General features: G+C 53.9%; 4 protein-coding genes across 16 annotated transcripts; all 4 read right to left on the reverse strand.

Annotated features, from left to right (window-relative positions):
• Window positions 1-2,279: 2,279 nt before the first annotated feature.
• MEX3D (mex-3 RNA binding family member D) lies at window positions 2,280-9,634 on the reverse strand. The gene is made up of 2 exons (XM_013130959.3): window positions 9,172-9,634; window positions 2,280-3,668 (listed from the first exon to the last, which is right to left on the reverse strand). Exons 1-2 carry the CDS (start codon window positions 9,632-9,634, stop codon window positions 2,395-2,397), a joined length of 1,737 nt encoding a protein of 578 aa, XP_012986413.3. The 3' UTR covers window positions 2,280-2,394.
• Window positions 9,635-23,213: 13,579 nt separating this feature from the next.
• On the reverse strand, window positions 23,214-37,622 carry MBD3 (methyl-CpG binding domain protein 3). Its single transcript, XM_034070837.1, has 8 exons — window positions 37,454-37,622; window positions 33,456-33,512; window positions 31,432-31,591; window positions 28,791-28,928; window positions 27,752-27,842; window positions 27,282-27,459; window positions 25,972-26,169; window positions 23,214-24,348 (listed from the first exon to the last, which is right to left on the reverse strand). Exons 1-7 carry the CDS (start codon window positions 37,465-37,467, stop codon window positions 25,977-25,979), a joined length of 831 nt encoding a protein of 276 aa, XP_033926728.1. The 5' UTR covers window positions 37,468-37,622; the 3' UTR covers window positions 23,214-24,348; window positions 25,972-25,976.
• A 2,862-nt stretch (window positions 37,623-40,484) lies between these two features.
• Window positions 40,485-42,565, reverse strand: UQCR11 (ubiquinol-cytochrome c reductase, complex III subunit XI). The gene is made up of 3 exons (XM_034070842.1): window positions 42,460-42,565; window positions 41,359-41,493; window positions 40,485-40,749 (listed from the first exon to the last, which is right to left on the reverse strand). The coding sequence occupies exons 1-2, from the start codon at window positions 42,507-42,509 to the stop codon at window positions 41,373-41,375; spliced, it is 171 nt and encodes a 56-aa protein (XP_033926733.1). The 5' UTR covers window positions 42,510-42,565; the 3' UTR covers window positions 40,485-40,749; window positions 41,359-41,372.
• A 1,352-nt stretch (window positions 42,566-43,917) lies between these two features.
• On the reverse strand, window positions 43,918-112,887 carry TCF3 (transcription factor 3). Of its 13 annotated transcripts, none has more exons than XR_004550403.1 (21): window positions 112,755-112,887; window positions 110,616-110,717; window positions 101,112-101,184; window positions 76,013-76,086; window positions 75,128-75,224; window positions 71,737-71,804; window positions 68,503-68,632; window positions 67,297-67,346; window positions 62,609-62,711; window positions 62,190-62,329; window positions 61,903-62,029; window positions 60,969-61,027; window positions 60,214-60,292; window positions 59,344-59,417; window positions 58,357-58,560; window positions 57,500-57,623; window positions 56,885-57,035; window positions 55,716-55,954; window positions 52,242-52,465; window positions 51,561-51,705; window positions 43,918-50,417 (listed from the first exon to the last, which is right to left on the reverse strand). XR_004550403.1 is itself a non-coding variant. In XM_034070965.1 (20 exons), the coding sequence occupies exons 2-19, from the start codon at window positions 110,688-110,690 to the stop codon at window positions 51,563-51,565; spliced, it is 2,004 nt and encodes a 667-aa protein (XP_033926856.1). In that variant the 5' UTR covers window positions 110,691-110,717; window positions 112,755-112,887; the 3' UTR covers window positions 43,918-50,417; window positions 51,561-51,562. The 13 variants fall into 13 exon arrangements, 11 of the variants coding, with proteins under 11 accessions (XP_033926856.1, XP_033926855.1, XP_033926854.1 ...); XR_004550402.1 differs by having other exon boundaries at window positions 52,242-52,468; XM_034070965.1 differs by lacking the exon at window positions 52,242-52,465 and having other exon boundaries at window positions 56,885-57,032; window positions 75,128-75,221.
• Window positions 112,888-140,140: the final 27,253 nt, after the last annotated feature.

Genomic DNA, 140,140 nt, shown 5'->3' on the forward strand with positions numbered 1-140,140 from the left:
GGGATGGGCAGACAGATGGTACCCAGCAGGGCCTGAATCCCTGCAGAACATCCCTGTGCCTCTGGGGCTGCAGCACTTCTGGCTGCAGGAGAGGTGCAGGCTGAGGGTGGCCCCGAGCTGCCTCTGCAGCAAGGTACTGGGAGGCTCTGGGCAGCTCAAGCTCTTTGCAGTGCTCCCACCACTGTTTGGTGCTGATGGGCTCTTGTTGGGGTCCCCGTGTGCTGCCCAGGGGACCCCTGTCCTGGGGCTGCATCTCTGAGGGTCAGGGCTGCTCACAGCAAAGCCGGGCACCCAGGACCACAAAGGGGACCCCTCTTCACCCTGGGGCCAGTGTGATGCTGAGCTCCCACCCTGGGTGCTGCTGAGTGCCAGCATCCTGCACCTGGCCCCATTTCTGCCTGTTTTTACCCCAAATCTGCCCTCCTGTGGCCAGAGGAGGCCCTGAGGAACTGGAGGGAGAAGAAACAAACCAAACTTTACTGGAACCCCAAATCCCACCCTGATGGGGGCAACGACAAGCAGGAGAGGGGGAAACCAGAGAGGCATTGCATGGGGAGGGTGATGGGGACTATGTCCGGCAGCCATTGAAGCCAAGTGAAGCATCCCCACGTTATATGCCTGGTGCTGGGGAGGAATAGGGGGACAAGGGTCGCTACCCGTAGGCTTTGGTCCATCCATCCTGCAGCGCCTCGACCTTGGGATCAGCAGGGAGGGAAGGCAGCTCGCCCATGGGGATGCAGGTGGGAAAGCGAGGAGCCGTGCTCAAGGATGCCCGAGAGTGGGCAGCAGAGAGTTTGCTTTGCTCGAAGGCTCCTTGCTGCTTGGGACCTCGGTCGCGATTGATCTCCCGGCCCACTAGACAGAGAGAGCTTGGAACAAGGCTGCAGTTTGGGTACCTGACAGGACCTGGAGCTCTGGCTGACATCAATCTGCGTCAGGCACCTCTGTGGGGATCTGGTGCTGTTTTGTCTCGGCTTTATCATAGGATCACAGAAGGGTTTGGGTTGGAAGGGACCTTAAAGCTCCTCCAGCTCCAACCCCTGCCACAGGCAGGGACCCCTTCCACTGGAGCAGCTGCTCCAAGCCCCTGTGTCCAACCTGGCCTTGAGCACTGCCAGGGATGGGGCAGCCACAGCTTCTCTGGGCACCCTGTGCCAGCGCCTCAGCACCCTCACAGGGAACAGCTTCTCCCTGATGTCTATGAGATTCCTTATTATCCATCCGAAGACGATGGCACCCAGGGCTGCAGCAAGGCCCTGCGCTTGCTGAGGGGTCCCAGCAGCCAAACGTGCCATCAAACCCAAGCAGGGTGCCTGATTCTGAGGATGCTGGAAGGGGCATGGGCAGTGAAGAGACCCAAGTGAGCACAGGACTTCGGATATAGTAAAAAGTCTTTATTAAGAAGGCTTTGAAGTCAAAAAATAAAACTCTTGATACAATTTTCATAACCGTCAAGTCAGCTCAGCAAATATATAATCAGTACTTTAGCCATGGAAGGTTAAAGGTCCGTTATTTTCTTTTTATTTAAAATAAAATATATTTTAGTTTTTAAAATTTATTCCATAAAGTAGATATTTTGCTATAAATTCCCTACATATACAGAAAGAGGTAAAAACTAAAGAAAAAAACAAAAGAAACCCCCCAAAAAAACAACCAAACCCCAACAAACCCAAGCGCAAGATAAAGGAGATCTTCAACGTGGCCTGGTCACTGCACCCCTCCAGCCAGCAGGGCCCACGGCCCCGACCCCTGCCCTCGTGTGCCATGGGTTGGGGCAGTTTTCACATTGGCAGGAGGTAAGACCTGCATTACAAACCCAGAAATAGAATATAGAGAGATATAATCTATAGAGGTGACAAAAATAACAATAATAACAATAAAAAAGGCTACGTACAAAAGGAAAGACGACAACACAGAAAAAAGCAACAAGAAAAAACCCAAAACAAAACAAAACAAAAAAAAAAGACTTTGAATAGAAGATTTAAAATAAAAGACAACCCTTGTGTGTCCTAAAAAACTCAAAAAGTGCAACCGGACCTTTCCTCTCTGTTTATTTCACTTTGCACACTGAATACTGCTATTTGGGAAGGACTGTGGAAGAACAGCCGGGCTTCCTCCGCCCCGCACCGCAGCCGGGGGGGGAAGAGTTAAAGCTATTCTGTAAACACTGGAGATGCCTCCTCACCACCCTCATCATCATCATCTTCATCCCCACCCCTCCCGCGGTCCTGCCCCCTCCTCCTCTGCAGCCGCTCCCCTCCCCCCCCCCCGTGCACCCATCGCATCCGTTATTATTAAATAAAAAGATTGATTCCAACAGTTTTCCGAGTCCTTAAAAAGCTGGGGCGGAGGTGGGGGAGGGGTGATGGGGAGGATGGAACCAGCCAGCCGCGGCTAGGAGAAGATGTGGATGGCTTGCGTGGCGGGCGTGTGGCACACGGGGCACTCGGGCTCGGCCTTGCCGCAGATGCGCATGGCACACTCCATGCAGAAGAGGTTGTGGCCGCAGGGCACGAGGGCGGCGATCACCTCGCTCTCGAAGCACACCATGCACTCGCGGGAGCTCTTGCGGTGCCCGTCGGAGCTGCTGGAGTCGGTGGGGGAGCCGGAGGTGGCGGAGATGCTGCCGGGCAGGGAGGAAGAGGATGAGTACCCGGTGCTGTTGGAGAAGGAGGACAGCGAGCCCTGGGTGGGCAGCCAGGACAAGGTGCTGACGGGGTCGCTCTGGATGCGCCGTGCCAAGGGGTGGTCCAGGCCTGCGGCACCGCTCTCGGGCAGGGTGGGCGAGTGGCGCGGCGTGGCCGTGCCGCTGTTGCGTCTCTGAGAGCCGTTGATGGACGAGCAGCTGCTCAAGGCTTGCAAGGGGTTGCCCGAGCGCTCGAAGGGCGACCAGATGGTGGTGGTGGTGGTGGGAGTCGTGAGGTCGAGAGCCAAGAAGTCAAAGCCAAAGTCGCACTCCTCTGAGCCCAGCGCGGCCGCGGGCTCGCTGAAGGTGAAGCCGCTGCTGGTGCTGTAGGGGCTGGTGGGGCTGGCATCGGCCACCCGCCCGCTGTAGTAGGACTCGGTGGAGGTGCTGCCCATGGAGCTGAGGCTGTCGTTGCGGAGGGTGGCGGGGGGGCGGTGGGCAGGGTGGGGGGCTTTGGCCCAGAGGCTGCCTGCGCTGCCCTGCAGGTCGAGGCAGACGTCGGTGCCGTTGGAATGGAAGTCGTTGTCCGCGTTGACGTCGATGAAGGAGCCTGTCCGCATGGTGATGTGCGCCTCGATCTCCTCCCGCGCACGGTCCACGTTCTCCGGCATGCCCGTCACCTCGAAGACGGGCTCCTTGTCCCGGCTGGGGGTCACAATGTAGGTGTGCGTCTGCTGCTGGATCCGCTTGATGGTGGCTCCCTTCGGCCCCACCACCAGCCCCACCACGCGGTACGGGACCCTGACCTGGATGGTGGTCTGCCCCGGCAGGTTGGGGGGACCCTGCATCGCTCCCGTCAGCCCATTCACTTTGTTGCGTGTCGCCCGGATCATGGAGAAGTGCTCGGCAGCTGAGAGGATCTCTCTTTTCGCCATCTCCACGTCCTCCTTCCTCCCAGTCACGATGAAAACAGGCTCCTCGCCCCTGACCGGGGTCTTGATGTAGGTGTTGGTCTTGGCACGTAGGGCTTTGATCTTGCAGCCTGCAGTGCAACAAGAAAGAGGAAAAAACCCAGGACACGTTAAAGCTGAGACCTTGCAGGCACTGCCCATTCACCCGGCAGGGATGGGGAGATGCAGGACCAACAGGAAACAGCAGGTCCCTTTGGTTCTGCACCTGACACACAAAGGAAGAGACCTGAGAGCAGCTCCAGGGCCTAAAGGGGCTACAGGAAACCTGGAGAGGGGCTTGGGACAAGGGATGTAGGGACAGGCCAAGGGGAATGGCTTGAACCTGCCCAAGAGAGGGGAGACTGAGCTGAGCTCTTAGGCAGAAGCTCTTCCCTGGGAGGGTGCTGAGGCGCTGGCACAGGGTGCCCAGAGAAGCTGTGGCTGCCCCATCCCTGGCAGTGCTCAAGGCCAGGTTGGACACAGGGGCTTGGAGCAGCTGCTCCAGTGGAAGGGGTCCCTGCCTGTGGCAGGGGTTGGAGCTGGAGGAGCTTTAAGGTCCCTTCCAACCCAAACCAGGCTGAGACTGTAGGAAAAGGCTTGTTTGGATCCTGCAGGATCCTCCCAGCTGCAGCCAAACCTGAAGCACAGCCCTGGACACAGCCCAGCAGAAGCCGCGCTGGCCCTGGAGGGACAGGACAAGGGAGCTGGGTGTCCCTGGCTGGGTGGAACAGGAGGGAACCCCAGGGCAGGAGCTCCCCGTTCTGGACAGACCTGCTCCCGCAGGAGGAACATGATTCAGCAGGCAGAGCCCGCCGGGATGCACGAGACCATGACGGTGCTGCCAGCACTGCCCTGTTCCTTCCCTGCCATGGGAAGCTGTGCTCTGGTTGGGAGTCCTGGCACTGCCTGCCCAGCCAAAGGTGTCAGCTCCCACCAGGACTGGGTGCTGCTGCGTTCACCCTGGAGCTGTCCCCGGCTGGGAGCACAGCACCACTCCCTGCATCCCATTACACCTGCTCAGCCTGGGATCCACTGCACACACTCATTACATCCTCATGACCATGCACTCGGCCCTGCTGCCACCCTCCAGCAATGGCACACGAGGGCTGGTGATCCTGCTTCCCACCATCCCCCGAGAGCTGCAGGGCACCCAAAGCAAGGCCAGCAGCACACTGGGATGGAAGATGCCCCTTCAGAGCCCCACGACTGCCCCTGTGCACTGCAAACCTCACTGCTGCAGATCCACATGGATGAAGAGCTGCACTCGGGTGCGGAGAGCTCAGCTCCTCACACAAAGCACCCCCAGAGCAGGAGCAGCAGCTCAGGGAGGGGATCCTGCCCCTCTGCTGTGCTCTGGGGAGACCCCCCCTGCAGCCCTGATCCAGCTCTGGGACAGCAGCACAAGGGGGACCTGGAGCTGCTGGAGCGAGGCCAGAGGAGGCCATGGAGCTGCTGCGAGGGCTGGAGCAGCTCTGCTCTGGAGCCAGGCTGAGAGAGCTGGGCTGGGGCAGCCTGGACAAGAGAAGGCTCCTGAAGGGGAGACCTGAGAGCAGCTCCAGTGCCTAAAGGGGCTGCAGGAAACCTGGAGAGGAGCTTGGGACAAGGGATGTAGGGACAGGACAAGGGGAATGGCTTGAACCTGCCCAAGAGAGGGGAGACTGAGCTGAGCTCTGAGGCAGAAGCTGTTCCCTGTGAGGGTGCTGAGGCGCTGGCACAGGGTGCCCAGAGAAGCTGTGGCTGCCCCATCCCTGGCAGTGCTCAAGGCCAGGTTGGACACAGGGGCTTGGAGCAGCTGCTCCAGTGGAAGGGGTCCCTGCCCGTGGCAGGGGTTGGAGCTGGAGGAGCTTTAAGGTCCCTTCCAACCCAAACCAGGCTGGAGTTCTATGATCCACACAAGTACGGGTTATTTCTGATGGGGCTCCACAACCCCCCACCCAAACTATGGGATCCCTGCCCCGATTGCTGCATCATTCCTCAGTCAATGCAGCAGCAGAGCCCTGCTGGAAGGGGCTGTTCCAGATGGGGCTGTGCACAGGACATGGGCAGCACTGACGACCAGCCCCAGCACAGGCACATCCTCACCGGCACTGCCTCAACCAAGGGGCCGTGGTTTTGGTATTCCCAACATCTGCACTTCCCAAAGGCCATGCCCAGCAGTGATGATGAGAGGGGGCAAGGCCGAGGCACCAACACAACCCCACTGAGTGACAGCACCCATGGAGGGGGGGCTGGATGCCTCCCTCCAAACTCCCATCTCAGATCTGCAGCCTTCCCGTTGACTGTGGCTGGCCCTGAGCCACCCAGCCCAGCAGGCTCCACTCCCCAGAGCTGCCCATGGGGCTGCAGGACCATGGTTGGTCCCATCCCAGCACCCAACAGCCTGAGGAAGCACCAGTTGCAGACAAGCAGCAGAATCCCAGGGGAATTCCTGCTGGAAGGAGGTGGTGATGGAATTGGCACCCCAGGAAAGGGCCCTTCCTGAACCCTCTCTCTTGGCACCACCAAACAGGACTTTGTCCTCTACCACAAGTCCCAGATCAGGGCTCCAACTATTACAAGAGCCCATCTGTGGCACAGAACTGGATGATCTTCAGGTCCTTTCCAACCCAAACCATTCTATGATCCTGTGAGAGCACAGCACAGGCTGGGGAAGCACGCATGGAAGTGCCTCTGCATCCTCAGGATGCAGCCCTGAGAGGGCCTTGGGATGCTGGAGGAGCAGCAGCTCCACATGATGCAGCCACTGAACCCCCCCATGTGCTGGGCTGCACCCCCAGAGAGGGAGCAGCAGCTCAGGGATCCTGCCCCTCTGCTGTGCCCTGGGGAGACCTGAGAGCAGCTCCAGTGCCTAAAGGGACTGCAGGAAACCTGGAGAGGGGCTTGGGACAAGGGCCTGTAGGGACAGGACAAGGGCCGTTAAAGCTCCTCCAGTTGCCAGCCCCTTTATGTATTGGGAAACCGACACAAATCCCCCCTGGAGCTTGTGGCTCTCCCACAATGCAGAGAGGTGGAAAGAGGCAGCCAGGCCAGTCCCAACAGCCATGGCACGATGGGCACAGGACACCCAGCAGCAGCCCGAGGCTGAGGAGTACAGGGGGATTGATGGCAGCCCCAGCAACCCACAGCAAGTTTACAGATGCTCAGGCTGGTCCAGGGACTGAGCCCTGTTGTCTCCATGTGCATCCTTCCCTGGATCCCCACTTTGAGCATCCCAACATCTATGAGCAGCAGCTTTCCCAAATCCTTTGCAAAGCTGCACATGGTCCCTGTGTATCCATGTTGCAGATGCAGAAGCAGAGCCCAGAAGAGGAGCCATGGCTGGCTCCAGCCCATCAGAGGCAGAGGGGAGGCAAAGCCTGGGGCTCTCGGCTGCCCATCACCTCCTATAGCCGCATTGGGTAGAAGCTGCTGGAAACACACCTCCAAAGCCAGGACACCAGGGAGCGAGGCCGACACAACACTGACATGCAAGAGCCAGGGCAACCTCCATAGCCAGCCTGCCCCATTATCCCTATCTCCATTTTCCCCTGGGAAAGAAGCCAAGAAGACGTGGATCTGCTTTACACAACATTTACCTGCTGAGCAGCTGCTGCTCCCTTCTGGAAAGTGTTAAATGAGTGGATTTAGAGGAAAAATAACTGAAGAAAAAGGAGAAGCAATGGCAGCTGACACCAAAGAGCTGCCCTGGCCACATCCTGACTCGCCTCAATGGCTGCAAGGGGCCACCAGGATCAAAGCACTCCAAGAGCTGCCCCTCAGCACATGATGTATGGGGAGAGAAACCCCTGCCCAAAACCCTTCCAGGGCACCTGCTCCCCACGCCTACCCCTTCCTATGCTCTGAGTGCAGCAGCATCACAAGCTCCCAGGTCATGGCTGGGCTGTGTGGTGCAGGAAGAGTGCAGGCAGCACAGCAGCTGGAGTTAAAGACTCCATACATGCCCCATCCCATGCATACCCCTGCCAGAGCTGGCAATGCCAAACACTGAACCCCCCCACACTTCATGCCCAACAACCAGCACAGCAGGGTCCTGGTGCGGGGTCTTCACGAGCCACAGGAAAGCTGAGAGCAGAAGGGCAGCAAACAAGGGAGGGAAAGCCCTGGGTGAGCAGCTCCTGCCCATGGAGCAGCAGGGGGGGGCTCTGTTCCATCAGTGGTCTCAGACCACCCCCCCCCCCCAAGCACCCCGGGTGTAATCACCCCTTTGGCAGCTCTTTTCCAGCAGCACCATGAGCCTGTGGAGCTCAGCAAGCACCCGAAGTGCACGTTGAGCTTGTCAGGATGCTGAAGCACAGCACTGGGACCTCAGCACAGCCCAAACACCCGACCCCAGCTGCTGCGAGGAAGGGTGTCACCTGCCAACCCCAAACCAGCCATTCCTCCTTGAGCTTGCAGAGCCAACACGTTTCCCAATGGAGGCCAGCATCCGTTATGGGCTTGCTTTCAAGCTGCTGATTCTGCACATCCCACCAGTGAGGCCACCAAATCCATGTCCCATCCAGCCCAAGGTGGCAGCAGCAGCAGCATCCTCCGGATGTGTCTCGCTCCTCTCCCCCTGTGGTCTAACGGGCTTTGGGCCCCCGGTTTGGCCTGGCACCGGCATCAGGGTGGTGGGACCGGTGAGGGGTGCATGGAAAGTTGGGAGGTTGGGAAGCGGGGCCGGCTGGGAGGCGGCGCAGGCCAATGGGAAGCGCAGAGCATGATGTCACCACGCTCATCACAGCATGGCTCTGGCTAACAAAGAGAACAATGAGGCTGCCCAGCTCCCCGCTTCCCCCTAGGAAAAGAATCCCCCAAAGCCCCTTATCCCGCAGCCCCACGGCTGACGATGGGGATGGCTGGGGAGTCAGGGCAGGGTTGGGGTGCCAGAGCCCTGCGTGGCAAAAACACCCCAGAGATCAGGCTCCCTGCATCCCAACTGCCCATCGCCGCTGGCATTCCTGCAGGCAGCAGCTCCTTTCCCTTTTATTCCCTTTTTCTTTTCCCCCTTAGATCCTCCTCCCTTCGGGTCCTTTTTAACCCCGATTCTTATTCCCTAAAGGTGGAACTTCGGGGCAGCGCTGTTTGGGGCTTCCTCCAGACAAAGCCCGCACCAGGCACACCCACCATGGGCTGGGGCTGAGCCGTGCCCAGGTGTCCTTTGGTGACAGCTCAGGGCTCCTCATCAGCGACCGGATTAACGCTCATTTATCCACCGAGAGCCCGCGTTACCGTTCACACACCGGAGCAGCGGGTTGAGACGCGGGCAGGGGAGGGACCCAACTCCAATAACCCCAAAGCTCCGCGTCCTGGCAGCTTCCACGGGAACTTCCCGTGGGCACCAAGGGCTTGATCCCACCGCAACCGGTTCCCGGCTCCGGATCGGCTTGAACGCACGGTTAGAACCGGCGCGGTGGGGACCGGCACAAAGCGGAGCAGCCCCGAGGACCCGCGGGAGGAGTTTGAGGCCCGCGGCATTTGCCGCCGTTAAGTTTCCGCCTCCGCGTTACCGGCACGGAGACAAAGCCTCAGAACTGACCCAAATACCGCGGGCCGGGCCGGGCCGGGCCGGGCCGGGGGTGCCCGAGGCGCTCCCGCGGTGATGGGCGGTGTTACCTTGGCGGCCCACGATCTCGGCGACGTGTTCGGAGCTGGGCACGGGCACGCACTCGGTCATGTTCACGCTCTTCTTCCTGCTCCCCAGGGCGCCCAGCGGCTCCAGCAGCGCGGCGGGCGCGCCGAGCTGCGGCCCGAAGTTACCGAAGGCGGCCGGGGGGGAGCCGCCGCCTCGCTCCCGCGCCTGCAGGCCGCCCGGCCCCGCGCCTCCCGCCGGCTCCTCCGTGCCCGCGCCGGCCGCCTCCGGCTCCTCCAGCCCCAGCAGCGAGAGCTGATCCAGGGCGAACCTCAGGGCTCCGGCTTCCCCCTGCGCTGCCGGCGGCTGCCGCCCGGGCTCGGGCTCGGGGTCAGGCTCGGGCTCGGGGTCCTGCCCCGCGGGCGGCGCCGGGCTCAGCAGCGCCAGGCAGCGCGGGGCCCCGCGGCAGGGCTGCCTGCCCTCGGGCTGGTAGAGGGAGCCGGGCATGGCGCGGTCTGGCCGGGGCGGTGCCGGTGCCCGCCGCACGCCGCCTTCCCTGCGCGCGCCCGCGCCCCGCCCCGACGTCACCCCCGCCCCGACAATGGGGGCCGCGCCCGGCTCGCGCGCAGGCGCGCGCAAGGGGAGGCCACGCCCACCACGGCACAACCCCCTCGGGGGGGAGGCCACGCCCACCCCGCGGGGGGGGGGAGGGGAGCCGGGACAGCCCCTCCCGTCCCGTCCCGTCCCGTCCCGTCCGCGGAGCCAGCACCGCCTGCTCCCTAATGCTCCCTATGGCAAGGTGCGATCCGCACCGAGGGGGCGGGAGCGGAGGCAGGCGTGGGGCTGCCGTTACCCGGCTCTTCACACCGCAGCGCGCTCCCGCCCCAGCGGTGCCGGCTCCCAAAGCTCCATCAGGAGGCAGGGATCAGGATGCCGGGAGTCGTGGTTCCAGCACAGAGCAGGACTGGAGAGTGATGAAGGTGCAGCAGCACCCGGGTGACATGTACCCATCCCATCCGTCCATCATTGCTCCCTCCCACTGGTGATTGATCAGGCATCTGAAAGGATGGAGCTGCAGAACAGCCACGGTGCAGGTGCCTCAGGGTATTTCCTTCTACCTGGTTACAGGAGTGGTGACATCACTATGGCTGCCCCATCCCTGGCAGTGCTCAAGGCCAGGTTGGACACAAGGGCTTGGAGCAGCTGCTCCAGTGGAAGGGGTCCCTGCCTATGGCAGGGGTTGGAGCTGGATGATTCCATGACCTTCCATGGTCAGAGCTTCCAGGAACCCTTTTTGGCAGTGACAGCACAGCACACTGCTGCCTTGGAACAACAGAGACCAACTGTCAAGCTCACCCATTACCTCTAATGCCCAGATGCTCAAATTCCACAGGTCCCCTTCTCAAGCTTCCAATCCTCACTTTTCACATCATGGGACTTCCCAGTCACTGCCTTTGGAATCAATTCAACCATTCACCTTGGGATTGGGTTTAATTACAAGAACCACAGGTGTCTGGGTTAGAAACCATCCCACTTCATTCACATACTTTTACTGAATTCTAGTTGGAATCCATAAAACCAATGAATTTGAATGATTATTAGTGCACTGGATTTGGGCTGCAGAGCTTTTGTAGGTGCTTCTGCCCAGGAGAAATGAGCTCGCTGCACATCTGAGATGGGGCTTGCTGAACTGGCTGTTGAGCAACAAAAGGGAGGAGTTTTCTTGCTTGTCAACTGAGCACATTGGGAAGGGAGAAGAGTCTGGAGTGACATGGCTGGACTCTGGGAATGTAGGAAGTAAAACCCTGGGTATGGAGGCTTTGGTGTCATGACTGTGAGTTGTTTCACTGTTTCCTAGTGATAACACTATGTCAAGAGTAGTTTTGAAGTTAGGATTCATGGATAAGTGTCCTCGTGTCCTACCTCCCATGTGAAAGGAGGTTAGCTGAGATGAGCTTCCCAAACCAGAAATGGGTTTCCATCGTAGGATCACAGAACGGTTTGGGTAGGAAGGGACCGTAAAGCTCATCCAGTTCCAGTCCCGTGAAAGGCACCCAGGTGTACAGCTCAAGGCTGCATCCACGTAGTTTAAGACTTTAAATACCCTGATGCCACTCTGCACCCTCTGCAGAGCAGACAGGGCCATTCTGTCTCTGTAGTGTGTGCTGTGTAGCTGTACAGTAGTAGTCTCCTTGGTTTAAGATTTTATCCTTCAGAACAGATAAGCTCTTCACCTGAGGCTTTCTTTTCAGGCTTATTTCTGTGGCTGGGTATTACTTCTAGGCTTCTATGCTTAAACTTCCTTACCTAATACTTATTCATCCCTGTCTAGCTTTGTCTTGGCTGCTGCTTATCAACTTCTAACTGTTCTTTTAAGATCATTATGATCTCTCATGAGACCCTGCTTGCAGCACTGGGTGCGGTGCTGGTGTCCTCAGCACAAGGCCATGGAGCTGTTGGAGCCAGTGCAGAGGAGGCCATGAGGATGCTCAGGGGCTGGAACAGCTCCTGAGAACAGCCTGTTCTCCAGGCTGAGAACACTGGGGCTGTTGAGCCTGGAGAAGAGAAGCTGTGTGGAGAGCTCAGAGCAGCTCCAGTGTGTGAAAGGAGCTACAAGGATGCTGGAGAGGGACCTTTATCAGGGACTGCAGTGACAGGACAAGGGGTGATGGGTTCAGACTGAAACAGAGCAAGTTCAGGTTGGAGATAAGGTAGAAGCTGTTCCCTGTGAGGGTGCTGAGGGTCTGGCACAGGGTGCCCAGAGAAGCTGTGGCTGCCCCATCCCTGGCAGTGCTCAAGGCCAGGTTGGATGAAGCCTTGGAGGACAGGATCTAGTGTGAGGTGTCCCTGGCCGTGGCAGGGGGGTTGGAACTGGATGACATTAAGGTCCTTTCCAACCCTCACTGTTGTATGAGTCTATGACATATATTCTTGCCTGCCTGCCTTCTGTAGCACTTCTGTATGTGGGAATGTATTTTAGCAACTTACTCCTTTGGTAGCTCTCTCCGCTGAAGGAGAGCAGTGTTCCCAGCACCATGGCTCCTTCAGGCTCCCCAGCAGCACTTAGGAGTCGGGAGCAGCCATTGCAAAGGGGAAAAGGCCCTGGGAGTTCAAAGTCTTGCACTTAAAGGAATTGTGGCCTTATTGGTCTACATGTGGATTTCTTGCTGTGTTCTGTCCGGATCTGTTCCTGGGATCTAATAACCTACCTCTGATAACTTACTCAGCTTTTCCTTATGACTCTGTGGGATTTTTTCCCTGGTAAGTAATCTGCTATCCCTCGGGCAGGTTCAAGCCATTCCCCTTGGCCTGTCCCTACATCCCTTGTCCCAAGCCCCTCTCCAGCTTTCCTGCAGCCCCTTCAGGCACTGGAGCTGCTCTCAGGTCTCCCCTTCTCTTGTCCAGGCTGCCCCAGCCCAGCTCTCTCAGCCTGGCTCCAGAGCAGGGATGCTCCAGCCCTCGCAGCAGCTCCATGGCCTCCTCTGGCCCACAAACAGTAGGTGGGATAACACGTTTAAAGGGGGAGCAGGTGGGAGAATGTTTGTCTAATGAAGAAAAAGTTCTTCAGGATGAATTCTCCAGGCAGACAATCCTATTTATTTGGGATTACGTCCATAAGAACCTCCCAAGAGCCCAGATGCCCATGTGGATATTTGGATAATACCACTTACCCCCTGTCAAATAAAATGCCTTTTCTTGGCTGTTGTCACTCCAAACAGGAATTGCTGCAGACACTGGAGCTGCTTCATAACAGGCTTTTCTTTTGTGGCTGCTCGTGGTTCCCAGTGTTGCATATTTTATCTCCCTGCTTTCACTAAGTGTGCAGATAGCCCTGGGAAGCTGGTGTGTTCATTCTGCGGCACTGGAAATGCTGTCCTGCATGGGATATAGTGAGCTGAAAACTTGGATTTGTTCTCAGATTAGCAGGGATCAACTTTGTTCCCTTAAACTAATGAGGGAAAGCCATTGCCCTTCAGCTTGATCCCATGACTGGCTGGAGTGTGTGGAAAACCAGCACTGAGCAGCGTTTGGGAGGTGAAGTTAGAGATGGAGCATTTATGAGAATGAGGAGGAAAACGGCCCCAATTTTAGCTTCAGAATGACCCAGCAGATTGCACTTGAACTTGTTGGGGTTAGTGAGTATTGATGAGTACTGCTAACACTCACTGCTGGTCATAAATAATGCTACCAAGATAATATTCCTGCTGCTAACTAATATGGCCATTGCCAAGAAGGGTAAAATGATGGTTATTTAATTCATTAAATCTCTTCAGTGTTGAATGGGTTTTCCTTACCTTGCAGACTCACAGATGGAAATCCTTCCCTTTGTGGAGACATCCCAAGACCTTGCAGAATCGGAATAGCAACAACCTCTGCACTGCATCGTCTCCAGTGGCAAGACTGGAACTTCTTAGCTGTAGGAATCTGGTTTTATTTGCATACACAGATTGCAGGTCTTCTGCTAAACAGACCCCTAGGTTTGAGCTTTGGGAAGGAGATGGATACTAAAAGGTTATTACTTGGTTTTGGTTGTAATTGGAGGCTAATCCAGGAGATAGAACTGGACTATCGAGCCTGTTTAATGGGGGTTAGTGATCCAAAGGGCTGTAAAGCTTGGTGTCCCATCTCTTTATGTCTCATGCTTGTGTCTGAGCTGAAATCAATTCTTGGTTTTCCATCCAGTCACTGCTCTCACAGCTTCTCAGAAGACATTACCTGAAAGCTCAAGCCTTCATTAATCTAATGCATGAAAACGAGACAGTTGCTAATGGCTTCCCCTAAAATGCCTTTGTTACGGGCTGCTGAAGTAGGCAAATCTGTTTAGATAAGGTGGTGGTGACACTGAGAGGTAGCAGAAGGAAGGCTGCTGGTGTGGCTGATGCCTAGAGGATAGCAGTTGGTCAGTTGTAGGCTGTGCCTCTCGTGCAGTTTCTGCATGTCATGTTGACATTGAGCCTCATCACCTTGAGCTCTCTCCATATGTTGTTCCCTCTGTCAGCTACTTTGTGAGATGATTGATCTCAAACTTAGGTCATTTTTCAAGTTACAGATCTTGTCAATCCGTCTGGCTCCACCTACATGCAGTGATTCAGCTCCTGATGTGCTGAAATACTCCCTTAAACCTTCCCACACACAGTAAGGACTTATTCTGTGTTTCTGCACCACCTCTTCTGCACTGTGCTCAGAGCCTGGATGTGTTTGCATGGCCTTGAAGAACAGTGCAGGAAGCAGAGTTTGATCTCCCAAAGACTCAGCAGAGCAGCTACAGGAGGTCTTTGGAAGTATTTTCCCCACCCCTAAGCTTTGGATCCCGTTTGGATCCCGTTTGGATCCCATCTGGCTCATGTGCTATAAAGTAGGCAGATGGATAACCGATGGGAGTTTTGGTTTGGGATGGGCAGGTCCCCCCCGTGTGTTCAGTAATCCCTTCTTTAAGGGTTGGTCTACAAAAGGATGTTCTTTACAGCAGAAGAAACACTCTGGTGAAGCTGTTGTAACTTCTGCCTTTGCACACTTGGCCTGGAGGCTGTTGTAAATGGTGCTCAGGGGAGTTGGGCTTTTGCAGTCATGGTGACACTCACAACACTGCTGGGGGTATATTGCTCTGTTTGCCCTTGCAGAAAAAGGCTTTCACCTCTGCTTTACTTCAGCCCAGTGTTCTTTAATTCCCTGTACATCTCCAGAGGGTTGTACTGGTCATCCTGAGGGACATCTTTGTTCTGTGGATGGTCAGAGACCATTTGACAATCCCCATTACAGGCAGCTTAATTTAGAGGCATCCCGATTAGAGGCAGCTGAAGGAAGAGGCAGCTGAAGGAATTGAGAATGATCCCTGATGGGAAATGGGGGAAGCACATGGAGGAATGGGCTTGGGAGCAGCAAGCAAGGATCTGCTCTCTTGGAAGTTGGCTCTTCTCTATGGTTGTGTTCTGGTAAAGAAATGGAGTTGTGTCAGATAACTTCAGTGAACATTGAAGATGGATTATAGAAATCAGAGAAGACACAAGTCTCTGAAACCTGCTCATTACCCAGGTTAAAACCCCCCAAAGCCAAAGGCAGTTTGGTGACAGGAGGCAAATGGAGAATCCAAGAGGAAAGTGGATCAGCTCATAGGCACAGCATCTGCAAAACACGTTTGCCAGAAGCACTTCAAATGACAACTGGCAGCGTCTTTGGGTGTTTCTGGATGTTGTAACATGCCAAAAGGATGGAGGCAGCACAGAGCAGGCAAACAGCAGTGTGTGGAGAGAACATTGCCATTGCGGAGGTACATTTCAGAGCTCATATCCAACGCTTCTCATGAGAGGGTGATGTGGTGGCAAAGAGTGTGTTAGTCCTGGAGCCAGAAGGAGCAGTTCCGAACAGCTCAGGGATTGGTGTGGTCTTCTGTGTTGGTGCAGGTTGGTCAGAGACATGGTGGTGGTTCTGCATCGTGTGGAACTGGGAGAAGCTCATACGGGACGGGTTGCACTGTGAGTGAGCAGCACCAGTATTCCTCCTGGCTCTGGCTCTGGGAGCAGAGGCCAAACTGGGCAGCCGAGAGTGGGCACTGCAGCTTTTGGATGCGAATGACTGACAGGCACCTCAGCCAATCGAAAGAGGGGGCGGTGTCAAAGCAGGGCGGGACTAGGAGTGATTGACAGGAGCCTCAGCGAATCGCGGGATAACTGCGAAGCTTCAGTTTTACAGTTAGGTTTCTCCACCTGCAGTTCGTAGTTGTGGCCACAGGAGGGCAGCAGCTCGCGTTGCACTGAGCCACTCCTCTGCTTCCCCTCCTGCATCTCCAGTAGCTGCAGTACCGAGCTTTGGACACAGGATGGCAGCAGCGAGCAGAGCACAGAGCCACGCCGTGCCCGCCCCACCTCCGCCACCTGCAGTACCGACACTTGGACACGCGGTGGCAGCACAATCTTCAACATAAGGAAGAAATAAAGTCTTTAAAGTTTTAAATGTTGTAATTTACATGTTTCTTTGGTTTAATGGTTTAATTTTTGCCATGGTCGTATTTTTGCGCCGCGGTTTCCTCATCTTCCTTTTCCTCCATCCTTACTGAGTGAAGGATAGAGGGGCACAGAAGCAGCCCGCTCAGTGAGGGTGGTGGTTGGTTCTCACTTGCTTTAACTGTCTTTCCCTTTGCCATCTCCAGCCATCCCAGTAGCCTTAAGCCACCCCAAAACTATAGGGTACCCCAAACCCCATCTTTATTGAGCCCCATAAGAAAGGGTCCCTACACACAGCATGTTGGGGTGCAGGGATGCTGCTTTGGGTAACAGCCCCAGCTCATGGCCCTGCAGTAGGTTCTCCCACAGCTTCAGTCTAGAACTCAGCTGGGTCACCATGGCAACGGGTCAAAGCAGGGCCCTTTGTGACCTCATTTGTGTCACCCCATCTCACTGCTTTGGTCAGGGGAGCAGACAGGGACAGGAAAGAGCAGGAGGAAGGAGCCATTGTGCTGCTTCTGAGCTCAAGCCCTGTTGTGTTTGGTCCAAGCTTTCCCCTTGGCTACACTGATCCCTTTTCTGCATCCCGTGGGATGATGGAGAGACCCCCAGTAACTCCCCGGCAGGCCTGGGAGAGGGACCAGTCTCCTGAGAGGAGCATCTCTTCACTGGAGCCTTTTGAGGAAACCCTGGTGGTGCCATTGAGGACTGGTGAGTGTTGGTCTAGGAGCAGGACAAGGGCTGATGGGTTCAGTTTGGAACAGTTCCGCTTGGATAGAAGGAAGTTGTCCCCTTTGGAGGGGGTGAGGCACTGGCACAGGATGGATGCTCCATCCACGGCCAGGCTGGACACAGCCTTGGTGCGATCGGATCATAGAGCCATAGAACAGGTTGGGTTGGAGAACCCAATGGATGATCTCCTGGTCCTTTCCAACCCATTCTATGATTCTATGACTTTATGACCAGCACCACTTTTCCTCTGCTCTCCAAACCTCTTTCTCCATTAGATGCCAGCTGGTTACCTGTGTACGCCCTGGAGCAGGACAACGTGGATCGCATCGAGGCCTTTGTCAACACCCCAACCATGGTGAGCATGGCCATTGCCATGCTGATGGCTGCTGTTGGGTGCTGCCTTCACCCCTAATGCTCCGGTACCCCTGTCCCCTCTCATAACCCCTGTTTGTGCCTCCATCCCCACTGGTTTCCAGTCTGAGCAGGAAAAGATTGGATTCCTTAAGAGCGTTTGCTCCCTGCTGAGCTCCGCCAGGTTCCGCGGCTTGCAACAGGGCCTGGATCTCTTCTGCCATACAAACCACCTCACAGAGACCATCCAGGTGAAGGGACCCCCATGGAGATGCTATGGGGCAAAGGCCTCTAGCACCTGGTGAGGGCAGCACTGGTGGACTCCCAGGGCCCTTATCCCCATTGTGCTCTATAGACACTGCTCCAAAACCAGCCCACGGACCAGCTGCACACGAGGCTGCGGCATCTCGCCATGGATGCGATAGCAGAACTGAGGTACCACAGCAGCACATCCTTCCTGGGGACCCCACTGCTCCCATCACCAGCAACCAACCGGAGCCTTCTTCCCTTTCAGCTCAGTGCAGACAGGGCTTGCGAGCCAAGAGAGAAGCCTCATAGAGGCCTGTTGCACAAGCGTCTTCTTGCTGCCTCCAATACGGCAGTCTTCAGCCCTGGATACCTCCTACTACTACCATGTAAGGCGCTCCAGGAGCCTGCAGCTCCCTTTGGAGCACTGGGGCTGTGGGATGCCCGCAGCTGAAGCCCCACTGGTACCCGAAGGGCTCTGCTCTGTCCCTGCAGGCACTGCAGTGCATGGATAACATGCTCCAGAGGCTGGTGCTCAACTCTCCTGACCCCAGGAGTGGTGAGGAGCTGCAGAGCATCCTGCAGGTCTGGCCTGTGCGGAGTGGGGCGTACAGGGGCTGGTTCTCACCTGTGGGGCCCCCCTCCCCTAGGAGCACGGGGGCTGCAGGGGGTGGTGGCCACTACCTGCAGAGCTCAGGCTGAGCCCCCCTGGGATGGTCCAGCCCCTGCTGCAGCTCCAGGGCTCACCGGCCGCTTCTCCCCCTGCCCAGCTCCTGCTGCGCTTCAGCCTCACCCCCAGCACCGTCGTGAGGGAGAGGGCCCTGGGCAGGATCGCGGCCCTGAGCCAGATGCTGCTGCAGCACTGCAAGGGGAGGGTAAGGACCGGGCAGGACTGGGGCTGGTGGCAGCGACCCCTGCATGGGGGACAGGGACCTGCAGAGCATCCCACGTTCTACCTGCTCCTGCTGCTGATCCTGCTGCTGCTGCTGCTGCTGCTCCTGCTCCTGCTGCTGCTCCTGCTCCTGCTCCTGCTGCTGCTCCTGCTCCTGCTCCTTTCTTCTTCTCCTTCTCCTTTTCCTTTCTTCTTCTTTCATTCTCCTTCAGGTTCTTCTGGTCCTTCTCCATCTCCTCTTCCTCATCCTCCTCCTCCTTCTCTTCCTTGTCCTTTTCCTTCTCTTCTTTCTTTCCTCCTCATTCTTTGTGTTCTTCACCTTTTGTTCCTTTTCTTTCTCCCTCCCCACAACCTGCTCCTCACCCGGAGGAGCCTCTTCAGCCGTGTCCCCCCACAGGAACTCCAGGTCCCGATCCTGGGCCAGCTCCTTGGCCACCTCCTCCTCTTCCGCTTTGCCAACGACAGGACGAGCTACATAGCCCTGAATGCACTTTTCAGCCTCCATGAGTACCTCCTGCAGCAGAAAGGTACCACAGGCCGTGATGATCTCCCCCCAACCCGTTGAATTCCCTGTGTTCCACTGACTCTCGTGTATCCCATTGACTCTCCTGTGTCCCCCTTGCTCTTCAGAAAGGCCTAAGCCAGAGCATGAAGTGAAACAGCTCAGACGGGGTATAAAAAACAACACCCAACACACCATCATGGTAATGGAGCTCCCCCCTTTACTGGACCCTATGGTGGGATGCTTCCCCAGGCAGGGACAATGCAGCTCTCATGCTCCCAACCTTCCTCCCATAGACGTATGCAGGCTCTCTTTACCCATGGGAGAGGACAGACATGGTCTGTGTGGTCATCGAGGCCATGAAGGACATGAGCATCTTCGACAGGAGGGTAGCAGAGGACATCCTGGATCTGGTCGTGGGCGACCCCGACTTCTGGCTGCCGGAGGTGACTGCCCCATGGCTGCGTTCCCATCCCATTCAGCCCTTCCTCCTCCATCCCAAACCTAGGAGGTGTCTTGGGTACCCAAAGCAGCAGAGAGGGATGGGGAATGCGCTCCCACCACCATCTTTGCCTGTGCTCTCCCTTCCAGATACCCAGAGTCGTGAGGAGCATCCAGGAATGCCTGCGGAATAGCAGCAGGGAAACAACACGGTGCAGGATGAACATGCTCCTCATCCTCATGGCCAGGAAGCACCTGAGGCCATTGATGGTCACCATGGTCCTCAACGTACCCTTGAGAGACAGGTACCAGCCTTGAGGGCTTGGTTCCCTATGGCCACCAGATCCAAGGACGCATGGCAATGGATGATCTTAAGGCCCTTTCCATGATGCTGAGGAGCAGGTCCCTCCATCCAGACCCACAGCATTGGGGCTGGAACTGTATGATCTTATGGTCCTTTCCATGATGCTATGACATCCTGAAGGAGCAGGTCCCTCCATACCACCCCATGGGGAGCACCACTGCTAACCCCCATAGGGTAGGGCATGCCATGGGATGTATGGACCACACTGACTCAGCTCCCTGGCTTCCAGCACTGATGCGGACATGTGGAAGATGGTCTTGACCATATCCAAGACTTCGGAGGCCCTAAGGGAGCTGCTGGGGGTGCACCAGGACACCCGGGACACCTCCATCCCCACCGTGCTTGTGAGTCCCAAAGCACCCCATGGCCCCCCATGAGCCCTGCAGGATGGAGGGGGTCTCAATGCCTGTGTTTGCCTTAGCCCATGGCCTCCGGTGCTGGTGGTGCTGAGGACCCCCAGAGCCTGGTGACAGTGTCTGTGCTGCTGGAAAGACTCTTGGAGCTATCAGAGAATCCTGGCTTGGTGAGCGGGACATGGCCATGGGGCACAGCATGGCCATGGGTGAGGGCACGGCCATGGGGAGCCCTCTTGGCCATGGGGCAGAACATGGGTATTGGGTGGTGCATGGCAATGGGGCAGGGCATGGCCATGGGGAGCCCTTGGCCATGGGGAGCTCGCGACCATGGGGCAGGGCATGACCATAGGGTGACCACATGCCCTTGGTGACCACAGCCTTGGGTCACAGCTGCCCCACAAGGAGCCCCCATCTCTTCCTGCAGGCAAGGAAACTGAAGCGGCTCCTGCCCCACATGATGGGCACGCTCCATGATGCCAAGGAGGAGCTCAGCTTAAAAGCAGTGATGATCGTACGGAACGTGATGGGTCACCTACCGAGGGAGGAGGCCAGCCCCATTGCTGTGGGGCTGGTGCAGGACCTCCGGCCCCTCTTTGATGGAGTAAGCACTGCATGGGCCCCCTGCAGTGATTTGGAACTCGCATGGGGATGGCTCCAGGGCTTGGCAACCCATCAGGATCTGCCCCATGTCCCACCATTTTCCTTCTTGCCTCTAGGGATGCAGCCGGCTCCGGGAGCTCTCCATCCGCCTGCTCCAGTTCCTCCTGGAGTCGGTGTTTGGATGGGACCGGAAGAGGATGCAGAGCAGAATGTGGGATCTGCTGCTCCCTCTTTTCTTCCACATGAGTGACGAAAGCCTCAGCGTGGCTGAGGTCAGGACCACTCCCCCATCCCACATTCCTGAGGTTGGGATCATTCCCAACGTGCCGTCTCACATCCCATCCTCTGCAGGCTTCCCGGGAAGCTCTCCTTGCTGCGGCAACGCTCCTCGGATGGGAAGAGCTCTCGCGCGTATTGGAGACAAGTCAGACGTGGATGGTTGCGGAGTGCTTGGTATGAACCCTGCATCCATCCCTATTCCCATTGGAACCTCTTGGACTGCTCTGCCCACTTCACATTGGGATGGGAAAGGGAGCTCTGGGACTGCTCCAGCCAATGCAGGGGTTCTGTAGCATCCCATTCCATCTGCAGCTGGAGCGGAGCAGGAAGAGGGCTCCGGGATACCTGCACCAGAGCCTGCAGTACCTGCACGATGCTCAGGTCCCCTTGCAAGAGGCAGCCGTCAGGTTCATTGGTGAGTCCCTACAGTCCCCATCCCGGTCCCCACTGCTGCATTCCTGATGGATGCTGATGGATCCCAGTGGATGCTGATGGATCCCAATGGATCCCTGTGCCCAGGATTGGCTGCGCGGCCTCTAAGAGGGAAAAGCCCAGGGAAGCTGGAGCAGATCTGCAGAGGTGAGGAGGGAGCAGGGGCTGGGGGGATGCTGGGGGCTATGGGAGGCTCATCCTGGTCTCTTTGGATCACAGCCCTGGAAGCGCTGCTGGACGAGAGCGATCCCGGCCTCTGCTCCCTGGCGGCTCAGACCCTGGTCATCCTCCGGAGCACACCGGAGCGGCGGATCCTGGGATACCGGATAGGAGGTACAGGTACTGGATATGAGATACAGGTTCAGAGACCCAAAAGGCCCCAAAGCAGCCCAAAACCTTTCCCAAAAAAGCATAAATCAACACAAATCCTCCTTGTCCTGCTTCTCCTATGGGATACAGGGTCAGAGCTCAAACCAGCCTCAAAATCATCCCAAAAAACAACCTAAAACACCCCAAAACCGCCTTTTCCTACTTCTATGGGATACCGGGTCAAAGCCCCAAAACCAAAATGAAAACCACCCCAAAAACACTGTAAAACACTCCAAAACCAGTTTGTCCTGCTTCTCCTATGGAATACAGGTTCAGAAGCCCAAACCAGCCCCAAACCAAGCCAAAACCAACACCAAACCACCTTGCCCTGCTTCCACTATGGCATACAGTGTCAGGCCCCCAAAACACCCCAAAATATACCCAAAACACCATAAACCACTCCAAAACCACCTTGTCCTGCTTCTCCTATGGGATACAGGGTAGAGCCACAAAACAAAAACAACAAAATAGTGTCTGAACAAGACTGCCACAGGCAGAACACCTCTAGCCTGGGTTAGAAACTGCTAAGAGGTGAGACTCAAAGGACCAGATCAGCCACTTGCCCATTAGATGGAGCATCCTGGCAGTCTTTTAAGGGGCGAGGACACAGGAGGATTCTGCAGCAAGAACCAACTGGCTTCCCACAGGTTTCACTTTGTATTCTCCTCTGCCAGGTCCCCAGGTACCGAGATCCAAATCTCAGAACAGAGCTCACAAGCAAAATGCAAGAGCATCTCTGCTGAAACGGCTGAGAGGGGCAGAACACAAACCCTGCAGTGAGGGGCTTGATGCAGACTAGAAGCAGCTCCACTTTGTGAGAAACATTTAATTCAACACAATGAGTTACAAGAGGAGAGAGTTACAGGGTAATAACCGTAACAGACTGTTCAAAAAGGAAAACCATTTCCACTGCCTGCAGTACCAGGTAGAGTTCCCCGAAGCAGTAATACCTGCAGAGCAGCATCGGAGCACAACTTGCAGTACTCCAAATGAGCAATAAGTTTGTATTTTCAAATCTTTATGAAAAGAGTTAGTACAACAGCAATCACTTTGGCATGGGCTAGTTTTCAAGGAGCTTAAACCTATTCCAATCACTAAGCTGAGCTACTCCCAGAGGTTATTACTTTCCAGGCAATTCCCCTGGTCCCTTGCTATCGCTGCTAACCATTCTTACATGATAAAGGCTCTGGGAGCTACTTTCTTCCCCAAGTTTGGGGATACCAACAACTTGTACAATTGTTTAGTGGCACAACATTTAACCCACCACTTCATACCATACTGTCGGCTGAAATGTCCATGCATGAATCATGCAATGGATACCCCAAGACTAAAATAACTTTTGTAACCAGTCAACGTATTCTCCGAGCTATAAACTCATCTTTGTCCCTTGTCCCTTCTCCCTATCCTCCCTCCCCAGATAAACCCATTTTTAGCCACAAGTTACCCCAATATGCTCACAGATGTACTAAAAGAGACTGAGGAATCAATCAAGGTACCCATGGTGAAGCCAAATACTTATAAAGACATTAAGGCAGGTTTCACATCATTTCAGTTTTGGACACAAAATGCTGGTCACTTCACTGCACATGCAAATAAGAAAGATTTAATACTTAATAAAAAGCTTTAAATTCGTTTTCAGATATCAATTATAGAAAAATCAACCTTTTTCCTTTCTTGTTTTAAAAGAGGTCAGAACATTACTGCACACGAAAGCAGATGTGTAGACACACCTATTGAAATGGATCCCCTTCCCTCTGCACACACAGGAACGGAGGTCGGGGTTCTTGGCACCAGGAAAGAAAGGAGGAAGTTTTCCTCACTGTCAGTCAGAAATGAGTCATTCTCCCATTCCAAGTTGAGAAGTTCCTTCTGACTGGACTTAAACCAAAGCAAAACACACCTCAGAGTGGGTATATTCATCTCCCAAACTCTATCCAGCTATGCCTGGATGTACACACAACTCTATCAAAAACAGGCACAGGAGTGCATTGAGTGTGATGCTGGAGCCAACTACAAAAACAACTGCCATTGATGTCAGACCAATTCCTCAAGTGTATCTTCCCTAACTAAAAAAACCTTGGCTGGAAGAGACACTGGAAAGTCACCTCCAAGACTACACTTCCAAGACCAATATGGTCCTGCGAGAAAAAGGAAGTTCAATGACCTGAATTGACACATGGAATGACAATCCACAACACAAAATGACCTCCCTAAAGTCAGTTACAAACAGGTAGCCTACAGCAGAGTAGCCAAGGAGTGAAACAGCATCTCCTCTCACTTGTGTTAGAGAGAAAATGGTTTCTGTGGGTCTTTGCTAAAGGTACTTGGATAGAAAAGCTTAAAAATTTATCACCTCTCACTGCCTGACCCACCAAAAAAATTAAAATATTAAAAAAAAAAGACATGAAATTTGGTTCCTAGTATTTGACCTCCCACCATTTTATACTCCCTTATTCCCTCCCACTTTTGCAGTCCTGATTACCCTACCCCTTTAGAAAAAGGAGGGGGAGTAGAGTTTAGTCAAGTTCCATCTTCAAAACTACCCAGCAATTACTGAGCCATCAGCTTCTCAACGTCTCCTGATGTGGACATCAAAATGCTCCTTGGTACAGTTGGGTTGGTGGTGCAATGTACTCGTCAGACACTCTTGGCTTTGTAAATAGTTGTGCTGACCCTGCTGATAGGGTTTATAGTGGGAATTCTTGCATGGAACTCCCTAGGAGAAAAAACAACAAGATCTTGTAAGTCAATGACAACATTTTATATCTTTATAGCAAGTGAGTCCTTAAAAGCATAAAGGAGCATTGCCATAACATACCCATTTCTATATCTCCTGTTTTTCACCTTCAGCAGACAGTTTGTTCTGGTTCCTTGCTGTTGTCAGACCTTTTTAGTACAAAGGAATGCAAGATACTCACTGTCCAAATAAGCTACTGTTAGGGTGATGGTGAAATAGGAGAACAGAGAGAGCCCAGATACAGGACAGTGTCTCCCAGAGGCCAAACAGATTTCACATTACAATCAACCTTGCAGCCTGAAGGACTGCTTAACATAAATCACTTTTTGCTACCTGAAATACAGCTGCCACCCCCTACAAACAGGCTTTTCCTTCTGCCATTTGTCCTAAAAATTCCTTTTCCCCTTCCACATTCTTGACTCTTCCCACATGGGCTCTGGAGGGTACATAACAAAGCACACAGGGTATTAGCTATCCTATTTCAGTGACTGAACACTCTCTGGTTTTAGGCTAAAACATAATATGATCAGGACTTAAAATCAGTGAATTCTGTTTTCACCTCACTGTGTGAGCTCCACTGATGGCACATACAGTGCTCCTGGGGTGCTCAGCACCCTCCCAGGGAAGAGCTTCTGCCTAAGAGCTCATCTCAATCTCCCCTCTATAAGTTCTCCTACCTAGTGCAATGTACAGGGGAACTTCTGTTGCTGTGTCTTGACTTGGCCTTACACATCTGTGTCATTCTGCATTGCTACACATGCATTATTCAGAGCTATTCTGGTTTACAAGACAATAAACCAAAATTTCTAGTTGCACCTTTAAAAGGTTCCAGTGCACAAATGAAAGCCAGAGCTACACCTGAAGACAAGAAGCAAGCCCTCTGTGATACTTTCAAGGCATGCATAATACAAAAGCATGTTGCAGTGTACCAGCAGTAACTGCAGGATTCACAATCTTACACTTCTCAGATGTTTCCACGTGTTGAAGGTGTATGCTCCTCTTTTACTTTCAGTTTACCAAGTCTCACCACATAGGAAGTTTTTTAGCCACTTCCCTCTTTGGATGGTTGCCTTTGGTCAGGTTGCTTTTTCCTAACTTTCTACAAATACTACTTTAAAAACTTCCACAAAGATGCTCTCTAATACAGCCTGAATTAAAACAAGTCCTAAACATGCAAAAGTGAGAGGAAAAGGCAGGGAGAGATGGACTCTGTCCTTTCTGCCCACCCTGACCTCCTGCCTAACAAAGGAAGTAATAAATAAATAGGGGTAAAATTGACATCACAAGGCAAATGTTTAGGAAACCAATCAATTTTCAAGGCAGAATCCTTCCAGTGCTTATGTACACATCCTGGTTACACATTTAGCATACCTGACACAGGCAGAAGGCTCAGAACAACCCATGTGCACTCACCAGACATTACACACACATCAAAATACTTCATTTTGCTACCTGAAAGCATGACTACTACACCTTTAAATGTGCATGCTAAAGAGCAAAGATGTGTACATTTATACCAAATATATACCAAGATCCTTCCTGAAAGCATTTCTGCTTTCAGTGAAGTACAGTTTAAGGTAAGAAAGGATGCTGTCACATTACCTGGACTATACATTCTCCATCTCCTGGTCATGGTCCTGCTCCTCCTCCTCCTCTTCCTCTTCTCCTTCTTCCTCTCCTCCTTCTTTCTCAGAAGGAGCTTCCCCATCTCTTGCTATTTCTTCTACATGGGCAAGCATGTCAGCCATCAGAGCTTCCTCCAGCCTCTTTCGCACTTGCTGCACCAGTTCCTCTTGTTTCCTACCCCAAATTAATGAATACTGACATCAATCCTCAAAGCTGCCTCTTTACAGGGAAAGGAAGCTTAAATCCCTCATATATGAGGCTGGGCAGACAAGACCATTTTTAATTGTGGCTGAAATCTGCATAACCTAGCAGCTGGCTCGAGACTTCAAATTCCTAGTAGTAATATTAATTGGAAGAAGAAGAAGTCAGCCTACCCTGCTCAGACTGCCAAAAATGAGACTGGAGAAGGGTAAGTTTCCAACCATTTCAGTCTTTTCTTGTTCCTTGTGACTCACAACCTTATATTTTACAGCTCCTTTTCTGTCAAAGTCATAGTGAAGGGAAGCAGTGATCGACAATCAGTGGCTCACAGGACTCATATTTCATCTCAGCCACAGGAAATCATGAGCAGACAATTTTTCCTGGTCATTCTTGTATAAATCAAGCATTACAATAAAGTCATCCTGTAATTCAAGATTTATCAGTCCAACAGTCAAAAGTCCTATCTTTAAACACTGTTAAGTGGACGCACAGCAGTATGCTCTCAGGTTAGTCTCTTTGCTATATGCAGTCCCCCACTGAGCTTAAAGCTTGATTTGACCATTCCTGATTTAGTGATAGAATTCATTACTGAAAGCAAGCTACACTTAAGTAAACTGCATCCTTATGTGATGCCACTGCAGCAGTTAAGTACTTTTATTTGGTCTTGGGCTGACACGGAGCAAGGTGGAGAGAATCCAATCACAATATTAAGGCTTTCTCTGACTCCTTCTTTGCTTAGAGGTGTCTTAATCAAGATTACTCCAATTGAGACACCTTCTTCAATAAAAGGATACATGCCCAAACAAATCTGAACCTGAAACCTCAGTGGAACTGAGTACGGTCATAATAAAAGCCTATAATTAAATGCCTGTAGGAGTCCATCCTCATGTGACAGTTTTTAACTCCTCTAATAAAGAGGCATTCACATCAATTCAGCAAGCCCCAGTACTCCAGCAGACTTTAAAACTTGTCACTGGAAAAACACTCACAAAAAAAACCCAAAAAACCCAAACCCAAAGAAAAAGAACTGTTTTACTACAAGAAACCTTATTCCAAGAGAGTTAGGTGGCATTTCTAGTTAATACCTAATATCTTCATCTGTCACCATAAATGCTTTGCAAAGGGGCTGTGAGGTGTTTAGCCAGACTCCAGGATTCTTCTCTACAGCTGCAGACAGCTGTCCAGTGATGGGCATAGTGCTGGTGTGCAGAGCACTAGCTATGGCAGAGAGGAGGGTTTCATCAGTGCATCCAGGTCCAACCCCTGCAAATGGGAGGAAAAGTGATAATCAACCTAGCACAAGAAAAAGAGCAGCAAATCAGGACAATGGGGAGTATTTAAACATTAATGGCAAAGCAGGTACTGTCATTTAGTAAGCTAACACAACACACATCTCAGTCCTAAACACTTCTAACAGCACCTGTACAGCTCTCTCCAAGGCAGTTTAAACCAACAGCACTGCTGAGCACTGGGGAACAAGGTCAACCTCAATACCTTCACATCACCGCTGCCTGGTATCAAAATGCCACCCCTGGAGTGAAGGACAGATGATTACCTTGTAAACCTTTTGGCAGGTCCATTGTTTTCACCAGCTCCTCTGCAATGTCAAAAGCGTTCAGTCCACTTAATTTCTTCTCCCAGAAGAGCTGACATCAAAGAAAACGTTTATTGGCACAAAGCAGAAAGGGAATTGACAACTACACCAAGCAACTGCTTCCTATCAAGAGAGGGAAGAACACTGCTGCAGACAATTCTCTATTGGATTTACTATGGAAGAGGTCTGCCACAGGGAACAAGCCTCACTGCCAGCCCCACAACAACTCTGTCCTGATGTACTGCCTTGAGAGAGACCCTAATGCTAAAATCCCACCAACCTGTCCAAACAACAATCAACCCCAACCACCCAACCCTATTTCATACAGCATCTATCTCACACTTCAGAAAGCTAGGGTTTAAGTCTGCAGAAAAGGCTTCCAATGCAAGATGACAGTAGCATATGGGGTATTTTTAATACCCTGTACTGAAATCACTTCCCTTCTTGGAATGTTACCTTTTAATTCCACTAGAGCTGCAAGAGTTTGAAATGATCATTGATACCTATGACAGCATCTGAACACACTAGTGAAGCTGAGCATCTCATTTCCAAATGTTACAAAGATGGATTCAATACAGCAAAGGATTTGTAGAATCCCTGATGTGAACTCTGCTAGGGCTGTTCTGTCAGCTCCAGGTAATGAGAACGCCTGCCAAAGGCTGCTTTGAACGGGTACATCTCATTTGACCAGTGCCCAAATTCAAAGCCACCCTTGTCATAAGCACACTTTTTACATCCTTTCACTAGATTAAATGAAGCTGAAAGATTTCCTTTCATTTTGGTGTATTCACTTGTTTGCAAATACAAAGGATAGCAAGAAAACCACTTTGATTTTGCATTAATTCCAAGTGAATTTATGATCTTATTCATACAGTAGAGTTAGCTACTGTACTAATGATACACATATCTGAGAAAAAGGCCCATGCAGGGGGTACCATCCCTTGCCCTACATCACCCTTTCTTAGTTCTGGAGAAGAAGCTGCTAAATCCCAAGTCTTACCTGCCGGGGCTGGTCCACAGCTTTCTGAGGATCACTCTTCACCTTGTTGCTGGGATGGTTTGTGATCTTTGTGACAGGCTGTTTGAAGATGGAGGCGGTCTGTCTGACAGGCAGGGCTGTGTTCAGATCAGGCTTGCCCTACAAATTTCAAGCAAAATGAAGGGAAAAGCCCACAAAAAGACAAAAAAAAGGATTTTTAATTTGCTAAACTGCTGCTACAGCCATAAAGATGTGCAGCAAGGAAAAGGAGAGTGCATGGACTTCAAAACTGGCCTGCTCTCAAGCTATATGAGTTCAACTGCTAAAAACGTGTAACTACACTCAAATCTTGCCTCAGACCTATAGAAATTAAAGTTCTCCACTCTTTCACATTCTATTTAACATACCAGCTTCCTCTCTAAAGCTGGTTACAAAGCAGATGTTGATTCCCTTTTTACAAGGAGGTATAAGGAAAAGATGAGGGGTGACGGGCACAAGTTATTCCTAGAGAGATTCCATCTGGGCACAAGAGGAAAAAGCCTTTCACCATTGGAATAATCTCCCCAGGGAAGCTGTAGACTCTCCAACACTGGGCACTGCTAAGAGTTGGCTGGACAGGGTGCTGGGATGTCTACTCTAGGTCATGCTTGGCCTTGAGGGTTGGTCCAGATGACCCTTGAGATCCCTTCCAACCTGGGATCCTGTGATTAGTTTATACCTATTGGTTTTATACCTGTTTGGACAGAATTTAGGAGCTTGCACTCTGACAAGCCACTAAGCCAGAAGAGTTTGACATAATATTAAGAAGAAAAATTATTAAGTGGAATTTAGAAACCCTTTTGTGAATTCAGACCGTTCTAAACCATTCTGCTTCAACCCACTTGTGGATGCCATTGAACAAATCAATACAGCTGAAACCTTGATAGCTTTTTTGCCTTAACAAGACTCAGTTTCCAAACAGAGCCTATAACCATCAAATTTTCACCCTCTGCCTGCATTTTACACTAGTGAAAACATAGGAGCAGTGCTCCTTGCTCCAAGATCTAACATGCAAGTCTTGAATACGGCTGCAGGACACACTTTGTTCTTGAGGACGCAGACACCGCGTCTGCTCAACATATTTATTCATGAGATGTAGAAGAGATGTATTCAGGCCAAATATCATTCTGAACCATCTGTGTGCCAATTCACTTAGAAGCCAGCGACAACCACTTGTACTAGAAGGACTGGGCAGAGTTTGTAGCCTATCAGATGTGTGTGAGCTGCTGGTCTCCGCAGCAAGGCGTGTTCTTTCCCAAGTGGCACTCCAGCACCCAGCACTGTAAATGCTCCAATCACTCCAATGACAATAACTCTTGACTGGTTGCCATATATAGAACATAAGCATTCTGCTGTTTCCCACAGTTCATGTTTAGGTGCACAAACACAAGCTTTTGGGTTCGGAAAAGTTTTTAGTGCACAATGAAGCTACCCAAGAATAACATGACCCAGTGTATGGAGACCGGCACTTCTAGCGGTAGGCTTGGCTAAACCTATTACCATGTGCCAAACACAGACTCTTTCATTTTGCTCTACAAACAGGCCTCGCCATCCTCTCACCTCTTCAGCTTTTTGCCCCCTCCTTAGATCAATTCCAAAGCTGAGATACCAGCATGGCCTGTGACAGCTCTAAGGAGGGCCTCATCCTCTAAGGGTACCTCCTCATCCCTCCTCTCCCAAAACCAAATGGCAGAGCAGATCAGAGCCACTGCTCTGGAGTCAGCTGGAGATCGTGCTGGATCTTCTCCAGAGAAGATCTCACACTCCAGGGAGGAGAAGAAAGGTGCCACCCCTCTCTCCAGATCTTCGGTATGGGAGATTTAGCAGTACCACAATATTCTTGCATGGCATCACCCTGGTGTCCTGGGTCATTTTCCTCCTCCTTAGTAGCTGGTGCAGTGCTGTGTCTTCAGCTTTGGTCTGAGAACAACACTGATAACACACTGATAGTTTTAGCTGTTGCTATGCAATGCTTACTCCGACCAATGACTTCTCAGTCTCATGCTCTGCCAGTGAGGAGGGGCACGGGAAGCCGGACAAAGCAGAGAGGACACCTGACCCAAGCTAGCCAAAGGGATATTCCATGCCACAGCACATCATGCCCAGGATAGAAACTGGAGGGAGTTACCCAAAAGGGCCAGATCACTGCTCAGGTGGTGAGCAATTGTGTGTGCATCACCGGTGTTTATTGTGTTCTTTTCCTTTTCCCCTTTTAGTCTTATATTCTCTCCCCTTGTTATTCCCCTTATCATTATTATTAGTGGTGGTAGCAGCAGTGGTTTTGTGTTATACCTTAGCTACTGGACTGCTCTTACCTCAACCCATGGGATTTATATTCTTTCAATTCTCCTCCCCATCCCTCTGGGAGTTGGGGGGAAAGAAAGGGGGAAGTGAGCAAGCGGGTGTATGGTTTTGAGTTACCACCTGGACTTAAGCAGGACACCTAGAAGGATGAGTGAATTGCAGTATCTGTCCAGCTCCCCATAACAGAGATGTTATCTCATACAACCCCAGTTTCACACATGAATTACAACACGGAATCACAGATACTGTTCTGAGAGGTAGCCTGGCCTCTACAATAGCAGATGGAAAGGGGAAACTTGCCATGGCATCACAGTCTTACTTTGGCTTGGTTGGAACAGTCATAGCGCATCCTCTGCCTGTTCTTGTTCATTTTATTCATCAGCATTTTTCCTGTGCGGAAATCAAAGGTGCCCAGGTCCATGGAGCTGCCCAGGTAACGTGCCAGCTGCGGCTTGCTCCGGAACTTCTTACCACTTGGGCTGAGAAAACACAGGAGAGAAACATGAAGGGGAATGAAAACCCTCTGGATTTCATGCCATCACTCACGGCAGTGCAGGAGAGGTGAGTTTTATTGCCTTCATGAGAAACAGCATGTGCTGAACTGCCAGAATGAAGCTCACGTTTAACTCTAAAGGGATATTCTTGCTTTCCTATTAACTCCTCCTCAGGATTACTGTGGAAGAGACAAACTAAGTGCAGACCATGTTAAAACGTTTTTTTGTACATAAGATCCAGAGCAGGTATAAAGGAACACAGTATAATTCACACCATCACCAGCAGGGCAGATACCAGCACAGATGTACATATCACTGCTGTCTCAAATAGTAAATGCGTTTTCAAGCAGAATTTCTTCTCCCAGGAGTGTTATATCTGACTGGGACCACAGTCATCTCCTTGGGCTCCTTCCCCCCACCCCTTTCTCCTTGAACAGAACAGTCAGGTTTGATTACGAGTCTTTGGTACCATTTGGAACACTTCAGGACTGCACGGTAGTAAGGAGAAAGAAAAGTTAATCAGTGACACACTGCAAAATAAAGAATGACAAAGCTTAAGTGATGCAAAGATAAAGGGCAAAACCTTGGAAACTGTCCATTAATGGTGAAACAGGAGGGAGATTCTTTTTAAACACCTGGTTTCGCATGAAGGACTGCAATCTGGGAAGCAGGCACAGATTACTCCAGCTCCTTGTTGTGTTCTGGTTGGTTTTTAGTAACATAACCTAACCTTTTACACTACCACAATAAGCACTGCTACCTAAACATTCTTTATGCATACAGCAAAAATAAGTCACTGTGCTGTGATTACACAGACAATAAGCACAATGTAGTTCTCCCTAGGAAAGTGGTGGACTCCCCAAACATTGGACACTTAAGATATGGCTGGAGTCAGAGAAAGCTCCGGGGAGATGTTATAACAATACCTAAAGGTGTTCCAATACCTAAAGGGGCTGCAGGAAACCTGGAGAGGGGCTTGGGACAAGGGCCTGTAGGGACAGGCCAAGGGGAATGGCTTGAACCTGCCCAAGAGAGGGGAGACTGAGCTGAGCTCTGAGGCAGAAGCTGTTCCCTGGGAGGGTGCTGAGGCGCTGGCACAGGGTGCCCAGAGAAGCTGTGGCTGCCCCATCCCTGGCAGTGCTCAAGGCCAGGTTGGACACAGGGGCTTGGAGCAGCTGCTCCAGTGGAAGGGGTCCCTGCCCGTGGCAAGGGTTGGAGCTGGAGGAGCTTTAAGGTCCCTTCCAACCCAAACCAGGCTGGGATTCTATAGAGTGCACAGTTAACCAGATGGGGAAATAATCCATCTTTAGAGGGTAGGGAGAAGGGGAGGAAACTCTTTATCACTGGATATTCCTCAGCTGGACCAGTTCACTGTGGAGCTGTACCAAACAGCTGACAACAGAGAGAGGAGCAATCATTGGACAGTAACAGAGAGCTGGGTCCAGACTCAAATGTGAACCCACTTGTACAAAAGGGAATGGAGTTATATGCCTCAAGCCAGAAAGAGGAATAACCAGCTACAGCAGCTTTTAGGCCAGACCCATCACTGCTATCAGTGAAGCCAGGTAGAGAAACTCCTGCTACATGAAGAATATGACACTGCTTCCTCTGCTAAGATCTGCAGCTCCAATTTAGGGTTTAGTGTCTAGCAATTGTTAAAACAACACATTACAATAAACGCTGCATTCAAAGGCTCAGTGTAACTTCCAGAATAAGAGCCAGATACACTCAGAGACAGGATTTTAAATGAACACAGCCCTTCAGCTTTTACATAGAGTGTGTGCTCTAGGAATCTGGCAAAGGATCTGAAAAGATGCTCAAAGTCCATATACGTCTAAAATAAACCCACCTGAAGTGACTCAGAGTCCTGTCTCTTCCTGGGGAAGCTTGGCCCAAAGGAAAAGCACTGAAATGTTCAGAAGAAAAACTTTTATTGTGATTATGTCTTGAATAAAAGGCAATTCCATACCCCAAGCTCCTCTGGAACAACAGTAGGGCAGGGAACAACGCTACAACTCAAAGCCATCAGTGAACAGCAAGAGAAAGGGGGTGGCTGGAGTGCTCTGGAGCTCCTGGGGTACCTCTGGCTTGGGATGGACACAGCCACAGAGGGCATCACAGACACCTGAGATGGTCAAACTCAGGGTCGGGAAAGGAGTGGGGAGCAGTCAAACAGCCCATGAAGGTGAGCAGTGGCACTGCCTGCTGCATGTCACAACGCACAGGACCAGCAACCCACCATTTATGACCTCTGAATGCCATTACCATGCTTATGTGCCCTTTAACTGTCACACATCCACCAGGTTTATCTCCTTCCACTCCAGAGCAAAAGCTCTGCTTTGCACTTCTGGTTTCATACACAAAGACTCTGAAGAGACCCAGAATGGGTCCAAAACCCCAACCTCTTCTGAACACCACCACTGGCACCGATACAGTGAGTGCACTGCACTTGGCTCCTGCCTTCAGGTCTTTCCCACTCCAGCCTGGGAGGAGGAGCAAGGCAACTGCAAAGCTGCACACACTTCTCCATGCTCATCCATCTAAAGCTCCGTTACCCCCTTGAGCCGCCTGCCTCAGCACCAACAAAAGAGACCCAAAGCCCAAGGGGAGGCACGATCAAACCCAAGCCCCCCTCCCTTGTTATCCAGAATTCATGGGGAGCAGATGAAGCTGAGCGTGTGGCGGCCTCTTGCCAGGTGCCTGCTGCTCTCCATGTGCAGCTCACCCTTTGTTTCCTGCTTTAGAGTCTTAAGGAGCCCAGGCCCTGTCCCCTCCTCCCTCATTACACAAGTCTCCTCCCCTCCACTCTCCCCATTTCGCCTACAGATCGGCACAACTTAGAAAGCAAGAGACAAAAGACAACACCAACCCACCCTGAACAAACCCAGACTGTCTCCTGCCTGCTAAAGGAGACAGGGATAAGAAGGGTGATCAGGAAAGCCTCATTCCCTCGGTGGATGAGTGACAGACAGAATGCAGACTCTCTTCCCCACTCTGTTTCAGTTGTGAGCCCTCCTTGGTGCTGCTGTGAGCATCCCAGCCTTCCTCCGCTGCACTTCTCTCCCCAGGTCTGCTCCAGGCAAAGCCAGGCACCCTCTGGGTGTGGAACATCCCTGGGACACCACACACACTGTCAGTGCCCTCTTCTTGCAGCACCTTCACGTTATCCCTGCCTGCATCCGCATCCCATCCTACCCCACACCCCAGCAGCTTCCTACATGATCTCTGTGGTCCCTTCCAACCCAAACCATTCTATGGACGTGGTTACCCCAGACATACAGCTGTCACCCATGCACAGAAAAAGCAGCAGTGGGAACAAGCAGAACCAGGTGACTTCTGCAGCTGTGACAACCCAGCCCACATCTGCACACATCTGCACAGCAGCATCTGCCCATCCCTCCGTACATCACAGAATCAACCAGGTTGGAAAAGAGCTTTAAGAGCATCAAATCCAACCATTCCAAACACCCAAGGAACAATCCCAGCACAGAGGAACAAGCCCAGATCTCACCAGCCCCGTTTATAAGGCTCATCTCAACCCCCATTAGAGTTCCCCTGGGGAAGCTGGGGGTCAATCCCCACAACCTACAGAAAGCAAAGCAGGGCTCAGTAAAAACACTCTCCTCCATAGTTCAAAACGTACTTGTGGGTGAAGGGGTGTTAAAAACCTCTTCAGCTGTCTACAGAGGTGCTGTGTATGATAGAAAGCCACAACAGAATTAAGCTTCACCCCAGAGAGCTGGTTGAGCCTTCCAGAACAGCCATCCCAATGACTGCTTGGAGCAGAGCCGAGCAGTGATCCCGAACTTCTCAGACACTTGGTCACATAACCTTTAGCAGGAAAACACCCCGAAACCAAGCAGGAGCAAGCAGCAGGAAATGCTCCATCCCCCAGGTGAGAACACTGAGTTTGAAGGAGCCTTTGTCACCAAACCGCTCTCAAAGACCACATCGACCCCATTGCGTTTGCCAACCCTTCAGCCCCTGGCAGACAAGGGCATGTGCCCCAGTTAAAAGCATTTCTGCACTGGTGAGCAGGAGGTTCAGCACTGATTCTGTGAGCCCAAAACATCTGCCAAAATGATGGTTTGGGAAAGCTGGAACTGCCACCCGACCACCTAAGCTCAGCCTTAACCCTCGGAGCTGGTTCTTACACACAGGAGCATTTCTAAACCACACATGGAATTCCACACACACACTCTTACTGCATCTGCACATCCGAACCGTGCACAATTGGACATGGGATCTGTAGAGGGATCCAGGAACTGCCACTCACGTTTCCCACTTTGAAAAATGCAAACAGCAACAGCAACCAAACATTAACTGCGCAGGGATCTCTGTGCAAACTGATACAAAGGCAAAATCCATAACTTTGGAATGGAAAAATGCTCCTTATCATCTCCCCCCTCTTTTTTTATGTATAGATATATATATATGGCTCAGAACCTACAACCTTAGAACTTTATGGATGTGGAGCTGCTGGAGTGAGGCCAGAGGAGGCCATGGAGCTGCAGTGAGGGCTGGAGCAGCTCTGCTCTGGAGCCAGGCTGAGAGAGCTGGGCTGGGGCAGCCTGGACAAGAGAAGGCTCCTGAAGGGGAGACCTGAGAGCAGCTCCAGTGCCTAAAGGGGCTGCAGGAAACCTGGAGAGGGGCTTGGGACAAGGGATGTAGGGACAGGCCAAGGGGAATGGCTTGAACCTGCCCAAGAGAGGGGAGACTGAGCTGAGCTCTGAGGCAGAAGCTGTTCCCTGGGAGGGTGCTGAGGCGCTGGCACAGGGTGCCCAGAGAAGCTGTGGCTGCCCCATCCCTGGCAGTGCTCAAGGCCAGGTTGGACACAGGGGCTTGGAGCAGCTGCTCCAGTGGAAGGGGTCCCTGCCCGTGGCAGGGGTTGGAGCTGGAGGAGCTTTAAGATCCCTTCAAACCCAACCCATTCTATTCTATATCCTTGGATAACCCAACGGTCTTTCAGCGCTGTTGCATCTCCAGCAGCTGCCCGAGGTCCTTCCTCCTCCCAGGCTGCAGTGAAGCCGCACCTCCAGCCTCGTGCTCTGCAGGATGGATCCAGTGGATCGCTCGCCCCCGGCTCAGTAAGCTATTCCCACAAGCACGATCTAAGACACGAACCCCACACGTGCAGTTGAGCACACGCAGTTCACCAAGGCCAAGCTGAGAACACCTGGATCCCTCCTGCTGCCCTCCTCCAGCTTCCCCAGAGCCCCGAGCTTCCCACTTTGGCTCCCGGGTGCACTGAGGCTGCCTCTTGTGTGTGCAGGATGGGTCCCTATGGCCCACCTACAGTTGATGGGAATGAAGCCAGCCATGCTTCCCTCAGCAGCAACACTCACAGGATCCGGCATCCCTGTGCTCTCATCTATAGCATCAGGCACAGCCACAGGCAGGCAAATGAGTCCTGCTTCACCCTACCCCATATTCATGGAGTGGGTTGGGTTGGAAGGGACCTTAAAGCTCATCCAGCTCCAACCCCTGCCCCGGGCAGGGACCCCTTCCACTGGAGCAGCTGCTCCAAGCCCCTGTGTCCAACCTGGCCTTGAGCACTGCCAGGGATGGGGCAGCCCCAGCTCCTCCGGACACCCTGTGCCAGGCTGGTTCCTTCACCTGCAGACACAGCAGCACCGGAGCCCGCGGAGGCACCAACCGGTACCGGGCCCCTCACAGGCCCCTCACGGAGCACACGAGGGGGCTGCGCCGCCCGCCCCACAGCGCCCCCCGCCCGGGGATGGCGGCACCGACCCCCCCCCGTTCACCCCGAGCCTTCCCCCCGTCCCCTCCGGTACCGACCCCCCCCCCCCCCCCCCCCCCCCCCCCGGCCCGGCCGAGCGCTCCCACCTCTTCCGTTCCATCGCGGCCCGGGCCCGCTCCCGCCGGCTCTTCCGGCCGCCGCGCTCTCCTCCCGCCGACGGCTGTTCCGCGCTCCCACCGTTCCTTCCCTGCCCCCTCCGCGGCCGCCGCGGCCTCTGCTCGGCCCGGCCCGGCCCGGCCCGGTTCGGTTCGGTTCGGTTCGGTTCCACTCGGCTCTCCCCAGGCCCCTGCCCCGCGGACCCTCCTCTGCCTCCTCCACGCTCGCTCCCGCTCCGCCCGCCCCCGCGGCTCCGGTCCCGCCCCTTCACAGCGCTGCTCGCTGCCGCCGGATCCCTCCGCACGGATATAGTCCCGACCCGCTCGGTGGGAGCTGCGGCTGTTCGGGACCCGGCACTGCCGCTTCGGGCATCTTCCCCCTGCGGTCCTGGACCCACGTGCAGAGACCTCGGCCCGGACAGCGGGGACACAACGGAGCGGGAGCGGCACCGGCACCGAACCGGGGCCCGGCCGGACAGAACCGGCCCGTGCAGAGAAACGGGAAACGTGGGTGGGGAGGGAGCAGCTCCAGTGCCTGAAGGGGCTGCAGGAAACCTGGAGAGGGGCTTGGGACAAGGGCCTGTAGGGACAGGCCAAGGGGAATGGCTTGAACCTGCCCGAGGGGAGACTGAGCTGAGCTCTTAGGCAGAAGCTGTTCCCTGTGAGGGTGCTGAGGCGCTGGCACAGGGTGCCCAGAGAAGCTGTGGCTGCCCCATCCCTGGCAGTGCTCAAGGCCAGGTTGGACACAGGGGCTTGGAGCAGCTGCTCCAGTGGGTCCCTGCCCGTGGCAGGGTTGGAGCTGGAGGAGCTTCAAGGTCCCTTCCAACCCCAGCCAGGCAATGCCAGGATATTGAAAACCAGAGGGGATCACTGATCACACCTGAACAGTAATTGTTTGAGCAGAAATTTGCCCAAGAATCACAGAACGATTTGGGCTGGGACCTGCTCTGGGGTCTCCCCTTCAGGAGCCTTCTCTTGTCCAGGCTGCCCCAGCCCAGCTCTCAGCCTGGCTCCAGAGCAGAGCTGCTCCAGCCCTCGCAGCAGCTCCATGGCCTCCTCTGGCCTCGCTCCAGCAGCTCCATGTCCCTGTTGTGCTGCTGCCCCAGAGCTGGATCAGGACTGCAGGAGCTCTCCCCAGAGGATGCAGAAGGTATTTCTAACAGGATTTCTGCAGTCCTTGTGCTCTCCTGGAAGGAGAAATATGAGGAATTACAGGGTAATCCTATGGTTAGAGACATCATTGGGAACATTGCAGGAAACACAAGTAGCTCAACAATCCCTGAAGGCCCAAGCAAGCCCAAGTCCATGTTTCTCGCAGTGCCTGCAAATACTGAATATGGTTTTCTCCTTTAAATACCTGATCTCTGGTGCTGCACACAGGCTCTCACTGGGGCTTTGCGAAAGGTAAGCCCAGTCTGAGCTGCAGACTGACAACCAGGAGCCTTGGGTGAGTGGGCAACACAGGCAGAGCAAGTTCAAGGCCTTCTGAAGGGCTCCCTCCCCTGCAGGAGCAGAGGCAACAAGCCCAGGCTTGGTTGTGTCTGCAGGCAGCAGCAGCATATTCTGCCTGTCCTGTTGGGACACGTTCAACAGGTAAGAGCAGAGGCTCCAACTGTTCAAGGCAGAGCTTCCAGTCCTGATGAGGTGTGAGATCAGGCTGGCATCATGTCCCCTTTCAGGATGAAACTGGACCAGTATCAGTACCTCTGTGTACTCTGTGCTGCTGTCAAACCCACGTTCTCAGTATTCCAAGGCATAGCAGCTTTGGCCTTTTGGGAGTCAACCAGGAGTTCAGGAGCACTGCTGGAGTGAGGCAGTGAGAGAGGCAGAGGCAACAGCATGGTCATCCCTGCATATCATAAGCTTCTGCCCCATTCTGTTGGATGTAGCAGGGCAGCAAAGGGTGTTTTGTATGTGATTATATTCCCTGCCCCAAAACTAGTTATCCAAAGCAATGCTTAAGCAATTATTCTGTCCAGGAAACAGTTGAAGCAGCCTGCACAGTGCCACCCTTTGGGCAGGGTTTACAACAGCTTGCACAGAAACACCACTCAGAAGCCTTCCACCCTGCAGGTGACACTCAAGCAGCACAGTTGCTACAACAGATTCTTCCCTTAAGAGGTTCAACCATTTCATGATAGCTCCAAACAATAACATGGTGAAATCTGGCACTGAACAGAGAGAAAACAGTGATGCTGTTCTTACACAAAGGGTTTGTATCCTCATGGAAAGGGATGAGCTCTCCACTCCTAAGTTAGAGCCGTTTGCTGTGGCTCAGTGGCAGAGACCAGATCAAGATTGTGCTTCTTTTCTCTCTCAGCTGAAGATGTTTTCACCTCAAGGGCTCTGTTTCATCAGCAGTTTATAGTGATGAATTGTCCTGGTGGTGCTCCTGTAATGCCAGCTGGGGTTAAACCATGACACAAATACAACGAGATGTATGAAGTATAGATTCTTTTCCTACTCAAACCCCACATTAAGGAAGTGACCAAGCAGCTCTCTAAACCACTTGTACATGGAAAGCCCCTCAGGGTTTGCAGACCACCTGCCTTGAGCCCCTAGGTTAAACCAAGTTGGTCTTCAGGCAGCACCCATTGCTTTAAAATGATGTGTACCCCATCAGGCAGTTGAAGGGGTCCACAGATTGATAATAAAAGGATGTCAAACCCTTGCTTTAAACGAAATACCACGAAACACTGCAATATTGGCGATGAAAAGTTAACTGCATGCATGAGTCCAAAGTGCTAGTGATGTGGGAATGATTAGCTTAAAATGAAGGCACAACTAAGAACGGTTCAAGAACTACAGTATGAGGAGTGAGGAGCAAAAACTACCCACAAACAAAGAGGCTCATCCAACCCAGCATCCCCTGCTTCATGCCTAAGGAATCTGTATAGGATGAAAGGCAAACACTCCTCCCTAGAAAACACATCCAAACAAGCCGAAGACATAACCCAAACAAGGAGTACAGTCTAAAGAACGTGGCCTAAGAAGGAAACACACGCAAAAAGAAAGGCAAGACTATAATTCACTTGGTTTATTTTGTGCATCAGGTTTATAAACTCCTCCCATGATGACAAGAGCTGCTGTGACAGTGATCAGTGGAAAAGCACGAGGCAGGCTGGCCAGTGAAGTTAAACGTATTCCCAACCAAGGGGTCAGAACTGCTCATGGGAGAGGAAGACACCAGGACCTGCTGCACAATCTTCACTGGGGATTTTGAGTTCACCTCAAAGCAGGGTCTCAGCGGATGGACGGCTCCAAAACACCATCCAGCAATGCATTTCCTACAACAAACACAAAGCAAGTCAGTAAGCAGGGCTTCCTGCAAAGTGCAAAGCAGCCAACACCACAGACAGACTTCAAAAGCCTCCAGTATCCAGGCAAGGAGTTTCTGTTGCAGAAGCTGGTACAGGCAGAGCAGAAGGCACTCAGGCCTACAGGTTCTTTGGAAGGAATCACAGGCCACCACAGCAATGTCCTTCTCTGTTCCTCTCTAGATGATTTATACACAATGATACCTCAAAGCTCTTGCTTCAAAACCAAGAACATCTGAGCATCCTCATGGCCTCCTCTGCACTTGCTCCAACAGCTCCATGGCCTTGTGCTGAGGACACCAGCACCACACCCAGTGCTGCAAGTGGGGTCTCACAAGAGCAGAGGGGCAGAATCAGGTTCAGAACAACACATCTCATATGCAGTGAAAGAAGGAAATGAAAATCACTTGAGAAAGCCAATTTTCCAATGAATTTCTGGTACAGAATAACTATCTCTGAATGTTTGATTTAATAAGAGTTACAAGGAACAGAAAGGAGTCAGAATTCACCCAGCAACAACAGAACTCAGGAGTTTGAAGCCATTCTACCTCAGCTAAGAGAAGCACCACCAGAACTTACCATTAGAGGGAAGCTTAGTCTTCAGTTTTATACTTGCCACCAATGTAGGGGACATATTGAAGAACCAGCTTCCAGTCTGTGCCCCATATTACACCGATCCCAGCCACAGTACCCCATGTCATGAGGGTGGGAGTCCTACGGAAAACACACACATATAATGCTGCTGGTAAACATTCATTCTCCACTGTGAAAGGTCTGATAAATGCTCAGGTACCTGGAAAGTCCTTGTAATAAAAGGGAAAAGCCTGGCAGGAATCTTGGAGACTCTCCTAAAGCATCAGACCCCAAGACCATCACGAGAAAAGCTTGATGCGATTTCATTGAAAAACAGCATTACCAATATTCCTATATGCACGGATTTCTTTACCCATTGCACTGCAATAGCTCACATTGGCTTTATCTGAGCCTGCAGGCTATGCTGTTCTCCCTCACACAACCCCGCAAAGCGGCACTCACTGGCACTGCGACTTATACAGACACACAGGCTGGTTTGTGTTGGGAGGAACCTTAAAGCTCATCCATTTCCACTGGAGCAGCTGCTCCAAGCCCCTGTGTCCAACCTGGCCTTGAGCACTGCCAGGGATGGGGCAGCCACAGCTTCTCTGGGCACCCTGTGCCAGTGCCTCAGCACCCTCACAGGGAAGAATTCCTTCCTTAGATCCAATCTGTTCCTCACAGCTCTGGATCCCCTCAGCGCACCCAGAGCAACCCGGAGCCGAATCAAGGCGAGGCAGAACCGCCCCCCCCCCCCCCGTCCACCCCTTCCCACCCAGCCGGGGCCTCGCACGGAGCAGACCCCCGGGACGGGGCCGAGGAGCACGGAGCGGCCCCAGGACGGGGATCAGGAGCACGGAGCAGACCCCCGGGATGGGATCAGGAGCACGGAGCGGCCCCGGGACGGGATCAGGATCACGGAGCGGCCCCGGGATCAGGAGCACGGAGCGGCCCCGGGATCAGGAGCACGGAGCGGCCCCAGGATCAGGAGCACGGAGCGGCCCCGGGATGGGGATCAGGAGCACGGAGCGGCCCCGGGATGGGATCAGGAGCACGGAGCGGCCCCGGGACAGGGATCAGGAGCGGCTCCGGCAGTCGCAGCCTCACCAGGTCTGCAGCAGTTGTGCATATCGCGGCCCCAGCACCTTGCTCAGCATAGCGGCGGCGGCCCGGCCTCAAAGTCACCCCCACCGCGCATGAGCAGGCCGCGGGGGGCCTTGGTGCGCGGCGCCGCAAACGGGGCTGGCCGCCGCGCTGCCTGAGTCAAGCGGCGTTGTCATGGCAACACCCGTTCCGTGCTCGTTATCCGCCATTCCCGGTCTGCATCCCTCGTGGCCCCGTGAGGTCCGCATCGAACAGCTGACGGACATGGGGGTGGAACTGGGTGAGCTTTCACCCCAACGGGTTCTGTCATGGGACAGCTCAGTGCTCAGAGCAACAGCACGGCCGGGATGCGCACGGAGAGCCTGATCCGGGGTAACCAATGTACAGGGGGTTAAAGGCCTGATCCGGGGTAACCAATGTACAGGGGGTTAAAGGCCTGATCCGGGGTAACCAATGTACAGGGGGTTAAAGGATTTCCTTTGCTCAAACGCAAGTGGTGTCTGTCCTAAATACCTGCCATGCCAAGGCACTGACTGCTGCTGAGGGGGAGAAGCAGACTGGGCACTGACCAAACCCTAAGGCAGTGTGTGAAGATTAAAAGGGGAAAAGTTTAAGAAGAGGAAGACTCGTTTACTTCATCTTGAAGACCCATGACCAGAAGGGGGCACTGCGCAGGCGCAAAGGACCTAGCTCATTATAATGCAAAGCGGGGATAGATAATACGCATGTATAGATGTATCGAGTAAGCTAATGTATATGTATACCTTAAGAGAATAAATGTAAAGGGAGAAGGACGCTGAGGGGTGCATCCTTTGGAGGAGCTATCCCCATGCAGCTCAGCGCTGGATAGAAGCATACGTGCTGTACAGCTTTAGAGCCTTGTGCAGTCTATCCGTGCATCACCCCAGCTGGGCAGCACAGGGGGGCTGGGCCCCTGGCCCAGGGTGATGGAAAGAGATCCATGGTTGAGAAGGGGCAGGGCACAGCCTCACCCCTATGAGGGTGGGGGGGGGATACCGACAAGACTGGGGTCTGCTTGTGCTGGATCCAGCCCATTCCCAGAGTCAGGGAATCAACCAGGTTGGACAAGAGGTTTAAGAGCATCAATTCCAGCTGTTCCCAGGCCACCCCTAACCCATGGCACTGAGGCCTCGTCTCCATGCTGTGTGCACACTCACAGGGCCGGTGCCTGCAGCCCTACCCTGGGCAGCCTGTTCCAATGCCTGAGCACCCTGTGGGGCAGGAATTGTTCCTCAGCTCCATCTAAACCTGCCCTGGGGTGATGTGGGGAGCTCAGACCCATGCCCAGCACCCAGGAACACAAAGTGAGTGCTCAGGGGCTGGAAACCTGCAGTGTCTTCTCTTTCTTCTTAGGCCAAGGTACAGCCTCTATTACACCTTTTCAGTCGCAGGTGTGCAACAGCTGAAAGACACGGGCCAGAAGGAGAAGAAGGTAAGGGCTATTGTTATAAAAGGTCACATTTATTGCTACATTACTGTTATATACAGGACAGTTCTCCAAGTCTACTTTAAAAAAGTTAGGATTATTTCAAAATTCCCAATAATCCAGCCAGCTGTTTGGACACTTGTATAAAATTATTTAAAAAAATGAAAACAATTCATATCTTGAGGCACTCAGAAACACAATTTTATCCCCCAATTGTGATTCATTTCGAAGGACATTTTCCCACCCCCAAAGACCCTTTTTTTTTCCTTTAATTTTTTTTTGCTGGGTTAGGCATATATATATATATATTTACTATATATATAGTTCAAAACTATAATGTGTATCTGATTTAAGGACAAGGATTTCAGCCACTTAAGTACATCTGGATTTACAGGTAGGCAGCATAAACATCAAAAGCAAGGACCAGTTTTGGGTGGTTTTGAAGGGTAAAAACCCCTCAAAACCACCCCAAAACTCTCTATGGGGTGAATAATAAACGACTTCTGCAGGGATCTCCCATCCCCTGTCCTACAAAAATAGAATGAAAGAGCAACCCAGGAACACTTCCGTTTCCCCACTGAGCCCTCCAGAGCTAAGGGGTAATTTCCTGCCCGGTCCAGGCACGTGGCTGGGCTCAAAGGCTGGTGGGTTTCAAGTGATTTGGGAAGACGTAGCACCGGGAAGGGGGACCCGTGGTGTCCCCAGCTCGCTGCCATGGGGAGATCCACAGCTCCCATGGGCACAGCCTGGGGATGCTCTTCAGCGAAAGGCCTCGGGGTCCGGGACGCCCCATGCTGAGGCACAAAGCCCTTTGCTCTCCTGCACTGTACCAAGATGGGACAGGGAGGGGGTTTTATTCCCTCTCCTTCTAGCTTGGTGGGTGCTTGGCTGGCCCATGGTGGGTCCTGCAAGACCCAAGGTGTACAAAAGCAGAGGAACAGAAACCCCAGCCTGGAGATGCACGGCAGGGGCTGCCTCTTGCATCCCCAGGGGATGGGGGCAAGAGGCACACACAAGGTTTGGCAGAAAGGACACCTGCAGCCTGCACTGTCCTCACCAGAGCCCCCCCTCCATGCTCGGCTCATGCAGGAGTCCCACAGGCAAAGGCACTGCAGTGCTGATCCTCCAGGAGGGGTGAGTTGAAGATCAAACCTCTGAGCAGAGCACCGGGTCCCCCCACACCAGCCCCAAGGCCAAGGAGACGCAGCCACGCCATGGGAGCGACCCACAGCATCCACCTCCTGAATCCTCAAGCTGCTGCCCCAGGTGGTGGCATGGTCCTGCCTCACTGTGAAGGAACCCACGGTGCCTGTGCATGAAGGGAAACAGCTTGGAGGTGCTGGCTGCAGCCACTGGGATGCATAGGAGGAAGGAAAGCACACCTTCAGGCTTGGGGAGGCTGAAGGAAGACCAGCCAAGCCAAGCCCAAGGCTCAGGCATTCCCAGAGCAGTCTGTAGAGCTGGGCAGTAACAGGGTGGGACACAGCTTCTCCATTCAAGGGGTACTGGGGGAGATGGTGGGAGATGAAGGATGCTGGCACTGAGCCACCAAGTATTGAGCAGAAGGCACAGGAGGGTGAAGGGTGCATGGAGGAGCCCTAGGACCAGGCCTTGCCCTCTCCAATTCAGTGCTGAGCTCCCGCAGCATAAGTTGGAAGGGATGTTCCTATGGTCTCACCCCTTCTTTACCCCCTTCCAGCTCCAGGGCACAGGCCTTGAAATGCTTTTGGAGCTGCTAGAAATGAAGCTGGACCCAAAGAGCAGCAGGGAGCAGGAACGCAGCAGTCATGGACAAGAGCAGAAAGAAGGGGCTGGGATGGGATCTGGAGAGCCCCAGGGGAGAGGAGAGGGAGTTGCATAGGATATAACAGGGCAAAGACCTTGTGCAAGCCTATGGTACAGAAAACAGGTCTTGCTATTGCTGGTGTTGAGCAGAACAGGGGAATCCAGTGGCCAGGCTTGCTTCAGGTGAGCCAGCACTGCACCCTGGGGGCTGAGGCTCATCCTGGCCCAACTCCAGTACCAGCTTTGCTTCACCTCCCCGTTTTCAGCTCTGTTCTGACACCCCAAGCCACAGTCACCAGCACAGCACCCAGCAGGGCCTGCAAGGGCTCCCCATGGCAGCAAGGCTGAGGGGTGCAGGGGATTGGGGTTTTCCAAAGGCCCCTTCCCACCTGCCAAGGGGCAGGATGTGCTGAATGGCACAGCAAGAGCCCAGGGTTCTGCTGGCTTCAGTGGGTTCATGTGTGAGACACAGAGGACCTTTGCAAGCAGCTTCTGCACTGAACCTGGAACTGCAGACCCCTGGGGGAATGCCAGCCTGCCTCTTTCCTCCCTGTTCAATCACTCCCAGGCAGGGGGTGCCAAGCCTCCAGGAACCCAGCTCAGCACTGACACAGGGCTGAGGGAAAAACCCCTTCCCTGAACTCACCCCTGGGGATGTTTCACATCACACGTCTGCATTTCTCTACTGGAGAGGGTAAAACCCCCTGACTGCAAAGCATCCAGCCCCCTGGCCCTGCAGGGATGGTGCACAGGGAAGGGGCAGCAAGTTGACACCACTGCCTGGGGCTGGCATGGACCTGCTACTGACAGCCAGATGCAGGATGAATGCATGCAAACCATCAGCCCAGGCACTGCTCTTGTTCTCAGTGCAAACCTAGAGTGGCACAGAGCAGGATCCGGATGTCCCCAGGTCCTGTCCCTCCTGCCAACACACCTCTCTGTAGGATACCTAGTGCAAGCTGGAAAAGCAGGGAGCAGAGAGGGGTAAAGAGCTGGAGCTCCACTCAAGCCAGGCCAGATGCTTTGACTGGTGGGTCACAGGCCAAACCAAGGGTAGGTGCCACACAAGCAGCTTTCCATGGAAGCTGTACCCCCAGGACCCCAGTTGTGCTGTCTGATTTCCTCCCTGAGGAAGGAAGCCTTGGGGTGTGTGTGTGGTTTGTGGCCCCCATTGATGAGGGGCACAGAGCCCAGGAGAACTCATGCAGGTAAGGCTGAGAGAGGAAGCAGAACAGTAAATGCTGCTCTGCAGCCTGTCACCTCCCCTTGTGAGGGACATGCAGACAGGCAGAGAAGCAGGGATAGGGACAAAAGTGATCTGTAGATGGCACAGACCCTGGCCCGCTCTGCCCATGACACCTAAAGATGAGAGCCTCCTTTCAACAGGCTGGTATTTCAGGGCTGGCCTGGTGGCATTTTGAGGACAGCACCCAACAGTGCTCACTGTCAGAGAAGCCACATTCCCCATCATCACAACAGGCCCCACATTCACACTGAGCCAAACCCACTGGCAAGCCAAAGGAGTTTTTCCTTGCTGCATTCCACAGTTGCTCCCTGGGCACCTGAAGAGCAGAGATGCCACTGAGGCAGCTTCTGGGCATTACCAGTCCCTGCTGGAGCAATCAAGATCTCCTCCAAACCCTGGCACTGAGGAGGGTTTCTGTTTGAGGACCTAAAGCTGCTTTTGCTGTCAAGGAAACAGCATCTAAACCACCTAAATGAAAAGCCCCAGCTCTTGCAGTGCCTGATGGTGCAGGGATGGTGGGAAAGGCTGTCTCATCAGGAGCCCCCCAGGTTTGCAGAGCATCAGCCAGGAGGAAGGAGTTGAACAAATCATCAATCTTCTCATATTTCCAATTGTGTTGAGTTTCCAGGTTTTTCTTGCCTACAGCCGCTCTCCAATGCAGCTGTACATGACATGACCATCACCTCAAACTCTTGTTGCAAAGCCCAAGTGTTGGGGAAGCACTTCTTTTGCTTTTGTATAGTTTCAAGCTTGCCAGGGCTGGGACATTGCTCCATCCCTCCCTGGTCCTGGAGCAGTGGCACTGAAGCAGCAGAACATCCTGAGCAGAGCATGCCAATGGCCTCAGCACCATCCTTACGAAAGGGCAATGGGATGAAGCAGAGAGCAGCCAGTGAGTCTCCAGTTCCTAGCCCAGGGCATGAATGGGGGTTGTCTGAGCATCCAGACCTGGCTGCAGAGGGACACTGTCTCCCCCCTGCACGTTTTACTTGCTTCAACCCAACATGGCAGGATGCTTCAGGAAGACATGGCTGGTACTGCAAGGGACCTGCTCCATAGGGGAATGCTGTCAGCCATGGAAGAAAACCTCATCCACCTCACACTGCCCACTGCTTCAGCAGGCAGAAGGACCCAAGGGAGGGAAGAGTGTTGTAACCTGATGAGTTCATTAGGCTGAAGCACATCTGTTGACACAGGTGAGAAGAACGCAGGGTCCTGGGCTGCAGGGACCACAGCCACTGACCCTCCCAGCCTTCCTGGAGCTGGAGGCTGCTGTGGTCTCAGGTCTCACCACACAGAAGCAATGGTGGGAGCAGCAGGCTGTAGGCTGGGAAAGCCAGGAGCACCTGGAAGCCTCAGAGCTAGGGTGGACACTGCAGTGCCAGGGGCAGCATGTGGAGGGATGCTACAGAGGCTGAGCCCAGGTGTAGGTGGGAGATGATCAATGTCCTGAGCACTTCTGGCAGGTTTTGCTGGAGCACAAAGCATAGCAATGAGCACAGAGGAGGTATAACCAGGAGGTTACACCAAAGCCTGGGATTACTGGAAAGTGCTGTAGGACTTCATCTTGTGTGCCAGTCCTAATCTTTCCCTGTGCCAATGCAATACAGCTTTCCCAGGAGCACAAGCCAGAGAGGCAGAGGGGAGAGATGGGCCCTGCTGCTGCAGGTCTTGCTGTTCCCATGCCCCCCTGACATGTCGTGGGCCACCTCTGAGATGGGAATTAACATGTTCCCCCCGGAGTTAACCCTGTCCATCTGCAGAGCTGGAAAGAACTGGGCACAAAATGCTTCAGAAGGGGAAGGAGAGGGAAGAACCAAGAATAAATTTCCATTGGATGCTTTTCCATTGCCAACTCCAGAATGGCTACCAACAGCTCAGTACCACTGAGCATCTCTTCATTTGCTCCTGCACCGCCAGGCACACTAAGGGTCTTCCTCCTGCTGAGCACACTGGAGTGGTCAGAAGTGACACTGGGAAGCCCTTGGAGTGAAGGAATCGTTGGCTTGGCTGCTGGAGCATGTTCCCCTCCTTTCCAGCACAGAATGAGGACCCCACTTTGCATCCCTACGGCAAACCAGGCAGCATGCTGAGCTGAGGCTGCCTCCAGTTGGACTGGACTGGAGATACAACAGTGGGGAAAGTGGGGTATGAAACCACCCCTCACCACAAGCCTGCAGTGTTCTGCCCCTCTGATGAGGTGGCTCCAGTGAGGGGAGACACTGCAGCGGATCCTGCTGCTGGTCCTGGCTTGCTGAGGGCTGGAGTGAGCGCACAGCCAGGTCGCTGCTCCCCTGCCTGCTGCCAGCATCCACAGCTCCGGCTGCTGCAAGGCTGCTGGCACCGTGTCCTGCTGCTGCCTTCGCTCCATCCACCTTGGCCTCTTCCCAGTTCTCCAGCTCTGTTCAGTTCATCTTTGCTTTGCACTGCCCCAGGAAGCACCTCTTGGAGCAGGCGTTTGCTTCGATGCAGGGGCAAGGAGCGCTTCCCTCCGGCCACGGCTTTCCTCTTGCCTCTGTGTTGCTTCTTTGCTTACCTTGGAAGCATCCCATTCTCTTGGTTCTCTTCCACAGGCCTGCTCCCTCACGATGTCCTGGGTGGGCTGTGGGGCACCTCCTCTCCCGGGTGGGATTGCAGCCTCCGGGATGCTCCAGGAGGAAAGCAAATCTTGCAGAGACCCTCAATGGCCCTTGGTCACCTCCCAGAAGGAGCAGGAGCACGGCTGAGGGATGCTGCTGCAACCGGCTTTGCTGTTTAACTTCCTTCTCCCATCTCAGAAGTGGCCAAAAGCAAAGAGACTTCAGCCCATGAGTTTGTTTCTGTCTAATGGAAGGTCCAAGCCAAGCAAGGACGAACATCCCCTTGCTGTGGCTACATTCGCTTTTAGTGGCTTGCAGAGCCGAATGTGAGAATTCCTCTCTTTATATCCAGTCTCTCTTAATACAATTTTACTATTCTGGTTGATTCTAAAGATGCAACATTAACTATAGAAACAGCAGCAGAAAAGCATGTGGGGTACAAGACTTTTTTTGTTTTTTTATACAAAAAAAAAGAATTATTTTCGTTGCTTACAAAACATATGCAAAAGAAGCTAAAAAAACCCAAAAAAACCAACCCAAAGGCATCGCTATTTGTTCTACATACAAAAAAAATCTCATAACTAATGTTCTTTTTTTTCATTTTAAAAAAGAAATATCAAGCTTAGGCACAAGTTTGCTGCTGGCTGCTTGCGAACAAGCCAAGAGACCACGCCACCCCCTCCTAACTGAGTGATATGTATTGACTGGTCTGCACTTTATACTTAAGGCAATTTTTGTTTTGTTTGCTTTTGACAAGGTGGGTGTTTTCCACCCCTTACGTCACGCCAGGATCCGTCCACGTGTGTCAGTGTTAGCAGGACTAAAGTTTATGGGTCGAGAAGGTTGCAGGTCCCCCCGAGGGTTTTCTTCCTACAGATCTCTGGATCCAGAAGAAGAAACAGATCTGCAAAGAAAAACCCCAAAAGGCTGAAGTGAGAGAAACCCAAGTGGGAAGAAAACTGCTCCTCAAGCTCAAGGCCTCCTGCTGCAGCCTTGTCTCTGCAGAGGTCAGCCCCAATGCTTGATGTGGCTGCAGCAGAGCTCAGACATGAACTCACTGCACTGCCAAGAAACTGGCTTTGGCTTTTGCCTTTCCAGGGCAGCTGCAGGGGATGTCAAAGAATCCCAGACTGGTTTGGGTTGGAAGGGACCTTAAAGCTCATCCAGTTCCAACCCCCTGTGGCTCTTCTCTGGACCGTCTCCAACAAGTCCATGTCCTTTGGGTACTGAGGACTCCAAAGCTGGGTCAGGACTGCAGAAGGGGTCTTGCCAGAAGGCAGCAGAGGGGGAGAATCCCCTTCCTCAAGCTGCTGCTCATGCTCTGGGGATGCAGCCACAAGTGCACATTGCCTGCACATGTCCACTCTTTCATTCACCAGTATCCCCAAGTCCTTCTCCCTCCCTTCATCCCCCAGCCTGTGTTGATAGCCAGCCCAGATGCAGTACCCTGCACTTGGCCTTGTTGAACCTCATAAGGTTCACATGGGCTCACTTCTCGAGCTTGTCCAAGTCCCTCTGGATGGCATCCCATCCCTCCAGCATGTCACCTGCACCACTCAGCCTGGTGCCATGTGCTCTAGGGTGTGCTGGTGCTGCAAGCTCCTGATCTCCTCAATCACCGCCAGACATCCCTGCACCCCTGAGGCCAAATAGGGGCAGTTAATCTTGGCCAAGTACAGGCTTCCCTTAGAAATGGGGTCAGCAGAAAGCCTGCGTCTGCCATGGTCTCGCTGGAAGAATTTCACCTTCTGTGTCTTTCATGGCATTTCTGGGATCTGCTCATTCCCTTCCATAGGTTCCCTAGGAAAAGGAGCTGCTGGTTTCCAGAAGCCAAGTGGGGCAGGGCTGGGAGGGACAGAGCAAGGCTGAGCTCACCCAGGGTAGCGCAAGCATCAAATCTCTCTGTCTCAGCTACAGGGCTGCACCTCTCTCACGGTGCACAGGCTTTGGGTCTCCCCAGACAAGCAAATGCAAGTCATTTACTGGAAGTAAATTAGGAAGGACACCGGCTCGTGGGGTGCTGGGATCACCGGGTGAGGGATGATACCTTTACATGTGTCCAACAGGGTTGTGACCATCTCCTAGACCAGGATGTGAAGCTGAAAGTGTCATCTGGGGATCTCCTACTACTCCGGACACTTTCTCTTCTTCCCGACGCTTCAAGCAGGCTGCTTTAGGGTTCAGATTGCGCTCTATGCCAAAAAACATCAAGGGAAGGAGGGAGGGAGGGAATGAAGCAACCTCAGTTTGTGCTATAGCATCACACGTGGCAGCAGCATCCAAAAGAGAGAGCAAGGACAGAGTCCCAGGACAGACAGACGGGACCATGCGAGGAAACCACCTCAGTGCGAGCTGCTCTTTGCCTGCTGCTCCTTGCAGTGGCTGCAGTAACTTGGCCAGACCCCTGGTAAAGCAGAACCCCAGACCCAGCTCAGACACCATGCCCATTTAAACATGTGCTTGCTTAGAGAGAACCCCAAGCCAGCTCTCAGAGTTGAGGCCTGAGTTTTCCAAAGCTGCTTAACAGGATGCAGATGCCAAATTCCCATCAAGCAGGAAAGGGGGATGGCCAAGAGGGCGGCCTTGAATCCACCCCGGGCCAGGGCTTTGGAAAGCTCAACACAACCTCGCACGGAAAGCAGGAGTCCCAACAGAGATGGACGCACACGCAGAGACATGGAGGGGGGAAGAGAGAGGCCCCGAAAGGCACCTGCAGCTGTTACCATACCTCGTACTTGCTGCTCCAGGCCCAGAATGACCTGCACCGCTTGCTGTAGGATGATCAGTTTGGTCTGTGCTTTGTCCGTTTTTAAGTGCATCTGACACATGCGTCCCAGTTCCTTAAAGGCCTCGTTAATGTCCCGCACACGCACCCTTTCCCTGGCGTTATTGGCCATTCTCCTCTCCCGGTCCCTCAGATCTTTGTCCTCCAGTGACAAGGCCTCGTCTGTACTGCTGGGTTCATAGCACCACAGGGATTAGTCAGGGGGGTGGTAGCGAGGAGGGGGCTCTATGTTGCCGTGCTGGTAGTGCTGCTGGTGTCCACTGCAAACGGCTCAAACAGCCTCACTCTGCAAAGCCAATTCGTCTTGGGCACTCCCTGGAGCACTCCAGGCTATTGGGGCTGCGTGTTGCCTCTGTGAGCCACAGCAAGGTGCTGCCAGCACGGGGTGCTGCCAGGGGGAGAGCGGGCAGGGGATGCGGTATCAGCACCCCCACTCTCTCCACACAGCTTTGCCTTCCTGTTCGGTTTTGGCTGAAAACACAAAGTTCAGGGTGGGTTCCTCAGCCAAAACCATCAGGTTCCATCTCCCAAGGAAAGGCTTTTTGGCAGAAAGCAAATCTCTGTTTGTAAGATTGCCTTCAAAAATCACATCTGTGGCTAAATTATGGAATGGTTTGGATTGGAAGGGACCTTAAAGCTCCTCCAGCTCCAACCCCTGCCATGGGCAGGGACCCCTTCCACTGGAGCAGCTGCTCCAAGCCCCTGTGTCCAACCTGGCCTTGAGCACTGCCAGGGATGGGGCAGCCACAGCTTCTCTGGGCACCCTGTGCCAATGAAGGTGCTTTGAGCAGCCAGACCCAGACCTTCTTATGGGCGCAGCAGTAGGGGCCAGATCCAAGTGCTCCAGCTGCTGCTGGGCATCAGTCACATGCAGACACTGAATCCAGATCCTTCAACCCAGCAAAAACAAGCTGGAAGGGGCTGATTTTCTTTTCCAGGAGCTCTGGGAGAGCCTCCACCACTGGCAGCACTCCAGGGGTGCCCTAAACAGGCAGGGATTGGGAGGGCAAAGGCAGAGTTGTGCTGGCAGCATCTTAAAGGGTAGCCTGGCCTGCAGCCCATCCCCTGCACACCCCAGTTTAGGGTACAGACGACCTTCTCCCCCAGAGCAAAAACTGTTGCAGGAAACACCCCTATCTGAGGAGGGTCCGTGGGTGAGACCTGGCACTGGGACAGAGCATGGCTTTCGGCTCCAGGGGAGCCACGTGGGGATGAGCCTTCACCAAAGAGTCAGAGCCTTCAGATGGTCCCAAGTGTGTGAATGGGGAGCGAGGGCTCCCCAGGCAAATGTCTGCCTACATGGGACAGGAGGCTGCCCACTGTCAATGCCTGCATCCTCTCCATGCTGTCTTGTCCCTGCCTGCATCCCCTCCTCACTGCCACCTTCTCGCCAGCATGTCCAGGATGCTTGGAAGCCTGGCTGATGGCTCCTCTCAGCAGGGACACAGCTCCAGCAGCAGCAGAGCAGGATGGGGCCGTCTCCCTGGCACCAGCAGGTGGTTTGCATGGCCCCTGCAGGGTCACACAGAAGAGTCTGGGTTGGATGGAACCTTCAAAGCTCATCCAGCCCAATCCTCCTGCAATGAGCAGAGACATCTTCACCTAGATCAGGTTGCCCAGCACCACATCCAGCCTGGCCTTGCATGTCTCCGGTGATGGGGCATCCATCATCTCTCTGTGCAAACTATGCCAGTGTTTTACCACCCTCATTGTAAAGAATTTCTTCCTCATATCCAGCCTGAATCTCCCTCTTCCAGTTTAAAAACCATCACCCCTTGTTCTATCCAAGTTATGTCCTCCAGGTTATAAGGATGTACAGTGAACGTGCAGCCTGCTCAAAGGGGGCACTGTCCTGCCTGGCCCCCTACAACAACCTTTCCCTTCCTTCCCTGTTAGTGACTGACGACACGAGGAGGATCCTGGCAGCCCCAGCTGGGACCCAATGACCTGAATTCCACAGCAACAACGCAGGAGGGGATGTGGGACTTGACTTCCCTCCTACGAAGCAGCCTGAAGGCCAAAGCTGCCTGCACCAAGGCCTGCGGCAGCAGCGTGCGGGACTCAGCTCGCTTCCCCCCAGGAAGGGTTTAAAAAGGGACAAGCGTGGGAGACCAAAGTGAACACGGTGCCAACTCTGCCTGCCCCTTGCCCCCCACCGCCCCGTGGCTCCTGCCTCACTCCGCAAGCAGCAAGTAGAAGGTAGAGAGTGGGACCCCCGAGAGGTCACGGCTGGGGACTGTCTGTAGGAGATCGGAAAGAACAGAGCTGAGAAATAAAAACTGGGAACCAACAAAAAGCAAAAGGAAGGGGAATTACTAAAAAAAATAAAAAGAAATAAATAAAGAGACAGGAAAAAATATTCATGTTATGAAAGGCAAAAAAATTACAAACTGAAGAGAGGCACAAAGGACTCCAACATCAATGCAACAGCAGAGGCCAGCAGAGAGGAGCACAGCCAGGCACAAACCAGCGATGGTGTTACAACAGCCTCTGCAGAGAGAAAGGGGGTTAACCTGCCACGGGAGCATGAGCATGCACTGCAGGATGCAGGAACCAAGCAGCAAAGGCCTCCGGAGTGGGAAGCCAAAGCCTTCTGCTTCCCCTCCCACTGGGACATGGGGAAGCACTGGTGGCTGAGGGGGATGCACAAGTGGGAAGGACAGAGGAAGGGAGGAGAGGGAAGGAGGGAAGGGAAGGAAGAGAGAGAAAAGGGAGAGAAAAGAAGGGAGGAAACGGAGGAAAGAGAGGGAAGGAAGAAGGAAAGGGAAAGAAAGGAAAGGGAAAGAGGGAAGGAGAAAGGAAAGGGGGAAAGGGAAAAGGAAAGGGGAAAGGAAAAAAAGGAAAAGAAAAAGAGGGAGGGAAGGAGGGAAGTGTCTCCATCCCACTGCCCCTCCATGGCTCCAGCGAGGTGTTCCTGGGTGCCCACAGCCATGGGGCTGGGAGTGCAGAGCCCTGTGCTGGGCTGGCCAGCAGGGATGGGGCACTGCCCGCTGCTGGGAGCAGAGCCAGGCTCTGTGCTTGGAGCAGAGGCATCAGATCTGCATCCCCTGTGCGAAATGTGTGGGTTTTTGTTGTATTCCCTCATTTTGCCGGCCAAGCAGCTGAACCAAACACCTTGCTGCAGGAGAGCGAGGATGCTGCGGGTACCCCTGCGGGGCCTGGCATGCAGCACACGCAGCGGGGGGTGAAGGAGAGAATGGAGCAGGAATCCAAACCAGGTTAAAAACCAAATCATGAAAACAACCAAAGAAACCAAAAAAAGAGGTAAAAAAAAGGACATTGACAGCCTGGAGAACCCAAGACCACAGGGCAGAGAGACAGTGCAAGGCACCAGAGCACATGTGTCACAGGAGACAGACAGACAGCCCCGTGCCGATCAGATACGTCAAATATCACCACTCCGGGACCCTCACTGACCTCTAACTTGTTGCTCCAGGTTCAGTATGACTGATACGGCCTGGTGGAGGATTAGCAGTTTGGTCTGCGGTTTTTCGCTGTTTAGGTGGAGTTGGCACATGCGTCCGAGCTCTTTAAAGGCCTCGTTGATGTCCCGGACCCGCAGGCGCTCACGGGCATTATTGGCGACCCTCCTTTCTCTCTCTCTCTCGGCTTTTTGCTCTGGGGGAAGAAGATCGTCCTCCTCATCCTCATCTTGACTAATGGTTTAAAATAAGAACGAGACAGGGACATTCCTCGCGTGCACTCTCAGCACTGGTCAACTCACAGAAAAGAAACACACATCCGAGGCACCGAGACACCGAGCCCCAGGAGCCGGGAGCACTGCACCCCATGCGTGCTCTGACACAGGGTCTGTACACAGAAGCCATTCAGGTTCTTCTTCTGCCTCTGTTTGGGGGTGTGTTTGGTTTTAAACAACACAGAAAGAAACCACAAAGCGACTAAGGTCTGAGCTTGGTGCTGGCAGCTTGTAAGGTGGCTTGGATAAAGTGTAAGGGGCAACACTGGTGTCCTAAGCTGCAGCCCTCTGCCTCCAGGCCAGGAGGTGGCTGCAGGGTGGAGGAGCGGGGCTGGTGAGGTCTCCGAGCTGATGGTGAGGTTGCAGAGAAGCCAGCACGCAGGAAAGACTCAACCTGCTCCACTGCCACATACCTGACTGGATGTGACAGAGGATACAGGAGCCCAGAGCAAACAGTGGAGATGACCAGAGGCAGGGAGGAGGTCAAAAGCTTCCCAGCCCCTGGCTGAGGGCAGTTGAGCGTTCAGTCCCTTCCAGTCCTTTCCATGCATGGCCACAAGCAAAGCTCCAAGAGACCACGCAGTGAGTGCAGCTCGTGTGGGTAAAGGCACAAGCCCTCTGCTTTAGGAGCACGAGGAAGCCCTGAGGCCACGGGGATGGAGGCCAGCAGCAAAGGATGGCAGGGCCCTTCTCCCAGGCTGGGCCATCTCTGTGTGAGGACACTCAAGGCTCCTGTGGTGGGCAAAGGCTGGTGGGTCTGTGCCATAGGATGATCCCTGGCCACACCGGGCTGAGCCCAGTGCCCAGGGGTCACTATGGCTGGACCCCAGCCCAAATGCTCCCAGCCTGGTTACGTGTAAGTGAAGGGAGAGACCTGTTCAAAGAGCACCTTGTTCTGTTCCTGGAGGGTTTCAGCTCCTTCTTCTCCTCTTCCGAGTTATCTGCCACCGACGTGTTCTCCTCATCCTCCTTCTCTTCCCTCTTTATTTCGCTGGTTCCCGAGGAGACACTGCTTCGCCCCAGCCCCCCTGACAAGCCTGCTGAGGAAGCAGAGCCACACATGGAAGGTTGGTGGAGCCTGACCCACACAGAGGACTGGGGGGATCCCCAGGCCCTGCTCCTGTTGCACTGCAGCACCAGCATGTGGCCTCCCAGCCTCATCCTGCATTGCTGGTCTGCAGGAAGAGGAGTTAGAGGGGTGCTGGCTCTGCCCTGCCACCACTCCCTGCTCTTCTCCTCCCCATCTTCCAGGTGCAACCTCGCTCAGCAGAGCAGGACCCAGTGGCTCCATGCACCCAGAGCTGGCAGAAGGGACAGGAACACTTAGGCTAAACTTCTGGAAAAGGCTTAAGGCAGGAACAGCCCTGCGGATGCTGCAAAGAAGCACCAGCCTTGCAAGAGCATCCATCACCCCCCCCCTCCCTGCCCCAGGCTGCTGGGGGGGACCTGAATCTCCCTCATGGCAGGCAAGCCCCAGGCATGCATGTGAGCAGAACTGCCTTACCACTGTACGTATCCTGCTGCCTGTTGAGGTCAGGGAGGGAGCTGGGTTGTGATGGAAGCGTAACGTGGTTGTGGAGCAGGTTGGGGTTGCTGGACAACCCATCTTCGGGGTGACCTCCTCCCACCTACAGCAGAACAAGCAGAGCAAGCCTTGAGAGGGGGGAAGCATCAGGGCCAGTGGGGATGGGCACAGCCACTCCGAGCGCCTATGCTGGGGCATGCAGGAGGGAAGAGCCAACCTGCTCCATGGCAGGGGCACTGCAGGTGAGCTGGACCAACCAGAGAGACCCCATCAGTGCTGCCTCCCCCTTACTCAGTAGCTGAGTCTGGGGAGCTCAGGAGGGAAGCACATCTGGTTCTTTAGAGGGACTGCAGATGTGTTACTGTTTGCTGCAGTAGGAAACCAGCTCTCCTGTGGTCAACAGCCTCTGGACAACAGGGACCCCAGGGACCCAGCAAGGCAGGGACCCCAGCATCCATGGGCTCAAAGCACTCAGGACCTGTCGTGCTCCACAGAGCCCGAATGAGCCATCACGCATCAGCACTCTCCATGCACACAGAAGGACGTGGTGCCAGCCTGAATGGTTTCCAGCTGAGAAGTCCTGGCAATACCTGGCTCTCTATACCTGTGCCCTGCCCTGCACCAGATCCTATGGGGGAGCTTGTGCCTGAGAGCCATCACTGTGCTTGGTGAAGCACAGTGAAGCTGCTCCAGTGGAAGGGGTCTCTGCCTGGATGAGCTTTAAGGTCCCTTCCAACCCAAACCACTTTGATCTTCTGACTCCTCTGGATGCAGGCACCGCGCCACACAGGTCCCCAGCATGTCCCTGCCAGCTGCCCTGATGCTTCCACACTTACCAGATTTGGGTGCCTGTTCCCCAGAGCCATGACTGAGGCCGGGAAGGCCTGGCTCAGGCTGCCCACGGTGGCACTGTGGGCTGGTGCTGAGCCCAGTAGCCCGTGCATGTCCCCATGGTTGCTTGGCATGGTGGCTGTCTGGCCCACAGCGTGATTCCTCAGCACGTGGATGGCTTCATCCAACCTGTCTTCCATTTTGTTTTGCTTGAAGGACAGGACAGAGATACACAGCTATGTCAATGCCTGTAAAGCCAGCAGCCCACTACAGCTGTGTATGCTGGTGGCAGTCATGCCCTCAGCTACTGCAAGGCAGGGGAGAAATAACCCCTGGGGGAGTCAGTGGCATCCCCTAAAAGGCACAAGGGGTCACACAAGTGGAATTGGCGTTGTTCAGCCTGGAGAAGGCTCCTGAAGGGGAGACCTGAGAGCAGCTCCAGGGCCTAAAGGGGCTGCAGGAAACCTGGAGAGGGGCTTGGGACAAGGGCCTGGAGGGACAGGCCAAGGGGAATGGCTTGAACCTGCCCAAGAGAGGGGAGACTGAGCTGAGCTCTTAGGCAGAAGCTCTTCCCTGTGAGGGTGCTGAGGCGCTGGCACAGGGTGCCCAGAGAAGCTGTGGCTGCCCCATCCCTGGCAGTGCTCAAGGCCAGGTTGGACACAGGGGCTTGGAGCAGCTGCTCCAGTGGAAGGGGTCCCTGCCTGTGGCAGGGGTTGGAGCTGGAGGAGCTTTAAGGTCCCTTCCAACATAAACCATTCCATGATTTTATGATCCTGTAACTGCTCAGGAAAGGGAGGCAAAAACCAGACAGAAATCTATGCAGCTGGGCCAGACCCACAGCATCCAACTCTGTTGCAGTGCCCAGCTCTGCTCAGCTGCTTCCGACCATGTGTCCATCTATCAAGTAACCATCTTCCTCTTACCCAAGTCCTTACCAGGCACACAAGGGATGGAACAGAAAAGGAGAAGACAGATCTTTAGGCAACACTTACTAAAGTGTGGAGGCTCCCTTCGTAGCTGGGAGATAAGGCACCCTGTCCGCTTGCTCGTGACCACTGAGATGTGCCTGGGAAGAAACAGGGAGAGCATGGGATGGGGCACAGCTGCCACTAGATGGTGCTGGGAGCTGGGCCACCATGCTGGGAGCTGGCCACCATGGCACGAGTGGCACCCATGGGCCACCATGAGGCCACCACAGCGGGCTCATTTGTGCTCTGCATCAGCAGGACACTGAGCTTGGGCCTTCAGACCTCCAAAGGTTTCTTGGTGTGAGGAAGTTCAGCCAGCACAGATGCTGTGCTTGCTGGGAGCAGCAGCCTTGGGGTGATGCTGCTGCATACCCCATGCACTGGGCTGAAAGGAGACCTCTGCCACCAGATGGGAGCAGAGATGGGCTTTCATCCGTTGGCTGCTTCTCACTTCTCACTGCTCTCCTCCCATGGCAGATGAAACCAGGGATGAACCATCCAAGACAGGATGCTTGGGACAGGGTAGGAGCAAGTCCCCTTGGGTGGCAGCAATGCTTTAACTCAAGCAGAGCCTGCCCCTTATATAGAGGCAAAATGCTGTACAGGCACAGCCATTCACTGCAGGCAGGGACTGCTTGGCCCCAGAAAGGGGGAAAGCTCAAATCCACTAAAGCAGACAGACATGTGGCTTCACAGGGCCATTTAAAGAGCATCTTCATGCCTGCTTGTCCTTCATCATCACTCCCCTACGTTTAAAACTGAAGTGGACTTGGTAAGATTGCCCCAAGTGTCTTTGATGAGGGTCTGGGGCTGCTCGGGGCAGTGCACAGCCATGGACCTCTTGAAAGCAAACCTCACATCCCCTTTGTGTAAAACTCAGTGGTTTTCACCTACCTGCAAGGCCCTGAGGGGAGCCGACCGGTGTGGAGGGGTTTGAGGAGAAGTTATTGCTAGAGTGATCCGGGGAGTAAATCTGGAGTGAGAGAAGCAGGACCTGGTCAGCAGCACCCACCCTGCCATGGCTCAGCCCTCCCCAAACCAGGCACAGCCAGGACCACTGGGGGCAGCCCATTCCCATACCCACACCTCCCCCAGGAGAGCCAGGGCCTCTGTCCCCACTACACAGCTCCAGCCTCTGCTCTTTGGGTCCCACCTTGGAGGAAAGCAAGAGCCCCAGGAAATCACTGCAGGGTACAGAAACAAAGGACCCTGCATTGAGCAGGACAGAGGCAACCCCAAGCTCTGAGAGCCCAGTGGGATCAGTGCCCTCCAGTTTGAATCCACACATGCAGGCCCAGCACTACTGGCACTTGCAAGTCCTGGTAGGAGGGTCATGTAGGATCTGACCAGACCAGCACCAGGCTGGATGGCCACAGAGCTGGCTCATGGGCAGGGCCACCACAGCATCCTGTGCCTCAGTTTCCCCATCTGCCAAAAAGGGGTATTGCAAAGCCCCAGGCCTCAGGATGGCAGCACACTGAGGGGGGAAAACCCTCCCCAGAGAGGCTGGCAGGTTTGTTTGGGATGCATCCACCCAAACCTTTCCATGTCTCCATGTTGCCTGCTGCCTACAGGCTCCCTCTTACAGAGGGAAGGTGCAGTGCTGCAACAAAGCAGGGATGGGGCCAAGGGGCTGCAGAAGCTCTTACTGAAGCTAGTGCCTTCCCGAGCGCATCTCCTGAGCTCCCAGCTGTGGTTCCTCTGTTACCTGTTGAGAGAGGACACAGATGTCACTGCCAGGCTGCCAGAACAAGGCACCTGTACAAGGCCTTCTCTGGGCTCACCAGCTCTGAGGCTTACTGCTTTGCTTGGAAATGAAAGGGATTCCCGGCTCAGAGCAGCCCAGGAGAGGGCACCCTCCCCCCCCAGCAGCCTTCCCAGATGCAGGAACATCTTTATAAGATGCTGTTAAAGGTGCATGAAGGTGTCATGGCACCAACAGCGATGCTTCTGCTGCACCACGGCCCATTCTTCATGGGACATCTTAAATTCCTACAATCCCAAACCTGCTTTCCCTCCTCTAAACAAGAGGGTCTCTACAAATCAAGGTCAGGATCTTCATTTCCTAGGGAACAGGAATTCATTCCAGTAACAGGTTTTGTAACAGGTTCAGCAGGGTTAGAGATGAAAGCACTCGGGGGTTTAACATGGTATCCAAACACAACACAAACGCTCCCAGGCTGGATGCAGATGAACAGCTTCACACGTTCCCCTGCCTCTCCACAACGCAGGTGGCAAACCCCACCACTCACTTCAGCCATGGCACCTCCGGGAGGGAATGTCCCAGATCCTGGTCTCCTCCCAGATCCACCATGCCAGGTGGAAACCCTCAACCCTGTCTCCCTGCTACTGCCTGCCCAGGTACCCAGCAGCAGTAACCTCGCTGTGCCTCTTCCTCAAGCAGTAACCTCATGCAGGGTTAAAAAGGGCATGAAATAAGTGTGTGCATCCATCAGACACAGCTATCACAGCCTCAGAGGTGTGCACAAGACTTTAGATCTGCCCCTTAAGCCTCTGCATGGCAGTGGAGAAGGGGGGATCATGCTGAGGAGCACCACACAGCCCAGGGCCATTCGTACGTACCCATCATGCTGTCCGTGCCACTGATGGGAGGCGTGTGACTGGAGACACCGTATGGCGTGGAGGCAGAGGAGAAGCCAGACACAGAGGGGAGCCCACCATTAACCTCTCCTGAATGAAGCTGGTAGTTCTGGCAGAGATGGGGGAAAAGGGTCAGAGCCCCAAAAGGCATCAGCATCCAGGCCAGGACCCCAGTCCTCCCTGTGGGCAGCCACCTGGAGCTGACAGCTCCAGGACAAGGGGACCCATTGTCACTGGCTGGCTAAGGGAGCAATGTGGGGACCCGTTACCATGCGCTCGTGCTGGTGTAAACTGTTGAAGCCGCTGGCTGGTGGGAGTGGGGAGGAGGAGCTGCCCAGCATGGCACCGTAACTCGACTGGCTCATTGCACCCGGAGAGCTCCACAGGTCTGCTGAGTTATGGAGCCCGTCTGGAAGGAAAAGCAGAGCTGAGCAAGGCAGAGATGCTGCAAGTGTTCCACAGCCCATGCAGGGGGATGGCAGCCCAGGCTGCAGGGCTGCATCTGTCCCCATCGCATCTGAGCATCACCTATTGAGCAGATCCAAGCCACTTCAGGGTTCCTCTGGATCTCATGCACTCTCCTGCCCCAAACTCCCTCCATCTCACACGCTCTCCCTGTCATCCATAATGGGCCTGGCAGCCCCTGCTCTGTCCAGCTTGCAGGACAATGGGGTTGTTAATAACTCACCTGCCATATAAAAGGCTCCGGGATACACAGTGCTGGGAGGTTTCGAGGGAGTATATCCAGCTGTATCCCTGCTGTAGTCATCACCTGAGTTCGATGGATACACCTGCAGAGCAGCAAAGAGGTTGAAGAGAAGAGCCTGGCCACTCCATGGCCCCACATCCTCCCTATGGGGACGGAGTCAGTCCTGCTCAACCCTCACAGTCCTGCTCAACTTCACAGAAATCAGCCTCTGACTCAAGGGGAAACTGAGGCACAAGGGAAGGTGAGGCCTGAGCGGTCCTTGAAAGGCCTTTTTGTTTTCACTGAATCCCAGCCTGGTCTGGGTTGGGAGGGACCTTAAAGCTCCTCCAGCTCCAACCCCTGCCACAGGCAGGGACCCCTTCCACTGGAGCAGCTGCTCCAAGCCCCTGTGTCCAACCTGGCCTTGAGCACTGCCAGGGATGGGGCAGCCACAGCTTCTCTGGGTCAGTTTTCCTTCTAAATCCACCACCCTCGAAAGCTCTTCCTGAAAATCACCTTGTGCCAGCGCAAAAAGCAGAAATCCAGCAGGCAAAGAAACTGAAATGCCCCTCAAAATGACACAACAACTTCTGTACACCTTATTTTCATCCCCACTGATTCATTCTGAAACCACAACTAGTGGCTTTTGGGTTTTTAAACTTAAATACCCACGAAAGCATCGCTCTGCCTGGAAGATACAACTCTCTGCAAAGGAAACCTGCCCTCAGTTTCTCTTTCCCCACACCCTACCAGATCCCTGTGAGCTGATGTCCTCACCCAGCAAGAAGGGGCAGAATTGTCCTCTATTACTGTAACTGCTCAGAACACCAAGAATTCCTTCTTGGTGCTGGTGCAACAGAAAACAAGCTCTGAAAAGCACCAGCAGTTGCACTTCAATACATCACTTCTTTTTCCCCTGGCAGCTCAGGTTCCTGCTTCTTAGAGCAGCTTCCCTTGAAACTGGGGGTGTACAGAGAGCCCCCCAAGGCCAATCCCTGCCCATCGCACTGAGCATCTTTTGGCAGCGGGTGGTTGAAACCAGGGTGCTCCATAGAGATGAAGGCAACTTGTGGGCATCAGAGCTACAGGGAAATGTGTGAAATACGGGAAAGAAAGTGCAATTTCTGCCTGTGCAGCAGCTCAGGGAGGGGATCCTGCCTCTCTGCTGTGCCAGAGGAGGCCATGGAGCTGCTGCGAGGGCTGGAGCAGCTCTGCTCTGGAGCCAGGCTGAGAGAGCTGGGCTGGGGCAGCCTGGACAAGAGAAGGGGAGACCTGAGAGCAGCTCCAGTGCCTAAAGGGGCTGCAGGAAAGCTGGAGAGGGGCTTGGGACAAGGGATGTAGGGACAGGCCAAGGGGAATGGCTTGAACCTGCCTGAGGGGAGACTGAGCTGAGCTCTTAGGCAGAAGCTGTTCCCTGTGAGGGTGCTGAGGCGCTGGCACAGGGTGCCCAGAGAAGCTGTGGCTGCCCCATCCCTGGCAGTGCTCAAGGCCAGGTTGGACACAGGGGCTTGGAGCAGCTGCTCCAGTGGAAGGGGTCCCTGCCCTGGCAGGGGTTGGAGCTGGAGGAGCTTTAAGGTCCCTTCAACCCAAACCAGGCTGGGATTCTATGGAATAAAGAGAGGGGGAAGGGAAAATCCTGACAGACGCTGGCAGCTGCCTCCATCCCTTGCTCAAGGAAGCAAATCCACATCCCCTGGCCCTTGTGCCCCAGTGTAGGGCAGCGCTCGGGGGAGCTGCACGTGGACACCACGTGTGGCTGAGGAGAGCAAGGGAATGGAGGAGGCCGCAAAGAAGACTCCAGTAAATTGCCTTTTCCTATAATTTGATTAAATGGCGGGAGCTGGGACCGGGAATCGACTGGAGCACATCTAATAGCCCCGCGCCATCTGCCAGTGCCTGGCTGCCGGCCAGCGCGCAAGGCAGCTGTGCTGGAGCAGGGGGGGCCACATCCATTGCATACATCCAGAGAATGAGGGGAATAAAACAGCAGGGATGAGTGAAACGGGGCTGCAAACCGCTCGGGAGCTGCTTTGCTGTGTTATCTCCATTACCCCTGCTCCTTCCCCCATCTCCTGTTGGATGCGGGAGGAAGGGGCAGCTTTCACCCCAGCAGCAGCCTCTGGGCCTCTCCAAAGCCTTCATTTCCCTGCTCGGTGCGGAGCAGGCTGCCAAAAGCCACCTTAGCTCTTCCCGACACCAAGCGAGGAGCATCCCCAGCCCCACGTGCGTGCGTTGGGAGGCCAGAGGCTGCAGGAAGTGGTAAATCACCAGCGCCAGGTCCCTGCTCCCCACCGCGCGCCCCAGCTCTGGCAGCAGCCTCAGGGACCTCCAGGTGAGGTCATTTCCTCCACTTGGAGCTGCCAGCACGGCGAGAGAGCGGCTGGAGCAGCCCCAGCTCCGGGATGGATCCGCAGGGCTCTGCAGCATCCTCCATCCCCCCTCCCTTCCCTGGTTTTCTTGTTTAAATGGATGAAGCAGGCTGGGATTTGAAGCAGAGTGGAGAGCAGGTTGGGGGTTCCCAGGCTAACCCTGGCCGAGGGGAGACTGAGCTGAGCTCTTAGGCAGAAGCTGTTCCCTGGGAGGGTGCTGAGGCGCTGGCACAGGGTGCCCAGAGAAGCTGTGGCTGCCCCATCCCTGGCAGTGCTCAAGGCCAGGTTGGACACAGGGGCTTGGAGCAGCTGCTCCAGTGGAAGGGGTTGGGGTTGGAGCTGGAGGAGCTTTGAGGTCCCTTCCAACCCAAACCAGGCTGGGATTTCATCATTCCTCTTTATCCATCTCACACCATTAGTGCCTCTTGGTGACTCTGGCACAGTCACCCCCATTTCTGCCTCCCTCAACTATTCCAGCCACTGACCTTGGTGAGTTCTTCCAAGCAGCCAGGGAATTACACATTAAAACACTTTATTTTAAGAAGATGCTGATTAACCTATTTCTTTGCATAGGGTCCAGTGATAACACAGGGCAGGCTCCTACGCAGGCAAGGGGGACAAGAAAGAGCCTTTGATCTGCTGCCTTTGAGGCCAACAGCTCTGATCCACACTTCCCTAGCTGCATCCGTGAGGATTTCTCTCCCCAGGTGTGGAAGTTCAAACACAAACCAAGAAGCAAACAGAGGGCAGAGGGAAGAAGCAGCCCCATACCCTGCCCTGTGGTCAGGGGGTGGCTGAGGTGAGAGCCAATGCTTCCTGAGCTGGAAAAGCCAGTGTGGAAGCGGTGGCTCCAACATGCAATGGGCTGAGTTTTGGCAGAGTGGTTGTTGCTGTTAGAACTGGGGCCCTTGAGGGCACAGCCAGGACAAGGGGCAGTGCTTCCCATGGCCTTTGAAACCTGAGGCCAAACAAGGGCCATTTGTTGGGAGGGATGTTTTCCCCACACATCAACTGGGGTTTAAGAGCTCCACAATTCACAGTGAATCTCGACACAGTGATGATAGGGATTCTGCTTCAAGCAGGTTTTCCCTGTTCAAACAGACTCTTGAAGCAGCTCAGCACTGCAGACTGGAGGCACTTCTGCATGAGGTGGGTCTGCGTGAACCCATCACCACCCTCCAGTCTGCAAGCCCAACCTGGCACATCCTCGGTGCCTTCCTCTCTCTCCATCCTCCGAACATCAGCATCTCAGGGTCTCACAGAATCATGGAATGGTTTGGGTTGGAAGGGCCCTTAAAGCTCATCAGCTTTGGCCCTTATCCCAAGCCCCTCTCCAGGTTTCCTGCAGCCCCTTTAGGCACTGGAGCTGCTCTCAGGTCTCCCCTTCAGGAGCCTTCTCTTGTCCAGGCTGCCCCAGCCCAGCTCTCTCAGCCTGGATCCACTGTCTGCCTCCTGTGTCCATTTCCTAAGGCAGAGCCTGTTGTAGAGCTTGCAGACCAGGCTTTGTGCTACCAGCAAGTGAACACCACAGCACAAGACGTCCCCCATGCCGGATGGACACACACGGGTGTTCCCTGTGGAATGGACGCATCACATCAGCACTGGCAGCGGGTGCTGTGGCACACTTGGGTCCCCAGCACTGCCCCAGCCTGGGCTCCACTTGCCTGTGGGACAGAGGCTGCCCGTCCCCCTGCAAGCACGCAAAGGCTCCGGTGAGGAATGCAGCCAGACGCAGGCCTGCAGGAACCCTCCAGCCCGCTCCAATTAGCTTTCCTGGAGATCCCATTACTTCCAGCCACAAAGACATTGTTCAGTTTATTCCCCTGTAACAGCCGCAGGAGCATGGCTAACATATTCCTACAGGCTTTCCTATAAAACAGCCCAGGCAGCGCACACACCTGGAGCAGCCCCAGCTCCCTGCCCGCCTTCCAACTGCTTTGGTTTCCCTTCTGGAGTGAAATGTGAGCACACCAAGGATTACATTTTACTCCACGACATAACGTCAAAAAGACAAGAGCCAGCAAGGGCAGGAGGTGCTTTGGCGAGTCTGGGCTCCAGATGGGGAGATGCCACCAGTGGCTGCTCCACATGGGAAGCACTGAAGCTCCTTCTCTCCTATTAACGTGCTGGTATTGCAGTCCCACAGTGCTTCCCCATTCCTCCATCACAGGAAGCTGGGAAAACCCTGCCCCACTGTACTAAAATCCAAGCCCTCGATGCTGGGGGTGGCTGGAGCTGCAGCTCTCATGGCAGAGAGCAGGGACACCCAGGGGATGAAGGAACAGAGATTCCTGCAGGGACAATGCTCCTGCCACTTACCGAGGAAGGGAGTCCAGGAGGCACCTTCCGAACCTTTTTGGGCTGTCCATCTGGTGTAGAGAAAAGAAGAGAGGATCTCATTTCTGCAGGGGGTTAGTGGGAGGGAAAGTAACAACAAGCTACAGCTGAAAGTATGCAAGGATGGAAGGTGCAGCTACAGGCAGAGAGCTCCAATCTCAAATGCCCCATAGCCAAGGAAACATCACCAGTGAAAACGTCTGAGCATGAACCTCTCCTCCTCTTTGTGTGCACCCTTTGAAGGTGGGTTTCACCCTCACAACATGTCTCAGGGCAACCCCTCCCCAAAGAGATGCTCACTGTGGGTTTGTTAGCTTATAACTCAGGAAAGCCCCATCTGAGGAGGTGCAGGGTACCACCAAGCCAAGCCAGGCACTTGACCAGGTTGCAGCTCAGGAGGAGAAACCTCATCACACAGAATGACCTGATGCAAAAGAACAAGTTTCCAAGCTGACACCATAAACCAGCAGCGTTTTGAAGTGGTGATATCAAAGTGGTTGCCTTTTTCTGAACAGCACTGGAAAAAAACCCCAGATGTAACACCAGTCGCTTCTGGTTTCGTTTGGTGGGGAAAGCCCAAAATAGCAGCAAGAAAGTGACTCTGGAGGGTGCACGGGGGGAACTGTGACAAGAAATACAAGTTCTGGAGAACGGGGGCTTGTCTTCACTTGAAAGCTGAACTCAACACCTGACCTTAGCCTGTGTTTAAAGCAAAGTGGCTTATGGGCAAAAAGAGGCTTGTGGGCAATTCCTGCTCTGGAACACGGACGCAGGCAGGTAGGCAGGGAAAGGTCCTGGAGCAGACACTGCCCATGGCCCTGGGCGCAGTGCCTGGACCTCCCATCTCTCCTTAATGGCTTTTTCCTGGCAGTCTGGTTCCTTGCAGCAGGACAGGGCTCCAAGGAGGGCCATTGGCCATGAAACCAACCTTGAAGGCAGCCCAAGGTTTTCCATGAACAACTGCTCATGTGCAGTGTGGCTTAGGGGCAGTTTTAAAAGAACCTCCAGCCATTTGCTGCTTTCACCTCCTCTGACATTATCCAGAAAAGAGGAAAATCTACACAGTGCTGAGTCCAAACCCCCTTTAAAAACACGGCATCTACATTCACATTCATGTATGAATCCATCAGACCACGCTGCAGCACAAAGCACAGCAGCAGCATCCCAGGGCAACACGAAGCGACTTACCTATGCTGCTGTCAGCACCTCTCCTGCGAGGATTGTTGGGGTAAGAAAAATACTGAGAGCCCCCTTTGACCCCGGTGGGGGAGAGCGTGCTGGGACTGGCGATTCCCATCTCGCTGGGCAGGAAACCGGCCTGCAAACGGGAGACAGAAAAAGCCCTTCCATGTAATCAGGCTGGAAAAGCACAGCGCTCACTGGGGGAGACCCGAGCGCCCTTGAGCCACCTTCCAACAGCTATGGGGGGGAAAAGCCAGATGAGCCAAGGGGCCAGATGAAACAGCAAATACATGAGTATGGGGGGGCAGTGGGGGAGTACATGTGCAAGAAGAAAGGGGTTTCAAGCTGTGTTTTCTTACTGGAGCCCAGGAAGGAACCTCTCCACAACCTAAAGATGCAAGCCAACAGGCACCATAGTGCAGAGCAGATCGGTCCCATGCTCACCTTGCTGCCCAAGGGAGCAGGACAAGGCTCTGCCCTTGACTGATGGTCCCAGCCTGCTGAAGGCATAGAGGTGACCATCAGGCTGGGGGGGCTCGTTACACAGTGCTCCATGGCCTCACTCAGGACAAAACTCTACCAAGGTGCTGGCACTGCTGCTTTCTCCCCCATCCCCAGCATCTCGCAGCCAGATCCATCATGAATGATGCAAGGGAGCTGCAATGTCTCTGCTGCAGGTGCTTTTCTCTTGCCTTTTATCAGGGAAAAGTCAAATCCCTCTTTCTGAAAAGAGGAAACTCCTCCCTCGTGTTTATCCCAGCTGACCTTGAGCTCCCAGTGTGGAGCCAGAGCCTAGGGTGATGGCTGGCTCCTGAGGCAGAACAAGTATGGCTTTCTTATGGGAGCAGCCCAGCAGCATTGCCCTTTCCACCTTGGGAGAAAGTAAGATGTATTTACATGGAATCAGAGAGCTGGCAAAGGGCCTTTCAATATCAAAAGCTCAGCTCTGACCCATCTTCCGAGGGCAACCCGCTGAAATAAAGGAGGATTTCAGGCTTTGGGGAAACTGGAAAGAAAACCCCACTGCTTTAAACTCCCCCATCTCCTCCAGCCAGGGGTTGGGAAGGGAAAGAGGAGCTGGTGTGTTCACAGCTGGTGAAATTCCTGCAATCTGTTCCACCGGTCATATTACCTTTGCACTGAAACCGCTGGGCGCAAACCCAGCGGCACAGCCAAGCAAAACAAGAGACAGGGCAGCCTGGAGGAGATCCCAGAGGAATGCCGGCTCCTGCAGCAGGTACCTCCAGAGAGGCATGGGGATAGTGAGGCAATCACCTGGACAAAGGGGTTTTCTTCCCGTTGCCTCTCCCTGGGGATGCCTCCAGACATGGTTCTGGGTTAAACAAGGGGGAGCTGCAGCTCTGCCCTGGAGATGGGGATTTTGGGGAGCACCAGGGACAATTTCCCAGCTCTTTTCAGATGGAAGAAAGGAACAGGTCACCCCCCCCCACATACACATCCTCCCCCCCCAACCTGGAAACAGAAGCAACAACTGTTCTGGGGCCCCAAGCACCCGCTCGCCTCCCAGCACCCCACACAAGAGAGGTTTTGTCTCCCCTCTGCATCAAATGGGCTCCATCTCCCACTCTGCCACTCGATCCAGCCCCATGTGCCCACTCCAGGGCCTCTCCCAGGCTGCAGCAGCATTTGCCCACCCCATTTCTGTTACCTTCCATCTCCCCCTCCTCCACAAAGCCATAACATTCAAAAGCAAGGCTTGGCATCCGTCCCATTCTTGGTTTAGCAGCTTCAGTGGTAAATGAAAGCCACTCTGGCCCAGGCAGCCAGCACAGCTGCTCCAGCAAAGGAAACATCCTCAGTTCAGAGAAGAGGAAATCATGACGAATTTGTGTGACATTAAACCATGTAATATGTGTGTGTGTGTGTACATGTATCAAGTAAAAAGCTGTCCGGCCAAGAGCTGCTCCCCTGAATAAAATGGTGGGACTGTTGCCCTGGGGCAGCTGCAGCAGCACATCAAAGCAGAGGTGCTCACTCCTTCCCCAAGAAGCTATTTCTGGATGCTGGAAGCAGCAAACTGGATTTATCTCAGGGCTGGTCAACTGCTTGCCTGGGCTCTGATTTATGCCTGGAGTACTCCTGACATGAAGCAAGTTTTTGACCTGGTTATCCTGTTGGGGTTCACATGGAGTGACCCAACAGGGCAAGGTTGTTGCTGCTAAAGGCTGTGTCCCTCCCTGTTGTGGAGACGAGCATCTGCTGCAGGCCCTGCACTGACAGAATGATCATAAAACTGAAAGACTGCCTGTAATCCATCCCTTTATCCATCCATTATGCTCCATTCCTGGCAGTGTTCAAGGCCAGGGTGGATGAGGGTTGGAGCAAGCTGCTCCAGTGGAAGGTGCCCCTGATTGTGGCAGGGGGTTGGAACTGGATGAGCTTTGAGGTCACTTGCAACCCACACCAGGCTGGGATTCTATGATTCTATCCACACCAAGATGATGTTCCAGCAGCACGGAAACCATGTCACAGACCCTCCCTCCCTGTAACTGGTGAATGTGGGGACATGGAGATGCTGCCTGGGATACAGGGAGATGCTGGCTGGGGAGGAAGAGATGCACACCAAGCGTGATACTCAGAGGCAAAGTGAGAGCCTCAAGGCAGGCAGCTGGAAGGAGAAGGTGCCTCCTGGACTGCTCCTCTGCCCACAGCCACCCTGCCACAAGGAGAAGTGCTGGTTGGATCTGACATGCTGACAGTCCTCCAAGGGCAGTGTGGCTGGGTCCTATCTGATGAGATACTCATCAGCTAGAAACAGGACTAACAGTAACAAGTGACCTTGAACAGGTTCTCAAAAGAACTGAGAAGCTGCTGCAACTCAATTTTCTAACCTCTGACAACTCCTCTGAGCCAGCAACGCACACCTGAATAACTGCTGACACCCAACAGACCTTTCTGAGCACAGGACCTTGTGCAGAGAGGTGAGATGCAAACCCTCAGGTTGCTTTTTATCCCCAGCTTGGCTGGATGAGGTATCAGGAAGCTGTTCCCTGTGAGGGTGCTGAGGCGCTGGCACGGGGTGCCCAGAGAAGCTGTGGCTGCCCCATCCCTGGCAGTGCTCAAGGCCAGGTTGGACACGGGCTTGGAGCAGCTGCTCCAGTGGAAGGGGTCCCTGCCCATGGCAGGGGTTTGGGACCAGATGATCTTTAAGGTCCCTTCCAACCCAAACCATTTCATGATTCTATGATAAATGAAGCAAAAAATACATTTTATCCTTACCTGGTTTAGTCCTGGCATCCCTGTGTCTCTTCCAAACGTGGAGTACGAGCTTCTTTCACTGCTCTTCCCTGGACAAAAGACAAGGTTTTGTGTAAGAAGGAAGGGGAGATTTTGCAGGCACCCCCCCCTCCGGGTATGAATCCTGCCCTTGGAATCCTTCCTCTGCCCTTCTGCAGAGGTTCCTGCCTCCAGGAATAGCTTGTTGCTAAACCAGGAGCACCTTTCCAGTTCACGGGCAGCAGCAAAGCTCGGCTGCTCCATAAACAGCAAAACCCCCAACTGCAGCACTGCAGGGAAGTGCTCGTGGCCATGGAAACTGGCAGTGTCTGACCAGAGCCACCAAATCCCTCCAGGCACACTCCAAAAAGCCAGCCCAATTTGGCAGAGACAGTGACAGAGCAAACCAAAAGTGTGACCAGGCTCCACGGGTGTTTTCCATACAATAGGAAATCTAATTCCAGCAGTGCGTGGTGCTGATCTCCTGCTCCGTACAGCACGGGGATCACCTTCTTCCCCTTCCAACTTTCCAAACCCCATCCAGATCTACAGAGCAGGCACTCAATAGAAAAGCATTTCCTTCCTTTCCAAGCCCCCTTCATCAGGTCCCATAGGGCAGGCTCCTCCTGACCCACAGGGCTCCACAGGCAGAGCATCCCGGGATGCTGCACAGGAGCAGACCCCATGTGCCACACTGCTCACACGTGAACTTCTGCACCCATCAGACGTGCCCGCCAGCACCCTGCCCACACACTGCTAAAACAGTGTCTTGAAGGGGGAAAGAAGAAAGCCAGGAACCCAATGCATATGGTGAAGTGTTGCCAGTCTGAAACAGCCCTGCAGTCACTGCCCAAAAGGATGCTGTGGCCCCTGGCAAGCAGCACCCGGGGATGCCAGGGTGGCTTGGCACCCCAGGGAAAGACCCCAGCACAGGGAGAAAGGGACTAGAATAGTTCTATGCTTTGCCTGGGAAGCACAACAGTGTGCTTTGGGGTTCCCCCTCCCACCAGAGCAAAACCAGACACTTCTCCAGTGGGGAACCAACACTTTTATATTTAAAATCAATCAATAAATTCAACCCAGGCTGAAAATCTATGAGGACTTTTTATTCTCCTCCCCCCCCCCTTAATTACAGTCTATTAATGGAATGGTGCCACCAGAGAAAACTGGGAGGGAAGAGAGAGATGGGAGATACCCAGGGCAGGATGGTCCCACTCCATCAGCAGCCCAGTGCCACTATGGGGGCTGCTGCCTGCAATGTGGCTGGTCTCTGGCAAGAGGCCGTCGCATCCTGCCTCTGGTCTGGCTCAGTAAGCAAAACTGGGAGAGGGGAGGCTTCTGCTAGTCTGATTAAGCTAAAGCCATCGTTGAAGCCTGCTAAGATGCAGTTAACGCAACTCCCCCACCCTGGCTGAAGATGAATGGTAAAAGAGTGGCAGATTTTGAAGAGGGGTTTAAAGCAAACACAAAACCCTCTGGCAGGTTAAAGCCATTCCCCTTGTCCTGTCCCTACAGATCCTTGTCAGAAAAGTCCTCCTCACCCTCTGGGATGAGCTGGTTCGTCACGGCGCTGGGCAGCCAAGGCTGGGATGCTCAGACCTCACCAGGAGGAACAGGAACAGGCTTCAAGGTGCCTCTCAACCCAAGTCATTCCATGATTCTGACACGATGCAATCACAGTCTCACACACCTTCTGCTCACCAACTGCCACTGGACATGTCCATTCTGATCCATGCCTTCACATGTCAAATTCACTGCTTCTGCTTTAATTCACCCCATTCAGGTTTATGAACAAAAGCAACTTTGAAATGGGGGAGGCCTGAGCCCCTCCTGGCTGCTCCCTCCCTCCTCCCCAGCTCCTGTTTGGGCAGTGGAGCTCCCAGTGCTGCACCCAACCGCTGTGCTCCAGCATGGGAGGATGTAGTCCCAGCAGGCACTCGAGCCACTGGGAATCACCCACTGGAGCAGCTGAGGGCTGGCTCCATGTGCTGGGGACTGCCTGGGCTCAGGGCCTTGCTGGGGAGTGCCGCAGCACTTGCCAAAGGTTGGGAGCCCTGTCTTTGAGAGGAAGCCAAACACGTCTTCCCTGCACACATCAAAGGGGAAACCTCTGTGCTCCTCCCCAGGCAGCTCCTTCTCAGCTGGAAACTCTTCAGGCTGCCTTGGCCTCAGGTGTGGGACAGGTTGGGATGGGTCCCCCCCCACGCACACCCCCAAGAAACCACGCAGAAATGCATCAAGGCTGCCCTGTCTTATTAAGAAACATCTCTTCTGCTTTGCTCACATCCTCCTGGGGCAGAAAATGAGAAGGAATAACCACCCCTGCAGAGGGACAATGGGGACATTGCTGGGAAATGCTCTTCTACAGAGGAGCAGGATCCCCAAGGGGCAATTAAACATGGTCCTCCCCAACAGCAAGAGGGGAGCTGTGCTGTGAGTGAGCCCCTTCCCCCAGACCAGGAGCACACACACAGGGCTACTCAGTCCCCAGCACAACCCCGCTCCTCTCTTCTCCCTTCTGAGCAGCTTCCCAGGAGGAACCACCAGTTGTGATGGGGAGTTTGTGTGTCAAACACAAGTCCCCCTTCAAACCCCAGCCAGCAAACAGCACGAGCTGCAGGGCCCTGCCCCAGCACCGCTCCTTCTACACTCACCAGAGAGTTTTAACCACCATGATGAGGGCAAAGGTGAGGAGGACTAACCCCAATTCCTGACCTGATGTCATTAGAACTCTCTAAACCCTTCAGGATGGGTATTTTCTGCTCTCAACCTCCCCTCCCACCCCCGAGCTGCAAGAGGTAACTGGGTAAACTGTTGCACGCATTCGGTCACACACAATCACCATCACTTGCTGCTCCCTCCAAGCTCCCCAGGCTGCCCAGTTGCAGCAGGGGATGGAGGAGCCAGATGGGGCTGTTAGAACCTTGCAGGACACAAGGAGAGACCCTACAGAACCCACTCCAGCTCTCTGTGTTACCTGCACTGCTGTGGGGCTGCAGGGCTAAAAAGCAAAGCAACCACAAGCCTCTTGCAATATCTGATCGATGAGCACATCTTTTCTCCCTCTCTCTCCCTGTGCCTCTTCACCAGCTCCCAAGAGCAAACAGTCCATCCCATGCCAGCACAGCAGGCATCGATCTCCACTACTGCCCCTGGGGGCTACTGTAAAGCAGGGAAAAATAATCCTATGCATAAAATATGGTGGCTGTGATGCACATCAGGCACTGATGAGACTCTCTGCACAGCAGCTCCTTTAACCACAGCTTTGAGAACACCTTCTGGAGCAGGTCCAACATAGGCAACCCTGGCCAGTGCAAACACTCCCACTGCCCCATGCCATTCCGTGTTGGATTTCCCTTGCTTTGACCACGCTGAGCAGCTGAGATGCACTTACCCACGAGTCCAGCTCCCAGGAATGGTGATGAAGATATGCTGCTGTGAGGCGGCAGGTCCCTGTGCTCGCCATAGTGGGGGCCTTCACCATAGCTCTGCTGAAGGAACACAGGAGACTTACTGCCAGGCATGAGGGGATGCAGAGGCGGATGCCAAACCCCAAAGCTGCCACAGCTCAGCCCTGCCCATAGCAGGAAGAGTCAAAATCAAAGGCAGAGAAACAGTCTTAACCTCATGGCAAGGCAGAGCAGGGCACTGCAGCCACATGGTCATGGCACTGGGAGAGGATACGGCATCAGAGCCATACAGGGGGACTGCCCCACGCTGACAGCTCTCAGGCAGTTTCTGCCTTGGCCAAGCTCAGCACCCCCCAGGTAAGAGCCAGGCAGCCCCTGCCTGAGCCGGGGGGGGGGGGGGCAAAGCGGCAAAAAGAAGGCCTATAAAAATGAGAAATGACACCAGAGCCCCTGCTCCAGCACTGACCTAAGGGAAGGGAAACGTGCCATTGCAAAAACCAATCACACTAACCCATTAAAACATGTCATCTGTCAAAATAACACCATTTCAATTCAGTAGATGTTTCTTCTCTCTTCCCCTCCTCAGTTACATGCTGTTGCAGCCTCCCCTGTGAAACCCTTTTTGCACTCTCCATCCCCACTGAGGGCACCTTGGCTGGCGGGCACAATAGATATCCCCCAGAGCAAGCCCCAATTGCTTCCCTACACTCCCATGGGGGACAAGCTTTGCCCATGGTGAGATCCAAATGTCCAAAATGGGGCAGGAAAAGCTGTCCCGGGGTTAGACCCAACCTAAACGTGCACTGAGAAGCCCTGGTAAAGCCCCTGTTTATTTTGGTTGGAGCTCTGTGTTTGTACTTCATCCTTACCCTTCCTTGGTCAAATGTGGAGCTGTTTTGATCTCCCGTTCCCCAGGAACCTGATCCCGGTCTTTCATCCAAACCTGCCGAAAAACAGGAAGAACAAAGGTTACTTTTGCTTTATCAGCAAAGCCTCAAAGGTGTTCTCACCAAATTAACTCTTCCTTCTACAAACAAACCACTATTTTCATGCATAAACCACTTCCACTTGGTGTGACCGCTGCTTCCCTCTCCCTCCTCACCTTCCCACTCGGGCTGGCAGTTTATTTCACAAACTTCAAAGCAAATCCCACCACAAAGCAAATCTCAGCCCAGCCTGGAAATGCTTCAAAACACAGGACAGGGGGCGGAGAGGAGAACCATGTATGTTAGCTCACTTTATTGCAGAGAGCATCCATGACCCTCTTCTCCCTGAGACCAATGGTGAAGAGGACAATGAGTTCCAAACTCATTGCACGCATCCCAGTGTTCCAGTGGGACCTGATTTTTGCCCTTGGTGCTGCCAGGTCACAGACCAACCTCTGTTCTTCATTGCACCCAAGCAGATTAAAGAGCATCCAGAGCTGAAAGCCTGGACTGGGAATTGCTGGAGGGACAACGTTACCTGTGGCTCAGCCACGCTCATTCAAGGGCATTTGTTATTTAAGCCCCCGTGGGGATGTGCATTGTCAGCATGGGGCACACCAGGGCATGGCTGCTGCCCATCTCAGTTTTAGCCCTCCCAAGCATATCCTGGGCAAACGGGACCCAACCCACAATGGCAAGAGACCAAAGAGGAGGGTTTTGCAATGTGCTTGCACACAGACTGTGTAGGAAATAATCTCCTTTCATCATCTGCCAGGTCCACCCAGGCTGTGCCCCTCGGGCTGCGAGCACACGAGGCACCCAGGGGACGTGGGGAACACCCAGCAGGCCAAGGAACAAGGTAGTGAGTGGCAGCAGCAGAGCTCTGGCAGTAAAAGCTGGGATCACAACTGCATGGGAGGCACCTTCCCTGCAGACAAGCCCTGGTAAGTCGGCAGCAGGATTTCAGACCGTGCTGGTGGGTGGGTGAGCAGGGGTCAGTGAATGGCAGCTGGCATCTCCCTGTTCACATCAATGGGGGTAAAGCCAGGGATTTAAGAGGGAGCCGGGCAGGGCATGGACATCATTTCACCCTGTGGCCGAGCTCTGCAGATGCTACACAGATACTGAGAGCTCAGCCAAGGCCAAATCCCACATCTGCAGGAGGCTGAGCAGCATGGATGGCATCAGCCAGAGCCACATCCCTGTTTCATCCCCCCGAACCCCAGCCGTGCTGGAGGGGGATGCAGCCACATCTGCCATAGGGTGGCACGAGAAACCTTTTGCAGAGGCTCCAGGCAGCATCCAGCATCCCCCAAGGACCCCTTGGCACAGCTCTTCCAACACAGCAAAGCACCAACAGCCGAGGTGCCCACAGGAACAGACCTGCTGGCAGCAGTGGTGACAGCAGAGGGGCAGGAGGGTGGCAGGACAGGAGCAAGGACACGGAGGGGGCAGGGATGCAGGGCACACACCAATTCCATTTTAGCAAAGCTGATTATTATGGCAAACACGCCACGGATTTGTCTCCTTCACTCCCCTCACTGTTCATTTAACCAGAAACTTCTTTCAAATTACATCCTTCTATTTCGGTGCCTTTGTGTTAATCATTTCCCCAGAGAATTGGTGTTTAATTGCTGTCTAATTTACATAATTATGCATATTAATCTCCACACCTAATGAATATTCATAATTCTCATTTAGATTTTGTTTTCTAATCAAAAATTTCCAATGTGATTACTGTGCAGAGCAGGGATAAGCCTCTAATAATACCTTGGATACTAGGGAGAATTACTGCCAATTCTCCCACCTCCTACTTCCTAGAATAAACTTTTGCTTTGCTAATGTGTTTTTCTACAGCAATTCATCTGCATATCCTGCAAACACCAATGGAGAGCAGGAGAGGCAGAAAGGCTCCTGCTCTTCACTTTGCTTTCATGGGGTTTTTAAAGCTCCCAATGGTCAGGAGTTGCAGCCTCAGATGTCCTTGGCAAACCTGCCCCTTTGCACTGGAAGGACAAGGGCCACGGCATCGACCAGGCTTGGCTGTAGCCAGTGTCCCCACACAGTGCTTCAGAAGCCCCAGAGCTGGGGTGGAAGCCAAGGCATGGGGGTCTCAGTCTCTGTGCCCACCCCCGTGCCATGAGCATGGGCATTCCAGAGTCCTGGATCCCCTGGCCCTCCTGCAGAATCTGGTCCTCCCTCTAACCCACCCAATGGCAAAGGAGCATCCCCAGGTCAGGATGTGCTTGGAGAGGGGCAGGATGCGGGTGGGCTCCGCAGGGAGTCTGGGTGCAAAATTCCTGGATGGAAAAGGAAATCACCGGCCAGGACTCCCCAAGGAAGAAAGGAAGATGAACTGGTGGGTGGTACAGGAGACAAAAGCTGAGACCGAGAGGCTCACATGTGTTCTATGCATGGAGAAGCACTCAGCACGAGCAGCAGCCCACGGCTCAGCCGCCTCCGAATGAGCCTGTGCCAGGGCAGGGCTGTGCTGCAGTGCAATTCCTGCTGGACAAGAAAGGCCTCCCACCTTCGCCAAGCTGCAGCCGCCAATACGGAAGGTGCCGGCAAAACCATCCCATTGTCAGCCTGCAGTTGTTTGAAGAATCCAGGGATTTCTGGGATGAAACCAGGAAAAAACAGACTGCCTGCTTCTGACTTCTGGCAGCAGCGCTCCATTCAATGCCAACCTGCTCTTCCCTTCCTTGGGATCCAAAAAGTCTGCCAAAATCCTGGCTCCAGCTAAAGGAAAAGCTTCTGGAAACCCCCCCCTTCCTCTCCCCCCATAATCCATAGGGTTTTGCTCTGCTCACACCATAAAATCACCAAAGAGAGTGCCAGCACCAAATGTGGTCACACCAGAGGTGCCCTTGACCCAGCCTAGCACCAAAAAGCCAGGCTCAACCCACATGGAGGAAGAGGAAGGGACAGGAGATGGGGAAGCCTGGGCTGAGAAGGACATTGCTCAGCATCCCCAGGGCTCTGAGTGTTCACCTAAGGGTACCCAAGCATCCTACCTGGACCCTTCTGTCCCAGCAGCCCGAGAGGCAAGGCCAGGTACCCAGAGGACATGCGGAAGCACCTTGGGACACCTGGTGATGTGTGTCCTGTCCAAGGGCATTGCTGATGTGCTGCTGGGCTCCCCTGGGAGAGATGGAAATCCTGCAGGCATCTCCCTCACCCCCAACTCTGCCTGAGCCTTGGGCATAGATTTCCTATACCAAAGCATGCACAGTCCCAGGCCAGCAGCTCAAGGAGGGGATTCTCCTTCCTCTGCTGTGCTCTGGGGAGAGTCCCCTGCAGCCCTGATCCAGCTCTGGGGTAACAACACAAGGGGGACGTGGAGCTTCTTTAGTGAGTGCGAAGAAGGACATGGAGATGCTGCAAGGGCTGGAGCAGCTCTGCTCTGGAGCCAGGCTGAGAGAGCTGGGCTGGGGCAGCCTGGACAAGAGAAGGCTCCTGAAGGGGAGACCTGAGAGCAGCTCCCAGTGCCTAAAGGGGCTGCAGGAAACCTGGAGAGAGGCTTGGGACAAGGGATGTAGGGACAGGCCAAGGGGAATGGCTTGAACCTGCCCAAGAGAGGGGAGACTGAGCTGAGCTCTTAGGCAGAAGCTGTTCCCTGTGAGGGTGCTGAGGCGCTGGCACAGGGTGCCCAGAGAAGCTGTGGCTGCCCCATCCCTGGCAGTGCTCAAGGCCAGGTTGGACACAGGGGCTTGGAGCAGCTGCTCCAGTGGAAGGGGTCCCTGCCCGTGGCAGGGGTTGGAGCTGGAGGAGCTTTAAGGTCCCTTCAACCCAAACCAGGCTGGGATTCTATGAGTCTATGAACCCAAGAAACCAACTGAGACCGTGCCAGAACTTACATGGTGTGGGGTGGAATTCCATTCACACAAGTGAGCTTCATTCTGGTGTATCTCAGCTCTGAGTGCTTGGCTTTGCAACATGTACCAGGGTTGTGCACCACAGGGTGTGTGCAGTGGGAGCCACCTATGTGTGCACCCACCCGTCAGGATGGAGCTTTATTTTCAGTAAGGCCATTTCCCACCTAACCAAGTTAAGGCTCTTTCCAATTCCAAAAAGACAAAAATAGGAGCTACCTTCTCCCTCCATTAATACTGTTATTAAACCCCATGCATATTAATTGTGTGTTTTAATAACCGTGGTCATGAATATTCATAACACATTTCTTGCGCATGTTCTAATTAAAATATACTAATGGAGTAAGATGTAGCTGTCAGACAGTCATATTTCCCCCCCCCCCCACGATTTTTGTGCCACAGCTAAAGCGAGCTGAGAGACAAGCCCCATCCTAAGCTCTCAGCATGGATAAAAAGCATTTGTCCACATTTAGCCTCAGCAAAAACAGCCTTCACCCATTATCGAGCCATAGTAAAAGGCTACGCACAAATGAGCACCAGGAGCCAGTCCCCATCCAGGAGGAACAAAACCACTTGAAACACACAATTCTGAAGCCAGAAAAGGCATTAAGGGGGAGGGTGGAAGCTTTTCTGCCCCATCCCCACATCCCAGCAGCCACTTAAAGAGTCCCTGTTGCTCAGTTTGTGCCTTCCTGCGCCCACCTACAGGGTCCCTAGGGCCAAAAATGCCACACCAAGAGATGCTGCTCTGCTTGCCATGCCTGGGAAAGCAGCGCTGGTCCTCGAGCCGAACCCCCAAGGTGTTCTACAGCCCTGAACCCCCTGATCCAAGCCCAGCCCTGGGATACGGCTTCGGGGGGGAGCCTGGCTTTGGTGCCAGCCCCTGCTCTGCCCAGCAGTGATGGCCAAGGACTCCCCAGCAAGTGCTCTCTGTATCCAGGCCAAGGGCTTTCAAAGCAAGCTCAATCTCTAATGTTCCTTTTGCAAGCAAAGCCCCAGGGGTGGGCAGCTCCCCCTCCTCACCTGCAGGATGTGCATGGACACAGCAGCACATTTTGCTCTGAGACCTCTTAGACCCTGCTCGTGCAGCAAGATGAGAGTTTGTTCTATTAAATGCTGCCCTGCGGGCTCAAATGACTCCAAGGTGCCTTGTTTTCAATGTCAAGAGGAGAATGCAGTGAGGGGACCCTCATAGCAGCCCCAAAGATCACAGTGGGGGAAACTGCTGCTGAGCATCTCCCTCCCCCCAGCCTCCACAATCTGCCAGCACCAAAGCACAATCCCTAAGCTGATTCCCATCAAAACCACAAGGCTGGGCTTTTTTTTTTGTAAAGTCTATTAAAAATATTTAGGCCAAGCCCCTTTGGTGGCTGGGCAAGGGCTGGGAGCAGCCACAGCTACCACGAAGATGCCATCTTCTGCCTTCAAGGGTCTATGCAGCAGAAGGAGCCCGCAGTGAGGCTTTGAAAGCAAAGGAGGCAAATTCAGCTCTGCAGCTGCAGCAGTGGCCGTGTCTTGGAAGCAGGTCAGGAACCTGCTGGCAGCTGGGGATAAAACCCCTGCAGCCAGCAGCCCACTGTGATTAGGAGAGCAGCCCTAAGCAGAAGGACTTGGGGGTGCTGGATGAGGAGAAGCTCCCCAGGGCCTGGCTTCAGAGAGCACTTGAGCCCAGAACCCCCCCGTGTGCTGGGCTGTACCCCCAGAGCGGGAGCAGCAGCTCAGGGAGGGGATCCTGCCCCTCTGCTGTGCTCTGGGGAGACCTGAGAGCAGCTCCAGTGCCTGAAGGGTCTGCAGGAAACCTGGAGAGGGGCTTGGGACAAGGGATGTAGGGACAGGCCAAGGGGAATGGCTTGAACCTGCCCAAGAGAGGGGAGACTGAGCTGAGCTCTGAGGCAGAAGCTGTTCCCTGGGAGGCTGCTGAGGCGCTGGCACAGGGTGCCCAGAGAAGCTGTGGCTGCCCCATCCCTGGCAGTGCTCAAGGCCAGGTTGGACACAGGGGCTTGGAGCAGCTGCTCCAGTGGAAGGGGTCCCTGCCTGTGGCAGGTGTTGGAGCTGGAGGAGCTTTAAGGTCCCTTCCATCCCAACCCATTCTGTGATCCTATGATGATTCTGTTATGAACACATTTAACCTCCACTAGCCCCCCAGTTGCTCTAGGAGCAGCACAGGGAACTGGCTCCCCACCTGCCTCCGCTGCAGTTTGATCTGAAGCAGAGGTGACAGAAGGCTGCCTGATAAACACTTCCAAATTAAGCGGCTTTGTGTCCTAATCGCTCTGCTGATCAGCCTCACAGCAAAATCTCTGCTAAAAGGGATTTGAAATCAATAAAATTAGTCGCCTGGTAATTAGCTTTAGTCCCAGGCAAAGCAGCAACCTTGTTTTTGCTGAGGAGAGAGTTGCCTCCCCAGCCCTGTCCATTCCGGCATGGAAAACCCATTTCAGCATGCAGGGATTCCCTGGGCAAGGCCGAGCCCCTGCAAGGGGAACAGCAGGCACTGGGAGAAGCTTTGCCTGTTTATTTACCAGCCCCGAAGAGGAAAAAGCAGTGGGGGAAAGGCAGCAGGCGGCAGCTGTTTACAGGACATGGGTTGTGGATGGGCCCATACAATTTGTGCGCTTCCTTTTCCCGGCGCAGGACAAAACAATTTAAAAACAGGAATAATCATCATAATAATGAAAAAAGAAGCAAACAAAATGCCCCCAAAGCCACCAAACAGCTGGAAGGCAGCAAAGGGATGCTGGGAATGCCACCCTGGAGGCCCCTGCTCATGGCGCAGCTCAGGAAGTCCTCACCCCAGGTAGGGCAGCTCTGTTCCATGCTTTCCACTGCTTCCCAATGGGAGGTTGGACCAAAGGTGGCTGAGACAGCAAGGCTCAGCTTAGCTGCTGCCTGGGGACAAAGAAAGGACTTTGGTGGATGTCGTTTGGGAGTGGGAGCTTCCGTGCTGGGTGTTCCTGTGGAAGGGATGGAGCATGGCAAGGCACAGGATGGTACAGCCTGACTGAAGACAGCCACTTCATATCATAGATGCCAGCCTGGTCTGGTTTGGAAAGGACCTTAAAGCTCGTCCAGTTCCAACCCCCTGTGGGGGCTAGGGAAAGATGGGAGCAGTACCAGGTACTGGTAAAAATGATTCATTCCCATTGGCTTTGGACAAGGGATGAGAGAGGAATTAAATCTACAACCAACAACAAAGAAAAAGCCAGAAAGAGAGGGGAAAGAGCCAAAGAAATAACTTTAGTTACTCCTGGTCTTTTAGATTCTGGTCTAGGAGATGATGCATGTGTTTCCAAACATGTTTCAAACTGAAGCAGCATTCAAAGCTTCTGCTGTGGGCCAGGACACTGCTTCTCTCCTGTGCCACAGCCCATGCGTGTCTGTAACTGCTCTGTGAGGATGGAGCAGGCTCCAAGGCAGCCCCCAGGCTGGTTTGGGGGTGCAAAGGAAAGAAGTCGGCTCTCTCCATTGGAAAGGCATGGAATGCAGAGATACCTCCATGGAAATCCAGCAAGATGCCACAGGGAGGAAAAAAAGCAACCCCAAACCTGTGACGACAACCAGAGGGAAGCAAATAAACTTTAAAGCTCAAAACACTTCCCCCAGCTGTAAAAACAAAGAGCCGGCAATGACCAAAGGAGCACAAAGGAGCAGCATGAAAAGGGAACAGAGAATAACACAGGGCTCGGCTCGGCGGTGCTTTCATAGGGTCAGCAGCCTGCAGGACACACCGATTGTATCCCTTGTCCACAGCCTCTCTGGGATGAACCTACCCGTGTCCCTCATCCCCAGCCTCCATCCAAGCCCATCCACGCTTGGCAAGAAGCAGGATGTTAAGGAAGGTCTAAGGGACAAAAGTGCAAGGGAACAACAGGCCAAGAACAACATTGGGTCGAGTCAGATGATAGCAGGTGTTGGGGCTTTTTTCTTGCTAGCGCCTCAGATCCACATGGATTTCAGAGAAGGAGCTCTGCTGCTCTCCTTGTAGATGGAAACTGGGTCTCAGTTTCCATCTACACAGAAACAAAAGCAGGGCTATAGGGCCAGCGGAGGGTGGGAGAAGCAGGAGGAGCCCTGAGCCATGGAGAGGAGCCACTTGGTCGCAGCTTGTGATAAAACCAACCCTGAAGAAGAGGAAGGAGGTGGCTCAGACCCAAACCCCCTTCCAGAAGGATGCCATGAAGCACTTCAGCCCTCCCCACAGTGCTTGTGGACAGGGTGAGGAACAAACCCATGCATGGAAAGCAGGCTCTGACTCAGGGCTGCTAAACAGGTGAACCCCCCCCCCCCCATCTCAGCCCCACACCCCAGCCCGCAAGTGAGGAGGCCAAAGGCAGTTAAAAAGTAGATAAATTAAAGACTGTGTCCAAATATGGTGGAGATGATAGGAAATGGCCAAAGACACGTGGACACAAGCGCGGAGCCCTTGCTAGTTTATGTGGAAGGCTTCTGTAAGCAGGGAGAGGGCTGGTGTTCAATGACTCTGCTATTAACGTGCCAGCACTCACCCTGCAAACTGCCTTGGAGCAAGGAGAAAACTCAAGTCCCAAAGGGGAAACGAAGGCTGAAGCTAAAGCACATCCAGGAGTGCTTATTCTAACCCAAAATGCAGAGCGGCACCTGCAAGGTGCTGAGCAGCCCAGCACCCTCCAGCTCTGCTGGCAGAGCAAGGTCATAGAATCCCAGCCTGGCTTTGGGATGAAAGGACCTTGAAGCTCCTCCAGCTCCAACCCCTGCCACAGGCAGGGACCCCTTCCACTGGAGCAGCTGCTCCAAGCCCCTGTGTCCAACCTGGCCTTGAGCACTGCCAGGGATGGGGCAGCCACAGCTTCTCTGGGCACCCTGTGCCAGCGCCTCAGCACCCTCACAGGGAACAGCTTCTGCCTCAGAGCTCAGCTCAGTCTCCCCTCGGGCAGGTTCAAGCCATTCCCCTCGGCCTGTCCCAGCTGCCCTGGAGCCCGGCGGATGCAGCCTCAGGGATAGCTCATGGGCTCGCTCAGACGATGATTCAGCCACAGGAAGGATCAGCTGAGCAGAATTGTTCTACACAATGAGGCAAAGTTTCCCAGACAAACTGTTCCCTCCAGCACCTGCTCCAGCTCCTGCCTGCAAACAGCTCCAAGCCTGCAGTCACCAGAACAAAGGTTCATCTTCATGCTGTCTCCTTTCCCCACGGGCTCCCTGCTGCTGTCCCATCCCCAACCGCATGCTGGGGGGGCAACAGAGCAGCTACCAAGCCCAGTCTGTTACTGGTCCCCCTGGCCAGGCCCAGTTACACTGCAGCTGAATATGCCCCAAATCTCCAAGCCAGACTTACTAAGGCATCCCTGAAGTAAACCCAAGTGCCAGTCCCATACAAGGTGCAGAGATCTGGGGATGTGGAACAAGGAGTTTTCCCTCCCAGGTACCAGCTCTTAAGGAATTTGGTCAGTATGACACAGCATGGTAAGAAATGTACCTTAAGACATTGTTTAATGTCCTCAGACAATGCTTCAGGACAGATGTGACCTATTTAGAGCTCTGCCAAATATTTCTGTAATTGAATGTACCATTGATTATTTAGACTGCATTAAAAAGAGCTGCATTCGATGGACTTGCTGCTAAGAAGCCCCATTTCCAAGAACCATGACTTTTTTTCCTTTTTAAACATAAGCACTTCAAGATGTTCCCTTGTCCCTTCCCCTGCAAAACCTTTGCATAACCATACTGCATGCCCCAAATTGCCCTGGTGCCCCTAAAGTATAAAGGCTTATGGTGCAGACAGCACAGAGCCCATCAGGCAAGGTCTCCATCAGCCCCCTTGACCTCAGTAGAAATCAGGCTGAAGGAATGGAGGTGAAGCCCATCCCTGTCCCTTTGTCAACAGGCTGGGCACCCCGAGCCCTTCTTCCAGAACCCCCACAGCAGGTCCCATGCCGAGACCTTGGGGACAGCTCTCCCTCTCCCTGGGGTTAAGGTGTCAATAGCATGGACGAGGTGCCAGTAGATGGCACTCACTGTGTAGCACGGCTCCTCTGTTTCCCAGGACTACCCACCACTTTCTGCCTGCCTGCTGGGTTCCAAACGTTTCCCAGGTGCAGCTCCAGCATCCCTCAGCAGTGAGCGGTGGGACCTGCTCCTCCTTGCCCTGAGCTCTCATGCTCAACAAAAGAAAACCCCACTGCACAATTCCTAGGAAGCCCCACAAAGATCTCCTGAAATCAGGTGTTATCCTTCTGATTCTTACACCACCAAGGAGCAACATTTCCACCTCATTTCCATGGTTTACATTGCCCTGGGCATGCACCAAGCCATCATTTGGGCTACAGATGGGTGATGCAGTGCTGCTGGCAAGGGTGGGAGCTGGTTTTCTCCCCCTGCTTTGGGGCCAGCGTGGCAAACCCATGCAAGCATCCAGCCTGGCTTCACACACTGCATCCAAGCCCTTTAAATGCTCTTCACATCAGTGCTATGTGCTATTCAGAGGAACAAACTGGATACAAAAAGAGACCTATTAGATTATCTTGTCTGTGTCTCCACTATATGATGTGACGATTTCTAGTGCCTTTGTCTAGACAAACAGTAATATTTCTTACCAGGAATACCAACACAACTGACGAGTAAAACTGACCATTAATAAGTTTCTCATGTTTCTCAGAACTACAAGAAGCTCAAAGGCATTTTTTCCCCTCCATGAACATTTTTTTCCCCTCCATGAACCCTAACCCTAACCCTAACCCCCCCCCCCCATCTCAAAGCAGGCACCATTTGTATTTGATTCCCATAAACTGGTTTCTCTTCAGTTAAAAAGCTAGATATGCACAAATTAAAGTAAGGCCATCTCTGGAGAGCTGGGCATCAGTCTGATTCAGTTCTAAAGCCAGCTGAAAGGAAAACCATCCCCCCAGAGGGAAAGGAACTCCCCTTCAGGTGATGCTATCCCCATCCCTCACCCCCCCGCAGCTGAAGCAGTGATCCCCAGCAGCTCCAGCATGGGGACCACTGGTCACCACCCCACTCAAGACACCCTCAGGAGGCAACTAACTTCACTGCATGCTGGAGCCAACCTCCAACTCCGTATCCTTCTCTTCCTGCTGTGCCACTTGTCCCAGCTTGCTTTAATAGGTTTTAAGGGATTTACGGATACAATGACAGGGGGATGCAGGGAAGCAGCAGAAAAGGATGAGCTATTCTTGTCGAGCCACGTAACTTGCCCCCAAAACAGGGCTGTATGTCCTCAAGCAGCCTTCATGCTCTCTGCTCCTGCCCAAAAGCACAACAGTACGGAAAAGCAGGTGCTCCGAGCATGGGGAAGAGGGGAGAAGGATCCCTGAACACTCCCAGCCTGCCACTGCAGCACACCTGCCTCCACATCCCTCGAGAGCACAATTCCCAACGGATCCGCTAAGAACGATTCCTTCACACTCCATCTGCCAAACAAACCCCAGTGTCGCCAGATGTCTGGCACGAAGAACCTACCCCAAACCAGCTTGTTCTGGGATGCCATGGTCCGCCGAGGAGCCCAGTGGTGCGAGCCCCAGCCGCGCTCCCGGAATGCTGGGGAGGAGCTCGGCAGCTCCGGTTCCTCCGTCCCTGCCCACTCCTGCCTGCCTTTGTCTGGGGGACTGGGAAGGAGTTCACTCTAAGGACAGGCAAAGGCAGTTAGAAGAAAGTTAACGAGGTTTATGGAGTGGATTAACTTCACCAGGGGATTTCATGATGGACTGCGGCGAGAGGCAGCATCTTCCAGACCAGGTCCTCACACAGGGAGCCCCAGGACAGCCTGAAAGCATCCCAGGCAATGGGAAGCATGGGGGGGTGTGGAGGGGACAGAGGGGAGCTCACCTCAGTGTCCCAATCATGCTCTTATCCACAGATGTTACCTCCTTAACACAAGCCCCTTTAAAAGCCAGGGTCCAGGCTTAGCTGCACCTCTCCTGCGAGCAGGGCTCCCAAGCAAGGCTGCAGCAGGGGCTTCTGGAGCAGTTGTTTGCCCTCTAACAAAAGGCATCTCCACCCAATCCAGCCCAGCTCTGCGGTGGTGATACAGGGTATTTCTTTGGCACAGCCCTGGTTGCTGTTTATTGTCTTGCTTTCCTTTATCTGCAGATCTCAAAGCATTTTACAAATGTTAAACCTCAAAGGCTCTCTAGGGAACAGAATTGTTTCGAGCTATTGTACATATGGAGAGACTTGCCCAAAAATTAGGGCAGAGCTGGAAACGCAGCAGGCAGAGACCAGAGCTGAGACAGCCTCTCTTGGCACAATATAAAGCAATACAGATTATCCCTTAAATACCTGCGTGGACAAACCTACCTCCAGCTATTTAACCCACATGTTGTGGGGTCACCTCTTGGAGCCTGCCCTTGTGCTCACCAGGGCTGGGAGCCTCACCCACAGGAGGACCCTGAAAGCCCTTGCAACTGGCAATGCAAACCACAGGGTCCCACTGATCTTTCAGTTTTCTTCTTGGGGTAAAAAAGCTTCAGTTCTACAGGTTCAACTTTTTAGCAAACCATTTAAAGAAAAAGGGAACAAAAAGCCACAATGCTTCTAAAATACAAAGCAAGCTGGGGAAGAAGCGCTGTTCTCTATTCCTGAGCTGACCCAGAAGGGCTGGATGAGGTAGTGTGCTGCAGGAGATGCCCATATCCTGCTGGCAGAGGTCCTAAGCTGCAGTAATTTCACAGTGGGGAATGTTAAGCTGCAGCTCCCCATATCTTTCTTTTCCATGCGTCTTAACTGAAAGGAACCTGAGGCGCAGCAGGAAGGGGGAATTCAGTGGCATCCAGGGTTGGCTTCTCCCACCACTCCAGGGAAATGCTGTGCTGAGCTGGATGCTCTGGGAATCATCCCAGCAAGTTATTCAGGAGATCATTGCCTGTAAATCCAGCCAGGGAAAACTGAAACAACTGAGTCTGGGATGGGAAGGAGCCAGCTCAAGGGTGCCCTACCTAGGAGAAGAGAAACACCATGGGAACAGGAATGAGCAGCAGTGTGTCAGGCTAGCAGGTGGCACAAGCATCCTTTGGGATGCACGCGCTCCTGTGCAACCTGAAACTGCTCCACTTGGGCTGTAAAGTCTTTGGAACCAGCTCTTAACAAGAACTGTGTTAAGAGCCTGGCCCAAAGGATCTTCACTTTGGACTGCAACAAGCTGTGAGCTTATGGCTCTGGACATCAGCTCTCCGAGATGCCTCAATTCTTAGGTCCTTCTCGGAGCATCACCTCTTCCCCAAGCCAGCATCTCATCCAACACTTCCCTGGTTTCTGACCCACACCTACTGCTCTGCACCCCAAGAAACCTATAACAGCAAAGCCGGCTATGAAGAGTGTGTCAAAACCCCATAGGATGGAATTCAGGACTCCCTTCCCACTCTGAGCTGCTCACATCCGAGTGGCATTTCCAGCACGGCAGAGCTCCATCTGGATCCATTTCACGCTTCCCAAGCAGGAAGCAACCAGGTGAGGATGAGCAGGGGATGTGCAAGCACCTCAGCTGGAAACAGCAGCTTAAAAATAAACAAGCCTGAAGTTTTGAGTTCTGAGCTAACAGAAACTGAGAGGACTTCTGCAGGATCTCTGCTGACCACAAGGCAGCAAAGCCTCCTTCCTCTTCAGCTGTTTCAGCCCCTGGCTTGGTTGTGCAGGCTGTGGCTGCAGCCAGTCCAACCTCAGAGCCTGCTCATTACATCACAGCCGAGAAGCAGCTGATGAAGGAAATGCAACTGGGGATGGGCAGCAGCAAGGCTGCACCTCAGAGCATCCCACATCTCACTTGGCCAGGAGGAGAATTCAGTCAAATCAAACCCAAAGTCTTGGGTCTCCATTTCAAACTAGAAGATCCAAAGCGGACCTGGGCTTTTTGGGCAAGAAGAAGCTGCTGTGTGTTGCTCCCGAAGGATGCTCAACCTGCTGGTCCTTCCCAAAGGTTCACACCATCTGAGATCACCCAATCACCCACACTTCCCTCCATTGACTACCCACTGATGTCCAAGGAAGGACGTAACTAAAACAGATGACCCCTAAGTCTTGCAATACCCACTGCCAGCATGGAAATGGTTTTCACCCCATGCAGCCTGGGGTTAGGTGAGGCCTTTGCACCGCTCCAATTCACACCTTCAGTGGGCAGCAACAAAAAGGCTGAAGCTTTAAAAGGTGCCATCCTGTGCTGGTGGCCTTGAGCAGACCAACCCCTGCAGCATGCATAGCACAACGTACCTGCAAGCGCACAGGCACTCACCCTCCTCTTAACAGCACTGCTGGAGCCTCCTGCCTCCATCCTCAGCACCACCAAGGCAAGATGCAGGCCCAGGAAGAGCCATTTGTGTCATTCAAAGCCCTTGGCTTTTCCTGGGAGAGCTTCCAGAGTTAAAGCAACACCGGTAGTGGGCTTGTCAGCAGCACAAATGCACAATCAAGAGGGGAAGATGTGGGGGGAAAGCATCCAACTGGTGAATATAATACTTGGAAGGAAAAGCAGATTTAAAAAAAAAACAACAAAAAACAAAAAACGAGGGGGTGGTAAAAAAAACCCTCAGGAAGTCATCCAGTCATTCCTGCTCTGTGCTGAAACAATAGGCTCGGGATGCTGGCGAAGTTATAAATAATCCTGCTGGCTACACAACACAAATACAAGACAGGAGCAGGGTAACCATCGGCTTGATGGAAAGTGACTCACTACCTTTGTGCAGCATACCCAAAGAAGGGCAAAGGCTGTGGAGGGCTGGGGCTCCCCCAGCTCAAAGCTCCATCCTGGACAGGGAGAAGCAGCTAGGTGCTTTGGGAAGCCAGACCTGAGACACAAGCACCCTGGGCTGGGCTTTCGCTGTGTCCAAAGCAACAGGACACTGGGGCAGCGACAGCAAGGAAGCACTCAAACTGGGGGAAAATAATGGGAAGCCACTAACTCCACAATGACATCCTTCTGTTTGAAAAGGAAGTTGCCATGGCAAGGTGATCTGGCTGAGCTGTTTTCCAGCTCAGAAACCTCAGAGCCAGCACAAAAGCCAACGCATCTCGAGATGCTGCTGAAACTGCCCCAGTGAAGGTCTCTGCCCCAAATGCAGCACTGGGACACAGACACAGGCACTATGGGCTGGCAGCTCTCCTGGAGGAGGGAAGATCCATCTTTCTGGGTACCCAAGACAACCTCATGGATGCTCTGGGGGAGTGGCTGAGCACAGCACAAGGGTGAAAGGCAGTGGGGTCTGCATACACGGCTACAGCAGCAAAATGCCCTCATGTCAAGAGTAACTGAGAAAGGGAAAGATCTTCCCAACTGGAGAACTGGATGATTTGGAAGTGACATAAATTCTCCTTTTTTTTTGTATATCTATACCAAAAAAGGAGCTTCCTGACTTGTTATTCCATTACCGAGGTCTGGAAATGTAATCACATCAGTTCAGCCGCATGAACACAACCCAAAACCCCACCAAAAACTGGCTTCACCATTGAACTGATCCTCAAGGAGCCAAGAGAAAGGAGAACAAAAGTGAGAAACCGGCAGCAAGCAGCTCCCCCTGCGAGCACCGTGGCTGGCACCCAGGCAAGCACAGAACCCCAGTCAACCAGATGGGGAAAGAACCTGAAGCTCATCAAATCCAACCATTGCCAGCACTGCCAAGGCCACCACTAACCCCTGGCACTGAGGGCCTTGTCTGCAGTGTGTGAACGCTTGCAGGGATGGTGACTCCTCCCCAAGACAGATCCACAGTGAAATCATCTGGGGATGAAAGACTTTTAAGAGGGTTTTTTGCCATGTAGGTGAGGTAAAAGGTCCCCAAGAACCGTGTGAGCACACCCAGTGTAATGCTGAGCTTGTCACAGAGCTGAACTCACACCTCAGACAAGGAGAACAACCCAACCTCTAACCAAGTGGCCAAGTCCAGCAGCGATGCTGGGGTGCGCAGCCATGGACCCAGCCACTGTAAGGCTCCTCCAGCAGCCCAAGCAGCAGCAAGAGGGCTCAGCTCCTGTTCCACAGCCCCCAGGGAACTGCTTCCCCCCTGCACTGCCCCAGAGAGAGCAAGGATGTCCCCATTGGGGAAGGGGCTTGGAGCTGCCACCACTGCAACAAACTACATGCAAAAAGCCAAAAAGCTTCAGCCTGTGGCATGCCAGGAGACGAGCGGATCCCCATGGGCACAAACCCCACTCTGACGGGCTGGAGAACCAGGGAATCATGGAATGGTTCAGGTTGGAAGGGACCTTAAAGCTCATCCAGTTCCAACCCCTGCCATGGGCAGGGACCCCTTCCACTGGAGCAGCTGCTCCAAGCCCCTGTGTCCAACCTGGCCTTAAACTGCCAGGGATGGGGCAGGGATGAAGCGAATAACCCTGAGCACACTCCTGTCATGAAGGTGATTCAGAGCCTGCACGGCTGGGCTGTTCACTTGCCTTTTGCTTGTCCATACCAAGAAGTCTTCTTTAGGTCAATAAAGGCCATCACAAGGACAGAGCACCCAGAAGCACAGGGAGGTTTGGCAGCAGATTCATCTCCTTGGCCATGAACTGCCATTGAAAACATGTTGCTTAAGAGCAAATCTAATCCCCCTCCCTTGGGGGAACTTCAGAAGATGCAGGAATGACCACCCAGACAGCCAAGTTCACTTAAGGCTTTAGAGGAAAGGCACGAACAGTTTGAAACCACGGCCCAAGGAATAAAGGAACCTTGCTTTAAAATGTTCTTTAAAACAGAAAAAGAGACACACACACATCCCCCCCGACCCAAAACCCCAACCATATGTGACAGGGAGGCACATCCACCTTCTCACAGCCTCTGATGCCATTCATCATTTGGATAAAATCCAGTTTCGCATTGAAATTCAGCTGGACTTTCAAATGCAAATCAGAGAAGAGCAACATATGGTAGAGGTTAGGACGTATTTCTCCTAATTAAATGGCACACTGCTGTTTTGTATAACAATGTTAACAGGGCATTAAGGAGCCTTTGGAAGAGAGACCACCTCACTTTAATAAAAACCCCAGGAAGCAGAAGGGGCCCAGGGGCTCTCTGCTTGCCAACCAGCGGTCACACACTCCCCATCACAAGGACAACTTTTGTCACTGTCACGATCATGTCCCCCCCACTTGTGCAGGATAAGGCAGAAGGGTGAGAGAGGCAACCCCAGTGTCCTCCAAGTCTCATCCTACAGCAGTTTGGCTGATTCTTCTTCCAGGTTAAGGCCACGATGGGTTGTCCCCTGGGTGACACCATGCCTGTGAGCACAGAGCACTGACACAGAGATGGAGGCAGGGCTTTTGGAGGGGGAAAAGCTCACAGATTCCATGTCCCCAAAGGTGAACAAGGGGCAAAAGATGCTTCAAGACTCTTTGAAAAGGAGAGAAATTGCTCTTGAGTGATGGCCAGCGAGCTCCAGGCAGCCACCACTGCTGCCCACTGGCTCCACAGAGATACAAGGGCTACCACTAAAGGAGAACCCTGAGCTCGCTGGCAGTCCCCAGCACCCTGCAGCCAGGACACAGGGAGCCTCTCTGCTCTCCTGGAAGGTTCTTCCCTCTGCCCCACTTGGTGGGACAAAAAGCCATAGTGGACTAAAAGCTTACTCCAGTAAGCCACATGCATCCTGGAAGCTGCTCTTCCTCCCTCTGCTCTGAAATGAAACCAATGTGTTTCTTTGGAGTCCCTGTCTAAGCATGAAGACTGCCCAGCTAGAAAAAGCTTATGCCATATTAACTTCACCTCCCTCCAGCTCCTGATGCAATCTCCACTTAAATATAAGAGGAAAACATTGCCTTAGGTCACTCTGGAGGTGGGGATGTGCTGCTCAGGGTTAGTAGGCAGATGGACTAGATTGTTGGATTGTTCTCCCTCCTGGCTTTGAAGCTGGGCTACCTGGAGACTTACCTGGAAATTCCAGGATAAAGAGGGCAGAACTCTTGCACTGCCTCTTTCCCTCCGTTAGGGGGGAAGCAAGGCGTTGTGAAGACATTACCCTCCAAGCCATGCATCAGGGCAGCAAGAAGAGCATCAAAAGAGCTGCCACAGAAGTTCTCCAAAGCTGAATTCAGAGGGCATCCCAAAAGCGGAATTCAGGCCATCAGCCTGGCCTTGAACACCTCCAGCTGTGGATGCTCCATCCCTGGCAGTGCTCAAGGCCAGGTTGGACACAGGGGCTTGGAGCAGCTGCTCCAGTGGAAGGGGTCCCTGCCCGTGGCAGGGGTTGGAGCTGGAGGAGCTTTAAGATCCCTTCCAAGCCAACCCAAGCTGGGATTCTATGAATTATTAATCGGGAATAACTCCCCTGGGGAGCACATCCCCCTGAAGCAGCTCAGTGAGTGCTGTGACTGTGCCAGATGCACGCACTGCAGTGCTACAGGAACTCCATGCCCAGCTTGCCTCAGGTGATCTCCTATCCTCAGCACTCGCTGTGCTCTCAGTCCCCTGTACAATTACGCATGCAGCACCACAAGATATTTCACACTGTATTTCATGCCTCATTTGGCAACAAAATTAATTAAACTTTAAGTCAACGCTGAAGGAGTGAGGTATCTTTCTTCTCTCCATGGCATAGATAACTCAATTTGGATAAGCTAATGTGTTAATCAAGGCTTGCAAAGTCTTTGGGAACCCATGGGCAGAAGGGCCTCCTGAGCGTGCAGCAAGACTCAGCACCGGGTGTTCTCTGCTCAGAGGGGCAGCAGGGACACAGGCATCAACTGAGTGATGTCAGGCTGTCTGCAACAGGCGTGAAGATCTTCCCCTGCCATTTGTTCCCCCATGGTTGCTATTTCCTGCTGACCCATGCTCCCTGCCCCCAGCTTTCATCCCCTCCAAGCTTGTTCTGTGTGCTGGTTAACGGGAGCCACCCCACGGGAAAAGCAGGGAGAAGAAAGGAGACAGGAAGGAGAACAGGAGCTTCCCGAAGGCAAAGCCAACAGCAAAGCAGAAAGCTGTTAAACGCACCTGACAAGCACAGGAGATGAACTGCACTGAAAGTCCTCCAGGCTCTGCTACTGGCCGGAGGTGCAGCACCCTGGGTGTTCCCCTGCCATACCCTCAGCAGCATCCTCCTACATCCCAGGAGTGGGATCTGCCAGCAGCAGGAATGGGAACACCGCAGAGAGCAGCGGAGGGTTGTAAGGATCTGTCACTGTCCAGGCTAAGATGACCTCCCAGCTTTGCCAGATCGACCTGCCCATGGCAAGGTTTATAATCTGTTTATTATCTTATTTATTTTTCATAAAATCCTATCACAGAATCCCAGCCTGGTTTGGGTTGAAGGGACCTTAAAGCTCCTCCAGCTCCAACCCCTGCCACGGGCAGGGACCCCTTCCACTGGAGCAGCTGCTCCAAGCCCCTGTGTCCAACCTGGCCTTGAGCACTGCCAGGGATGGGGCAGCCACAGCTTCTCTGGGCACCCTGTGCCAGCGCCTCAGCACCCTCACAGGGAACAGCTTCTGCCTCAGAGCTCAGCTCAGTCTCCCCTCTCTTGGGCAGGTTCAAGCCATTCCCCTTGGCCTGTCCCTACATCCCTTGTCCCAAGCCCCTCTCCAGGTTTCCTGCAGACCCTTCAGGCACTGGAGCTGCTCTCAGGTGTCCCCTTCAGGAGCCTTCTCTTGTCCAGGCTGCCCCAGCCCAGCTCTCTCAGCTTGGCTCCAGAGCAGAGCTGCTCCAGCCCTCGCAGCATTTTCCTTTGTTAATGGCTCAAAAGTAGTATTTGCAAGAACCAGTCATGCCAATAGGCAGGCAAGGAAATTTTCCTGCTTTGACTTTTGTATTGTGGTGGCTTTGTGTTTAGTGACAGCTTTGCAAGGCTGCTGCATGGGCACGTTCACAACCGCAACATAAACAAGCAGCCTCAAGTACGTTCTTTAATGGGAAGTGCCAGTTTTAAATATAAAGTTGCATATTGTGCACCTCATGTCTGCCTTTCATCATCTATCAAAATAGCAAAGCCCATCGCTCCCACTTCAGCACAAACAGAACATGTGGGAAAACTTGAGGCAGTTTAGTAGGAAAACGTGATACATCCTTACTAAGAAAAGCTCCTGCTTTCCTCACTATGGGAAACAGTTGCAAATGAGTTTCTGCAGCCTGGAACTCAACTGCTGACAGCAGGGCAACAGAAAAGCTGCCCTTAGCTCCTCACAACTCCCTCACCTCCCTGGGTTCACTGCAAACCACCCAGCCTATGTCCACCCAGCACCCCCAGACCCTCCCCTCCTCACCCAACACAGCCTTGCGTGCACACACCAAAGAATTCAAGCTTCAAACAGCTCACCAGAGCCGAAATTAAAGAGACAACCTCATCTTCCAGAGAATTTATTACTTTCAGTGCTGTTGCCACAGGTATCCAAGTCTGAACATTGTTTAAAGCAGGCTTTCAAAGGGAACACGGACTCACCTACCTCCAGGGAGAATGCATTTACTTTGTTCAGTACGCTGTAACTTAAAATCTGTTACATGCACCAGCTTGTAACTCTTTGAAAACCTCCCCAGCTTCAAGTGCATGTTATGAACTTCCCCCGATCAAAGCCATTCCCTCGACAATGAGCCTCATCTCACCATCCTGATCTCACCATCCTCAGCTCGCCATCCTCACCAGCACAAAAGCACCCAGCAAATTTCAGAGGTAGAAATCCCAGCATAGACCAAAAGGGGACTCCCCCTTCCAAAGCCACCAAGATCCTGAACAAGGGAACTCCCTTCAGCACAAAGCAAGGAGGAAAAGACATTTAATGGTGAATTCACTTGCTCAAAAGGGAAGGAAAATTGCTGCATGCAGAATCATCTGTCAGCAGGAGTCTGCCCAGGCTCCTGTTCCAACAGGACACAAACCTGGCCCCGTGCACTGTTTCCAGCAGGAAGGGGAGACAGTCCCACGCTCCATGCTAACCACGGATGATACCTTACCTTGCACAACCATCTGCCTCAGCTTTATTTCCCTGCTCCGCAGAGTCCCAGCTCATTCACTGCAACAAAGGCAGAGCTGGAACGCACGGACTGTGCTGAAAACTCCACAGCCGCAAGGCGACAGCCCCATGCCCCAGCCCGGGCTGGGAAGAGACAATGAAAACTTGTTTGCCTCCTGCCACTCCTCCTGTCTTAATGTCAATTAAAAATGGCTATTTCCATGCGAAATTCAGCACAAGTGGTTTCGTGCTCCAGGCACTGTTTAATGAAGTGTGCTGGGAGGGAGCTCGGCTCTATCACTTTAGTCATTTATGACTAACTATGACATGGAAGGGGGGGATGAAGGACATGGCTTTCAATGTTGTGCTACTGCAAATCATAAACAAACAGTGTGGGGAGGGATGATGAAACCCTTGCCTTCCAGGAGCAGGACAATAGGCACACACTGAGTGTCCCAGCTCACATAAACCACACAGCTCAGGCTGGAGAACACAAGTTGCAGCTCAAAGCCCCAGAAGAGCAACTTCCCTGTGGTGACCTATATGTGCTATAAATGCCGCAGACACGGTCGGCATGACGTCAGCTCCATCCCAGTGGCAATTGTTTGGGCTGCTCCTTGCCAAGAAAGAGCAGAGCGGAGGTGCTGAATTGTCCATGTGGCGGGGAAGCTGAACCAGTTCCTCCCCGGTGCATTTAAGGACAAAAGTGAGGGAAACAGTGGCAGAGCTTAAAATAAAAGCAGGAGACAAAGAGGAAAGCAAAGGGACCTCAAAGCTGGAGGGCATGCTTGAACACTCTGAGTTTTCCTGGCCTGGGAGAGAGAAATGGCCTCCCCTTTGCAAAGAGACCACCTGCACGAGGCACCAGGAGCTTGGCCAGGGCAATCTACTGTGGCCTTTCAATACCTTAAGGGAGCATTGAGGTCCTTTCTAGCCCAAACCAGGCTAGGATGCTGTGAATTATTAAGCGGGATCTGAAGATGAGTTTACTTCGGGGCAATTTTATCCCTGTCATTTTCTAGCAGCACTGCTTCAAATGACTTTGCTCCCTTCTTTGCCAGATGAACTTTGGAAGCAAGAACTTCATCACAGCAAGTGAGGCATTTTGGCCAGAGTCACCAGCCACTGTCTTGTCCCTTTTCCTCTCCTGGGGAGGAAACAGCCTCAAGTTAAGAGCTCCTCCAAAAGGGAAAACAAAGCTTCATACTGCACCAGGATTGCCCCATGGAGGAGAGAGGTGAAAAGTGAGAAGCCAGAAATCCATGTGTCCAAGGGTGGATAAAAGCAAGAAACATCAGTTTTCCTGGCACATCAGTTCATTACCTTGTAGTCACTACAATAACCCCCCATTAATGAGATACTGGCACTGTGGTACACACCACCAAGCCAAGACTTAGGGAAACCAGCGCCAACTTCTCCTTTCTGGAGAGCAGCAGAGGGGAAATGCTGTGCCATCCTTTATCAGTGGTACAGGATCCAAACAAACAGGAGTGTTTGACGAACATGGGACACATTAAAGATGAAGCCTAGGCATTCCCAACAAGGCAGGAAGATTTAGGGAGCTAATCTCCAGGTCCAGGTTACAGCATGGCTGCAAGGCGCTTCGCCTGCCTCAGCAAGTCCAGATCCCCAAATGGAAGGACCATCTGCTCTTCATTGTCTGACCACATCAGGGTTGGTGACAATTTGACTTCAAATCAAATTCTGAGGCGGATGGCTGGCTCTGCTGCTGGGGATGGGTTCATATCTGATTGTACCTTGCTGTCCATTAGTGACTTTAGATAAATCAGCATCAACAAACTATGAAAACAACCATTTGCCACTATCTAGGATGGGGTTTAGGCACCTTGGATCCTCCCCACAGACACATGTTGTTACCATCCTATTGCAGTGATTCATCCCACCCAAAAAAAACAATTGTCAAACATTCAGGACCAGAGAGAAGTCACAAAGCCAACACACAAATGAAACATGCCCCCTCCTCTCCAAAGTGCAGGCCAAGGATGACTGCCCAAGGGGTAACTTCACTGCTGGAGCAAAAGGCTTAGACTCATAGAATCCCAGCCTGGTTTGGGTTGGAAGGGACCTTGAAGCTCATCCAGTTCCTTGCCATGGGCAGGGACCCCTTCCACTGGAGCAGCTGCTCCAGGCCCCTGTGTCCAACCTGGCCTTGAGCACTGCCAGGGATGGGGCAGCCACAGCTTCTCTGGGCACCCTGTGCCAGCGCCTCAGCACCCTCCCAGGGAACAGCTTCTGCCTGAGAGCAGCAGGTTAAAGCCATTCCCCTTGTCCTAACCATCTCTAACCCAGGATGCTCACGGCAGGACGAAAGAGCCGCCGCAGAGCCCTGAGACTGGGACAGCAGTGATTGTGCAACTGCCTTCAGAGCAGTTGTATAATATCAGTCCTCTCTTTATGAACTGCTCACAGCCAGACTCAGAAAGCAGCAGCCCAGAGGAAGGGTGGTGTCAACATCACCTTTCACTCACCCGAGAGAAAAAAAGGGAGGGGGGAGGGATGGAGAATAAAAGATTTTGTGTCATTTTGGCTGCTGCACAGCCAGCGGAGGGAGGTCTGGTCCCTGTGCTGCCTGCACCAGAGCCCTGCGCTCAGCCTCTCCTCACTGGCCAGCACTAGAAACCCAACAGCCAAGCCAGCCCCCAAGCAGGAAATGAATTAATGCAAGCTGCTCCATGCCTGTTCTCTCCCTAGCATGCAGAATGTATTTTGTGGATTATTTTAACAGCAGAAGTCACACACAGAAACACTGAAGAGATCAGCTTCCATCTGGGGTAACCCAAGAGTTTTCTGCCCTTGAATTTCCCCCAGCACCCACTCAACAGCTTCCCTCCATATAAAAATGTTTGCTCGAAACCATCTTGACACGCAGCTGAATAGTGTAGTCTGAAAGCATCAGATTTCCCTGGCCAAAACCAGGCAGAAGCAGGGCAGGGCAGAGAAGTCTCCTCCTATCCAGCTTCTGCAGGTTCCCCTGAGAGCTGCCCAAAGCGTCCTGTGCCACCAAAGCTGCTATCCAGAAATCCCATCCAGGATCCCAGGATGCCTCCTGCTCTGAGGGCATGGTCATTCCACATGGCCAGGAGTTACCCTGGACAGTTTATGTCAGCCCAGGGTAGGGAAGGTCATGTTTTAACCATCCATAAAGCATCAGCATGTTTCAGCAAGAAGGGCAAATTACCTGAACTTCCTGTGTGCCAGGGACCGCAGTGAGCCCTGCACAGAGCAGCTTACTGGGCAGCAAAAGCCTGGCAGGGCACAGCACCATCCTGCCATTCCCCAGCTGAGGAATTCTCTGCTTCAGCCTCAAATTAACCAGTGCCACCTCTCCCCATCAGACATGTAAAGCCATGGGCCCCTTCAGAGAATCTCCTATCGCGGCAGCACCACCAGCCCACTCCTCCCTGCTCCCAAAGTCCTTTGGTGTTTGCACCCCTGGTCCCTCCTCAGCATCCACATCTACTGGAAGGTGCTCCTGCCTCTGGCAGGGGTTGGAACTGGATGAGCTTTAAGGTCCCCCCCAACCCAGTCTGTGATTCTGTGATCCTGGCTGGCAGAGATGGGGCCACTCAGCACTTCTGGGAGCAGGGTGAGCTGCCGGCTTTAGGGGCACTGTGGCAGGGCATGATAGGTGAGGCTCTGCTGAAGAGCACCCCAAAACCACAGTCGGGTTCAGCTTGGAGGCTGCTGAAACAGCTCCAGCCACCCCTGCTGCCTGCCCCCCAAGGACAGCCATGCTGGCTGGAGGCATCTGGCCAGGAACACTTTGCAAAGGTCCCTTTGGGAATGGCAAGATCCCACCCAACAGCAGGAAGCTAGAGGCACCTGGCCAGGCCTCTGCAAAGGTCTCTTTGGGAACACTGAGATCCCACCCAACAACAGGGAGCTGCTGTTGGGGTTGAATGGAGCAGACATCCAAACTGCATCAGTTTCCTTTTGGGCAGCTGAGCCACGGGAATTAGCAGCTACCAACACATCTTCAGTGATGAACAGCAAAACTCTGGGAGTCCACCTGCAGACACAAGTTCCATCTAAGCAACTTCAGAGACCAGCACGGACTGCCTGCTCCCAGGTTGCTGCAACACAACAACCTTCAACCCAGGTACTGATTTCTGGAGACAGATCAGCAAGAACAGCTTTGCCTACCCGCAGACACGTGGAGTAACAAGGAAATCACACCAGAAAAATACATAACCCAGAACTACAGACACCCCTCCTTTGGGGTCCCTGGAAGCAACTCATTTATTGCAAGAAACATTATGGTGTTAAGTAAAAAACAATTCAGATGACAGTACCTGATCCTCCAAACTGAGTGCTTGCTAGGGTCGTGGGTCTGTTTTTTCCATTAGCCACTGGCAGAGGAAACATCTAGAAAAACAAGAAGATGAGAGAGAAAGGAAAAGAGACTTCAGCATGTTAGGTTTACTGTGCTGCTGCAAAGGGGGTCAGACTGGGTAGGTGGAGGGGAGGAAAGGGGGGAGAGAAGCGTTTTATCAATGCAAAACACTTTCCTTGTGTCCCTGCTACATAGATCAGCTGCAGGAGGACAAGAGAGCAGCACAGCTGTGCACTAACATACACACACATTCCTACGTGCATGAACTCATGTGTACACAGTGTGTCTGGTTCCTTAGGTGCAACCAAAAACCGTCCAAGAAGCAGCATGGCTGCGTTCAAAACCAAGTTTCATCCCTAACTCATTCCCCATGATCCACATTCTAAGGTGTCCATGGGGCCATGGAGAAAGGGTGATTCCATTCACAAAAAGATAGCAGGACATGACAGCATCCCCCTGAGACCAGAACACCCAGCAAAGCTTGTTCTAACCTTGAACACCCCAGCACCCTCAGTGGTCCAAGTCTCACCCTGTGTCTCCTGTGTTCCCTGGGCCCATCACTAGCAGTGTGACCAGGGAGGACCTGGGTTGTTTGGGGGATCTGGCTGGTACAGGCAGAGGTGACTAAGACACAGCAGCGATGCTCAAACTTGGTGCAGGAAGCCTCACACCAGCTCCAGAGGGAATCATAGAATCCCAGCCTGGTTTCTGTTGGAAGGGACCTTAAAGCTCCTCCAGCTCCAACCCCTGCCACGGGCAGGGACCCCTTCCACTGGAGCAGCTGCTCCAAGCCCCTGTGTCCAACCTGGCCTTGAGCACTGCCAGGGATGGGGCAGCCACAGCTTCTCTGAGCACCCTGTGCCAGTGCCTCAGCACCCTCACAGGGAACAGCTTCTGCCTCAGAGCTCAGCTCAGTCTCCCCTCTCTTGGGCAGGTTCAAGCCATTCCCCTTGTCCTGTCCCTACATCCCTTGTCCCAAGCCCCTCTCCAGGTTTCCTGCAGCCCCTTTAGGCACTGGAGCTGCTCTCAGGTCTCCCCTTCAGGAGCCTTCTCTTGTCCAGGCTGCCCCAGCCCAGCTCTCTCAGCCTGGCTCCAGAGCAGAGCTGCTCCAGCCCTCGCAGCAGCTCCATGGCCTCCTCTGGCCTCGCTCCAGCAGCTCCAGGTCCCTCTTGTGCTGCTGCCCCAGAGCTGGATCAGGACTGCAGGGGGTGCAGCCCCCCCAGACCAAAGCAGAGGGGGAGAATCCCCTCCCTCCACCTGCTGCTCAGGCTCTGGGGGTGCAGCCCAGCAGAAAGAGCCCCCCCAGCCTCACAAAGCAGTTCCCACCCCTGGTGCTCTGGGGGCTCCAGCAGAGCCATGACCCAACACAGCCCTGGGGTCTAGTGGGAGAAGCTGCACCAAGGGCAAATCTATTTAACTCACAAAGACCAGGGTATTTTACGGTATTGGTCACTGCAGTGACTTGCTTGCTCTACTGCTGCAGCTTCAGTATCACAACGGATCTCCTCCTGCCAGGGAGCTTCCTCCAAAATACCTGTATAAATATTTGTCATCTATGTTGGGAGGCTTCAGAAGCTGTTATTTAAAAATTTATATGCACCTGCACGCTGCAGAAAACTCATTCTTCTCCACACAAATGGAGCTCCAGCCAATAAAACAACTGGTGGGAAAACGCTTAGGGAATTAACATTTTAATATCCTTTTACTACCCAAGATACTTTCACCACCAAAGCATTTGAATTTTTATTATTTTTAGCTTTGCAATTTCTGAGCTACTCAAAAGTTTAATGCTTTGAAGATTACACAATGTCATGGCACAAGAGCCTACAGAAAGGCAGCGTTTCATGCCCTGACATAGCTGATGTCTGGCTGCGGTCAGAAACATTCCTCTGTGCGAAACAGTCTGCCCAGCTTTGTTTTCACAAATGCTGAGGAGGGAAAAGAAAAAGCAGCCCAAAAAACAACAGTGAAATGTGGCAGGGATGCAAAGAGAGCAGTTAAGGAACCGAGGGCCATTCAAAGCCAAGAGCACAGATTTGGGATCGCACACATTAGAGATAGATGGGTATTTAAACAAGGTGTGAACAGTGTTGAAGTAGCAGCCTCTGCAAACAACCAAGCCCCAGCCTGCAGACACCAGCCCTCCTGCAGCTCCATAACCCACCTTTCCCTGCACCCTCCTACACGCAGCCTTGCATCAGAGCCTCTGAACATGCACCATGGGGAGGGTCCTGCTGCACCCCTAGGAGGCTGCTGCCCACCCGGGGTGGGCTCCAGAGGCACTTGGGATGGGTGAGCAGCCACACCATCAAATACATCGTGTTTCCTCAGGAAACCGGGCCAGAAAACAAAACCAAAGCATGGCAGCACCAAAGACTCGCAGGCTGCTTCCTTCTGCAAGGCCGCAGGTTTGTCCTGGCCTCCCTTCCCCATTCCCTGCCCTTGCAAGACAAGTTGCTTTTTGCAAACAGATACAAAATGACTAAAAATGGCTGTCCCAGGGCTGAGCCCACCCAGCTGGTGCACACTCCCTGCTCCTGAGGTAGGGAAGAGGAGTAAGGGAAAACGTTGTGAGCTATGAGGGTGGTGAGATGGTGGCACAGGATGCCCAGAGACCTTAGAGCAGCTCCCAGTGCCAAACGGACCAACAAGAAACCTGGAGAGGGGCTTGGGACAAGGGCCTGTAGGGACAGGCCAAGGGGAATGGCTTGAACCTGCCCAAGAGAGGGGAGACTGAGCTGAGCTCTGAGGCAGAAGCTGTTCCCTGGGAGGGTGCTGAGGTGCTGGCACAGGGTGCCCAGAGAAGCTGTGGCTGCCCCATCCCTGGCAGTGCTCAAGGCCAGGTTGGACACAGGGGCTTGGAGCAGCTGCTCCAGTGGAAGGGGTCCCTGCCCTGGCAGGGGTTGGAGCTGGAGGAGCTTTAAGGTCCCTCTCAACCCAAACTAGACTGGGATCCAATTAAGTGGTTAGAAACCCCCTTCCCCAACAGCAAGAGGCATTTCTGCACAAGCAAGCAGGGAAAGAATGAGATGCATGAACATAATGGTACCAAGCAGCAAAAATCAACGATGACAACAACAACAACAACAACAAAAAGGCAAAAGAAAAGCACTGCTGCCTCTTTTTCAGAGCATTTCTGTCAAATGCTCTCTGATGCTAAAAAAAAACCCAAGGTTTGAGCAGCAAACACGAGTGGAGCAAATGAACAACCTTGTTCCATTGTGCAGTGAGTGCTTCCTACTTCTGCAAAAGAGGTGGTGGGTTGTGTGTCCCCCCCCCGGCCTTGGGCAATCCCCAGCACACCCCCACACTGGGGATGCTGCTGGGGTTCCCTCCCCACCTCTGCCTGCTCAAAGGCAGGTTTCGAGACTGATGCAACCCCTTCCTGCTCTCCCTCCCTCGGGACTGTGGAGGCACAGACCCCTTCCCACACCAAGGCAAGTGGGGATGCTAAAGCAGGGGGATGTGGGCGAGGGGGAGCCCCGGGGTTCCCCCTCCATACACACATCACTCGCCAGCTCCGGGTAGTGTTTTGGTGCTGCCAGGCTGTTTTTCCAGTGTGGCGTGGGTGAAGCCGTCAGGGTGTGCTGCCTTCAGGAGCCCCACACCAGTCATACACGGAGCTCCTGCACTCACAGGCAAAGTTCACCCACCCACTGCAAATTTCCTTTCTGCTTTTAAGTGCTGCTTTGAAAATAAACGTGGGGAGGGGGAGGGAGGGGAGGAACTGGAGCTGGCACAGAGGGACCCAGGCATTGAGGAGGGACCCGGGCATAAGCATCTGAAGAGCTGTAATTGGGTCATTACTTGGCCTTTGTTGAATTTGAATAATGGAGATTTAAAGGGTTATGTAAAATCGCCCATCTTAAGTTGATGTATTTGGTTTCTCAAGTCCCATCTCCAGCCTCCCTGACAGCTGCCAACTTCTGCAGACCCTTGTAGCTCAGTTTCCACTCTTCCCAGAAGAATTTCTTCTCCCTCCATTTACCCCAGGTTAAGAGATGCAAATCCAGTGCATAGGAAGATCCAACCGTCCACCACTGGAGAGGTTACAGCTGAGAGACCCCACACTTCCAACAGGAAGCTCATAAGGAAGAAAGGGAATTTGCCAGACACAAGTAACAATATCAAGAAGCATCTCTTGCTTACTGTGCAGCTCTACCAGTGCCTCAGTGCTTTCAAATGTGAAAACAGCTCTTTCACTTTGCCCACTCTTCCACCTCATGACCTCCAACCTGGACCAGCCTCAGGCCTCAACTCAAAACCTGAAATCCATTTTACAGCATGGAAAGTATCCAGCTTTTCATATGGGGGGAGGAGGGAATGTGACTCAATAAACACTGCCAACAGCCTACTTCATACGTGTTCATTTAACATGGACCTTCTTGCCTACAGCCCCAAACATCCACTGCGAGGTCAAACTTCACAACTGCCTCACACTAAACAGAAGTGAGTTCTATCGTGGGGCACAGCTTCAGCATTCTCCAGCACATCAGAAGCAGCAGCGGTGCAGGCAGAAGGAGCTTGCTGAAGCCCTGCTTGCCAGTAACAGCTTGGCTTTCACCCCCAGTTCACTGGTTGGAGCCACGGAGGCTGGCACTCAATGAGAGCAGTCGCTTGCAGAGACATCAGACAGGCAGGTCCTGTGTGACTGCTCAAGCCCCTGCCCAGCCTGCAACAACTCGTCGAGCTAGGAACCCACCCTGACAACCAGCATCCCCACAGCATATGGTTAATACTCTGCTAATAATCATGGCTGTTAACAGCATTTCACTTCTGCCAGAGACCCAGGCTGGCACGCAGCCGCCTGCCTCTATGGAGCTTGGCAGGCATGCTCTGCGGCATGGACAGGACCCCAGCCCTGCCTGTGTGCCTCCTGGCTGCTCCATCCTGGCTCTCCCCATGGCATGGAGTGCCCCTGCCCTACAAACACACCAGCCCAGCTGGGATACCTGCCTGCACCTTCCCCCAGCACACCAATGCTGGCAGCATGGAAAAGCCAAGATGAGGCACAGGCTAACCATAGCGAGTTGTAAGAGTCACAGTCTGGTTTGGGTTGGAAGTGACCTTAAAACTAATCCAGCTCCAACCCCTGCCATGGGCAGGGACACCTTCCACTGGAGCAGCTGCTCCAAGCCCCTGTGTCCAACCTGGCCTTGAGCACTGCCAGGGATGGGGCAGCCACAGCTTCTCTGGGCACCCTGTGCCAGCGCCTCAGCACCCTCACAGGGAACAGCTTCTGCCTTAGAGCTCAGCTCAGTCTCCCCTCAGGCAGGTTCAAGCCATTCCCCTTGGCCTGTCCCTACAGGCCCTTGTCTCAAGCCCCTCTCCAGGTTTCCTGCAGCCCCTTTAGGCACTGGAGCTGCTCTCAGGTCTCCCCTTCAGGAGCCTTCTCTTGTCCAGGCTGCCCCAGCCCAGCTCTCTCAGCCTGGCTCCAGAGCAGAGCTGCTCCAGCCCTCACAGCATCTCCACTGCCTCCTCTGGACTCTCTTCAGTAGCTCCATGTCCCTCTTGTGCTGTTGCCCCAGAGCTGGATGCATGACTGCAGTACCATACTGGTACAGCTGACCACAGCATGAGTCCTCACAGCCAAGCACAGCTCTAGCCACACGCAGCCTGTGCCCGTCAGGCTGAGCTGCAAAGCCTGGCAACCACAGGGCGAAGAGTAACACACCAAAACCCAAGCCTAATGAACAGGTTAAGCTGGCAACCCGAATCTACAGGCAGGATGCTTTCTCGAAAGCTCTCCTCCAGATTTGCAAGCCCGTCCTGGACTACTGCCAGGAGGCAGTGGTGAAAGAAAGCTTATAAATTACCTGTACTTTGGGGCAATTATAAAGGGCAATTTGTTCTGAGGTAGACACAAGCACGCTGCTGTGCACACCCCAAAGCAGCCATTAGACTGCAGAGCTGGGTGGTTGCCTCTGGCTCACTTAGGTGCACCTTACAGATTCCTTTGATTTTCACTCTTAGTTCAAAATTACATTAAGCACAAAGCTTTGGGCAAGCATTTTGCAGATCAATAACTACCCCAGGTGTTTACTTCTTACAGAAGGCACGAGTCTTTCTTTTTCAGGACTGCAAGGCCCAATTTATAGCATCTCACACAACCCTGCCATTTACTGACCCTGTAAACTCCCACCACACTCTGCTATCCCATTAGGGCCAGACCTTAAAATTCACCCAGTGCACAGCAAAGCCTAGCACAGAACTGGACCTCAGGTTACTGGGGTTGAACACACTTTCCCTAGAAGAATTTAAAATACTGATCTGAAGCAAATGCTTCCACCTGCTGCAAATCTCTGTCTAGCCTTCGCTCCCATCTCCTCTCCTGGAGAGGATTAATAAATGGATGTTCCACTCCTGCTTATTCACTGAATCACAGTTTGGTTTGGGTTAGAAGGGACCTTAAAGCTCATCCAGTTCCAATCCCCTGCCATGGGCAGGGACACCTTCCACTGGAACACATTGCTCCAACCTGGTCCAACCTGGCTATTCTAATACCAAACTCTGTTTTTTTGGGTTTTGTTTTTTAAACCTGGCTATTCAAACCTATCCTATTCAAATAAGAATATAAATATACTTGAATGAGCAAGCTTTGTGGTCAAAAAGCCAAGAGGGAGAGCAACCCATAGCATAGCCTCTTTGACAGCCTCTCGCAGAGCACAGCGAGCTTGTGATGCCAGGCTGAAGACCATCTAGCTAGGAAGCTTTCTGCTTCAGCTACTCATCCTTCAGGAGAAATGTTAATATTCCCTTTATGCAAACTCAGGAGAAGGGTGTGCAGAGATGAGGGTTTGTGAAACAGATCTGGCTCAAATCCAGACTGCGTTGGAGCCCATTGGCCAACGTATTCTGGAGGGAATGGCTTCGAATCATTTGCTGGCAAATGACATTTGCAGGCCATGATCCTGCGAGCAGCTGCCCCCAGTGCTGCTGCTGAACGCACCAACAGATACGGACACAGAGCAGGCTCTGGTCATTGCCAGGGTTACACCAGTGTGACAGCACTGGACTTGAACCCAAATTCAACCCACTTGGTGTAGATTCATCTCCAAGAACAAAAACATTCGTGTACAAAGAGAGCAGGTCAGGAGCCCTCCAGGGAACACAGCTCTGAGCATGCAAATGAGGATGGTTTGTTCAATTTGAAAAGCAGGTCTTGGGTTTTTTAAGCTCTAAACACTGAGTGGGATTTGATTTCTTTCTAAGGGGGGAAGAAAAAGCGAAGTAGGAGCCATTACAGCCCTGGCCAGAGAGCAGCTGATGGGTTACTAAACCAAAGTGCAGTTCAAAACCTGCTGCTCTTGGGTGCAGGAGATGGAAAGCTCCAGCACTTCTCCAAAGCCCCAGGACCTCTGAGATGAGAGAAGGACAAATAACCACAAACACTGCTCCATGGTGAGCACTGAACAGATTCCTGTCTTTAAACACATGTGGGCATTGCAGTTCCCCTACCAACTATAAAATGTACTCATGTGAAAATACATCACTGGTCATTTAACAGAACCAGCCCCCCAACAGGAGCATGAACCGGGGAGAATGGGGCCTCTCCTCCTGCAGGAGAATTGTTCTTTGGGGAATGAGACCCCCGTACCCAGAACAGAGTCCTGAGAGGACAAATACAAGCCCCAGCTGTATAAAAGTGTTTATTTCCCATTGCTAATCCTGAGTGCACAGGTGTGGCACTCGGCACAGGAATAGGAGGTATCAGGACAGCAGCTGCCCCTCATTCTGACTCCACTTTCTGAACCTTTAGCCTCTTCTCCAAGGAACAAAAAAATCACCCCAGCAGGGCCATCATCTGGGTGAGCCGGAACAGCCCCGTGTCACAGAGGTACCACTCAAGGTTACTGCTAGAAACCCAGATTGCTTTGGGTTAGGAAGGGACCTTAAAGCTCCTCCAGCTCCAATCCCTGCCACTGGCAGGGACCCCTTCCACTGGAGCAGCTGCTCCAAGCCCCTGTGTCCAACCTGGCCTTGAGCACTGCCAGGGATGGGGCAGCCACAGCTTCTCTGGGCACCCTGTGCCAGCGCCTCAGCACCCTCACAGCAAACACCTTCTGCCTAAGAGCTCAGCTCAGGCTCCCCTCTCTTGGGCAGGTTCAAGCCATTTCCCTTGGCCTGTCCCTACATCCCTTGTCCCAAGCCCCTCTCCAGGTTTCCTGCAGCCCCTTTAGGCACTGGAGCTGCTCTCAGGTCTCCCCTTCAGGAGCCTTCTCTTGTCCAGGCTGCCCCAGCCCAGCTCTCTCAGCCTGGCTCCAGAGCAGAGCTGCTCCAGCCCTCACACCATCTCCATGGCCTCCTCTGGACTCGCTCCAACAGCTCCATGTCCCTCTTGTGCTGTTGCCCCACAACTGGAGGCAGTACCGCGGGGGGGGGGGGGGCTAACCAGAGTGCAGCAGAGGGGGTGAATCCCCTCCCTTGCCCTGCTGCTCACGCTCTGCGGATGCAGCCCAGCACACAGTTGGCTTTTTGGACTGCAAGCTCTTTGTGGAGCTGTTTTTCCTATCTTAGCAGCACATCTGCTTATCTAAAAAGCAAGACACACGCTCCAAGTGCCATGAGGGTGCAGCACAGGGCAGAGGAATCCAACAGAAAGTTCATTTCCTTTGAACACAAGCTCTCCCCTTCACAAGTCACCTGCCAACAACAGCCAGCACCGGTGCAGCAAGTGCTGAGCGTACATGGAGTGGCACATAGCCAGTCCTGGACGGCAGCACAGACGGATGTGCTGGGGACTAACCCTCACTCTGCCACAACTAGAAGGGACTTCTCCCTCCGAGCTGCTCTTCCTGCTGGGGGAAGCCTTAGGTCCCCTGCCATTGAAAATAAACAGCTCCTAAATGCAACTAAAGGTTTCCAGGATAGAGAAGAGCAGAGTGTGGGGAACACAAGTGTTCAACTCCTGCAAAAATAATGTGCTGGAGAGCTTGGACACGTTTCAAACTGTGACAAAATAACCTGTGGGAGCAAATGTTTAATACTGGGGAGAGGAAAACTAGCTTGATTAATCAGCTACTGGAGTTGCATCTTTGCAGGGCTTCAGAAAGAGTCAGCCAGCCCATTCTGCAGTGAGCATTTAAACAGAGAACACACAACTCCCTTGTATTTCTCCAGACTTTCCCATCCAAATAAAAAAAAACCCAAACCCCAAAATGATCCAAAACAACAAAAAAAAACCCAACAAACCCCAACCCACCTCTGTGCTCCCTGCAAGGAAACAATCCATGTTCGAGGGGAAGGGATGGGGAGGGGGGGAGAGAAGAGGGGCAGAGGCTTTGCCTTAACTTGAAAATAAACAAGTTGCAGCACATGTGCACGCACACAAACACCGCACATCTGAAACCCATCATGTCCAATTTACAGGCTCACATTTCCTCCCTTCTGCAGCTCCAAAACACTCCACACCCGCAAACCCCGGGGCCTTTCCAGCCGCCCCCCCCCGCCCCTCCTCACTCACCATACTGAAGTCCAGCAGGTCACTGAGCTCTTTGTCTGTCCCAACTGCAGCCATTCTCTGCTGCTGCTGATTCATACTCCCACAGACTCAACAGTGGCAGTCCTAGAGCAAGCGAGGGGGAGGGGAAGGAGAGATTTTAATGACTACAGCAAACTACCCACCCCATTGATGAATATTTTAAAAGGACGGAGCAGGAAAGAAAGGGGCGAGCAAAGAAAACCCCTTTGCGCGGCTGCAGCAGCCAGCCGGAGCCCTCGCACAGCACCCAGAGGCACGAACAAGCGCTCCATTGAGCAGACACACACTTGTATGTTAGTTTTTTTGCTGCCAATTCCATTAGTTCGGGGCCAATTCTGTTCCTGGCGTGTGGCGAATGAAGGGGGGGGGGGGAATAAGGAGGAGAGAGGGAGAGTCAAGTCATTTATCAAAAGGTTCAGGCAAGTTATCACTCAGGGGCTTGTCTGGCTCGGCTCTCTCCTCCTTTCCCCCCCCCCCCCTTGTCCGTGCTTAGTTTTGCTTAAAAAGCCAAAAGAAAAAGATCTGATCTTGGGCCTCTTTCCTTCGGGTGGCTGAGCACCTGCAGCTGCTTGCTCAGGGGCTAAAGTTGGGGGCTGAGAGCTGAACCTCTCTGCTCCCCCAAAACCGACTGCGAAGAATAATAAAAGGGGGAAAAAAAAGTTTATTTTCAGAAGGATTTGGCAAAAAAAAAGAGGCCTCCAAGCAGCCTGGCAAGATAGGGAAATATTCTGCCTAATTTTACTGATTTTTTGGTTTATTGGTTGGGGTTTTTTTTTCTTCAAGAAAGATTTTGAGCTTTCGGGCCAATGATAAAAAAATAGTTCTTCGGGAGGGAGGCTTGGATGAGACAAAAGATTCCTTTTGGGAGGGGGGGGATGTTTTAGGACCTCATTCATAGCTACAAAGAGCAGCTGGCCAATAAATTTAACTCCTCAATCATAAGCTTTAAGGAAAAAGCAGAAAACTCCCCCTACCCAAAGCGTTTGTGGCTCCACCACATTTCAATGACGTTCCTAAACCAACGCAGCAAACTTAGCCCCGCGTGTAGAAATCCCGTTTGCCACTATAAAACCCACCCGGGGGGGGGGGGAGAGGGAGTATTTTATCTTACTTTTCGGTTCTTTTCAGTGTCATCCACAGTCAAATAGCTTTTAAAGCATCTTACACACAACCCCAGCCCCGGTGCTGAGCGGCCGGGGGACACCCCCATGTCCTTGTTAGATCCCCGCACACCCCCCGGGGCGAGCAGCAGCCGGGGCCGAGCTCACCAAACTTCCAACAATACTCCCTCACACCGTATATTCAGGCCGGTATTTATATAGCTAGATATATCGATAGCTATAGTAGATATAGATATACAGATATACACACACATATATACACTTTCTCCCCGCCCCTCGTTTTTACCTCCGGCCCGGGCGCACAAAGCCCCGGCCAGGCCCCGCCGCGGCCGGGCTAACGCGCAGCAGATGTCGGCCGCTCCTCTCCCCCCGTCCCGCTCGGGTTTCCTCCAGCGGGGCCCAGCGGCACCTTCTCGGCTCGGACAAAGGCCCGGCCGCCTTGTTCCCCCCTCAGCTCCAAGCGCGGCCTGGCCTGAGGTGGGGTTGGGAAGGCGGCGGGGGGGGGATGTCCCAGCGGCCGCCCCTATCCCGCAGCGAGCCCCGAGCAGCCCCCACAGCCCCGCTCCCCACAGCGGGGGGAGCCCGGAGCACCCCCCGGTTGCTCCCGCAACTTTTGCAGCCCCCCAGACCGGAGCTGGATGGAAGGGGGGGGGGGGAGCTGAAGTTCGCTGAACGACCGGAGACCGACCCGTACACACAGAGCAACGTGGGAAGGGGGAGCCCCGACCCCCGCACACACACACACACTTCCAGACACCCCCCTCCGCCTGTGGGGACCCCAGGGGCCCCCGCTGCCCGGCCCAGGCAAACTTTACTGGGGGACAATGGAGCCGGGGCAGCCCTGCCGGGAAGGGAATGGCGAAGGAATCAGCGGGTGAAGTCCCATCCCCTCAGCGGCTCCGGGACCGGGGGAAGCGCGTCCGGATTTTATCACTTTATTATAATTGTTATTAATGTATTTTTTTATTATTATTTAATTGGGGTTTGGGGTTTTTTTTACCTGTTCCGGGGCAGGCGCGCGCCCCCCGTGCGTGCGGGGCAGGGGAAGCGCATGAAGGTCCCGCGCTTACGGCAGGCCAGGCCGGGCCGGGCCGGGCCGTGCTGTGCTGGGGGCGGCGGCCGCGGCGCCCAGGGCCGGCGGGCGGCGGATCCTATTGTTCTCGCACCGCCGGCGGATAGAATATCGCGAAGAAGCGGCGCGATCGCCCCGGCCCGCCCCGCGCCCCGCCCCGGGCCCTAACGCTGCTGCTGCCACCGCCGCTCCGCCTCCCGCTGCTGCGCTCGCCGGCCCCGCTGCCTCCGCATGCTTCCCCCCGCGGCGGCGGCGGAGCGGAGCTACCGCCCCTCGCACCGCCCCTTCGCCTCACAGCCGCACGCCCCGCCCCTGAGGGGCGGCTCACCTCCCTCCGCGCAGTATCCTTCCGCCACCCGCAGGTGATGGAGGGGAGCTGTCTCACACACACACATACCCCGCTGCCGTCGGGGGAATGGCGGGCGGCTGGTACCGAGGAGGGACGGGTCACTGTGGCAGCGCAGAGGGTGGGGTGGGGAGGAGGCACCCCCGAAACGCGGGACTATATTTTCTGGCGGAGGAGATCGTACAAACGTGCCTTTGAGGGGAGGGGCGAGAGGGCAGTGATGACACGGGAGCTCCGGTGATGGACTGCTAAGGTCGCGGAGTGCCGTCCAATGGGAGGGCTCCTCCGCTCTGAGTGGCAGATGGCGACACCAATCAGAACGCGCTCCTTTCCCGTCCCCGCCCACCGAACGCGGCGGTGGCCGGTGGGCGGCTGCACCTCCGCCGCTTCCCCGACGGGGCGGCCCCGGGATGCGGGAGCTGCTCCCGGTCCTGCGGCGCTCCAGGAGCCCGCACCCGGCGTGGGGCCTGCGGGACCCCTCCACGGTGCTGGGGACGTCGCGACCCCCGACAGCGCTGTGAGGCCCCGGGCCGTGGCACCTGCCGCCAAGCCTCGGCGGGGCCCGCAGCACAGTGCGCATCGTGCTGCAACGTCCATGGTTTATAAGCAGATCCTCACATCTTTCCGCCTGTTTATCTGCCCTGTTTAACTTCCAAGCTGGAGCCGGCACTTGGAAGCCAGTCGGCGGGTGCTTTGAATCAAAGGTGCCGCCCGGCCAAGCCCTGGCAGCTTGGGTAACGTGCCATGGGGCACCTGGTTCACCGGTGCGGGGTGGGGGGGAAGATGCTGCTCCCGGGATCTCCATGGTACCCAGGGAGCTGCTTCCCCCATGGGGACTGTATGGGGGCTCACTTGATAGCTCTTTAAAACGTCACCTGGGAAGAATCATAGAATCATGGGATGGTTCGGGTTGGAAGGGACCTTAAAGCTCATCCAGTGCCAGGGCTGGAGCTGCTGGAGTTTAGGGATGGGATGGGAAAGAACCCTGGGAAGGGGACAGTGAGTAGCCCTGGAGGAAAAGCTGAAGGATGTTGGCTGCGGTATATGCAACAACCAAGGGACTTTTAAAAAGGGCCTGTTGGAACAAGAATGGCTTTAACCTGCCAGAGGGGAGACTGAAATGAGATGAGAGGTGTCCCTGCCCACAGCAGGGGCTGGAACTGGATGAGCTTTCAGGTCCCTTCCAACCCAAACCATTCCATGATGATTCTGTGCTGTCCCCAGAGCTACTGTGCCATGAGGGCACCTTGCCAGGGGTCCCAGGGTGAGGAGGGTGATGGGAGCTTGGGGCTTCGTGCTGCATCCCAGCAGCTTTAAGGAGCACGTTTGAGTTCATATTTGCATTTAGTCACAGTGTGAGTCAGACATTCCAGCCCCGGCTGCCGAAATGCCTCAGCTCTGACTTCTGATTTCCCACTGCAACCTTGTTTTGTTTGGTTTTGGGTTTGGGTTTTTTTCCTATCCTCTCCCACCCCCCCCCCCCCCCCCCTCCCCCCTTTTCCCCTTTCTCCTCTTTTTCTTCCCTTTCTGGCCAGCCCCGTTTCAAAGCAGGTTGGATTCCCAAAGGAGCAGAGTTGGCACTGGGCACAGGGAAGTGGTGATGCTGGAGGGGTGGAACAGGACAGAGGGACAGCCATGGACATCCCAGAGGGTTTATTGTTCCCTGCAGCAGTGGGGAGCCAAGGTGAGGATAAGCCCTGCCAGACTTCGCAGCCATGCAGGGGGGTTAGACAAGGAGCCCCCCACATCCCTCCAGCCATGGCTGGGGGTACATGGGGCATGGCTGAAGCCATCAGCACCTTTTGGCTGCTGCAGCCATCACAGGGAGGCCCCAGGGAAGGGCAAAACCGGGGGGGGGGGGGGGGGGGGGGGGTTGAAGGCGGTAGAAGATGAGAAATGCTTTAATTAAGAAAAGACCCACAGCTCAGCCAGCACAGAGCCAGGTCCTGCCTCCCACTGCGCTCCCCATTGACCCCCATTGCCCCTTGCTGTCCTCCTGCAGGCACCAGGCACCCAGAGCCAGGTCCTGCAGCAGCCTCAGGGATGCCCAGGGCAGACTTCTGGGGGTGCTGGACCCCCTGAACCGGGGCTGGGGGAAGGGGACGTGCTGAGCGTTTGGCCAGAAAGGCAGTTTTGTTGTTGGTTTCCTGAATGATGCATTCCACATGGCATTGCATCACGCACAGCTGTTACATCACTTTAGCCAGGAAATTTAAAACGAGTGGCCTCGGCTGGAAATGGGGGTTTAATTTTCTTATGGACAACAACAACACCAGGGACAGAGGAAAAAAAAGCCTCAAAAGTCTCTCCTTTTCGGTTGTTTTGTGTTGTTCTGGTTTTAAATCCCGCCCATCTCTCCCATTTCAGCCACTTTGTTCCCAGCTTTCCCCCAGCCTGTTGATGGTGCAGCAGCCAGGCAACCCCAGCCATGGGCTCTCAGTGGGAGCAAGACTTGGCTTGTGCTCTCCAGACAGCCCAACCAGTAGACATGGACCCTTTGGCCACACTGTCCCATTCTCCTCCAAGGGTGTCCACTCCTTGCAACACAGTGGGGCAGCTTCCAGCTCCCAGCCCTGCTGCAGGGTGATGCTTGTCCCTGTGCTCAGATGCTTCCTGGATCAAAAGGGCAAGCATGTGCCATCAACAGCTCCTTGAAAGCATCATTAGCTTTGCCCACCATCCTCCCTTTGGGTGCTGTTTATTACTAGTGATGGTCCCCATCAGCCCCCACAATAGACACCACTGTTACAATGCCATGAGCTGAGGAGCTGGGATCTCCTGTGGGACAGCTCGGAGTCACAGATCCAAATCCATCCCAGCCCGCAGGGGCTGACACACAGGGACCAGCCCTTGTATGGCTCTGGGAGACACCCTGGCACAGGGTACCCAGAGAAGCTGTGCCTGCCCCATCCCTGGCAGTGTTCAAGGCCAGGTTGGATTGATGCCCCTGTGTCCAACCTGGCCTTGAGCACTGCCGGGGATGGGGCAGCCACAGCTTCTCTGGGCACCCTGTGCCAGTGCCTCAGCACCCTCACAGGGAAGGACTTCTTCCTGCTGTCCAATTAAGGATGCTCTTTATTCCCTTGGCAGCAGGATTCAGCCCTATGGTGCTGCAAGGGCTGGAGCTCCTTGTGTACCCCTGGGCAGTGCGATCCTGCCCCAGGGGATGTGGAGAAGTCTAAAATCTTGCCTTAAATTGCCTTAAAATCAACCAAAACGGAGCAGGGGTCATGAGGGAGCCCTTGGGCTGGTGTCTCAGAGCAGCAACACGGGATCCTGCAGCCCACAGCCCTGGGTAACAACCGCCTACCAACAGGAAACCCTCAGTATGTTTGTGTGCTGGGGAATCTCCTCTGAATGGAAAGAAAAGGCACCTCCGCACACTAAAACCATCTTAGCATCTCCCTTGAGGTGTTGGGGCATCTCCCAGGGTGGCCTGCGGGGGACACACTGTCTTCCACCACCAGGATGCAGGGATAAGGTTGGGGTTGGCTGAGATGGCTCCTGGGTGGGAGAAGGTTGATGGGGGATGCAGGGGATCCTGCTGGGAAAAGGCCTGATCCCAGGCTGTGCAGGCAGCCCTGGCCTGGGCAAAGGAACAAGGAGGGGGCCTGAGGGAAGGGGGGGAGGGAAAAGAGGGAAGAAGTAAGGTGGAAAGGAAAAGGGACATGGAGGAAAAGAAATAGCTGCTATGGGAGTTGGGTGCAGAGCAGGGGACAGGGATGGGAGCCTTGTCCTATAGGTGCTGTGCTGGATGCCAGATGGGGAGTCCAGAACCTCTTCACAGGTGAAAGCAGCAGGATCCGAAGGCATTTGTCAAACCTTGTCCATGGAGAAGGACAGTGGCAGAACCCATCCAAAGGACTGCCAATGTACCCCTGCCAGCTGGAAAAGTCCCCCTCCAGCCATCCCAGTGAGGAGGGGACAAGAATAGATGGCAGGGTTTTGCCTGGCTGAGCTGTGGTTTGGAGCTGGGATGGAGATGTCCCTTTAACAGGGCTCCACTCCAGTTTCTTCAGGCTAACCAAATACATCACTGCGGTGGCTGAGGCTCAGAGCCTCGCAGTTTGCAACCGTGCCCCAAAGAGGAGCTGCTCCAGCCCCTGAGGACTGTGGCAGCCTCTGTGCCCTTGCTGCGGGGGAAGGAGAGGACACAGGTGGGACCAGGCAGGGGATTTCCCTTCCCTACCCACACTTCTTCCCTCGGTGGGTTTCGTGATGCAAGGTCAGGTTTCAGCATCATCTCCACTGTGCTCCAGGGAGACCCTCCCTGTGGTCCTGGTCCAGCTCTGGGGCAGCAGCACAGGAGGGACATGGAGCTGCTGGAGCGAGGCCAGAGGAGGCCATGGAGCTGCTGCGAGGGCTGGAGCAGCTCTGCTCTGGAGCCAGGCTGTAGAGGGGTTTCCTAATCAGGGAGGAGAAGGAATAGCTGTGGGCACCCAAGGGTTGGCCTCAACTGCCCCAGGGCAGGTTTAGATGGAGCTGAGGAACAATTCCTGCCCCAGAGGGTGCTCAGGCATTGGAACAGGCTGCCCAGGGCAGGGCTGCAGGCACCAGCCCTGTGAGTGTGCACACAGCGTGGGGACGAGGCCTCAGTGCCATGGGTCAGGGGTGGCCTTGGCAGGGCTGGATTTGATGCTCTTGATGGTATTTTCCACCATGCTTCTCTGATTCCAGCAGTGCCCAAGTGTCAGGATGTGTGGGATGGAGCAGGATGCTGTGACCCTGGCTCCCAGCAGCACTGCCAAAGGCTGGGGACCCCCGTGACCCCCCCCATTGCTGCCTGTATCCCTGCAGGGCCCTGCCACCCTTCCCCACGGCAGGGGGGAGGTGGGCTGGGGGGGAGGGTAAGAGCACAGGAAGCCAGATTAACGGTGAAATCTGGGGCAGCCCCATCTGTCAGACGTCTCCTGTGCGGATCCGCTGTGATCCCCCTGCAGTGCCCCCCCTCCTGCATCCCCTCCCCACTCCCTGGCAACCCACATCCGGGGGCTGCGGGACCGTCCTTGGGGGGGGGAGAGGAGGCCCTGGGGTGCTCGAGGGGGTTTTTACCCCTGTTAAACCCTGGAGGTGCCTTTTGTTCCCCCAGGCAGCCCCTGCTCCAGGCTCCAGGCTCTCCTCCAGCTCAGTTCCAGGACATCCGGGTGTTTTCTCCTTCTTTGAGGTCTCCAGAAAGCTCCAGGGCAGGGGACTGGGGGGTCAGGAAGGAGGAAAAACCCTCATGTTTGGAGGGTGAAAGGGCAGGAGGGTGCCTGAACCCCCACTTGTGCAGCTGAGCCCTATCTCTGCAGCTGGAACTGGACGAGGTTTAACCCAACCCAAACCAGTCTGGGGTTCTATGAGTCTATGGTCTTCAGAAGTGGCTTGGAAACCCCCAGTCCTGCCTCCGCTCTGCTGGATGCTTGGTGCTGTGCAAAAAGGGATGCCCCATCCCAGGCTGGATGTGGATCTCAGCAACCTGATCTAGGTGAAGATGTCCCTGCTCCCTGCACCCGGTTGGACTGGATGAGCTTTAAGGTCCCTTCCAACCCAAACTATTCCATCAGACTGGGCAGGAGGACTTAAACCTGCCTGCGGCTGTATGTGTGTGACCTGGGGCTGTGGGGACACATTCACCTGCCTGGCTGTGCGGTGACCTCAGTTTAACTTGGCAGTCATCAGGCTCCTTATCTTATCTCTCCATCGAGCTGTGCTCACAGCTAAACAAGTGCCAAGTGCCTTGGCTTCCCCTGCTCCTGCCTCATCACTGTGCTCCATGGCACTGAGCTGGCAAACAGCTTTCCCCTGGATCAATAGAGGGGAACAGGGCCTGCTCCCAGCCCTGCATCCCTCCTCCGCCTGCAGCATCCTGGCAAGGTGATGATGATCATGAGATGCTGGTGTCATCCTGAGCGGGGAAGCTAAACCCGGCTGTGCTCCAGTCCTGGAGGTGCTCAGGGTGTGTGGGTGCTATGGGGTGGGCAGCACTGATGTAAAAGGCATAGAATCATAAATCCCAGCTGGGTTGGGTTGGAAGGGACCTTAAATCTCCTCCAGCTCCAACCCCAACCCCTTCCACTGGAGCAGCTGCTCCAAGCCCCTGTGTCCAACCTGGCCTTGAGCACTGCCAGGGATGGGGCAGCCACAGCTTCTCTGGGCACCCTGTGCCAGCGCCTCAGCACCCTCCCAGGGAAGAGCTGATTCCTTACATCCCACCTGAACCTCCCCTGCTCAGGTTTGAAGCCAGGCTCATCCGCTCCCATGTCAGCCTGGTTTCTATCTCACTGCTTCCCTTTCCTTGTAGCTTTTAAACCCAAATCCTGCGGTTTTCCCTTAGCGCAAGGCTGGGGAGCTCCAGGAAGCTCCTTGCCCTGTGGTGCTCCCCATGCACGAGGCTCATGGTGCTGGGCTCATCTTTGCTCTCCACTGTCACCGTTTCCAGGTGCAGACAGAGCTGCATGGGGGGCTCAGCCCCCCCCCCCCAGCCCTGCCGCTGGTGCTCTGTGGTTTCCCTCCCTGGGTGCCAGCACCATGCAGGCAGCAGGATGTGACCTCAGACCTCAGAGGAGCCCCACCGAGGGGGGGTGGTCGGGGTGCTGGGGGGGAGGGGCTGTTTGCAAGGCACTAGGGGGGGTCCGGGGGGGGGTCCCCTTCGTTCAGGGCCGGCCCCACAGGCTCTGCCATCAGCACGGATCTGGTAGCACCAGGGCAATGGCTGTGACCGTGGAGCCTGAGCTCAGGACCGGGGGTTCAGTGGGGCTCAGCACTCATCCTGCTCCGCTCTTGGGCACCTCAGTCACGTGGTTAAAGGTCACAATGGGCACGGGGGTCAAAGTTTGCAAAGGTCACGTGGGGGTCAAAGGTCATGAGGTCAGAAGGTGAATGGCACAAAGGATGAAGGGCACTGGGTGAAGGGGAATGGGGTCAGAGGTCGAGGAACACGTGGCCAGAGGTCAAAAGTCACAAGATGTCAAAGATCACGTGGTCAATGTTCAAAGGATCATGGGTCCAATGGGCGAATGCTGCTGGGTCAGAAGTCAAAGGGCACGAGGCCGTGAATCAGAGGTCAAAAGTCAGCGGGGTCAAATGGTAAAAGGGTCAAAGGTCGAGGGAGCAGAAGTCAAAGGTCATTCCATCAGAGGCCACTGGTCACGGTATCAAAAGCCAATGCTCATGTGACAAAGGCCAAAGGTCACTGGGTCAAAGGTCGCGGTGGAGGCCGCAGGGTCACAGCGGTCGGTGCTGGCTCCGGGAGCCTCAGAGCGGCGGGAGGGGCGGGGCCGGCTCTGACCGGCAGGGGGCGCCAGAGACCGGGAATGGGTTCGGTTCATCCTGCACCTACATCCCTTCATCCTGCATCCACATCCCTTCATCCTGCACCCACATCCCTTCATCCTGCACCCACATCCCTTCATCCTGCATCCCCATCCCTTCATCCTGCATCCCCATCCCTCATCCTGCACCCACATCCCTCATCCTGCATCCACATCCCTTCATCCTGCATCCACATCCCTTCATCCTGCATCCCCATCCCTTCATCCTGCATCCACATCCCTTCATCCTGCATCCACATCCCTTCATCCTGCATCCCCATCCCTTCATCCTGCATCCCCATCCCTTCATCCTGCATCCACATCCCTTCATCCTGCATCCACATCCCTCATCCTGCATCCACATCCCTTCATCCTGCATCCCCATCCCTTCATCCTGCATCCCCATCCCTCATCCTGCACCCACATCCCTCATCCTGCATCCACATCCCTTCATCCTGCATCCACATCCCTTCATCCTGCATCCCCATCCCTTCATCCTGCATCCACATCCCTTCATCCTGCATCCACATCCCTTCATCCTGCATCCCCATCCCTTCATCCTGCATCCCCATCCCTTCATCCTGCATCCACATCCCTCATCCTGCATCCACATCCCTTCATCCTGCATCCACATCCTTCATCCTGCATCCACATCCCTTCATCCTGCATCCACATCCCTCATCCTGCATCCACATCCCTTCATCCTGCATCCACATCCTTCATCCTGCATCCACATCCCTTCATCCTGCATCCACATCCCTTCATCCTGCATCCACATCCCTCATCCTGCATCCACATCCCTTCATCCTGCATCCACATCCTTCATCCTGCATCCACATCCCTTCATCCTGCATCCACATCCCTCATCCTGCATCCACATCCCTTCATCCTGCATCCACATCCCTTCATCCTGCATCCACATCCCTTCATCCTGCATCCACATCCCTCATCCTGCATCCACATCCCTCATCCTGCATCCACATCCCTCATCCTGCATCCACATCCCTTCATCCTGCATCCACATCCTTCATCCTGCATCCACATCCCTTCATCCTGCATCCCCATCCCTTCATCCTGCATCCACATCCCTTCATCCTGCATCCACATCCCTTCATCCTGCATCCACATCCCTCATCCTGCATCCACATCCCTTCATCCTGCATCCACATCCCTTCATCCTGCATCCACATCCCTTCATCCTGCATCCACATCCCTTCATCCTGCATCCCCATCCCTTCATCCTGCATCCACATCCCTTCATCCTGCATCCACATCCCTTCATCCTGCATCCCCATCCCTTCATCCTGCATCCACATCCCTTCATCCTGCATCCCCATCCCTTCATCCTGCATCCACATCCCTCATCCTGCCTCCACATCCCTCATCCTGCATCCCCATCCCTTCATCCTGCACCCACATCCCTCATCCTGCACCCCCTTCCCTCCATCTTGCATCCCTATCCCTCATCCTTCAACCCCTTCCTTCCATCCTACACCCCCCATCCCTCCATCCTACATCGTTCACCTTTCCAACCCACACCTCTTCACCCAGAGCCACACTCCTGGACTCCTGCTGCATCAGGCATCCCTCTGTGCCCCAGTTTCCCCCGGGAACACACCACTCCTGGCACCCCCTGGCATTCCCTGTCCTACTCCCATTGGAAGGGACCTGTCCCTTGTGGTGCCACCCAGGCTGCAAATCCAACCCTTGCCCTCCCCAAGCCAGCAGCATCCCACTAATGCTGCATTCCTGACACACTGCCCTGTCCCTGCCCCCCCCCCCGCATCCTGGAGCCCCCCATGCATCCCTAGGGACCGTGAGTGTCACCGTGGCAACCAGTGATGGTCAGCAGCCGGTGACCCGGGTGCCCTGGAGGGAGCCCTGGCCCTGGCTGGGGTCACTGGGGTCAATCAATCTCATTGCTATGCACAGAGCCCTTCACTGCCATAAGCAGTGCCAGGGCTGGAAACGGGATCAAAGGGGACAAAACGGGGGGGAAACGGTACAAAGATGACTCAAAGGGGGTTGTTCCAAAGCCCAGTCCCAGGCTCACCCCATAGAGACACCCCGAGATGAGCCCCTCTGCAGGGACTTGGGGTCCTAGGGTGCCTGGGTGGGGGTCTGAGGCTGCGGGAAGTGTCTGTGCTGTGCTGGCAGCCAGGGGCTGCCTATTCCCAACCTCCCTGCCCATGCTGGTAAGCTTGGTCCCACCGAGATTCCCACATCCCACCCGAGAGGGGGCAGGAAGGGGCTGCAGACTTTGCTGGGCCTCAGCATCCGTCCTCCTCCTGCCCCATCCCAAGGGAAGAGGGAGGCAGCAGCCATGTGCCTCCAGCAACGGGGAAAACACCCTGTGGAGAGCAGGAAGCTGATGGCAGCCTTCCTCCAGCTCGATGATCAGAGCCTTCCTCACCCTCCTGCATCCCCATCCCCATGCAGGTCCCTGCCTGTGTGGCAGGGGGTTGGAACTGGATGAGCTTAAAGGTCCCTCCCAACCCAAAGCATTCCATGATTCTCTGATACATCCCTGGGCTGGGAGCCATGGCTGTGGGACCTCCTGAGCTGGCTGAGGCCCAGCAGACTCATCTCCCCAGTGGGATCACCTCCTGCCTGCACTTCCCAGGTGCTTGGCTGGTTTGTTCTGCTGCTGGTTCTGGGCCATGCTGGGATGAGTCTGGGGATGGGATGGAGCACCAAAGTCTTGCCAAACCAGGATCCTGCTCCTTGGAGCACCCCAGCCTGGCAGGGCAAATGAGACCATGCCTGGAGGATGCCTGGGACACCAGCCAGGAAGGAACCTGGACGTCAGCCACCTCCCATGTCGAGATGCTCCTTAGCACAGGGATGCAGCCCGAATAAAGCCGCCAGGTACCATCAGAGGTTGCGCAGGGCTGGACCCTGCATTGCCACCTCCTGACTCCCAAACCGAGCCCCAACAGCCAGCCCAGAGCTTGGGGGGGGGATGAGAGAGGCTTCGGGAGGGGGCAGTGACCATCCCTGGAGCTCTGCTGCTGACCACCGTGATCCCCCCCCCCGCTCCGGTGTGGGGCTGGAGCCTGCGGAGGACAGACACAGCGTCTCCAGCTCACAACCACACTCACCTCGGAGAGGGGAGCTGCTGGGAAAGGGCTCCCCCCGCCTCTGCCGGCTGGGGCAGTGCCTGCATTTACCGGTACTGGGTTGACAGCACCGTCTGGGGACCTTTCCGGTTCCTCCCACTGAGGGTCCCGTGTCCTACGTGTGGTGACATCCCGGGCCCTGGATGCTGCTGGGGCCCTTCCATCCGTCCGCTGAGGCCGGACAGAGCCGCAGGGTAGGAGCTGGGTGCCAGGAGTTGCTTTTTCCCCCTCTTAACGTTCCCCCAGGCTCCCATGTTGGCTCCAGCCCCAACGGGACGCGCTGGTGAATCCCTCCCAAGACCCGCAGTGCCGGGAGCGCTCCAGCTCCCCCTCCATCCCGAGCATCCCGCCTGGAGCCGCACGTGAACGGCAACAAAGGCAGATTGTAGCTGACGGCTGGAAGATGGATTTATTGCAATGATGCAAAAATTAGTTTATAGAATATATATAAATAAAGATTTCCTTCCTTGATGGGCGAACTCAGCACAGCAGCAGCTCTTCTGGCAGGATTTATTAATCACCCCAGTGCACGGCTGGTGCAGTGGTGACTGTTTCCCTGAGCAAACAGGGCTGCTGCTGACCTGAGAGGGGGTAAAAGAGCTCGATTTTAGGTCTCTCCTCAGCCCAGCACCACTTATTGCTGCTGTGAACAGGCCTGGCCATAAAGCCGAGCAGCCTGGCAGAAAAGGCCAATCCTTACTGCAAAACCAGCTGGCAGGAAGGCATCTCATTAGTCAAACATGGGGAAACTGAGGCACGGATGCAGAGTGACTTGTCTGAAGCTGAAAAGGACCAAAGGAGGGATACAGGAGCTTGTGCTGCCTGCAGTATGAAAGGGGGATATGCTTTCTCTTTGCATTGGGAGGGAGCAGGTTTTGGGGGCACCCCCCCTTACCGGACTCCCTGCACCCCCTCTCGGTGAAACACCACATCCGAGCCACCCCCCTTTGTCGGAAGAGAAGGGAACACCCCTAGGGATGGCTCCACCGCATCCCCGAGCACCATCACCGCATCCTGCGGGGGAGCGGGGCGCAGAGGGGCTGCGGTGGGGGTGGCAGCGGGGTGCAGGCTGCTGCTCTCTGTGTCTCCTTGTTGTGCGGTCGATCCCCAGACAGACTCCTCGCCTTGCTGCGTGTGCTCTTTGGAGCCCATTGATTTCCCTGAGTAAGTGAGTTTGTATGGATCATGCAGCATGCAGGCCGGGCTGCCCAGCGGTGCAGCAGCCGGCGGGGGGGAGGGCGGCTGCGGGGGGGGGGGGGAGCCGGGCAGAGAGTAGAGCCGATCAATATGGACAGTGTGAAGTGAATTAATGGAAGACGTAGAGCCCGGCTGACAGCGCTGCCGGGGCCGCGCTGCCCTTCGGGGGCTGCTGGAAGGCAGCTGGTGATGCTGAGAGGGGTCCGCGGGGACCCCAGCTCAAATCCTGCCCTGGGAATGGGGGACGCCAGCAGGGCTGTGGGGGTCTTGGGGCTTACGGCTACTCCCTGACAAGAGATCTGGGGACCTCTGGTTCCTGAGGAAACCTCGTGTGCCCAACGCTTGGCTCTGCTGCAGGGCAGCACCGCTGGGTGCAAGAGCATCTGTGAGTGTGTTCCCTACAGAAAACATGGAGAGCGGCTTGGGACAAGGGACAGGCCAAGGGGAATGGCTTGAACCTGCCCGAGGGGAGACTGAGCTGAGCTCTGAGGCAGAAGCTGTTCCCTGTGAGGGTGCTGAGGCGCTGGCACAGGGTGCCCAGAGAAGCTGTGGCTGCCCCATCCCTGGCAGTGCTCAAGGCCAGGTTGGACACAGGGGCTTGGAGCAGCTGCTCCAGTGGAAGGGGTTGGAGCTGGAGGAGCTTTAAGGTCCCTTCCAGCTCAAACCAGTCTGGGGCTCTGTGATTCTTCACCAGGCATCTTGTGTTTAAACAATGATATTTTCTCATGGCAAACCATCAGCTTCCAAGAAGGCTGTTTGGTCAGCATCGCCATGAAAACATTTGGGTGTGCTGAAAATAAAGGGAGAGAAAAAAACCCAGCTCCCAATTGGAACGTGTTGTCTTTTCTTGTAGGGGGAGGGCTCTCCACATCCAGATCATGGAACCAGGGCCCTGCCTACAACCAGCTTGGTGCAAGCACGAGAGTTCCAACATCTTATTTTCCTTTGCAGAGCATTTCAAGCAAAGAGCTTGAGAAAAAACAATATCCAGCCCCAAAATCCAGCCTCGAAAGTGCCAAGGAGCTGAGATGAGTGTGGGGCAGCTGCCAGGAGCATCATTCCTCTGTCATGGTTGAGGCTGTTTGCTGCTCTACCCTGGGTCAATCATAGCACAGTGGTGATGCACGTTCAACCAAGCCACCTGCAGAGCACGTGGCCAGTGTAGAAATCCCCCAAATTCAACCCAAAATGAGGCAATCTGCAGCCCATGCCCATGCTGAGGCTCAATGGGGTCCTGGGGCACGGTTGCTCTTCCTGTTTCTGGTATGGGTTTGCTGGGGTTGAGCTGTAGAGGCTGAAACCTTGAGGGCATGGTGTTGGCTCTGGTGATTCATGGTGCAGGATGGGATTTGTCACAGCCATGCCCGTGTATGCAGTCCTGTGTAAGGCTGCTCTCAGGATGGTTTTCCCCAGTGGATTTTAAGGCCAGTGAGGGCTGCAGGGAGGCATGTCCCATTTCTGAGGCTTTTGCAGCTTTTTCCCCCTTGGTGTTGAAGAAGGACTAAAGCCATTGCCAGTGATGCTTCAGGAGAGGGGCTGGAATTGTGCCTTGGAGCTTGATGCAACACCTTGAGGTCCCGGGTGCTTTGGCACAGGAGGGGAAGCTCCCCAAGGGCAAGGGCTGTCAGAGCCCTGATGTCCCCATAGTGATGGGTACAAGGGGCTGCTGAGCAGGGACTGGAGTGACACCCAACTGCCTAATCCAGTTGCAGCCCGGACACCATCAGCTCCTGGGAGCTGCAATGATGGAAAACCCCTTTGAGCAGGAGCACAAATCCTGCTGTGCAAAGCAAAACATGGTTTGTGTGCTTCTCCCACTGCTGATGTGAGCATGAGTGTGTCCCATCCTCGGACTAGGTCCATCCTCAGGGATGGACCACAGCATGACTGCCTTTGGGGATGCTGTGGTCCTGTTGAGGAGGTGTGAGCTGTGTTGATGGCAGAGCTGCAGGACAAGGAAGATGCTGCCCAGCATCAAAGGCAGAACCATGCCCTGGAGGTGGGTGCCCACCTCTCCATCCCAAGCTACGCAATGGGGATGTGATGGGTGAAGAACACTACCACCACCAGCCCGGCATTGTGTCCTATCTTGGTAACCCCTGGGATGCAAGACCAGAGGGCAGGCAACTCCTCTGGGCCCAGCGCTGGGTAACATGAGGCGGGTGGGCCTGGGGAGGGTAAGGAAGAGGTGTGCTGGCCCTTTAAGAGAATAATTTCGGAGCTGGCCTACTGAGTTATTGATTGGCGCTATGGTAACGTATATTAGATTATGTATGGCTGGAAATGTGTTGTGGACTGGGAGGCTTGTTTGGGAAGCCAGCACTCTTCTTCTTGTAAACCAGGTCCCCGCAGAGGGTTTGGGTTCTGAAGGGTCTGCAGCACGTCAGCTCAAGAGGAGCTGAGGATGGGCAGCGCTCGATGCATGTGTGACACCATGGGGCTGGTGCCCTGGGTATGGCTCACAGGGATGGATGCTGAAGGGTCTGTGATCAAAAGGGTGCTATGGGATGAATGGGAATGCCTGTAGAGCTGGTCAAAAGTGGTTAAAACCCACAGCCAGCACTCTTCCTTCCAAACCAGCTTCCACCTCATGCATTCCTTGGAAAACATGGAACACGCAGACATGAGGCTCTCCAGCCCATCTGCCAGGGCTTTCCTTTGGTTTCCTTGTGTGAGCTGGCAAAACACAATCCCTGTCCCATTGCAATGGTTCTGAGGGGGCAGGTGGGCTTCAGTGGAGGTGGCCTCATCAAAACCCTCCTTTGCCATCTGGCTGCTGGTGGTGATCTGGGTCACCCATCGAGCCCCAGCCCTGCAGCTCTGCATCTTCAGTGCACTCTTGCCTTGCAGGGAAAGCTTCTTCCAAGCCCACACCATGAGTTGGCTCTTGGGATCAAGGAGAAGAGATACCCTTCATCCCATGCCCCTCTTCTGGGAGCACCGAGGGAGAGCAGCTCCTCTTTGGATGGATAAAGCTCCCAAATCCCAGCAAAAGCCCTTCAAGCTCATTCCCTTGCCAGTAAGTTGGTAAGATAGGACACAGCTCCTTCTATAGGATGGTCCTGCCCAGAAGGAGAGCCCGGAGCTGTGTGGACCCTCACGCACATATGAAGGCAAGCATTGATCCCAGTGTCCGCTGTCACCTTTCAGCACTGATCCTGGCCAGCCGTGGGGCATCTTGAGGAGGCACTGGACCATGCTGAGCATGGTCAGGTGCATTGTGCTGGAGTCATTCCCAGGGAAAGGTTTAGGATGGAGTTTGGGGGGTCTGTTGGATTTTGGTTTCACATCCAGGGGACTTGAGCCCCAGTGTGGGCAGCAGGTGCTGGGCTGGGCCTGCAGAGGAGAGGACCATGGTGATGGATGGAGGAAGGCAATAGCGCTTGGCTCCCCAGCACATCTCCGATACGCAGCTTGGAGCTCCTGCCAATGAATTCAGCCAACACAACCGGGCTCCTTTGGATCTATTTAAAGAGCCTGGCTGGGCCTGAAAGGGAGAAGCTGCTGATAACCCCCCCCCTCCTCTGCCCTCTCCCCCTGCCCCTCTCCTGGGAGCTACCAGCCAAGGAGGGGAAGGATCCCCCCCGGTCAGCTCCACTCTGCCATTGAAGGGGTCCCTGCGGAGTCACCCATGACTGTTTGATGTCCCCATAGCGGGTAGAGGCTCGCACCCATCAGCCCTCATGGATGCCCATGGTGCTCAGCACTGCGCTCCAGCTCTCCTCTCCTGATCCCCTCATTAGCTGCAACACGGAAAGGGTTTCAGAACCCTTTGCGGAGGGGTCTTCCTCCCTCCCAACTCCTCCAGCCTCAGCCACTCTTCCCGTCAAGCTCATTAGAGCCCTGAGTATCAATCAGGTGGAGATGAAAGCCAGCTGGGGATACATTACAACACCTTGGAAAGGGATGAAAGGGCCTCTTTAGTCCTAACAAACCTCTCGAAGCCGAAATGCATATGGATGCAGCCTCACACATGCTGCCTTTCATCTCAGTTTTCCACCTTTTGGGTTGTTTGGCTTTTGCCCCCACAGCAGAGGGGCACAGCAACCCCAGTGTCACCACACAGGTGACTGGGGACGGGTGGCACAGGGAAAGGTATTAGGATGCCTTATGGGTTTTGCTTTGCCCATCTGCCCCTTCTGATGTCTGTGGATGGAGAGAGTGTGACCCAAACCTCCATGGACACCTCTGGCTGCAGCATCCCAGGGACAGCTCCCACGGAGGGAGCTGGCAGGATCAGGCCCTCGCTGTGCTGTGCTGTGCAATGGATTTTAAATTTAGAAATTGTTCAGATTTGTACTTTGAAAAAAATCCATGAGCATAAAATATTTACAGAAAATCAGCAGCCGCGTAAATAATGGAAAAATCCAATCCTGGCCAGCGGAGCGGTTTTCAATACAGCCCAGAACTTTATGATATTGCTATTATTATTTATTGCCTATTTTATTTGTCAGTGTCTCTTTTCACAGGCCGCAGGGATTGGGGTGTTTGACCACCTCATGCTCCTGACCCACAGCCCAAGCTTCTCTTGCCAAGAGCCACTGATGCTGCCCCAGCTGCTAAAACCTGGCCATGCTGTGGGATGGGCCATATCCCACCTATTCCATTCTATGGAATCATGGAATTGTTTGTGTTGGAAAGGGCCTTCAACCTGACCCAGTTCCAACCCCTGCCATGGGCACGGACACCTTCCTCTGGAGCAGGGTGAGGTGTCCTTTGCCTTGTAGCATCCATCCTGGCATGGACGTGGAGGCCTGGGGAGTCCCAGTGGGGCTGAGGGTACAGCAGGAGTCCCGAGTGGGTTCAGAGCTGCAGAAGGGTGACGGCGATGTAGCACCTACTCTAATGGGATCCTCTCCACAAGTAATTAAGCCTCGGCTAATGCTAACCGTAATGTGATGTATGTATGCCTTTAACTAATCATTTATTAGCCCCGTTGATGGTTTGTCAATATTAATTCATTTATTTAAACAACTCCGAGCTGTAATGAAGATGTTTGCTTTAAGGGGGGGGAGAGATGGAGCTGCCAGGAGGGTTTTTTGTTGCCTCGATGGATGTCGCCCTGCCCCAGGAGATGGGGCAGAGGATGAGGATGAGGAGCTGCTGGCAACAGGGGCTGGGACCCTTCCTGCAGCCCCATAGTGGGAGTTGCTACAGTGGGGACCACGGGTACCATAGAGACCTTCCTGCACATCCCAGGAGAGCAGGATCAGGCCCCGCTCCCTACCCCTGGAGTGATGGAAGCAACCCAGGGTCCAGCACCAGCTCCCATTGAGCAGCACCAGCTCCCAGCACCTCCAGCTCTGTCACAGGAGCAACTTGGGAAGGATTTCCTTCATTTTGACCTTAAAATGATCAAGACATATCTCAAAGTTCAAAATCAAACCCAAATGTGCTGCCTGACTCCGAGCGATTGGGTTTTTGCTTTGCCTTTCAATTTGCCAATGATATTGAAAGGGTCTTTATTTCAAATCAAATTTCTTGAATGGGAAATTGCCAATAAGCCAGAAAAAAGCCCAAAATGTACTTTTGTTTGAGAAACCCAAATTAGATCAGGTTTTGTTCTTCTCCTGTCCCTTTTATGTGTTAAAGCAGATGGGATGTGCAAGAGGGGAATTGCCTTTCCTGGGAGTATCTTTGGGGCAGATGGGTCCTGCCCTGGGCCGTATTGAGCAGACCCTAAAACAAGGCCTTTGGCCAGGCATTAGCTCAGCTGCTTCCAGCCTCCTTGGCAGCTTCTTAATATCAACTAGATCACAGCATTAAAGTGAACTTTCTCTTAAACAGGCTTAATTAGCATCCTCCAGACCAACATAAATTAACCCTGGGTTGCTCTGGAGAAGGTGAAGTTTCCCTTTGATCAATTCCCAGCCCTAGCTCCAGATAAACCCCATGGCAAAGCCAAGGTTCAATCTGGTCATTCAGAACCCTGCACCTGGGAGCTGGGGAGCTGGTGGCATCCTCGTGGCCTTGGCAACCAGCCCTGCTCCAGGCTGCGGGCACAGAGACACGGCTCTGGATGTCATCACAGCCATGTGTGGCCATGCATGACCATTCACCATCACACAGGACAATGTATGACCATGTTGGATCATTTATTACCATGCACAACTGTGGCTGACCACATGTAGAATCATAGAACCATGGTTTGGGTTGGAAGGGACCTTGAAGCTCACCCAGTTCCAACCCCTTTCCATGGGCAGGGGCACCTTCCACTAGAGCAGGATGCTCCAAGCTGCTTCCAGCCTGGCCCTGGAGCATGCATGGCTGTGGAATGACCACACACCACCACCATCCATGCAGCCAGCCTGCCACAGCCATTCCCATGCCCCCCAACCTTGCTGGGTTGGTGTCTTGGCCTTGCATGGTCATGGATGGTTTGTGTCCCATGGATGTGCTTCTTGGCCTACAGCATCTTGCCATTACAAGGTGATATATAGTGGCAAGGGACCTTCTCCTTTATGGTTTGATCCTGCCACCTTCTCTTTTCCTTTGATGCCCTTCATTCTATATGAGGGCCAGAAAGCAAATTCCCTTGTCTCTTCCTCCAGGGGAAAACGGGGAAAAAGGATGAAGGTTTCATAGGAAATCAAAGGAACACAGAGGTAAAAATCACTGTCTTTTGGGAAGCTGCTGAAGGGCTTCTAGCACTGCAGGAATCTGCATGGACCCCCCCCCCCCAGGATGGAAGAAACCAAGTTAATTCAGCTTGAATTGATGGTGGTGTTTGCCTGTTTTGATGAAAGGAAACAGAGCTCCTTGAGCTTTAGTCTTCAGTTGCCTCCAGTGTGGAAATCTGCAGGAAAAGGAGAGGGGAAGATGCTCACTCTGCAGGCAGGGAAACTGAGGCACAGAAGATCTGATGGCCTTTTTGGGGTGCAGCACCATTCCAGCCCCAATGGCCTTGGGCATGAAATTCCTTGAGGGCCATGAAATTCACCCAGCCCAGGGCAGGATTCCCTTTGGGATTCACACAGCGCAGTGCACAGAGCAGCTGTGAGGTTGCATCCTGCTCAACATCACCCGAAGAAGCACTGGGGGGGAAGGCAATGGAGGGTTAAAGGGCCCGTGGCCATGGGAGGACACGATACCTGGGTCTCTATAGGGTGTCAGGAGGGAGGGATTGACAGATCCCATCCCAGGCAGAGGCAGAGGGATGAACCAGAGAGCAGGGAGGAGGATGCATGGGGCTGCTGGAGGCGGGAGGGGGGCTGCCCAGCCTGACACCAGGTCATGGAGCTGGGAGCGTTGCGAGGTGCTGAAGGGATCAATAGCAATTCTAATATCATACGAGTCAATTTTGACCTGTCATGGGCAGCTCGGCAGGCTGACTCCAGAGCTGCAGCACCTGATAAATGGGCTCTCAAAACCATATTTATAGCAAGAAAAAGCTCATAAAATTGAAACAAGGGCAGAGCATGGGGAGGAAGCTGCAGCCCGGCCCTTACACTGACCATGGGAAAGGGAGAAGCAGGATGCAGGGTGTGAAGAGGGATGGAAGCTGCCCACCCTGAGGGGCTCTTTAGGAGCCACATGCTCTGGACCGTGTTTCCCTTCCCTGTCTCTTTTGGCACTTTCCCTGCTGTAAATCATCCCCCAGATATTGCTCCCAATTAGCCAGGCAGATTTATCCCTCTCAAACAGCCCTCGCAGGAGGACCCTGCTCAGCAAGCCGGGGGTGGGAAGAATGAAGCAGGGGGATGCTGAACACCCCTTTTATCCTCCCGGTGTCTCCCCAACCCCTTGATGCCTGCAGGCACTCAAGTAAAACGTGATGGTCCCAGACATGGGGCATCCTCATGAATTATTCCTGCCGTTCATGAAGCATTATCTCATGTTGGCCAAGCGCGGTGGCTTCACTGGGTCTGGAGCCCACCATGCCCATGTGTTAAAACGTGATGAGTTGGCTGGTCTCAGCTTGAGTCAATCTCTATTAAGGGGAGAACATCTGGACCATCAGGACCTGGTTTCTCCCTTCTTGGTGGGCTCTTTAAGGACCTGTAAGAGGCTGCCTGGCTTGGGAAGATAGGTAGGATGGCCACCCATCTGCCATTGGGCATCAAGAGCCTCACCCAGGAGATGGCAACATGCAGGTACCAGCACCTTGTCCTGTCATCCTCCCCTCCACATTACTACTGCAAATACAACCCAAAGGTTCTCTATGACCCTATCCTCACTCCCATCTTCATCATGTCCCATGTGCTATCCTGGTGGAAAGAGGCTATTTCTAGATGGGACAGAAAGAAGGCAGCAAATACCAGTTGGGAGCTTGTACCTGGAAAGCCACCACTGCAGTGGGAGATGAACTGGTGACCAGAGTCTCCTGGCCCTGAATGGAGCAGAACAACTTCTGGGTGTCTCTTATTGCTGTGCTCAAGGGGACTTCTGAGCATTCTTGCAGTGGTGGTGGGCTGCTCCCTATCACCATGATGCTGTGTCCACCACCAGCTGCACTACTTCTTGCTTAAAGGATCTTCATCAACATCAGCCCAGAACTGGCACCCCAAGAACTCAGCACCCCAGCAGCAGCAGCTCCTGTCCCCAAGGATGGAAACCAAAAGCCCAAGGCAGGCAAAGGCCAGGAAGAAACCATCTCCTGCAGTGGTGAGAAGCTGAGTCCAAGCTCCACCCATGCAATGCTCCCACCATCAGGATGAGGCACATTCCCTTGCAGATGAGGACGTATCCCAGAAGTTCTGCTCCATCCCTCTGCTCCTTGGCCACTTGGAAGAGCGTCTCCACCAGTATAGACAAGTGTTTGAGCCTGGGCTGTTGGAGACAACCCAACCACCAACATCTCAGGCCTACATCCTCCATGTGGGCCCATTCTCTAGGTCTACATCACCTCCATCATCCATTACCTTTGGGGACCACTCTGCCAATGTGGCTCTGGAGAAGCAGGGGCAGCCGCATGGAGAACCCATGCATGGCAAACAACGGTGAGCATTGGGAGATGACACATCTGCATCTAGCCGCTCTGCCAACCCTTATCTGGGGAAGGCACAGTGGAGGAAACACGGAAGACCTAAAGGGGACATCTGGCTGCTCGAACCCTTGGCCCCCATCTCCATGTACCAGGGGAAGCTCCTGGCGTCCTCTTGACTGAAGCTAGGCAGAACGGCTGCATCTCCAGCCTTCCTATCTCCTTGCAAAGCGTGGCAGTTCCTGAATTGCCCGGCCGCAGCGGGCCCTAATGGCCCAGAGCTGATGTTTTATTGCCGGGTTTAAAAGTGTAATTAGTTCAAGTGTAAACAGAAAAACCTTGCTTAATTAAGAATTTTTAAACAGGGCACCGAGAGATTCCGGAACCATTAATGAACCCCAGGCAAGCACCATAAAATTGATCGAGAGAAGAGAGACGGCAGGGAACGGGGGAGGGCTGGGATGGGGATGTGTGATGAGCGGGTATTACTGCAGCCATCGCCCTCAGTTTACTTTGGCCTCTTAATGCCAGAGTGCATTTGGAAGCTGGTGTTTATGGCGATGAGTCTCCATAGAAATACCTAATGATTTTTTATGCATTAATGGGAACGATGGACCAGCAGTCATGTATTGTTTAAGGAGACAGAGAAGATCCTTTTAAGGCTGACATGGGATAGATCAAGAGTGACGGGATGGGCCCTGGGTTGAGGTTCCCCATGCCACGGCCCGTTGGGCCACATATCTTAACAAGGATCAACTGCCAGCCTGTACCTTTAAGAGTCCATAAAAAGAACAGATAAAATCAAAGCGTTGTTTTCCCACCACCCCATCCCTCCCTTCAATGCTCTTTTTGGCTCATGCCAAGAGAAGCTAAATATATCTGCCTTTCCCGTCTGCGGGGATCAGCTGAGTGGATGGGAAGACAATCGCAGTGTTTCCTATCCAGACAGCTCCAAGGACCAAGCGGCAGATGTGTGTCTCCAGCCTGGTACCCTCTGGAGCAAGGCGAGGTGCCTGGAAAGCCCTTCTTCTTCCCGTTGAAAGTCCTATTGGGCTCTGCTCAAGGCCATTTGGCCTCTCCCTGGGTTGTTTGGCATGAGGTGCTGGTGAAGGTTGGCAAAAGGAAGAACTTTGAAGACTTTCAGCTCATGGGTGTCCTCTTGGAAGTGATGGATGGGAGAGATGGGAGGCTCGAGAGTAAAATGAAAGAGAAAGAAAAGTCAGCTCCTAGCTTGGGAAAGGTCATCCCTTGCATTGTACAAACAGGGGCAAAGAGCCCTCTGCTCAAGGGGTCCTGCTGTCGCTGCCTCTGGGGCTCTGTTGAGCTCACAGTGAGGAGCAGCCCATGCTACTGGCATTTGAAGGACTTTGAAGATCAAGGCGTGTTCTGGCTTCTCCCTTCCTGGCCCATCTAAAGGCCCCAGGCAGCTCCTGCCCATTCCTCTGGAGCAGCCAAGTCATGGAGAAGGTCAACAATTTTAACGGTTGTGTTTGATGCTACCGTTGGCCACCAAAACCTTCAGACACTGGCTCCTGCCTTCGAACCCACCCTAATGGCTTCTCCTGTCCTCCCCCTTACTGGAGATGAAGAAGAGACCGGCCAGTGCCCTGTCTTACTAGGCTTGCTGCTGCTGTCTTCTGGAGCACAGGAACTCGCTGCCTTCTACCTACTCTTCCTCAAAGATCACGTCTTCCAAATGCCTGTTCTTGCTCCTTCCCTCCATGGCTTTCCAAGTTGCCTACGGTTCTCTTGCGGATCTGGTGCCTAGCCCGGGTGAGCTGCTCCAGTGAGGACCTCACTATAGCTGAGGGTGACTGCCTGGCCCCTGTGCATTCCCCAACCAGCTCAAGGCTTTTCCCCATAAAGCAGGGCATTACAGGCTCCATGGAGCGGTCAGGACTAGCTCCTCACCTCAAGGGATGGGAATGACCAGGGCCACCAGGTGACAGCTTAGTGAGACCAGGCTCTGTGAGCTGTCAGCTCCATAGCAGGGCTTTGTTGGGCAGAAAGAGGACTTAGATGATCAATGTGAGGGAAAACAAGTCCTCATTAGATGGGGATTTACTCATTCTCCAAACAGCTCTGGAAGGCATCATCCAGAGGCAGGAAAACTGTGGTCTGGGGTGTTTAGACCCTATCTACTGTGTACTAGGTACACCAGCAGAAGAGAAGATTGAGCTCAGCAGATTATCTTGTATGTGCTGCTTGGGCCTTGTGGGGGTATTTCTGGCAGCAAAGTGATGTCCATTACTTCTCATGCTCCTGGCCACAGAGGGCAAGGAGGGACAATTTAGCAGTAGTGGTATAGGGTGTTCTGCTGCTGCTGTGATGCTGAGGGTGCACCCACACCTGCAGCACTGACAGAGCCCACGTCCTGCATTCAAAATGGGATCTTCAAATGAGGATTTAGATACCCGTGTATGTGTCAGGAGGTCCCTTCCACTCTGTCACCCCTCCTGGTCCCGACAGAGCCTGCGGCACACAAGGCATCAAGGGCCACGTGCCACCAGAGCACCCATGGTCGAGCTCCCACAGGCCATGTTGGGGCTTTGTCTTCCCTCCTCCTCTTCCGTCTTCTCCCCCCTGCCTCTTCCTTCATTATTCTCCTGCTCCTCCCACCCTCTCCCTGCCTCTCCTCCCTTCCCTTGGCTTTTGTTCCTTCTCTCCTCTTCCCCTCCCTCCTCCCAGAAGCCTTCCCCCATCTCCAATCCCTGCTCTGCCTGCCCAGGCTGTGTCAATTAGGTATCGATCCCCTGTTCTCTATCAGTGGTCAGCTGAGCTAACCAGTCCTGCTCGGTGCTTTGCACAGTGATGAATAATAACAATCATAATAAAGGGGTAGGGGGGAGGCAGCTGCACTTGGTGCCTACAGCCCTTCACCTCTCCCTACCCCACGCGTCCGCCCTCGCCCCCCTCCACAGCTACAGGCAAAATCGATAGCGCGCAGAGTCAGGAATGGAATATTTTTATCCTCTAATTGGGAAATGTGCTTTGACAAAGCCCAAGGAGCAGGGAGGGGGCCGGGAGATACAGTACCGAGGAGCAGGGAAGGCAGCGGGGACACCGGAGGGTTTCTGCTGCGGTTGGAGCAGCTGGGAGGAGGTGACATCAGTAGGGACTTTGGGTCCATGGCTCTAGAGGACTGGAGCGGTGTTGGTCCCATGCAGGAGCCAGTCTTGACCCAAGTGATGTGGATGCGTGGATAAAAAGAGGACAAAAAAGCCCATTCCTCACCAGAACTCCCTGCCACTGCCTTACTTATACAGTTGTGAGGAAGGAGGGTGTCCTATGCACTATTCCCTGCTGGCATCCAGGGGCTCCACATCCCCTGGCATGATGTGCCACATGTGCTTCCCCAGGCCTGCTGGTGCTGAGCAATGGGGACAGTTGTACATGGGACAAAGAGGAAGCCACTAACCCTCCCTGGGTTATCCTTAAGGAAAACATTATCCTGCAACATGTACTGATGTGCCTGCAGAGAAGCAGGTTTGACTCAATGACCTTAAGGGTCATTTCCAGCCTAAATAATTCCATGATTCTAAATGATTCGATGCCCACGTGAGTGGCAGCCCTGCAATGGGCCTTACGCTGCAGCTCCAGGTTCATCACAGCTACAAACATCGCCCTGTCTCCAACTGTATGGGCCAGGTGAATTGTGGTGTCCTTAAATTATCCCCTTCCTCCAATCAGACCAGCTACCAGTGGCCTTTTGGGCACCATTAAAGTGCCCAACAGTGCACTTAGGCACTGGGAGGGTGCTGAGGCGCTGGCACAGGGTGCCCAGAGAAGCTGTGGCTGCCCCATCCCTGGCAGTGCTCAAGGCCAGGTTGGACACAGGGGCTTGGAGCAGCTGCTCCAGTGGAAGGGGTCCCTGCCCTGGCAGGGGTTGGAACTGGAGGAGCTTTAAGGCCCCTTCCAACCCAACCCAGGCTGGGATTCTATGAAAAGCCCAACATGATCCCAGCAGGGCACCCATAGCAGGAAACCAACAAAAAGCACCCAAAATATCTTCTTATCCAGTTCTGGGAAGGAGCTTGTAGGTGACATCTGGGCTTCCCTAACATCTGAAGGAGATGGCTCTGTGCTGGCCAAAGGCACAAAGTGGGGATGGCTGCCTGTGTGCAAGGCAGGTCAATGGGCAGACCAAATCTCACCCATTTCATTTCCTTTTAGTCCAACTCAGCAATTTTCCTGAGGAATCTGCAGTGATCTGGAGAAGCCTGGGCTGGTTTTACACCGTGTACTGGTTGTCTTCTTGATCTGGTTTGAGGTTCGCTTCCAAACCTCTTAAACATCCCATCTTCCCGCATCCAGCCCATGCCTCTGCTGTGAGAGCACCCTTCATCACCCTTCATCACCCTTCATCACCCTTCATCACCCTTCATCAGGCTTATTGTTAGGAATCTCTGCCTTCTTGTGACCATGCACATGAAGCCATTGCAGGGATGGAGAGGCACCAAACCCACAACCCTTCTCCTTTCCACCAGCTCCAGATCTTGCAATCCCTAAGTTTTCCTTGCTTCTGGCTGCCCCTTGCCCTGCCAGCCGTTCCTAAGGCAGAGATGCCAGTTTGCCCACCCAAGGTGAGACTGGGCTGGTGCATGCCTTGGCCTGGGGTTGAGCCAATCTTCTGGGAAATGAAGACAAATGGGCAGCTCTGCCTCCCGCAGCAGGGCAGGGAGTGATTGCAGTTGCCATAGCAGTGTGCACAGTCCTCTCCCTCCAGCCTTCCCTGGCAGCCTGGTTTATTTTGGGCTATTGTTTCCCAAGTTGTTTTGCAAAGGGAGAAGCAAAGCAAAGCAAAGCTGGATTCCTCTTCTTCTGCCCATGTCAAGGGGTGCACAGGGAGGTGTATGGCAAAGGTTACTGGGCAAACTGGTGGTAGGGGATGCTGTGTGGTGTCATTGAAAGCCAAGGAGACGTGATACAGCATTTGTGACTGGGTCAGGAGTGGAGGTGAATTGGGATGCCTTCATTCATGGGATGGGTAGGGGTAAAAATCCAGTCCCTCTCTTTATATAGACCTGTGAGAGCAATCGGATCCAGCTTTGGTGGAAAGATGCCTGGATTAGGAAGGTGTTTGCCTTCACCAACAAAGCACAGGCTGACTCCATCCTGTTGTTCCAAACCTCCAAGTAGCAAAGAAAGGACAGAGACTTGTGCCAGGGAATATAGGGCTTCCAGGCCACAGTTTCTCACATGGAATCCCAGCCCAGAGAATGGATGTACCAGACAGACTGACCTCAGGAGAGATATGTCCATGTAGGACAGCAGCAAGGACTTGAAGACAGCATCTACATGGGCCTTATGTCTGGGAGAAGGACCTTATTTAACATTCCTGATTATCCTATAGGAATATGTTGTTGCTCACGCCCATGTTCTCCAGAATTAGACCCCTTCTTATGCTGTGTCTTGGGCTGGGAATAAGTTTGCTTCTCCTGGGGTACCTTGGACTGGGAACGTAGCCAGGCAGTGTCTGGATATCATTCCTTCAGTCTGAGACTGACCCTCATGGAGGACTTCTCTGTGGGATTCACAGGGATCAGTGCTGAGGCCAACTCTGATCCACATGGTCTTAAATAATCTGGGAAAGAAGAAGAAAATGGTGATAAAATGTGGTGGGGAGGGAGAAATTCTCGAGGTAGTTGGCACAAAGAATGCCTGGGAATGTTTGCAGAAGGATCTAAGGACATAGGGAGTCTGGGCAACAGAAGGGCAGATAAAACACGATGGTGATAAATGCAAAGTCATGTACGGGAGGAAAACAACCTTAACTACCTATATACCATAATGGGCTCAAATTAGTTATTCCTGCTCCGAGAAGAGCTCTTGGAGTTCATGTGGATAGTTCTTTGGAAATGTCAGCTCAATGTTTGGCTGCAGTCTAAAAGGCAAATTGGATGTTAGCAATGATCAAGTGAGGACCAGAGGAGAAATCAGAACACGTCATTATAGTCCCTTGTCAATCCATATTCAATACTCCTGTCCCCTCCTGTTCTGGGAGATGTAGGAGGAGAGGCTACTGTCCCAGTAGCAGTCATTTCTCCTCCTTGGTAGCTGGTGCAGTCTGTGTTCTGACTTTCGGGCTCAGAACGGTTGCTGATAGCAAGTATGTTTTGAGTTACTGCTCAAAGGTTTGGTTTGTCCAAGGCCTTTTCTGAGCTCATGCTCTGCCAGGGAGGAGAGGAAGCCGGGAGGAAGCAGAGACAGGACACCTGAGCCAGGCTAGCCAAAGAGGTATTCCATACCATAGCACGTCATACCCAGGATGTAACTGGGAGTTACCCGGAAGGGCTGGAGCTCTGGGGGGATGGAGGAGGTATCAGTCGGTGCCCAGTCGGGCAGGGTGGGGTGAGTTATGGGTTGGTGGCTGGTGAGGTGTTGTATTCTCTTCACTTGTTATTGGCTTTATCATTATTATTTGTAGTAGCAGCAGT

The sequence above is a fragment of the Melopsittacus undulatus genome, chromosome 19, assembly GCF_012275295.1.
Source record: "Melopsittacus undulatus isolate bMelUnd1 chromosome 19, bMelUnd1.mat.Z, whole genome shotgun sequence".
Classification (NCBI taxonomy): Eukaryota; Metazoa; Chordata; class Aves; order Psittaciformes; family Psittaculidae; genus Melopsittacus; species Melopsittacus undulatus.

What these genes read in the sequence shown, in the direction of transcription:
- MEX3D (XM_013130959.3), bottom strand. Translation starts at nt 9,634, where the DNA reads ATGCCCGGCTCCCTCTACCAGCCCGAGGGCAGGCAGCCCTGCCGCGGG. An exon ending in CGAGATCGTGGGCCGCCAAG is followed by an intron (nt 3,669 to 9,171) that starts GTAACACCGCCC and finishes GTTGCACTGCAG; the next exon opens with GCTGCAAGATCAAAGCCCTA.
- MBD3 (XM_034070837.1), bottom strand. An exon ending in ACTGTTCCAACCAAGCCAAA is followed by an intron (nt 28,929 to 31,431) that starts GTAAGACTGTGA and finishes TGAAATTTGTAG; the next exon opens with GGCAAGCCTGATCTGAACAC. An exon ending in CCTGCCAAAAGGTTTACAAG is followed by an intron (nt 27,460 to 27,751) that starts GTAATCATCTGT and finishes TCCCATTTGCAG; the next exon opens with GGGTTGGACCTGGATGCACT.
- UQCR11 (XM_034070842.1), bottom strand. Translation starts at nt 42,509, where the DNA reads ATGCTGAGCAAGGTGCTGGGGCCGCGATATGCACAACTGCTGCAGACC. An exon ending in GCACAACTGCTGCAGACCTG is followed by an intron (nt 41,494 to 42,459) that starts GTGAGGCTGCGA and finishes TGTTTTCCGTAG; the next exon opens with GACTCCCACCCTCATGACAT.
- TCF3 (XM_034070962.1), bottom strand. Translation starts at nt 110,690, where the DNA reads ATGAATCAGCAGCAGCAGAGAATGGCTGCAGTTGGGACAGACAAAGAG. An exon ending in CCACATTTGACCAAGGAAGG is followed by an intron (nt 75,225 to 76,012) that starts GTAAGGATGAAG and finishes GTGTTCCTTCAG; the next exon opens with CAGAGCTATGGTGAAGGCCC. An exon ending in TGGCACGGACAGCATGATGG is followed by an intron (nt 61,028 to 61,902) that starts GTACGTACGAAT and finishes CTCTCTCAACAG; the next exon opens with GTAACAGAGGAACCACAGCT.